We start from the raw sequence: 144,179 nt of genomic DNA, 5'->3' as shown, positions 1-144,179 counted from the left end.
TGACGTCATGGTTACCAATGATGTCACAATGGTCTAGAAAGCATTGTGATGCAATTTCATTGCAGCGATATCTACAATGTAGATATCACTTGATCTCACCCAAGCGATATCTCCCATGGGAGCAAATTTTGGATGATAAATATATTTATCATATAATGGGTAGGTTTCTCGACAGGATAAAGCCAACGAATAAAAACGATATTCATAGGGGTCATATGCGGATAGAGATGCAAATATCAAAGGTCAAGTAGGGACTACTTTCAGTGTTTATAAACAAACACGGCGTCGCCCTTGTCATCCGGCGATCGAGTCAGAATTAACCATCGGGGATTTGGATAAACTACAGGGATAATTGCTATCATTATCAAAAGAACATTCAATATATGGACAATCCGTGTCTAACTGTGACGTAGCTAATGCATTATATAAGTTTTGGCAACTTTGGAGATTTCGACAACAACGTCTGAACGTGGCCGTGACGTCTCATAGACTAGGGATAGAGTACCTTCCCTTTGACAAAGGGCAGTTACTCTAGCGGACAGACCAATGGATTGCCGCGAAAGACAAGTAAAAACAATTGTTGTTTTGCATATATATTGCTTCGCCACTGTATGAGAAACAGATTTCAGTTGGAACTATATTGTCCACTGTCCGACTGACACATCACTTACCCTGTGAGTGATAAATATTAATGCGCACATTCCAGGAAAACTCGCAATGTTTCGGTAATGTTTGTGAGAGAGGGAAAGCGATTTCAAGCACAGAATTAAAGAATGACATCAAATGATAAAGAGGTTATCAAGCTTGTGTGTTTGGGGATGGTAAATATCCTGTATGAGGAATTAACATATATGCTACATAACTTGAGGTACCTGATGTTTCATGTCCTGATGAGGTGGTTCGCATGGACATTCAACCCCTAGCTTCAGTTTGCATTTGGCAAAATCTCTTTTCACGATTCTTGTTAAAAGCTCCCAGAGAAGATTTAACATTTGGGTATAATCAACTCCAGTCTCACAACGTATAACAATCCTGAGGAACTGCTTGTCGGGTGTTGGCAGAGACCCAGCATCAAAGCCACTGGACATGCTACATTTGGCTTGAGGAGATTTGTCTTGATATTTTGGAGTACTAGAATCTAGCATCTCCAACTTATAGCTGAACATGTCCCTGTAAGAAAAGAGTGCCTTCGTCTGACACGCGTTAAGGACTATGATCTGGTCGTCGGATATAATACTGTCATCAAATGCAGCACATCTGCATACAAGTCTGAGAAATGCTGAGCGTGGAAGAGCAGGCACACACTGAACAAAAAAAATGTGATCTTTGCTTGCATCAGGCCAGTAATTATCTGGGAAAGGAAGAACCTTAGGGAGCAGCGCTGGAATGAGAAAAAGCCGATCTTGCATCGCCTGACCTGGTTTTGTTTGTATCTTGCACAAGAGATTGAAGCTTTCTAACAAATACACTGCTTTCTCAAACCCCCCAAAGATATTGGCAGATGGCATATTTTCTCTGAATAGTTTCTCGGTACATATCCCAAATGTTTCCAAACGTTCCCAGTCCTCAAGTATGTGTCTTTCACGATGTGACATCTTTGGCACTGTCATTAATTGACTTAAGATTTTCACAATCACATGAGGATTGAATATGATGAACTCACGCAGGATATTGTCTTTTGAAATGTAGAGTATTTCTCCTGTATTTGAGAAGAACTTCAGTAGCTCCTCAAAATCTTCTTCCGACTCAATGAGACAATCATTTTCTTTACATATCTTATAAACATCTTCATATTTCTTGATAAGTATCTGTTCCTTTCGAAAATTCTCTATTAACTTGAAGAAGTAGAAGTATTTTAAAGGATATTTCGTAACATTAATATATCTTACTTCTCTCAATATTCTGCTTCTAAGATTCAAATGATCGCTATCTTTATCATTTCTTACAGAATTTTCCACAGGGAAGAGAGGAGTGTCATCTTCATTCCAAACCACAATGTTGTGAAACTGCCTAGGCAATGCTTCCTTCAGTCTGTGGCCTAGTTTCATGATCACAGATTGGTTGAGGGATGGGTCATTTCTGTGAGTACCAATAATGAAGACTCTGATGTCTGGGTAATCATGATGGACATAGATAGAATAAAGCCATTGGAGAAGGTATGCAAAAGCAAAGTCAAAGTTTTTCGTGGCATCCAGCATATTGAAGACGAGAAGGTACATGCACTGCCCTGTCATGTAAAGGTGATGAGCTGTGTAGTAGAGGGGATGACCAGCGAAGTCACGCAGCACCAGTTTTAGACTAGTATTAAATACTCGAGCCCCAATAACCTTACTTGGATTCTTAACAGGACACACAGCTTTAGTCCGTGTTGCCAAGCTATTTAATATTTCAATAGTTGCTACAACGGACAAGGACATGAAAACATAATCCCATGAGATGACTGACAGGTTCCAATTGAATAGATAGATCATGAACAATCCTGGTGTGGCCCCAAGGAAATGACGAATAAATCGACGACATCTGGGACTGTCTGTGATTCTTTTTATATTTGTGTTTAAGACATAGTAGGTATTTTGTCCAGCTAAGAGCCCAACTCCATGGAAATGCCCCGTACCTAATCCACACATTAAGAGAAAGGCATAGTCTTCAGGTAGGGCATGTATTGCTATGGCTAAAAGTGGAGCTATAACATATAACAACACAGATCTGTAGTTGACAGATCCAAGTCCTACGTAACACCCCAAGATGAACATGTGGAGATGTGGAGACAGGAATAATTGAGATGGGTGTTCACCTGTAGTTTGAGGTGGGTGAGCCAGGCAGAAGGTGCAGACAATACCTACTCCAAGTGACATTCCAAAAGAAAATGCTACACATGTTTCGCCAATACCGTAACATAAAAATCCCATGAAAATTGCACACGTTGAACCAAATTCGGATTTCAACTTTTTGAAGACCGTCCCGCCAACATCCCATCTTAACAGTGCCTCACAGAGAAGGACTTGGTGGAATATTCCTACTGCAATTCCAAATCCTTCTCGTGTCCCAAAAGCAAGTCCGGAAGCACAAAACAGTCCAATCACAATGATTCCAACCCAGGGATATCCCTTCAAGCCTTCCAGTGAGACAGCAGAGAGGTACAAACCAAGAATAAGATAAGTCACAGCCGCAATTTTAGCAAAGCACACTACTGGTGCTACAACCTTTCCAATGCTGATTCTTGAAGCCTTTTTCTTTAGTCTTTTAAGCACATGTTTCCCGATGATAACATCAAACTCTTTCTCGTTTGCCATGTGCATATCCAGCTGAGACCAGGATGACTCCGGTTGTACCCCACAAGTTTCCACCAGCTCATGATCAATGCCAACTGTGCTTTCCTCATTCTCACAGAACTCCTGCCATGCCAACATCTTCCTGAGGCTTGTTTTGCCCTGCCTCTCCCTGCCTACGATGTTGAGGATGACTCTGTAGGACTGGTCCTTGTCCTCTCGGAGAGCCTCCTGCTCTGCCTGGCTGCCCTCTGGCCCCATGATGTACTCCATGCCTGGGGTGATGCCCATCTGGTAGATGGCTTGATTCTCTGCCATCATTCATTGTAAACGTCCCAAGCTAGTCTTGTAAGGTAACCTGAAATACATAACAGTAGTAGAGACTTCCTATAGCTCTTACCGTAATGAGTAATGATAATCTAAGTAAAATTAGCTGCAAAATGAATGTATTTGATAAAATTGTTCATGGATTGTGAATCCATATTGTGTTTTAGTTACTCATATATACTGAACCGCAAAAGAAACATTGCATGAAAAGTTGTCATTTAAATATCTGGGTATTTTTGTCAAAGTTTCTAAAATTTTACATTACCTTGTCCGGAAGAATGAAATTTGATTATAAAAAACAAAGCAGATGACAATAAAACCGATCGCCCAAACGCATCACGCCAACGGCCATAGTAACCCGATGCACGTGAGTTCCGTGCAAATTGAAATGCACACGCGTTCCCCCATTTCTTGCCCTATTAAAATCCACCCAGATCGGATAAAGTTAATTCGTTATTGAATTGCTACCACATGCCAAGATTGACAAGAAATCAGCGACACCAAGCCCTTGGACGATTGCAAGCTGGACAAACCGCCCGGCAAGTAGCCAATGCATTTCAAGGCCACGTAAGGACCATATACAGGCTTCAGCAACGGTACCAGACCACCAACACTACAGATGACCGACCACGTAGTGGCAGACCAAGGGTCACCACCCGACGTCAGGATCGTCAGATTGTGCGACAGCATCTTCAAGATCACTTTGTTACTGTGAAACTGCCCGACAGACCATGGGGACACACCAGCGACACATTAGTGCGGACACCGTGCATCGACGATTGGCGAGCAGACACCTCCACTGTCACAGGCCACACCGAAGACCTATTCTGACACCACGTCATCGCTGGAACCGTCGTCAGCACCAGCATTGGCACCACCAGCAGTGGAGAATATTCCCCTTCTCAGACAAGAGCCGTTACTGTATCTCAACACTAGATGGCAGAGAGAGAGTGTCTGGCGACGCCGTGGAGAACGTTATTCGGATGCTTGTGTTGTTGAGAGAGACTCGTGGGGTGGTCCGAGCATCTTTGTGTGGGATATAATTGGTCTTGCACAGAGGGTGGGCCACGTGGTCTTCCAGAACATCGGTCCAGGGAGAAGCAATAGTGTCACAGCAGCTCGGTACATTGATCAAGTCTTGGGACCACACACCATACCTCATTTGGCACGTCGCCGCAACCACAGTTTCAGCATGCTAACGCCCGTGCCCACACTGCGAGAGCAATAAGAGACTTCATGGCATCAGAACCGTGCAGTGGCCTGCCTCAGTCCCATTTCAAATCCCATTGAGCACCTGTGGGAGGAGATTCAAAGACGGCTGAATGACGTCAGCTGAACTGCATCAGGCGTTCCCCAGTGAGTGAGTGAGTGAGTGAGTGAGTGAGTGAGTTGGGTTTAACGCCGCTTTTAACGTTATTCCAGTTATATTACGGCGTGTCAGCTTAATGTGGGAGGAAAGCCCGAAGTCATGCAGGTCACTGGCGTTTACCACTTCGGTGAAACCCACGAGCACGGGCATGGTGCTGACAAACCTAGAAACATAATTGGGGCGAACTGGGATTCGAACCCACAATCATAGGTTTCTGGCGTGCTCAAGGGACGCAACTCTGCACAGCGAATCGCGGCGCCTTAGACGACTGGGCCATCCGTGCCCCCCGCGTTCCTCAGAGTGTGGGCTCAAGTGCCTATGGCCTTCATCAACCGCCTCATCCATTCCATGTATCGACGTTGCACGGCAGTCATCAATGCACGTGTCGGACACACGAGATACTGACTTGTGATGCCATTTTCGCAGAGACTAGTGTTGTGTTTCACTTTAAGAACATTTGACACTTTAATTTCAACCTTGATGATCAGTTTTGCAAAGTTTAATCTTTTTAACGTGTCTCAAAGTTTGTTTACAGTGTTTGGACAAATAAGGTTTCTCACGTTTCTTTTGCGGTTCAGTATACATTGATAGTCAGCTGTCAGAGGCTACTACAAAAGAAGTTTCGATTTTTGGCAAGACGCAAACATGGCGTTACGAAACAACTGATACCACTGACCACCTAAATGCGCTAGAAAACCAAATAGATATACTTGGAACTGGTAGTAATGTAAGTAATACATCTTCCAGCAGTCATACCATTCATGATGTGGAAAAACCAAATCCACTGGGTATTCTAATATTAAATCTAAATGTGTGTGGGTTGCGCAATCGTCTTAATTATCCTGATTTTGTTAGCCTAATACAACAAGGAGATAGTGTCTGCTTTCAAGAGACAAATTTGCATATTAATGGATACAAGGTATCCATGCAACATACATCAAATGCACGAAGGAGATGAGGTGGTGCTTGCAGTTGCTGTTAGAGACATGTATGCTGATTATTAATCAATTTTAGAATTTGGCAACGATTTTGTATTATTGTTTAAATTATCCAAAAATTTGTAAAATCTGATGAGGACCTCATTATTGGTGGTGTCTATATCCCCTATATGGGTAAAAATATTCACCACAGAGGAGTCAGTTTTAAGCACATTGTCCCAATCAGAATCATATTAGGTGATTTCAATGCCCGTTCGAGTGGATTGCTCGACTGTCACATTATATTGGCAAACATTTTAAGGAAGAATTTGGTTTAGACTATGATGATTTGAAAACAGAAGCTGACCCTGAAACTGTATTAGACAGTCTACCATCATAGTCTACGATATGAAAGCTGCATACTGGATAAAGGTAGAACGAATGATCATGGCGAAATATTTATTAATCTGTCCAAAAACGTAAACACGGGCGAATGGGAAAGGTAAACATGTTGGAAAAGTTACACGTAAAGATAATAAAGGCCTTATTGATTATGTTATTGCCGCTCCTAAGTGTTTACACATGTTCTTTGAATATGAAGTGCGTGATTTGTCACCACTATATTCAGACGTTCATTGCCCGATATCACTTTCATTGTTAAATAATAGAGAGGTGGATATTTCCAACTCTCACCCAGGAAACAATGCTGTAAGTAATGTGAACAAAGGGGAAATGCACCCAAAAGCTAAGCATTGTAAACTTGATATGGGTAAAACATTTCCAATAATATATATACTGAATGTGTTGGAAAGCTGTGTCACAGATCTGACGTGGTCAGTGAAATTGAAGCTGGTGATGACCTCGCACGGGAAGTCAACAATATTGCTCCCGGTATCGCGCACGTGATGTGTGATGCAGCATGCAAAGTTAACTCCACTGGATTATGTCACGCTGGACGTAGTAGACGTAACACGTAGCCGTGAGAAAACATTATTTTGGAGCCAAAAAGCGATACAACAAACATAAGATTCCAGTTAATCACACTTGCTACTACCATCAAGCAATATTATATTAAAAATGTCTTGCTAAACATTCCAGAATGCAACAAAACTGAACTAGTAATATCTTAAGGCAACAATATAAATACTCGCCAAAAGAGTTTTGGAAAGTTTTGAATTGTGAAAATGAAAATCATACGAAATCCTGTCCCAGAATTGATTTTTTTTGTAATTTTTTTCAAAAACTTAAATAAATGTTCGCACCCCGACGATGGTTCCCCCGATGTCACTTATGATTATTATGATAATAATGCACTTAGTAAAGATATAACATCAGAAGAAGCACGTAATGCCATAAAGCGACTGAAACGTAACAAATCAACAGCACTGATTAAATAGAAAATGATAGAAAATGATTATCTTATTGATTCCTTTGAAATCTCTGCACCACTTTATGTTTCACATTTCAATCTTGTTTATTCAACAGGAATAATCCCCGAATCATGGTTGACCGGTATAAGGCCCATTTAAACGAAAAAAGGTGACTCTACTGATCCCAATTCATTTATGACTATTACAATATTAATCTGCTTTGGCAAATTATTCACTGATTTTAATAATATTTTTGTCTTACATATTCTTTTGTAAAATACTAAAATGCTCTAATCGTAAATTCTATTGTGCCTTTATTGATTTCTCAAAAGCTTTTGATAAAGTCTTGAGGGTAGGCATTTGGCAAAAATTACTGAAGTATAGTATTAATGATAAATTCTTTTATTTAGCTACTGATATGTATGATACTATCAAACAATATGTTATACATAACAATTTTGTATCTGAATTCTTCTCTAGTTACTCTGGTGTAAGACAGGGTGAAAATCTCTTCATTTTCAACATTTCTTAGTTACTTAGAATGTCATCTTTAAACAAAGGTTGTGACGGTGTCAATATTACATGTACAGAACATGAATTCATTGCGCTATGCTCACTGTTCATAATTCTCTTATACGCAGATGATACAGTTTTAACGGGTGATGATCCATAGAAGTTGCAATCAGTTTAAGATGCTATTCATGATTATTGTTCAGTCTGGAAACTGGATGTTAATATAGCTAAAACTAAAATTGTTATCTTTGGAAGCGGCCCAAGTAGTACATGTAGGTCTAACTTGTCTGGTCAACGGACTATTGAAATCGTAGATAGATATACTTATCTCGGTATTATACTCCGCAGAAACAGAAGACAAGCTTCCAATTAAGAATCTAATTACTAGTGCAACAAAAGCAATGTATGTTCTTCTTTTCCCTTTAGACTCGGTTTTAAAAGCGTTTGATGTTATGATATCACCAATTCTTCTGTATGGCTCTGAAGTTTTGGGTTACGAAGGAGTGGAACCCATTGAAAAGATACATCTAAAAAAATTAAAATGGCATCACCCCCAAAGAAAGAATAATTATTTTGTTGGCACAAACTGGAAATTCATGATAACCCTGTTAATTTATCCCAGTATGTTACTAGCTTTATCAAAATAAATAACTCTCTAAATCCAAGAGATAATAGCTGGTCGAAAATAATCATGATGCAATACTATGTGCAATAGTTTAAACTTACTAAAAATTACTTAAATCTGTCCCATCCTTTGAAAAAATGATCTCCTCCTCCCAAGAGACAATATCTTTCCCGCTTCTAACTTTCAGAACCTGTAACCATAATGTACCCGTCGAGGCTGGCCGCTGGCTTGGTATCCCCAGAGACGAAAGAACCTGAACACTTTGTAACTCGCCTGGTGTTGCTGACGAGCTCCACTATTTATTTAAATGTCAAGCTTTTGATACAATCCTTAGTAGATATATACCAGAGGAATATTATTTTTCGCCTTATCTTTATAAACTCAAACGACTACTTTGTACAACGAAAATAGCAGAAATGAAGAATTTGTCCAAGTTTATTTTCAATGGCTACAAATACTTTAGAAATAATACTTAAATATACTTTTTCTGTGTGAATGATAACTTTTGTTGAACATATATTTGTTCGTAAAATACGCTTTTCTAACGTCGTGGCTGGTTCCACAAGAATAAAGAACAGAAATTGTAAACACCGACAATTTAGTCTTCACTGTATATACCATACCCTGATGTTTATGTTTATTTCTGTTGAATGCCAGTTAATCACTGACATCCATTCAAAGTAGAATCACAAGCCTTTTGTTTCCTCACCTGGATTATCTCGAGTATTAGCAATATTTATAGACCATCAAATTATTTTAAATAATTAAGTATTAAGGTCCCTAAATCAAAACATACAAAACATATTTTTTATTTAACTCCCTACACGTTAAATAACACATCGACACATCGATAACTGGTTAGACCGCAATCATTATAATTCTATTCAGTATTCTGTGAACAAATCCTTAACACCATTGCTGGGACCACACAGTCGACCTGAACTGTGCTGTGGTTATAGTGGAGACAATGTTCTCTAAGTAAATATAATACTCTGTGTCAGCGTAAAACATCAAAGCACAATATGATCCAAAATAAAGTTTCAACACAAAAGTCATCCATACTGTACATATTAACACAATAATAAAATGTTCAATTACGAGTCAAATTATCTTGATTTCAGGGATGTCCGATCGCAGTTACAATGATAGAGTGAAAACTCACTCCCAAACCATGTGTGCCCGTCCCCAGTGAAGAATCTGAAACCCATAAAACCTTGTTCTTGTAAGAAGCCCGCTTGAGGTGCAGTCAAACTTTGTTCTTGTAAGAAGCCCGCTCAAGGTGCAGTCAAACCTTGTTCTTGTAAGAAGCTCGTTCGAGGTGCAGTCAAACCTTGTTCTTGTAAGAAGCCCGCTTGAGATGCAGTCAAACCTCCTTCTTGTAAGAAGCCTGCTTGAGATGCAGTCGAACCTTGTTCTTGTACGAAGCCCGCTTGAGATGCAGTCAAACCTCCTTCTTGTAAGAAGCCTGCTTGAGATGCAGTCGAACCTTGTTCTTGTACGAAGCCCGCTTGAGATACAGTCAAACCTCGCTCTTGTAAGACGTACGCTTGATGTACATGTACAGTCAAACCTTGTTAGGCACAGTCAAACCTCATTCTTGTAAGAAGCCCGCTTGAGGTGCAGTCGAACCGTGTTCTTCTACGAAGCCCGCTTGAGGTGCAGTCAAACCTTGTTCTTGTACGAAGCCCGCTTGAGGTGCAGTCAAACCTCGTTCTTGTACGAAGCCCGCTTGAGGTGCAGTCAAACCTCGTTCTTGTAAGAAGCCCACTTGAGGTGCAGTCAAACCTTGTTCTTGTACGGAGCCCGCTTGAGGTGCAGTCAAGCCTTGTTAGGAGCAGTCAAACCTTGTTCTTGTAAGAAGCCCGCTAAAGTTGCAGTCAAACCTCCTTCTTGTAAGAAGGCCGCTCGAAGTACAGTCGTTCTTGTTAGAAGCCCGCTACAGTCAAACCGAGGCCCAGTGTCTGGATTAGCGTGTCTTTGCCTTACTGACCACGCCACATATACTTACGGGAAAAAGTAACTATGTTTCATATTAAGTTGTGTCAGTGTTATGTTCAAATAACAACATAATATTTGGTGATTCATCTGATCGTAACAACTTCATTGCCAAAAAACAAACCTGATAACAGTGGACAGAGCGACACCCTTGAACGAGGTGTGATGTAACAACTCAATTTACAATGTCACTATCAGGTGTAACCACCATGTGCGTTCATACAGGCGAGACAGCGGCGGCGTATTTAAGACACCAGGTGATTGAAAACAGCCTGGGAGATATTGCTCCAAGTGCAAACCAAAGATTGATCCAACTGAACTTGCCTTACTCATGCCCGAGAAAATTGTGATTCACGACCTTAAATTCGAGATGTCTTCATGAATATGTATTGAAAGATGAATTATTTAATTCAGAATATTTATTTATTGAAATTTTTATTAAGCATAGTTAGTATATGTTGTTTAACTGACATAACAATTTCAGCGGTGTCACGTGTACAATGGGGGCATTTGGCTGCGTATTGTGACAAGAATACGTTGGGTAGGATAAAACCGCGGCATACTTCCTGGTATTAGCCGTGTGGAGATTGTGTTTGTATGGGGGGTCAAATGTCTTACTCCGCAAAGGAAGTATGTCAACAGTGGCGGACGTCAGTACCAGAAAGCAGTGACAAAGACACATCCATTATTTTGCTACCAATATACAACCATACAGGAAGAAGAGATATCTCAGTCACACCCATGTGTGTTGCAGTCACCTCAAGAGCCACTAGAAATTCAAATCCTGGTGATTATTTCAACTGCGTAGGATTTCTCGTTATCTGTTAGGAGGCATGAACGAAAAATAAATATAGTCGGAAATGTAATATGAAATGGCAGGGCAACGAGATGTATCGTGATTGGGTGTGTGATGACTTGCCCGGGATAAAATCACAACACATTCACTGAGCTCCTAATACTATTTAATTGTTACATAACTGATTCTGTGAGTTTTCCCTTCAGGTGATGTCTATTCATGTTATTGTCCGTGTTATCCCCGGCCACCAGGACGCCACGCCGTTGTGTGTGCGTGCGTGTTCATAAACCAATCTTAACTTTAAACATTGTGTTAGTATATGTCCTAATTTACCTTATCCAGATCATGACGTTATACATTTGCTTTTATGTCTAGTGTCTCGTAGGCCATACCTGGTCGGATGTCATATTTTATTGTTTGTGTACGTGTTTTAGTATGAAGTGTATATAACATGTGACATTATAATAAACATTACTCTCTCTCGCTCTCTCAGAGAAGGGTGTTAATTAAAGCATTGCCATCGTTCACCGAGGTTTCTACATGTCATCTTCTAATCTCCAATATTTAGCTTGTTTTACAAATACTGTCTTTTAACTGATGTGAGAAATAAGGATTTACAATGTCAAAAGAAACATGTGTTTCAACTTGCCCAAACCGTACGCGTCTTTCCTGTGCTATCTCGCCGTTGAGTATTATTGATGGAAACGTCGACGTTAGGTTATCAAGACATCTAAATCAACATATCTTTATTCATATAAACATATATATTTCAATGACAACTTTTCATGCAATGTTACTTGGAGTGACGTTTCTTTTGCGGTTCACTATATATACAGTTGTAGCAAACCAGTGCCTCATATGTCGCGGGGGAAAGGTTGGAGTAAATTTTATGAGACGAAATTCTCGCGATAAAACATTGATAACATCGATGATAAGGAAATCGTGGTGACCGTAATACTGCAGGTTGTCATGCCAGAATAGCAAAGGAGCAATTATGGTATATCAGCCTAAACCACATAAATACAACCAGTAGCGCATTTTCATCTTTATACTCTCCGTTACGACATTTAGATGTTTTTATCTCACATGAAATCCAATGTGGGCGTGTGAAGCCCATTTCTGATGTTCCCCGCCGTGATATATTGTTGAATATTGCTAAAAGCGGCGTAAAGCTATACTCACTCACTCTCTCACTCCAATGTCGGCTATAATGAGGAGTCTCCTTCGGTATTCCCATTTCAAGTGAGCTGTTTATTGTGTCAGTGCGTCCGTGTGGATTTACTCTACTTTTTTTACACTCCCATCTTACTGGTAACCGTGTACACCCCTCTCCCGTATACACATGCACCCACTGTAGTATGATACAAGTGATACTATCATCTCGCAGTAACAGATGAATATGTCATGTGTTGAGTGCTGGCTATATGTGCATTTGGGTCTGCACATGACTTACAACTTAATTCGTCCATTTCATTCAAGATTCGCCTGTTGCAATTGGTGTGTTTATCAGCATCCTGACCTCGTCACACCTGTGTGAAATCTCAAGCTGAACATTTTCGCTATATACAATGGAATGCGGTCACTGTAATACGTTTGTCTATATATTCTATACAGCTTATACACAGTCTTTTTATGATTTGTAGCATGTCGGCATGGGTGCAGACTTATTGATGTACTTACTGTGATCATTATTGTTAGTTGTCCATCCACATTCATCCACAGAGAAGATAATTCCGAAATCCTCTTAAGTAAATATTAATAAATTCCACAGCGAAAATAATTTTCACACCACAATTTTGACAGCAACTAGTTGAAAGTCCGCCCCGTCACTGTAGACTACTCAACGAAGCGGGAGGTGATGTGCCGGAGTCGTCATGAAAGACGTTTCAAGGAAACCGACCGGATACGTTTAACCTACTTTTGTGAGGACACGGTGTGGGTAGTTTTGATTGGATCTATGTTGTGACGTCATGAATGAAGAGGTCACGTATGTGTCTGTAAACATGTAAGTTACTTCAGTGCAGTGTTTGTTTGTCTTGGCTTCAAATTATGTTAATAAACTGTTCTTAGATGGTGTGTTTCATCTTATGTCATGTCTGTAAACTGAGCGTGTCTATCACAACTATCTGATAATTATGAGGATAACATTTCACAAACGATGGTTTAGTTTAAACATATTTTATTCACAAAGAGTGAATTGGATTGGGCACACGTTCTTCACCTTAGGGGACCTTCTCCCAGGAATCGTGGTGTATGATGATATATTCTGATGTCCGCTGGACACATCAACTCCTCATTACACCTGAAGGTATGTATGGTTGAGTACTAAATATCAGTAGCGTGGACAAAAATAATTACGTTACGTAAATGTACAGTAAAAATAGAAGGAACAAAAGTGGAAAAGGCGTTGAATAGAAGTAGAAAGAAGTTGAATAGAAGTAGCAAAGACATTGAATAGAAGTAGCAAAGACGGTGAATAGAAGTGGAAAAAGAGTTGAATAGAAGTAGCAAAGACGTTAAATAGAAGTGGAAAAGGAGTTGAATAGAAGTAGCAAAGACGTTAAATAGAAGGGGAAAAGGAGTTGAATAGAAGTAGCAAAGACGTTAAATAGAAGGGGAAAAGAAGTTGAATAGAAGTAGCAAAGACGTTAAATAGAAGGGGAAAAGGCTTTGAACAGAAGTGGAAGAGGCTTTGAACAGAAGTGGAAGAGGCTTTGAATAGAAGTGAAAAAGCAAAGGCGTTGGAGAGAAGGGGAAATGGCACCGAGCAGAAGCAGCAATACCAATGAATAGAAGTAGCAATGTCACTGAAAAGAAATAGCAAACGTATTGAACAGAAGTATGCATATTTATATTACGCCCTATCCACACTCTAAAACTGTTTATGTTCTACAGTTCTCCTCTATTAAACAGTGCATCAGTGAGCATGCCAATTACCTACTCAACTCCCTGGGGAGTACACGACCCAAGAAGCCTGTGAGGCGCAAGAAGATTTTGCATTCACATTACCGTCTGATACAACCGTGTAAAGTAGCGAGGGCATTGAAAGGTATCCATGGTAAGACATGCAACAATGATGATATTATAGGAACTATTACACAAAATGCATGACGTCATACTACATGTGTGACAGAATGCTTACTATTTGGAATAACTGTTCGCCGAGCTAGTGTATTTCTGGGGACATTTCTATTAATCTTCGATAACCGAGAAATCGATAGGCGCTTGATACTTCCGCCTTTCCTGGACCAAACACGGACAGTTTTATAAATTTGCTAAGAGTCAAAGGCCCGACTGACAGGAACTATTGCCCATGCTGATAATACCTGTGTTGTTGTGGTTTGCAACGGATACATTGATGATTGTGTTCAAAGGTCGGTGTTTATACATGTTCGCTGCGTGTTAACAACACAAGAATTAATCTATGAAAAAACACCAAAACATTCAGACATATAAGAATTTATGAAAAAACGTTTCGTTTGTTGATATTATTGAGTATGTTGAATCTCACAATTTGTTGACAGGCTTGAACGCATGCATTCTCAAATTGGCAGCTTTGATGACGTCACACCTCTCCCTATAATGCGACAAATAAATATCAAACACTGCTGTTCGAAAATAGGGTACTCGGCGATATATAAAAATATGCTTTCTATTAAAAGATAATAACATACTGACATTAAGGCAGTGAAATATGGGCATACGAATTTAAAATGGTACTCATCTTCCATTTCTCCTAGCAAACACAATTACAGCGAACAATGCCACATCGTCTTCCAACACATTAATGGCAGTTCCCCAATTCTTATTTAAGATAAAGTCGTCCGTGAATGTATTTGAGAACAGCAACCCAAAATATTATATGTAGATATGTTTACATGAACATTTCCAAACATCCATTTTTCAGTGCTTCTAAGTCTCTCGCTATTAAGTAAAACGAAGGTTTTGTATAATTTTGAATCAAGATTAATATGTAATCCGCTTTAAAAGCAGGTAATTCCAAAATATTGGGTGTTGGAATGTTCAATATCTGAGATGCAAGATATAAAACAATGTTCTAAATAGTCTGTTCCTTTCAACAGTCTGGAATCACTCTTCACTGATGAGTTAGTTGGATATATAAAGACACACCCAAACAAAGTGTAATGTTATAATCCATAAAATGGTTTTATAAAAAAGTATAAAAATACAATCAGAAAATTTATTTCAAATTTTCAGAATTTGGTTTCTTACTTTTATGACCCACCACAATGCCACACTGCCTCTGTTATTAACACTTTGAGTGATAAACACCGTAATGCATCAATGAGGAAGTACATCCTCCATTTTGACATTACTCTCAAATTACCACAAATCCTATAACGTCACATTTCATACAAAAAACTTATCAAATCTATGTCATCCAGTGTATTTTTCAGTCCGTTAACGTTCCATGTGGTAAATGTTTACCCTGACCTGGAATCGTCCTCCGTCGGATACCATTGGACCGGACCACTACCTCAGTAGTTGGTCGGGCTGTTGTCATATGCATTTTACCGGAGGTTTTGTATGTATCTCTTACCGGTAGGGATCCATTGGAAAGACCCACTGAAATGTACGACATCGTCAAGAAAGTAATATGTCAAAAACAAACTATTTTTCTCCACATATGTTACAACACATATGTTATAGTTTGAACGACCCAATCTCCATAGGCCAAGGTTATCATCGACAAAGCGAAGAACATTGGACATTCTTAGCAAAGCAGTCACGCATTGGAAAATGCTAGTTTGGGGATAGTGACGTTACCGTATATTCTGATATTCAGGCCACAGTCAATGTTCTGAAAAAGGGTACACCCCTTCAACGACACTACTGGCCTCTTGATACAACTAATCTCTCTTCATATGACATACCTGCATACCTATTATACAGCTGAGGACATCAACGCGCTGGCAGATGTCGTATCGCTACAGTACACATCAAAGCAAAAGATTCAAGCAACAGCTAGGTGTTTGGTATTTACCTGCATGACCACCACCTGTATTTTACTTCCTTCTGATAACGTGGCTGGTTCGATCCCATTGCTGCGGCATATTTAAAGACGTGAAAGGATGGTACTTGTTGTTACCCTGCCTGGCAATCGGCTTAACGTTGATAAAACAAGGACTGGTCGGCTCGGAGGCAGCATACTATGTCTGAGTGGTGTATTAATGTTAAACTGCGGCATGGTATCTCAGTGAGCTAGCACTATAAAACCGACATAAGTTCTTATTAGTAAAAGTTATGTACATCGCTATATAAATTGAATAATCTTGAACACGACGTTAAACCCCGGTTCACCTCGATTAACTTACTACCGGTTGTAATGTGTTTCCCAGTTCGTTCATAATAATCATACAACTATTAATTGTCTCATTAGACACATGCTAAGAATATTTCTTTCGCCTTTGAAAAATATTGTACAGACTTTTAGATATATTGCCTGAATCTTACTTCATAAAAAACAAAGTATCTGAGTCACACAAAAATCCGTGCCAGTAGTTAATAGCATAGATCATCCTAAAATCTACAAACATGACATTCGTGGGGAGCATTATCACAGTGGGGAGATAATATAAAGTATCTTTTAAACAAACAGGTAAAAGTGTTGGGGGCGTATCTGCGTATCGACGCATCGGCCGGTCTCAATACATAATAGTTAAATACCACATCGGAAAGACGAATCGGATAAAATTCTTGGATAATCACTAAACCTAGCATTCATGACATAAATTATAACATTTGGAAAACTCTTATAAGCTACAAAAGTACGTAATTTGTTACAATTGGGGTAATTACTACCATCTCAAACATTCCACTTGTCATTATCATCAGTAGTAAGTACATTTAGAACTTAACTTATGTGTCGAGTAATGCTCAAGCCAAAAAAAACCAATACAAACTTCATATTACAATTAACTAAACGATTAAACATTCTTTATATACCAAGACTGAATTCTCCATGGACCGCCTAACTATAAAAGCTGGAATTAGGGTAGAACGTGTATTTTGTTTTCTAAAATACAACCGAAATTATTCCACATGTTGTGTGACCAGCACAGAACTCATTCCCATAACACCCCGGGCAGCAATAACTTGTGCCTTCTTAGTAACACCTAGACAAGACGACAGGCTTTTGTATTACTTCCACTTTATTATTATTTAAACACCATGTACCAGCAGCATAAAATAACCCGGGTTCAAAAGACGTTAAAAGATGGTACTTGTTGTTACCCTGCCTGGCGATCGGCATTAAATGGCTAAAACAAGGACCGGTGGGCTCGAAATCAGTATGCTGTGTCTGTGTGGGATATTCATGTTAAACTACAATAAATAAATACAATAAATTTACTAAAAATCTTCCTGTGCGTTTATTTTTTGGAAGAGTGTAAAGTTATCTGAGAAGATAACATATAGTCAAAGATTTATTTCTAAAATGTATTATTATTTTTTCATTCTGTCTTAATGCTGGGGGAATTTTCTTCCGCGAGAGGCAAGGCAATATCAGCATACAGCACAATAGATAGTATAGATTAATCAATACATATACCACACTTTAAGACCCGTGAAGATCCGGGTAGGGAATAAATGCCGTTAGGGGCGACAAACGGGATCGGAAGGTCAGGCTCGCTGACTTGGTTGATACATGTCATCGTATCCCAATTGCGTAGATCGATGCTGGTGATGTCAATCACTGGATTGTCTGGTCCAGACTCCATAACTTACAGATCGCCATCATATAGCTGGAATATTGCTGAGTGCGCCTTTAAACAACAGACAAACAGATAAAATACTCTTCAAATTGTTAATGGTAGTCAACAAGTTATTTCTATAAATAGAAATCAAGGTCGGTAACAGTTTGCATTCTTGTTTTACACCAAGTACAACTTTAAATGAGTCGGTATTGAAACACTTTAACTTTACAGTTACTTCCATATAAACTGGGCGGCAAAAGAAAGTATAGGTCGAGTTCCATGATCGATAAAAATATAACAAGAGGTTTTGTTGTGAATTATGATATAATCTAGGGAGGGGTAACAAATGATTGATCAACCACAGTTTGAATGAAATTGTGCAATCACAGGTAATGTAAACTCAAGGTTCAAAAGTTGTCAGGAATGTCACCCAAAAATTGTCAGACACACTACAAGTTCATTGTCGACACAGTTGCCTTCAATAGCGTGTATGACCTCCAGCTGCCTCAATGCATGCTGTGATACGCCGCCTCATCGATGACGTCAGTCTTCTGATGACGTGGACTGGAACCCGTTGCCACTCGTCTCTCAGGGCCTGCTGCAATTCTTGTCTGTTGACGGGAGGCTGATGGCGTGCTCTAATCTGTTTGTCAAGATGGTCCCCCAGATGTTCAATAGGATTCATATCGGATGAGAGGGCAGGCCAGGGCAAAACGTCAACGTTCTGCTGGTTGAGAAAGTTCTGGGTCAGTCTTGCAGTATGGGGCCTGGCATTGTCGTGTTGAAACAATGTCACCTGCTGTTGGTTTTGTAAGAACGGAAGCACAACTGGCTGCAACACTTGGTCTCTGTACTGCACAGCGTTCAGGTTTCCCTGTATAATCACCAAATCAGTCTTCTGATCTCCACAAATACCGCCCCACACCATGACACCTCCAACGCCGAATGGATGGACCTCTCGAATACACGTCGGAGCCAAACGTTCCCCTCTGCGTCGATAAACTCGTTCTCTGCCGTCATTTCGAAACAAGTTAAACCGACTTTCATCAGTAAACAGCACTCGACGCCAATTTTTCACTTGCCAGGGTCGAACCTGCCTCGCACATCGCAGTCTCAGTAACATTCCTCGGAAAGGACGATACGCTCGGATTCCAGCAGCATGAAGTCGTCGTAGTACTGTACGTTGGCTAATGGGATGTCCCAACGCTGTAGCTGTTACGAATCTGTTTCGCAGGTGAATGAGCCGTATCTGACCGTATTCCAGTGGTGTTGTCACTCGGGGTCGTCCGGTTCTAGGCCGGTTCTGTGTCCTCCCTGTCTGCCGGTACCGTTGAATCAACCTGGCTATTGTCAATGGTGTACAACCTAACCTTCTGGCAATTTGGACCAGTGTTGCCCCCATTTCGGCCATACCGGTGGCTCTCTCTCTGCTCCTGTGACAGTCGAGGCATTTCTTTTGTGTGCTTTCATCACATGTGGTTATACCCTGCATATACTGACGAACGCATTTATAACCTGTTTCACCATTGTTTTGTCACCGCACGAGCGCCGTCAAAGGTGGCGCGTTCGGGTGAGAGTTTTTTTGGTACCTGTTCCTGGGCAGTCATATTCCCAAATACCCACCTTCCACTAGTTATCGCTGTTTTTAGGAAAATTACAAATTGCCAACCTTTACATTCTTTTGCCCGTTAGTTTACGTAGATTGTAGCTTGTAGCGTTTTGCCTCGTATAGCAAAATACATTCGTTTGTATCAAAGGCAATCCACGCTATCGAGTGCGTTCTCTATATCCACAAACTCAAACACAAACACATAACGTTTGATTAATTATGTTCGGATTAACTTCTGGAGGAAATAAAGAATCTCTCTCTCTCTCTCATTCTGCTCTTCTGCAAGGATCGTATTTATTTCCAACGATTACTGGATTCTACAGTTCAATACACACGTGCACACCTTGCACAGTATGGATCTGAGGGGGATACCCCGGTATTGTCACGGGGCGGTGGGAATACTTTTTAACCTTGGGTATTGGGTTCATGAAACCCGTACGCCACGGTGATGGTGACACCGAGTGTTCAAAACATTAACTTGTAATGCGATGTGGTATTCTGAAGATCAGAAGGTTCTTGCTGTTAACGTAGCTGAAACTCTCTTTTTGACTTCCTCTTAAGTTTATCATATTTCTTTCTCTCAAACATGAAATCGCCTTTAAGGTAATTTTTGTTATAAACGCAGCCTCAAAGGGAGCATACATCTTTTCCTCCATGTTTTCACTGTTCCACCTGACGCGTGAAAATCCGGTTAGAGAATATGTCTTCAGCAACCCATGCTTGCCGAAAAGGCGACTATGCTTTTCGTAATAGGCGACTAACGGGATCGGGTGGTAAGGCTCGCCGATTTGGTTGATGTTTGTCATCGTATCCCAATTGCGTGGATCGATGCTGATGATGTCAATCACTGGATTGTTTGGTCCAGACTCGATTATTTACAGACCGCCGTCATACAGCTGGAATATTGCTGAGTGCGGTGTTGAACAAACAAACAAACACTGTTCCATATGCAACTTTTCAGACCAATAGGGTTTTCTTCTGCAGAAATGATTGTTACTATTTGTTTCTGTAACTTTACCTTCATTTCATCCTGTATACACTCTGCCGATTGCCCATATGCCCGAGATGATATCCTGAACCCTCAGTAAGACATTAACTATAGTGAGCCCGTCGTTAAAAAAAATGATCACGCATGTGGGCTAAGTTAAATCTTGGAATATTCTCCGAGCTTCCTGAAGCCTCTCTTTATTAATGTTTACATGTTTACATTTAATTACTATTATGGATTAGGAATTTATATTCTGAATTTAATCCAGATAGTCCCTGCTCAAAAGCCTCAGTCATATGCTCTTTTAAAGAGGATGGTCTTGAGGGTTGAACGGAAGCTGCTGACATCCACCGGACGCTCGTACCATAGAGCAGCGCCAGCTCTGCAAAGGGTTCTGTGTCCATACGTTGTTGCCCTATGCCCAAGAATTACGTGACCTGCTGAACACAGATGTAGGTAGGTGATCTTCTAAGAGACACAGACTGTCATCTATAAAATAACCATACATCGGTAGCGACAAGACATCATCCTGTTCCCTTACCCCTGCTTGAACACTGGGCGTCGGAGTGGTTATAAAACCTACACCCAGGACGTCCTCGGGCAGGGGAACCTAAACCCGCCTTGACAGCTAATAATAACCATTCCACGTCAACACTTGAAGTCGGTCGACGAGCAGTATATCAATCTTGCAGCTATTCGCGCAATCTCATTAAAATAAGACCTTAGTTCTCGCTATCGCTAAACAAAGATCTGAGAACATCCCGTTACTGGTCACGTCAGACCGACCTTGCGCGAACTTTGACCGTCCCATGTAATGACTGACAAGAAGTAGACATTAGCCAATCAGAAGGCAGCTTTCTTGTACTTTACGGTACTAATTTCAAATTGGTGACGACGCTTCGAAACATATTATTACAAATTCTCGATTAAAGATTTTAAAGCTGAACAAAAGAACATTCTGGAATGGCTAACAGATGGTCTAAATTCTATGGATTCAGTCGTTAAGACCGTACCTATCGTTCGGAATAGCCCGTGTTAAAATTTTCGAGGTTGCATGATTAGGAATCACATTCCGACTGTCACTTTCATGATCTGGTAAGCTCTGATTAATCTTGAAAGAATGTTCTGACGTGACCCCTAATGGAATGTCCTCAGATCTTTGTTTAGCAGTAGCGAGAACTATTAAGATTGCTATTCGCGGCGATTGAGAGGGAGAACAGTCAGCTACACGGGCACACATACACAAAATATTGTTCACATTTCATGTTCAGGTATATAAGAATCTTGCAAGATTGCACAGTAGAAATGTAAATATTAAGTATCCCTGGAGGAAGTATTTGCCTAACTGGTGTGCGAATGAAGGTTCGGGTAATAGATTAACCCTAATCAATTCATGGCATATAAGATATGCAATATTTGCATCACTTCAGACTTTCTTCACGCATAAAACTAGCATTTAGTTGTGTAACTTACGAAATAATGTTTAAAGCACCATTAAACCCGACTCGCTCATTTCAAGTTAAACCACGCTCCGTTCTATGTCCGCTTCACGTTTCACTGACACGCGAGTGTATCGGTTACGTCAACAACATTTTCATGAGTCACGATTTTCACCTATCTTAGTTGTAAACGTGTCCACAATCTTTTGAGCCCAGGTAGACCATATTGTATTGATAGTGAACGTTTTTGCATTGGACATTGGACATGACGGTTATCATGTCGTGCAAGCCGTGCAGGCCGTGCTAACAGCTAGTCTTCACGCACTGGGGTGTTCCGAGATGCTAGTTTAAGCAATTCAGCACTCTGACCAGCATTGGTATCTAATGAGTACCACACGCTCATTGCAATGGTGTCATTTTGTTTTGCTGACTTAATTCTGATGATATTAAAGAACGTAATTACTTTATGCATCTATGTGTAACTAGATATACATGCATTTATTCCGTATGTTACACCATTGTATGACCTTTATGACCTCATATGGCATATAATTTGATCATATGATATATATATTTCAGAACAATTCAAGTAAACTAAACTGACGTCCAAAAGAAACTTTACCAGAGTTTAAAATCACCCTTGCTCAAAAACAACAAAACATACATGCATGAAGTAAAGTTTATTGAGAAGATCAATATATCAACATAATCAACACTGAAAATGACAATCATACCGCGACCGAGAATGACGTCAGAGCCCCCCAAAGTTTGGTGTGGTACAAAACTCGAGCTTTCAGAATCATAGACAATAGGCAGAGTACATAAACAATGCTCAAGTTCAATAACAAGTCATTAGTAGCGTGTGTGACGACCAAATGCCTCAATACACGCAAAAAACTCTTCGACGCACAGAAAAAGTCAGTCGTCTGATGAGGTCACGTGGGATTTGACGCCATTCTTCTTGGAGGGCCAAGATCAGTTCTTGCCGTGAGTGAATAGTAGTCCCACGCTGAATGCATTTTGTTGGAACTAGATATGCTTGAGTGAAGGCATAGTTTGACTACCGAGCTACGCTGGGCTGATCGAATTCACTCAATGCCAAATTGTGAATAACAATAATGAAAGAAAACAGAAGTATTTATATAAAAAACTCCGTAACTATATTGAATCACGACACTACTCCATTCATAACTGATACAAGGACAAGGCAGTGCAGCCATCTTGCTGGGATGTTGCTCACTTACACTGAAAGTGAGTATGTCTACCTTACTGAAAAATCCCTGTTGTTTTTATAAATGTATGTTACAGCAGGGAATTGCTTCATCACAATAATATTTGGAACATTTGTCATTATAACTTTTTCTGTAAAATGACGTCCCACCACGACAGCACCTTTTCTTTCCAAATTAAGAACATATTGATTGTAAAAAACTTGAGATGCAACATGTGTTTGACCCTCTGTACACCAACTGTACAAACCGACCACGTGTACATTCGTGTGCAACGGGTGATGTCAACGGGTAATGAAAATGCACGGGTGGTTGTTGAGGACGCTTTTTAAAATTCGGTGATGCTTAACTTTTGCCAAGATATTTAATTTGTCAAGTTGGCTCATTGTCAGGTACCGCTGACAATATATTTTGCATTCAAACTTGTAAGGTATCGTCAATGATACAAGTTGACAACTTACTAGTCCTTCTCCTTACACATTTGATCACAAACATCGATATACACAGACCTTGAGACAGTACAAATATAAAATCTCTGATATATCAAATATTTCAGAGTTTTCTGAAGTTGAGAAAAGGGATATTTTCATTGCAGTGAACATAACACTTGATATTTCACTGCAATGAACATAATACCTTGACGTAACTATTGTCTTACAAGAGTTACATCCCCGCAAATTATCTCCCCTTTATAATTGTAAGTGTCAAGTCCGTACACAAAATGTTGACTTCCTCTTTACGTTAGTTCAACATTGACAAGGCAAAATAATGACAGATGGTCGATTATGGAGTTAATATCGCTCCTTGCCGGATGTTCTTCTCTTGAAAATGTTTCAATATGAATTGTAAATTTCTCATTTAACTGTTCATTTGGCAAAGCGCTATTTTTGTTACTTGACCAGCAAGTATTCTTAAATTCGCTTCCAATTCGCTTCCAACAGCGACCTCATAGATTTTAAGAATATGTTTTGTTGAAGTTGATTTTGTATATATATCATATCCAAAATAATTAATGTATGATAAAGAATTCTATTGACCTCAAATAGTTTTTGTTACTTTTGTTGATGTTTTTAAGATTTAGAATTACTAAAGGGGTGGTGAAACGTCACTGCGCGTTGGGTAAGGAGAATTTACATTTCAAGGTTTTACATTTGTAATAAAACAAATAATTTAGCCGGAAGACAACTATATAAAAAGTGAACAACAAAAAGGATGCTCTATGCGTCTCGAGTGAAAATATCTCCTTTCCCCGTCACTCCATGAGAGAAACATCATATTTCACTCGAAATATCCTCTGCTGTCGTTGATTACATGGTATTTTCAAGACCATCTATTACATATTTATTGATGAACATGGATGAACATTAAAAATCATAACATTCTTCAGACGTTTACAAGCTAATAATGTTACAGTCAATGTCTAGATTTAGTTAATTTGTAAAAAGAATGAATATGGCATCAATCTATTTGACAGACTGACTAAATATACTTGTTGGTATAAAACTAAATCACAACATGATACAACGTGTATTTTATACACATATGTAAAGTAAAATACTGCTTAAAAGAAGTTAAGAGTCAAACGAGAGTATATAAATATGTTTTAGCACAAGACGAAATAACACGTTAATATATTATCGTGCCTAGTGAGATCAAAGCATAGAACGTTGATGCACGCCACTTAAATATCTTGAAATGTATGTCATATTTTTTACTTCAGTTTTGTTATGTTGTCTACATGTATGGGGACTATTGTTGGGCCGTACAGGATGAATGAAAGTGTTGTGTGGATGTGTGAATGAAAGTGGGAAAAAATCAGAATCTCTGTTCATATGGTTATTTTGTATCCAGAAGGATTGCACATACTGGGTAGTCTGTCTCTCAGACACATCTTTTGCCATACGCAGAGATTGCATTGTTCTTGCATATCAAAAATAGAGAAAGATGTTTTGTATAAATATTGAGCTGGGTGACAAGAGGTTTTTCTTAAATGTGTTGGGTATGAATTGCTGTGAAAGTAATAGCCAAAACATGTCAATGTTTCGATCAGGGCTACTGTGCATCATTGAATGTTTCGGAGAAATGCGAATTACAAAGTCAACCCAACTCGCCTTACATTCGATTTGTCCGATGCTCGCAAATACAGTACAGCACAATCTTCAAAGACACCTTACATGTTATATACCTGATGTTGTGATTGTGAGTGAAACACCGTATCACGCAATGACAGCAAACACAGCGATGCGTTCGTAAGACGTCAACAAGTGTCACGTAATCACATAAGCTCCTCCCATTGTAGACTTAATACATTAGCTATGAATATACATAATTCAACTTGGCTAAAAGAAGTGGAAAAGAAAATACTCATTAGCATGTATGTAAAAAAAACCTCGAACGATCGAAACGGTTTTATAAAAGTGGAAGGGTAACATAGTAACATGTACTTCATTAAGAATAGCTTCTTCTACAAAGATTCAGACGACGATGGCTACACTTGTATGTAGCTACCTACCCTTGTAAAGCAATTGCAGGTCGTTCTGTACCCCGATGATGGGCAAATACTCAAGGTAAGTCAGCTTGGGACCAGTGCACAGACGATGGGCAGATACTAATTTGTAAGTGTTGGACCAAAACCCACAACATGGACAGATACTCAAGGTAAATCTGTTGAATCAGTATCCAAGCGATGGGCACATAACCAAGGTGGGTTATGATGGACCAGTACCCTGATTGTGGGTATATACTCACGGTAGGTCGATGTTGGACCAGTTCCCTTATTGTGGGCATATACACATGGCAGGTCTGTGTTGGACCAGTAACCTGATGGTGGGCATATACTCATGGCAGGTCTGTGTTGGACTAGTACCCTGATGGTGGGCATATACTCATGGCAGGTCTGTGTTGGACCAGTAACCTGATGGTGGGCATATACTCATGGCAGGTCTGTGTTGGACCAGTTCCCTTATTGTGGGCATATACTCATGGCAGGTCTGTGTTGGACCAGTAGCCTGATGGTGGGCATATACTCATGGCAGGTCTGTGTTGGACCAGTTCCCTTATTGTGGGCATATACTCATGGCAGGTCTGTGTTGGACCAGTAGCCTGATGGTGGGCATATACTCATGGCAGGTCTGTGTTGGACCAGTAACCTGATGGTGGGCATATACTCATGGCAGGTCTGTGTTGGACCAGTAGCCTGATGGTGGGCATATACTCATGGCAGGTCTGTGTTGGACCAGTTCCCTTATTGTGGGCATATACTCATGGCAGGTCTGTGTTGGACTAGTACCCTGATGGTGGGCATATACTCATGGCAGGTCTGTGTTGGACCAGTAACCTGATGGTGGGCATATACTCATGGCAGGTCTGTGTTGGACCAGTTCCCTTATTGTGGGCATATACTCATGGCAGGTCTGTGTTGGACCAGTAGCCTGATGGTGGGCATATACTCATGGCAGGTCTGTGTTGGACCAGTAACCTGATGGTGGGCATATACTCATGGCAGGTCTGTGTTGGACCAGTAGCCTGATGGTGGGCATATACTCATGGCAGGTCTGTGTTGGACCAGTTCCCTTATTGTGGGCATATACTCATGGCAGGTCTGTGTTGGACCAGTACCATGATGGAGGGCAGATACTCATGGCAGGTCTATGTTGGACCAGTACCCAGGTCAACTCAAAACTCAAGGTGAGTCTATGTTGGATCAATGCCCTGATTATGGGCAGATACTCATTAGTTAGGAAAATGTGCTCATCAGTTCTTATAATATGATATATATATTGCTGATATAACTATGATAATATTACATACCTTTGATGATATAATAATGTTATGATATATCGCTTTGCAGGAGCTAATACAGAGGATGCAGGAGCCGAAGTTGTCAACATCATGTACTAACATCATTATTAATATCACATATACGTTCAAAGAATTCATGTCTTCGTGCATGTTTCTATTACATGACATAAGAATATGTTTAACAATATCACTTCTTACGTTTCCACGCAGACACTCGCTAGATTGTATTTTACTGGCGCTAATCTTAACAATTGTTGATGATGCTCCAATTGTATGAATACAACATAAGAGTTGCCAGTATAATGTTAACATCATTTCATCTGACCAGTAGATATCTGCTTTACTTACACACCTGTGGGCACTCTCCTACCCAGAGTTCCATGCGGCCGGCAGCCAGCCAGCATAGTACCTCTGCCACAGGCCAGCGCCATGTGACGATTCGTCACATCTTTCACAGTCCATTCAAGATATTGCATGTGCTTTTCATCCGTTTCATGTTTGACAAGTCTACACATTTTCATAAACAGATGACAAAGAATGGTTACGGTTCATTAAGAAAGTATCCTCATACGTGAACATCTACTTGTTTTTGCGTAGTTATCCTTTGTTTACATTGGTTGTACGGCTCCACGTGCTGTCATCGAAGCCCAACGGAGAGCTAGCGATACGGTCACTTTGATGTATAAATATTTATCACTCGAATGTTCATCTACGTCTGTAGTGAACAACAGGACCGTGTAATAAATATAGAATACTAAACGAGCTCCCGTGTAATACCAATTTTATGAAACGAGTGAATAGTTGTGGTATCTGACGAGCGAGTTTAGTATTTTAATTATTACTCGCCATTTAAAACGTTTTTAGAATTATACTGTCGAGTGTGAATAGGCTGACACCTACACGATCCACGGCATAATACAATTTTTTTAACAGAATAATACTTCAAACACGTCAAAAGTTGAAACGTATGAATTTGATACCATACAACGGTCTACCTTTAGAATTCAGGCGTCCGTTCCACAAAATTATCGTAGCGTTAAGGTTATAGCAACTCACATACTAAACTTAGACCAACGACTGTCGTTGCGCTACAGCACGATCGCCTTGTGGAACGGGGCCTTGCACCTCAAAGTTTACAATCACGTCACAATACCCGATGACGTAATTTGTGGAATTTTGTAGCAAGATCCTTCGGCGAAACAATGCCATGTGACGACAGCCTAGCAACAAGGTTGCTGGGGTCATCGAGTGTGCTTAAAGCCCCACCCTGACTATAAATAGCCCGCAAGGTGGCGGTGTTTCAGTTTCGAACAATGACTGACAATGTAAACACAACCGAGTGTCGGGAGAGGTTTTTTGAAAACCATACGGGAACCAGATCACCATTGACCGTCAAACTTCGTATCAACTTGAATAACAAACCATGGATACAAAAAATGGCTCCATATCAAGATATAAGTAAATAAATTTTCTGTAGTTTTATCATAAAAAATCGAATCGATCGTGTTTGGCGTCTGCATCAATCACAGTGGGCGGAGCTTAATTACGTTAGCGCTATAAATAGCAAAGCACATGGTCATGTGTACATGTGACACATTTAATGCATTTGTGGTCAAAGTGTATTGTGTTGTATATTTTTACGGCAGAACATCAGTTTCGGTTAATGTAACAGTAACGATACTTAAATACGAAATTGACGACGCGATTCTTTCTGTTCTATCCGAAAATTACAGATACTTGTTTAGTTTTGGTCATTTGCATTCAACAGTTAGATTTGTGCCACACAATAATCAGTTTATATTCATAAAACGTAAATTATTACAGATTTTTCAACTAGTGTTTAGGAAGGGGCCTAACTTGAAGCACCAGAAGTTACGCCAATATTCCTCAACTTGACTACAATAGATGAATATGTCACGTGTATCAAAATAACAATGCACATAAGCAACTGGTAAATAAGTAACGAAATATATTTGATGATTTGACCTATAGAAGGCGTATCCAGATAATATTGTACTTACGATAAACGAAAACTCCAATACACATATTCCAAGACAACTTTAATTATGAATTTCCTTCACTTTCACAGAATTTTCACACACAAAACTGAGTTTGATCATTAGATCCACACTTGTCCCATGTATTTTTGTTCGGGGTATTTGGATACACTTAGCGCACAAGTTTTAAAATACAATCTGGGATCCCTTTCCCGTTTTGTCCACACCAATCCTTCATCTGCTCAGAGACCATATAATATTATATGGTCTCTGATCTGCTGCAACGTTTAATTCCGTTTCTTCAAGTCCAAGTATCTACGATCTCTCCAAACACTTCGTCCAGAAGCAATGTGCTCGAATCGACGAATTTCTGCAACATGCTGGCCGCACCATTCCTTAACTGCGATTGCCTGTGCCGTGTCACGCATGGTTGACAAAAGAAGTGTGAACATACATATTCGGCTTCATCTGGCTCCACAATGAAATCTAGCTGTGACACTGATTCACTAATCCCAAGAATCGTCACTGAATTTATCGAAGTTTCTGTTGCCCTTACAAGGGCGGGAAGAGAGGCGCCATCTTGTCGATTCGAGTTGTGAATCGGAATGATGTCATCTTGAACTGGAACTTTCTCCACGATAAAGTCACCAATGTCATAATCGAAATGACATAAGGCTCCCTGATTATCTCGAACAATCCTTCGTCAAAGTAGGCTTCACATGAAAATCTTCTGTTGCTCATATTGAAGACAAGCGAAATTGCAAAGATCTTCACAGTTGTAAGCAGCAACTCGATGCGCTCATGGGGCGTGGTTGCTAGGAGATAGCGTGGTCAGAAATGCGAAAATAAAAAGTTTTAGAAAGTAATAAAAGAAATACCCAGTGCAATGAAAAAGTACCATCTACGGGATATTTTTTAATTATAATATTCACGAAAAAAATAATATTTTCTAAAAATGCAAAATAATTTATTAATTTATCCCAAGGTCGTAACCCTGATCACATGGTGGAAGAGGCCGTGTGTATTACATTGTTGAATTCAACTGCCCAGGAAGATTTGTTGAGGCACTGACATTATGACAGATGCTCGTAATGGATGGAGAGAAAAATGTATCTGAGAGAAACATTGTTGCTTTGAGATTCGAGACAAAACACGACTGCCAAAGTAGCAAGCGACCTGAATGTAAGCTTGATGAAAGTAATGATGAAACCCATTTTCACGCACATGACAGAATTAATGTGAACAAATATTTATCTGAACATCGTTTCGAAGTCTGTGAGGCTGTCCGTATTTGAATATATTTATCTCCATTCCGACGTGAAATAATATAATGTCTTCGTGTCTCAATTTTGCTGCGGCAGTGGAAAATTGCCCACCGATCTAATAAAAGAAATACTTCTACATCTACAACTGCACCGTCATAAAACCAGGTCAACTTTATCTTTGTTCCGTTGTTTATTAAAAATTCGTTTCTGAAGCAAAGCGAATCGATCTACATCATAAATTAATTCATAGACTTGATTCTAGTATCAAGTGTTTTTTTAAAATGTCATAACATTACTTACACAATTATTAAAAGGCATTTTTTGATAAGTCATATATTTTATTTCGTCCGCCCGCTCTCTGATTAGTTGAGGCTTGAGGGGAGAAACACATACAAACAATATAGATGGCCTTATGCAAATGACACTTGGCATGCCAATCAAAAGGGATCTGGGTCACTCGGACCCGCCAAGTTTCACGGATCGAGTTACTTCGGCCTGAGGAGCTTCATCGGACAAGTGAGACTTTGTCAAAATACATTGCTACTGGGCAATGAAAAAACGACAAGAAACTACTTTGATCAATTGAAAATATTTTTGACCAGGTTTTTTTACACGATCGTTGTCATCCAGATGAGGCAAGATGAACACAACGAAGAAAAACATTGTTGAAATCACCGATTGCCGTATATATTGTGAGAAATGCTATTTATAAACTGCAGATATACCGTACACCACAGGATAACGATTGGTGCCCCAACACATATTATGTTTCTTGTTCATTTACACTGCTCATATGCATTACGACAAACATATTTCGTTCTAGTCTAGAAATCTAGAACTATAATTTGTGTGTTGGATAAATCGTGGACATTCACACGGTATCATTTTATGAAGATGTGAATACGACATGGCAGGTAAGTTTTGAAACCAAAGATGAACGCGTTTGTTGAAAAGTCTTGGAATCGTTTGTTAGATATTTATATTACCATTAAAACTTACGTCCTTGTTGTCAAACGGCCCACGTGGGTGGGTGTTTACATGACGTCATGTAAACATTTCATTGGTTATTGCGTAAACGGGTGACGTCATGTAAACACCTACCCACGTGGGCCGTTTGACGACAAGGGTGCCGTTGTACAAAACAACCTTTACTAAGGTTGAACTTAGTTACTAAGGTTAATCTTAAGGTAACCTTATCAAAAGGTTACGCCCGTTGCACAAAACTACCTTAGGACAACCTTAACGTGGACAGGATACTTAGCGGCAACCTTAACTAAGGTTGAACTCTTTAGTGTGGGAGACTCAATTATGTCCGTAGTTACGGTTGAGAGTTATCTCCCCTGCTCGCATCTGCTGACGACTAATATTGCTACTTCAACATGACACAACCGTCTACCAGCGCACAGAAACGGTGTCGGCAATCAAATGAGCTGACACTCTTGGCCGATGAAGTCAAGTGTCGCAGCCATGTTTTATTCGACTCATTTTCTTCAACAATCACCAATCAATCCAAAATGAGGGAGTGGGATGCAATAGCTGCAAAGTAAGTTTCGCCACACATTCAGCCTAGCTGATGTAGCATCGTTACTTTGTAAATGAGATCAAATTGATGTATCTATCATTGATATTATATTTGAAAGCATGATATGACATCCAGTGGTGTTAGAAGAAATGTATTAATTTTCATTTTATATCGAACGTAATTACAGACCAAAATAAATAAATAAATAAATATTCCTCCACAACATTAGACCTAGATCTATATATTTCTATTTGAGTTCAAAATGTTTAATTCTGAACAGGATTTTTTTTCAGCCCAAAGTGGCAAGGGAAAAAATAGAAACCCTTCATACCGGGCCGGTTTGCGAAATATTTGGATAAAATTCAATGAAGTATCAACCTTAGCGTGGCTAAGGTTGGGTCTAACCAACCTTAAAATTTTCACCTTAACTAAGGCTACCTTAGCGTAAGGTAGTTTCATGCAACAGGGGGTCAACCTTAGTAAAGTCCTAAGGTTAAAACTTAAGGATATAAGGTAACCTTAGCGCTAAGCTAGGTTGTTTTGTACAACGGCACCAAGGACGTAAGTATTAATGGTAATAAATATCTATCAAACGATTCCAAGACTTTTCGACAAACGCGTAGGTCTTTGGTTTCAAAACCTACCTGCCATGTCGTCTTCACATCTTCATAAAATGATACCGCGGAATGTCCACGATATATCCAACGCAGTCCAACACAGAAATTATAGACGTTCTTGTTCTGAGCTATCCTAGATCTCCCGACGACAACGAATTAATACGTTTGTCGTGATGAATATGAACAGTGTAATTGAACAAACAAAAAACATAATATGTGACACGGCACCAATCGTTATCCTGTGGTGTACGGTATATCTGCAGTTTACAAATAGCATTTCTCACATATACACGGTAATCGGTGATTTCAACAGTGTTTATCTTCGTTGTGTTCGTCTTGCCTTCATCTGGAATCTGGATGACAACGGGTCCCAGTGACCCAGATCCCCCTTGATTGGCATGCCAAGTGTCATTTGCATAAGGCCATCCATATTTTTTGTATGTGTTTCTCCCCTCAAGCCTAAACTAACCAGAGAGCGGCCGGACGAGATAAAATATTTTTTACTTATCAAAAAATGTCTTTCAATAATTGTGTAAGTTATTTTATGACATTTAAAAAAAACGTTTAAACACTTGGTACTAGAATCTAGTCTATGAATTTGTTTATAATGTAGATCGATTCGCTTTGCTTTGGAAGCGAATTTTTAATAAACAACGGAACAAAGATAAAGTTGATCTGGTTCTTTTATAAAGTTGAGCTTGTAGTATTTCTTTTAATAGATCGGTGCGCAATTTTCCACAGCGGCAACAAAATTAAGACACGAAAACATTATATTATTTCACGTCGCAATGGAAATAAGAATATTAAAATACGGACAGCCTCACAGACTTCGAAACGATGTTCAAATAAATATTTGTTCACATTAATTCTGTCATGTGCGAGAAAATGGATTTCAACATTATTTTCATCAAGCTTATTCAGGTCGCTGGCTGCACAGATCATCCTCGCTTGTAAACTAATTCGGCATGAACACATGTTTTGTCGCGAAGGTCAAAGCAACAATGTTTCTCTCAGATACATTTTTTTTCTCCATCCATAACGAGCATCTGTCATAATGTGCCTCAACAACCTTCCTGGTCAGTTGAATTCAACAATGTTATACACACGGCCTCATTCACGGCTTCATCACAAGATTCCTTCCAAATACCCACCACGTGATCAGGGTTACGACCTTGGGATAAATTAATAAATTAATTTGCACTTTTAGAAAAGATTTTTTTTCGTGAATATTATTATTCAAAAATATCCTGTACGTGGTACTTCTTTTATTACTTTATAAAACTTTTTGTTTTCCCCTTTCTGACCTCGCGATCTCCTAGCAACCACGCCACATGAGTGCATCGAGTTGCTGCTTACAACTGACAAGAACTTTGCAATTTCGCTTGTCTTCAATATGAGCAAAAGAACATTTTCATGTGAAGCCTAATTTGACGAAGAGTTGTTCGAGATAATCAGGGAGCCTTTGGTCATTTCAATTGTGACATTAGTGACTTTATCGTGGAGAAAGTTCCAATTCAAGATGACTTCATTCCGATTCACAACTCGAATCGACAAGATGGCGCCTCTCTTCCCGCCCTTGCAAGTGCAACAGAAACTTTGACAAATTCAGTGCCGATTCTTGGGAGTAGTGAATCAGTGTCACAGCGAGATTTCATTGTGGAACCAGATGAAGTCGAATATGTATGTTCACACTTCTTTTGTCAACCATGCGTGACACGGCACAGACAATCGCAGTTAGGGAATGGTGCGGCCACCATGTTGTAGAAATTCGTCGATTTGAACACATTGCTTCTGGACTGAGCTAAATAAACGAAGTTTTTGGAGAGATCGTAGATACCTGGACTTGATGAAACGGAATTATACGTTGCAGCAAATGAAGGATTGGTGTGGACAAAACGGGAAAGGGATCCCAGATTGTATTTTAAAACTTGTGCGCGAAGTGTATCCAAATTCCCCGAACAAAAAATACATGGGACAAGTGTGGATCTAATGATCAAACTCAGTTTTGTGTGTGAAAATTCTGTGAAAGAAAAGGAAATTCATAATTAAAGTTGTCTTGGAATATGTGTATTGGAGTTTTCGTTTCGTAAGTACAATTTTATATCCGGATACGCCTTCTGTAGGCCAAAACATCAAGTATTAGTCCAAGAGATAGGGTATGTTTATTTACCCCGAAAGGTTCATATGGTTTGAATACTTGTAACATTTGCATTATGTCTGGGCTATTCAAAAACATATTTCTTACAAAATACATCTTGACCATTTTGCCAGTAGGGGGGCGTTAAAGGCATGACTCAGCACTTTTTCCTGAAGGTGACAGTATGTTTTCAGAGATGATCAGGATATGTATGTGTTACCTATAGTTGTCAAGTTCTATGTTAAATCAAATCTTGAAAGATGATATTTTATTATGAAAAACAAAAAACTGACAAATTGTATTTAATTTATATATATTTTTTACAGTCAAAATGGCAATTTGAGTTAATTTTTTTGTAAACTTCAACTTTTGATTGGATTCATAACGATACTATTCCCCAAATTCATGAAACTTATGTCAATTTTGTTAGAATGGGGCATAGCCAGTATAAAACACTGCAAAGGTTATTCATTTTCTGGCAAAAACGTAAACTAGTGCTACTTTTATAATACTCTATAATATTTTGAATACACCAAAGGGAGATAACTCCTCCTTTAAAATTTTCTATTGTAGCTATCATTCGTGAGTAGAATGTAAAATTTGATTCAAGTTCTTAAAACGTCTTTCAAATTTCACCATTTAGTGGTATATCTCACAATTTTCTTGAATGATATCACTGTTTATCACAGCCTTTAACGTTATCAAGTGGTCCTGATTTAGAACGAGGTGCATATTTGTCCTTGATGATACAATAACGGGCCTCGTTGACATCTGAAATGTCACCTTTATTGTACATTATGCAAACAAAGTGCTCGATAATGTTGACAACTTCCTCTGTGCATTCGTCTTGGCTTCCCAAATTAGAAAAAGCTTGTTGAAATGCATCTGATGTCTCGAACATATGTAATGGACGACATTTTCCTTTTCTGGCAAATCCTGCAGTGTAGTCACAACCTGTGAATGCATGGAAAGAAGGAAGAGCCCCACAGATATCCTCCCCAATAGCTGAAGCTACTGCATTGGCATCAGTGTAGCGTCTGGTGTTGTTACTACTATTTCCTATGTCCATCCATACCTGAGAACCATTCATTCGTTTCAGATGGTGCAGTAGAAGGACCATGACGTCTGTATCAGATGCTCTGACTGAAATCCTTGGCGATTCTAAATCACTGCTGGTACTGCATGCATGAAATATCAATCTTGTATCTGCTTCTTCGTGGCCAGACTGTAGATGGGAAACAAGTGATCTGACAACTTGCCCACTGTAGGCTGTGAAAACATAGCACACACTGTCGATGGCAACATACAGTTCATGTCCTGACAATATTGAATTATATTCATCTTTTGCCCATTCTTCTACAAGAAACCTCAGGTGCGATGATTTGAACGTTGGAGACCTCAGTGCTTGATGGAATTCTTTTGGTCTAATCTGGAGAGGACCTGTCACTAAGGCTTCAAATTCAGTCGGACCACGCATCTGCCGTTCAGTATCCTTAATGGATGGACTCTTGTATGTATCACACACAAACTCAACACGTTTGGCCATTCGACAGAGCGCAATAAGCATTGTTTGGGCAATATCCTTGTACCTTAGAGGCACATTCGTGAGAGACTGTACAAAGAACATCCCGTCAACAATGCATACATCAAGAGTGACAGCTTGTGAGTGATCCTCGACCTTCTTTTCAAGACCGTACAGAAGCCTTGATTTGTCAGTCTTGTTGAGAGAGCCGTCTATGTGGGCAAAGCAAAGAGGTACTGGAGTCAAGGGATATTGAAAGACTTCTTGCAGGTTGATGTTTGAGGTTGTAGCTAGGTACAGTAGTCTTCCAAACAGATCACTTATGCATTTCAGCTCATTTACCTTCTTATCTTTGGCTGTGCATGAAAGTTTCACAGCTTCAGCAGCAAAATGTTTTACTTTACGTCTGGGAATAGGTTTTTCAAACCGACGAGCATCACTGAAACAGCCATCTTGAAATTGCTTGTACCACTCTTCTCCTTTCTGTAGCACAGAAACAAGATCATTGGCTATTTCATCTCGTACAGCCTTTCCGGAGCTGATACAATAGAGGTTGGAGTTGGGACATACTTCACTGAATGGATTCAAACTATTTTCTATTGCATTGAGAAGTTTCTCAACATCCTGGTGATCTCTCACAACCCGACAGCCTTTGCTCACGAGAAGTTTCATCTTTTCTGTCAAGGCCAGCCATCTCAAGAAGACCTGACACAACTGCGCTTCTTAGAGAGCGAGTTATCATCCATCTTGTGCGAGCAGACTCTGATTGTATGAACGAAGAAATTCCTGTCATCCTTGAAGCCGCATCAGCATTGACAGTTTGCTCAAGTGCCATATCAACTGGTACTCTGGAGAATGAATTTGTGCTTCTCTTTATTGAAAGTCCTCCATTTTCTAGCATCTCTTTTGCTCCCGGGTGTGTGATATCTATGTTCAGTAGATTCAAGTGATATAAGGTCATCCATCTTGAATAATTTGGACGATTAATAGCAAAGAAACAATTCCAGGGTGCTTGTCAAGGAAGGACTGAAAATGTAGTTTCCAGAACGTGAGGGCTAGTATTGGATGAAGGCGTGTGCATCTATTGTAATGTCTACCACTGATAAATCCCTTGAGGGAAGGGATCCACCAGCAAGAACACCAGTCTCGGTCAAGAGGTATGGTCCCCCAGATCCATCCAGGAGGTATCCCAAACAAGCAAAAAAAGTCATAGATATATGGAAAGCTCCAAAGCAAATGAACACGTTGTCATAGGTGGGTTTTTCTTGTGCCTGTATCTGCAATGCAAGTTTGGCTACAGCCAAATCATAAGTGGCAAGTGCCATGTTTTCCCCACAGGCTTTTGCAACTTCTTGAGATATCCTCAGTGTTTTAGCAACCACATTCGTGGCTCTGGTGGCTCTGTTATGTTTTTCAAATACCCAATTTTTTGTTGGGGTAGATGGTCCTCAGACCATCGTGCATTCCATCCGATCCACATTGGGGTTTGCTGATTCCACGAATAACCCATCATCCAGAGCATGTCCATGTGTTTGAAGTGTACATAATTTGCAGGCTCCTCATCTTCGGATAATGGATACACAAACCTTCGAATCCTAGTCTTCTTCATGTATGGCTGGATGTAAGATTGTTCTCCTTGGAATGATCTCTTTCTTCTTCCTGCTTTAAAAGATGTATGTGTTGGAACATCTTCAGGTGTAACTGGGGCTGTTGGAATATCCTGGTAACATATACCGACTGTGTCATGAAGTGTCCCAGCACCTGATAGAGTTTCTGTGTTCTCATCATAATTGTCCCATGCTGTGCCAGTGTGAAGTCCAGGTGAGTGAAGGAGACCATCTGGAAGTGGTGATTCAGTTTGTGATACGGATGTTGCCATCTCCGTTTCCAACATTTCAGCCATGTGATACCCTACACAGTGTCCAAAATGATTCAAAATCTCAATTACTTTCCTGCTGCAAGTGATATTTTTTAAGCCCAAGTGCAAGATTTAGATGTTTACCTGGTTTGATAGTTCCATTTGAAGTATTGTAGAGAATGTCATCTACTGATGACCTGATGCATCTCTCAGCCTTGACACTAGGTGGATCTTTGGGCCTTGGAGAGCATGTATACAATGTTCTAAAGAATCGCATTAAATCACTGGAGGGCTGGCCATTACCCCTTCCTATAACTTGTGCTGACAAGGGCAATGGTAGATCCTTTGACGCATCTCACATCCTGATTATTTCCTGCCTCAGAATAAAAGCTGCGTCCACTACACGTGCAGAATTGGAATTTGCTTGTGCCTCAGCGTACAGGACCGCATCTTCATTTGATAGACTTGAAGAAAAAATTACTTTTCCTTTTCTGTGGGAGGATTTGGTACTCTTTATTTCATTCTTGTACTTAATCAGCAAATTAGCTTCCACCTTCTGTGCACTGTATTTAGATTCACTCCCATGGAATGTCACATATTGTTTATGCAGAGATGTGAGGTATTCAGCGCCATTTTTAACAATAATTTCTTGTTCAACATAGAGTGACAATGTCTTGAAGGCTGTCTCATGTGCATTGCTCAGGTTTTCTTTGCTGTTGTCACAGTGCTCCATAGATGCTCCATGATTGATGGATATATTTTCTGCTCTTTTGACAAGAATGGTGATATTTTACTTCCTTCGATATGAAATCTACGTCACAAATCTGAGCAAGTAGCGCTTGGTCACACAGGGTTTCAGCAGCAGATTTTATTTTTTCTTCAGCATCAAAACTCTCACATCTTCCAAGTGTTTCTCTATGATTCCCAACACGCTTTGAAACAGCTTTGCAGAAAATGCACACATTTTCAAATATCCCAGAGGAAGTACAAGCAATACCAGGCAATTTTGAACGTAGTAAAACAGATGCATTTCTTTGGTGCTCAGTTTTCTCCTTTGGAATAGCTGTGAAATTTTTGTAGCAGTTGATATGATATCCATAGGACAGTTCAATGGCATCTAGAGTTCTCACATAGTCACATGCTTTATGGTATTTTGATGAAGAATACTTGTTCAGGCGAAGTTTGGCAGCATTTTGTATTTGTTGCCATGACTCACTGTCAAACCTTTTGACTGGTTCTTTTGAATGTTGACCCAGATGCAGAATACATTTGAGATTTTGATCATCCATTCTTCATATTTAAGTGCCTCTGCAGTCAATTAATGGTGTTGCTACTACACAGCATCTAAAAAACAAACAAATTGCTTTATAAATGATTAATCAAACTTGAATAGCCCCAAACTAATACAACAACTGCTCCCTGGAAATACTTGAAATTAAGAGTAGTCTCCCTTGATAGCCTTAACTTTTTGCAGGAGCTTTATAACTAATCACAAGACTTTAAACTGATGAACTGGTGATGATATATTCTGTGGATCATTACACAACTTATGACAAACAGTGTAAAAGATACTGATAAGGGTATTTACAACAACTCACCTTTTCCATCCTGCTGTCTACATTGTGGCCATCTTGGCATCAGGGACCAGTCATTGCACTTGATTGAAATTATATACTAAAACTTCATTAGAAAGGTTAATTGATAAACTCTATTCAAATCTGGTCCTTTTTATTACATTAATTGTACTTGAACTGTCTGCATTGTCACAGTTTATGATTTTAGGATGGAGTTATCTCCCTTTACCAAAAATAAATCATCCTGACTCCTTTGAATAAAACTCTGAATCTTCATGAATAATCATTTGAAAGTATTGAAAATGAATAATATTGTTTCTATAATGTTGGGCTTGTAAAGCAAAATTACTTAGATAATTAAAACCTCATATTTCAGTAGTAAGAAGAAACAAAAGATGGTACTTTGCAAACAAAATCATAAATATTATGATATTTCCTATCACAGATAAGACATTTTGATATAGTGGGTGCAATATTGTGTTCTTTTATAAAGTATATGCTCATACCTTCACTTCAATACCCAAATAACTTCAGTCATTTTCAATTTTTATTAAACTTTTTGCATTTTCCTTAATCACATGTGCGCTAAACAATTTACTGAGTCATGCCTTTAATGGCATACTGTGAGGAAATGGTCAAGATACAATTTGTAAGAAATTGATTTCTCGAAAATATACTTAATCTTCTTCATGATCTACATTTCAAACCGTTTGGACCTCTGAGGTAAATAAATTTCATGCTATCTCTTGGACTATATATTCAGTTACTTATTTACCAGTTGCTTATGTGCATTGTTATGTTGATACACGAAACATATTCATCTATTGTAGTCAATCTGAGAAATATTGGCGCAACTTCTGGTGCTTCAAATTAGGCCCCTTCCTAAAGACTAGTTGAAAAGTCTCTGTAATAATTTACGTTTTATGAATATAAACTGATTATTGTGTGGCACAAATATAACTGTTGAATGCAAATGACCAAAACTAAACAAATATCTGTAATTTTCGGATTGAACTGAAAGAATCGCGTCGTCAATTTCGTATTTAAGTATCGTTACTGTTACATTAACTGAAACTGATGTTCTGCCGTAAAAATATACAACATAATACACTTTGACCACAAATGCATTAAATGTGCCACATGTACACGTGATCATGTGCTTTGATATTTAAAGCGCAAACCTAAATAAGCTCCGCCCACTGTGATCGATGCAGACGCCAAACACGATCGATTCGATTTTTTAGGATAAAACTACAGAAAATTTACTGACTTATATCTTGATATGGAGCCATCTGTTGTATCCATGGTTTGTCATTCAAGTTGATGCGAAGTTTGACGGTCAATGGTGATCTTGTTCCCGTATGGTTTTCAAAAAACGTCTACCGACACTCGGTTGAGTTTACATTGTCAGTCATTGTTCGAAACTGAAACACCGCCACCTTGCGGGCTATTTATAGTCAGGGTGGGGCTTTAAGCTCCTCTCAGTGATCTATCATCTCCACACGCAATGTCGTTGAATAAGCCAAGGATGGTTGAGAGCTTTCAATATTTTTCGTGAAACGTGTTCCGAGAGTACATAAGCACGCGTTTTGGTATTACACATTGTGTAATACAGCTGTTTGTTTATTGAACGGGTGATCTCTTCACGGGAAAGTAATGAATAATAACAATAAACAAACTCGTCCTCGTCTGTGAGTTTGTTTGGTATTATTATCGGTTATATTATCTGTTGTTATGTCAACATTATCGTTTTTTCAGAGTGTAAACCCCCTGGATGCCACAGCGACACATATATGTCCCCCCTCTTCAACCCTCACTTAGAAATCGAAATTCAAAATACATCATGCAGACTTAAACACTTCAGTTTTGAATTCCCCCTTCTGAAAATTAGATACATTGTCAACCTCGCCAAATCACAATTCACGGCGTTATATTAATATTAATTGTGTATTTAGAAATCTAAATATCGGATATTTACTCGAATAATTAAAGTAGAAAAATAACATATTAACGATCACGGGTATCAAATCACTAATGATAATTCTGAAACGTCGCTGATAAGCCGAGAATCGTTTAGAATATTTTGGAAAATACGCATACACGAACGCCGAAGTGTACGTTCCGACGATATTGGATTGGATTGTGTTTACAAAATACCGGTTATGAGTCGCCTATTCGATCAGGTATATTTCAAACTCAGCTGCTATACATGCATCCCTGAATTCCTCATACATTTTCGAAAAAATGGAAAAATGGTCTTTGGCGCCAATGCAAATTATCTAGATGAAATCATGCGAAATAAATTAGGTATGGAAACGAAAACTGTGCTCGGAAAACTGTACTTGCTGAAATGTTAACATAGCAAAATTCAGATTTTACACTGTGTAGTATTTTTAGAGGTACTTTCGTCTAATTGTTGCATACATTGGCTCGATCACGCGTTTGAGAATATTCATGGGAAGAGTATCGTTGCACTAATTATGGAAATACACATATATACATTACAATTATGTGGTAAATTCAACAGAAGCCGTAAAAGTTTCCGTCCTGTGTGACGCCATGACTGACCCTTAATCACGCACAACGATGACGGTAGTTATCTGCATTTCTGACTAATTGTCTTTGTTACGTTGGAAAACATAGTAAACAAATAACAGTACACAGATTGTCAGAATGTTTCTGATTACTTACGTGAAACATTTATGTGAATACGATCCCTCAATCAACGAAAATCCTCTTCTGGAAATCCCGCGTACTGTTATCAGTGAACACGCCAATTTGTAAAAGTCGGTCACCGGTAGTGATGTCATACGGATGTAAACATTGTTGTACATATTTGGTAATTTCTTTGAGGTGTAAACTTTCAACTTGGCACCCAACGTGTTCTTTGTTTTTGTCTAGTTTGCATTTTCATCATCGCCTTGATAATCCACAGATATGACGGACACCTTTTGTGTAGGGTCACATTATTTATGAGAAGTAAGCAGCACATAGGATGACGTCACTCATGACAGCGGTGTTGTGTATATTAATGCGCTACTGCCATCATGAGAATGGACAAAATTCATCGGTTCGATGCTAAAAAGGTGCGATTTTAGGGTTGTAAGAAACAGATTACTGCACTCGTGCCTGTCAGATACCATTGATCTTACAACGAGTTGTTTCAAAACGTATCTAACGAGCGAACGGACATTTGCCTCGGTAATCAGGTAATGTCAAGAAGCTTAGTCTTTTCACTCTCTCACTGCAATACGTTTTCATGTAGATTTCATTGGCATAACAAAGAATACAATGTACTGATTCAACTCACCACACAGCCCATATCTATGTTCAAGACATTAAAGACGTCTTCTCCCGAGCATCCTGGACACAGTGCATGAAATGTAAAATTCACCAGCTTCGCGGACAGCTTAAAGTTAGCATGATGCATGTGATTCTGTGCTAGGTGAGCATAAACTGCGCATGCTCAGGACATACAGTAGTTTCAGTTAGTTTCTGGCGTTCATTGGCGCAGGTCGTAAATAGATACCTTTCTCTAAGTGACAGAAATAGTGAACTGAATAGTACAGTGAAGAATAGAGCAATTATAGTTGAGAGTATACGTTTGGATAAACATGCGCTAATGTAAAAAGCAACTTCACTTAAAGGGGCATCTGCGGTAGGCTACTGCACTCTAAGTAGGCGGAGCTTATACGAGCTCTAAGTGGGCGGAGCGTATACGAGTGATCTGACGGGTCAATATGACGTCATGATAACACACACATTTCATTGGTTAAGGCATAAACGGTTGATGTCATGTAAACACCCACCCACGTGGGCCGTTTGAAAACAAGGACGTAAGTTTTAATGGTAATAAACATCCATCAAACGATTCCAAGACTTTTAAAAAAACACACGTAGTTCTTAGATGTATAGACGACAACGATCGTGTTAAAACCCCTGGTAATGGTCACAAATACAAGTGATGAAAGTATTTTTTTGTCGTTTCCATCACATGTTTTCATTGCCCAGTAGCAATGTGTTTGGGCAAAATCGCACTTGTCCGAAAGCTCCTCGTGCCGAAATCACTCGATCCGTGAATTTATGAATAAACGGATAATTCACACACGTTACTTGGAATTGTTTGATATTATATACGGATAGTTTTGACCCAAAAGCAAAATTGGCGGTCCTGGAGGTGAAAAATGAAGATGGTAACGTGTTATAGCGTCAGTGACAAATTTCTGGTATCAAAATGATCACAACAAGGACATAAGTTGGGAAACACGTACGATTCGGAAAAATGCAGCCAGTGCCTTAACAAAAGGGCCATGGACCTGCATGTACTGCACGTGCAGCAGCACTATGAACGGTATTAAAGTGCGGGGTTTTTGATTACACTGTTCGATTGACGCAGATAAATAAATGTATTTTCCAACCTGACACAAATCTGGCTTTGCGTTTCTTTTTTTGAAGAGTATATATACCTGGTTTTATTAAATAGCACATTATTTTCTATCATCATAAACACTGAAGACAGCAACAAAATACGTTTTCTAGCTTATTATTGTTATAAATATATCACAAAATACCAATGTTTATCTTCATTATATCATGGACTCTAAATATAGATCGTATTACGTGGCCATGATTACATGAAAAGTAGATTACCTTCAGACACAGTACACTTCATAGCCATGCCACTACTGCATGAATAATTTCATTGAACTTTTGTGAAAATAAAGAATTCAAAATCTTTCGCATTTGCTACCTTATACATATTTCAAAGCTGGTAAATGTCGTCTGCTAGAAAAATCAAGCAATATATATTGCTGCCACAATGGGTTCAGACTGCGGATTATTCCCAGGCAGCTGGGCTGACGTTATCACTTGTGACAGATCCCAAACACAGTTTCGATATTGTTTACACTCTTCATCTGATAATACAAGAGACCCCAGCCAAAGACCCAAGACCCCACCCCACCCCAGGTCTTACAGTATGCCCAGGAGAAAACTGCCCTTGATGTCATCACTTATATAGGTCAGTGATGTCATTCCCATCCCCGGGAATACTGTTTGTATACTGAAGGTCAGATAACACCCTTATCACGACAATCCGTTCTCCGACCAAGCTGTGTTGCAGATACAACCCGTCTTGTCACATTTACCACTTTGTAAACATGACAAGCCGGTTATGGGCTGGGAACACCACTTGAATGTCAGACAGTCCCGGGAAAGCCGAACTCATTATTCGAAGGATTCTGCTATTGGTACTGCCAGCGCCAAATCGATGGATATAGAAGGCTTGAATGCGATGAGCCGTGAATGCATACCGTTTTATGACATAAAAGAGGCATGTAGAAATACGCTTTATGATATAAACAAGTTTTTCAGAAAGAGTACAACTACATAAAATGCATAAAACAAAAATACAAATAATTCAAACAAATCACAAGATTTTTGGGAGTTCCAAGTCAATGAACCCAGTCTTAGCCCTTGCTGGTGCTGGGAACGCCACGAGGACATTTCCCCCGAGATATCAAATGTGTATAAAAATATTAAAAAGAAAACATCCCCGGCGGGATTCGAACCCGCGACCTCTGGATTAGAAGTCCAGCGCGCTATCCCCTGCGCTACGGGGACTGCGATATCACAGGGGAACTTTATCAGGTTATTGTTGTGGCAGCCATCATCTCGCGTCAGTACCCGGACTTTACTCATTTGATAAACGACGTACACTCAGTTGTAGTATTTGCACCGTTTGAGGCACGACGCAAGTTTCCTTTACATTTCTTATAGACCCGTGATGATCCGCGGTATCCGTCTTCAGCAGCCCATGATTGTCGTAAGGGGCGACTAACGGCCCGGGATCGGGTGATCAGGCTCGCTGACTTGGTTGATGCATGTCATATCACATCCCAGGTACCTAGATCAATGCTCATGGTCCAGACTCGATTATTTACAGACCGTCATATAGCTGGAATATTGCTGAATGCAAACAAACCAACAAACAAAACATTTCTTATAAACGTTTTGCTGGATACTTCATAATAACATGCAAAATCGGGATCGTGTTTTCAAGCCCAGAATCACGTATACATACCCTCTGTTAATGTTGTTTAGATTTAAGATCTATGTCTTTAAAATAATGATATAGATCTAGATCTAGGTTGATCTAAGTATTTCACTTATAAATACTTAAATAAATAAACAAATATAGTTACATATCAGAGGTGGAGACAGCTTTTTTTAAGGGGGGGGGGGGGGGGGGGGGGGGCTGCACAACTAAGATCTATTTATTGTCTTTGGTGGTAATTTATACAGAAATAAAGATTTTTTTCAAATAAAAAGCCACCCCACCCCCACCCCCACCCTCTGCTGTTTCCGCCCATGCATATATATAGGCTAAACAACCTGCTAAATGAACTAGGCTACACATGTGGAAACTGTACACTACGTGTATCACAAGATGAACTTTATTTGATATGTTTGATGTTTTACTGTAATCTTTCTCGATCATATCTAAGTGTTCCGGAACTCGTACGTATGTACATCTGGCTGCACTTCGTAACGTTATGAAAGGACAAGCACAACAAACGTGACGTCTCATTGACCATAGGGTTGGTCGAGTAGTTTCCCTTGGATAAAGGACGTACAGTTACTCAAGCGGACAGACCGATGGATTGGTTCGGGTAAGTAGAAACAGTTTAAACAATTTGTGTAGGGGCAATTATTGCTAGATCTATGCCAATATACAGTTACGTAACTGTATACGAAACAGGTTTCAACAGGATGCAACTATATTGACTGTTGTCACTATCCGACGGACACGTCACTTAAAAAAAAATACCTTCTGACGTAATATATATTAATGCGCACATTCCAGGAAAACTTGCAATGTTTAGGTAATGTTTGTGAAAGATGCGAAAAGAAATATCGAGCACCGGCGGGTCGCCAAGTGGTTAAAGCATTCGCTCGTCACGCAGAAGACCCGGGTTCGATTCCCGACATGAGTACAATATGTGTGAAGCTCATTTCTGTTTCCCTCGTCGTGATATTACTGGAACATATTGCTAAAAGCAGCGTAAAATCATACTCACTCACTCGCTGTCTGCAGGATGCAGTAGTGTCGGGGCGTTATCAAGCACATGTTTCCTCTCGATCACAGTTTGCACGCAGTGTGTGCTGTTTTAGAGTTGCCTGTATGGGTGGAATATTTTCAATTGTCTGAGATCTTTATGAAAGGAGATTTTGCCTTGCTTCATATGAACCTTCCAAAATCAACCAGTTCTGTCATACATGAGAACGCCAACCCACACAAGGAGCTGCATTGTGTTGTCAGAGGTATCTGTCGATGAAGGGAAAACATTGATGACTTCAGGAAATACTTGACACGTGTCCCAAGCAAATGAACCCGCTAAGGTATGAAACAGTGACAATGTCTTTGATTCCCGAGGGCATCTGGAAGTCTTCTCTTGACAGTTTCGGTCAATCCAGCTGCACCTCCAACTCTTTTTACCAGGTCATTCACTTGTTCATGGGTCGGATTTAGTGACATAGCAGAGCATGTCCGTTTCGTTTTGTGTGTTAATGTAGCAGAATGTAAAATAGTCAGTATTTTAACTAACGTATTTTAAACTTGGGTAAATATTTGAGTTAAGTATGGTAATAGCGCCTTAAACTAACCTGAGCGCTCTCTACTAATCCTCAGGTAAAGTATGGGGTATAGTTATGTAAGGTCTTTAGTGATCTGGTCCAGCCACAGCTTGGCCAGTGATTGGGGTAAGTTATTTAGACTTCTTTAGTATTTATATTCATCATAAGGAGGTTAGGATCTGATATTTTAGTCTTGTTGAGTACACGTTTAAAATTTTAATTGCATATTTGTTATATAGTATAATTTTCAGTCTGATCCACGTGATATGCAATGTTGTAAATATATTTATTACTTGTTCTTCAAAGTCATGATACATTATTGTGTATTGTGATACTAAGTCATTGCTAGAGTAACGAATTAGAATATAGTGTAATTAGTGTTAAGCAACCATATTGTTATAAGGTGCTTTCGGTAATTTATATAGTTTATAGCTTGATCTATTAGAATGGATTTATCATTAGCAATGATTTATAGCTTACAGCTATAAATGTAATAATATATTGTACAGTATTTTAGTACACTAAGTCTTGTATGCATGAGTTGGTTGATGATTATGTACATAGTTCTTTGAAAGTGTTAGTAAATATGTACTGATTTATATTACTGTGTGTGTGAGATATTTATATTACTGTGTGTGTGTGTGTGTGTGAGAGAGAGAGAGAGAGAGAGAGAGAGAGAGAGAGAGAGAGAGAGAGAGATATTTATGTGCTAATAGTTGAATGTATATATTGTTATATTTTGATGTGTATTGTATCATATAAATTGGATTTGTAGCTGTAATATATATACAGCTGATGGTTGTTCTGATAATTTATGCTTAAATTTATGTTCATGGTAACAAGTAAATGTAATATGTTTGTTTAATTATACATGTTATAGATTCTTGTAATTGTACATTACTAACTCAATCTTATTATATTATGTTTTAGGGAATTATCATCCATAGCCATATTGTGCATGGTGGGATCTCCATATCCCTGATATGAACAGACGGAATTTCCAGGATCGATCACAGCGCCACTAATGAGTTATATCCCTTCTGTATCCCTCCTATTGTATAACCAAATTCCATCTCTCGTATGACTTGAATTTGCTTCAGACAACATGGCGACGCCCAGTCAAGACGATATGATCCATAATCAATATCAATATTGTAATAAAACGTGTCTTACCCCGCGAAGTACATCAAATCACTTGGGCATCTGGATTAAAAAACTTGAAACAAAATATCTGACGACGCCCAGTTGGCTGTACACATGCTTTGCAAACTCTGAAATCTGGACTTGAACGTGATGTTGTTTACGAACCGGATGTCTAGTTAGTTACGCGATTTTGATTGGACTATGCATGGACTCGTTAGTCCAGCCGAAATGTTACTCCAGAATTCCAGCCTAGTTCGGCAAGGGTGGAAACTGGACTTGTGTTTGTTCACAATATTAGTATAATTTGTTCATTTGAATTTTTTAATTAATTTTGCCTTTAAAACAATTCCAAGTCATGTTTTACTGAATATATTAGTTTCTGATACTAAAATTCATTCATTTGAAGCTAGGTCTGTATTCTGTGAGGCACATCTGGGAAATCTATTAGACTGCATGAACTGATTTTGATTTTGGTGTCCATCTTGGTTTCATCATGTGTAAATCTAAATGTGCATACTAAATCTGAATTATATACAGCATTGTTGCAATTAATCCTGTATAAGTTTACCAAGTTTGGTGCTTGTAACTTAGCAGGAAAACATTCAATTCATCAACCAATGCAACTTTTACGTTGGGGCTCCAGAAGTGATGTGGTGTGAATATACCGTGGGTATAGGTTGCTTGGGGATATTATAATCAGAGTTAACAATTTTGTAAGGTATTGTAAGGTATTCTGTATGGTAGTTTTCGATGATTTCATGACTTACTGTGAGACAGAATACTGTACTTTCTTTTTTTTGTTACAAAGAAGACTTGTATATGAACAAGCGCAAGACAAGATTTTCTTCATCAAAAGATTTGTGCAATGACTCCGCTGATTGACGATGAAGGCCGTCCACTGGAAAATGTGAACTTTTCTGTTTGTCACTAAGACTTTGAAAAACAGGTTGTCGAAACAGTCACGAATGTGATGACAATTTTCAGATAAGAATATTTCTTTATTGTCTTACCTTTATAAATGTTGACACTGTAAATTAAAGGTAGACCACAGGAATCACTTGGCTTACTGCTGATATTGATATACAGTCGAGCTTATATGTAATTTGGAGTCACTAAACTCCAGAAACCCACGATTGTGGGTTCGAATCCCGGTTTGTCCACGATTATGTTTCTAGGTTTGTCTGCACCATACCTGTGTTCATGGGTTTCAACAAATTGGTAAATGTCTGAGACCTGCATCAGTTCGGGCTTTCCTCCAGCATTTCATGATGTAACTGGAATACTGTTGAAAGCGGTGTTAAATCCAACTCACTTCTCACTCACTCAAAACTCTAATAATTTGTTTTATCCTTTATGCAGATAAATGGATAAAATGTCATTTATACTTCAAAGCCATATGCTAACTATCAGTGTTATGTTCTGTTTGTTGTTTAATGCAGCATTCTGCAAAAATCTCTCTGTGCGACGGCACCCTGTAATAACTGGACCAGAAAAGCAAGTGATTGATCTAGGTTCCAATCTCATTAAAATCAGATCTTAGTTCTCGCTACCGCAGAACAAAGATCTGACGACCCCTAATCCTAGATCTTTGTTTAGCGGTAGCAAGAACTAGGATCAAAATTGATCAAAACTGTCATAAAATATCATAAAATATTTTGACGAAGTAGTAAAATCCTAGATACTTTTTATATTTGAATATGTATCCTGCATTACTCCTTAATGAATCTACTGCTTGTTCTTGACAGAAAGAAGAGCTGTTTGAGATCTTGCTGAAGAAGCTGTACATCTGGTTGAGTGGCTAATCCCATTAAAACGCTCCAAAGTGACTATGGAAGTGGTGACGCCACACGTAACATCTGAAGACATCGTGGGGAGGCAGCTCTGCAACGGGTGGGCCACTTTAGACGAAGTAATGCAGGATAAGTATACAAATATAACAAAATATCTTGGATTTTACAAGATTTTGAAAACTTATCCTGCATTACTCCTTTATGCACCTGCATCGGACGACACGGAGGAGGGCATACCTTCAGATGTGATCTTCAATAAACTCTCCATAGATTCCAACCAAACAGCAACAGCGATGTCCGGCATCGAGTGTCCATCCTGTCGGCGGGGATGGAGAGAGTCGGGTATGCGTGATGTCCATGTATCATTGCAGTAATAGAAATTATACAGCGTTTAAAGTCAAGAACTGACATACACAGCCAATTTGTGCAGCATCTAACCTCCGATCTGGACATGTGGAAGCGTCAGTGGCGTCTTGCAGCAATGACCTGCTGGGCAACCACCAAAGGGTCCAAGCTGTGAACGCCTTCTATGTCTTCTAGGGCGACATCTTGCATGTAGTGGCTGGTGAAGAGTGTGTCTGAACGCCAGAGGCAGCCTTTCATAATGGCGTTGGTTGGATCAGTTGTGAAGCACCATGGTAGAGGCATCCGCCCATATCTTGTGCGGGTTGTTGGCTCTTGGAGGATCCAATATACGCGAAGCCATAGGGCGATCGTGTTGCGACTGACTTCCATCTGTGATGTTGTAGATACCGGGATGAAAAGCCGGCGATGTTGTCCTCAACGATTCTAAGAGCAACGAATGAAGCATTGCAGCGCCCGCACCGGACATCAAAGTTCCTGTTCATCTTCAACCCCCACTATCGAAGATAGGGGCAGATGGTGAAGGCTCTATCAAGCTGTCGTAGGAGTTGATTCCATGAACACGGTGCTCAAATATAAGACAGGTGATGTAGTTTGCTCACAGGTGCTGTTGTTGTCAGAGCCAAAAGGGAGACCGTCATCTTGGTGAGGTTGTAGTAAGAAGCTAAGTGGAGTGGCTCAAATGCTGAACATGGCTATCTGGTCTACCAGATGATAGGCGTGTAACAACGCTTGGAGTTCTGGGATCTTGGTCATCTTTCGATCTTCCGAAAGAGCCAAGACGGAGTTAAGGGCCACAAGGTAGGTCGTGATGGTGCTGCCCTTCAGATGATGCTTGTGGTGCAATAACAGTCAAAGTTCAGCAAAGAATTAGGCAGGGTCTTGGGGTGTCTCCTTGCTGAGACTCTCGAGGGAGTGCCACTTGTCATCATAAAGACCCCAAGTAGAAGATCTGTGCACCAAGGGGATTACGTTCACTGCTTGTGCTAAGTGACCCTTCAATCTCTTTGAAGATGGACTAAGCGTAAAAATGTAACACGTCTAGAGTCAGTCGGGGCCATTTGCTGTGAGGGTGGATCAGCGGGTTAGGCCAATCTGGGAGTTTGAGGGGTTCGATGGCGGACATCTCCTTGAGATCAACGAACCAACCTATTGCAGGCCACAAGGCACTATCAAAGTCAGAGCGAGGCTCTTGGTCAACCTGATCTTTTGAAGGACCCGGAGAAAGGGTACTGGAAGAGAAAATGCATACGCTTTTAGCCCTGCCCCTGAGGATCCAGCAGTGGAGACATTTTGGCTGGTTGCAAACATGTCGATGTTGGGAAAGCCTAGGTGTCGACAGATAAGAACGAGGCGTCTGGAAGGAGTTTCCATTCAGTGAGAGCTACCTTGTCTGGTCTGTATTGTCCGCCAGAACGTTGCGACATCTGGGAGTGTGCTGGAACAGAACACGTAGACCCCACCGTGCCAGACCACCGTGAGGTTGTCCGAGGAGATGGCAGGTTAAGTGTACCGGAGGCGCTCCCACCAGTGTGATGCCTTCTGAGAGCCTTCAACTCCCAGGAGCTGTTGGATCGGACGCAAGTGTAGTCGACCTCAGCTCGTCCACTTCAGGAGAGTCTTAGATAAAGTTATGCCTTGACTATAAGTTGGTCTGAAAAATCGCACTGTATAGGTGATACTTTCTATCCCCTGGTAGTCATATATGCAATCCCGTTCTTATTTCGAGGTGATGATGAAGGGAGGCGTCTCGTTACTGCGCTGTGTAGTCATTGGAGGGCGACGGACGGGTTGTGGTAATGTATATCGTAGATCAGGCTGAATGTATAAAATTCTTTGGTCTGAAAGATCGTACTGTATGTAGTAATTTCCATCCCCTGGTATTGTATAAGCGCTTCCGTTCATGCATTGTGGGACGATGAGGCGTGGTGTCTTGGTATCAGAGGTCTACGGTAGTTGGTGTCTCGGCCACATTGATGTACAGCGACAGGCGTTTGAACGAGTAGTTGCAGCATTATGTACAAGTAAGCATGCAAACCAATCTGTACAAATGCACTACACGGCTCCCATTAGGTCAGTTGACCTAATGCTGGTTGGAGATGTTTACAGTCAGAGAGTTCTTGACATGTGACATTATATCACCCTTCTCAGGTAACTGGAATCCCGCATAGAATCAAAGACGAGGTTAAAGCTCCACTCACAGACAATCCTCTGTGTGGTTGACAGACAAGTGTTTCATCTGATCCTGTGTTGTGAATGATGATCCCAAGGTGGATACATGGATGCATAGGCAGGGGTAGGCTTCGACAATGGTGTCTCGTTGATACACGCCTGGGCTGGGGTTTGCTGGAACATGGACTGCATCAAGGAGGGATCCATATAGGGGAGCCTGGATGCACTGTTTATCTGTACCCGCATCCCGGAGGTGCCATGAGCCTCGGTGACTCAGTGTAGCTGTTACACTGCTCAAGAGCGCTGGCACTGGCCCTGATGAGAGGTGTTTCGGTTGCGGGAAGGGTCCCTGGGTTGTTGGCACCAAGGGTGGTTATAGCATCCCTGAGGCACCTAGATTGCCTGGGCGTCGTGTAGCTGCTCAAGTGCGAATCCCTCAGGTGGTACACTTGTGGGAAAGCCAATCTCTGGGTCGTTGGTGCTCCTTGGCCACAGAGTCAGGGTGGTCATCGACGTGTAGATAGGCGTAGTCATCTGTTTGATCAATGACGATTGGAGTTCTGTCATCTCCGGAGTATATATCAATGTAGATATAAGAGGCACAGGGAAGGCCGATCTTAGATGGGAAGATGGTGGTGGGCGTTTCCAGCCCGAAGAAGATGGAACAGCCGTGACTAGTGGAGATGTAGTAGTCCCAGTTCTTGAACTTAATATTATATCTGAGCAGTACAGACACTAAGGGTAGGGGTCCCAACCAGACTTGTTACCGTGACACGAGGACATTAATCTGAAATGAAGCAGAAGGTGTAATGAGAATATGTCCATGTATGTATGTATTTAACACAAAAAAGGTGAATAAAACACTTTAATAACCGTAAGGAAGCATAGATACAACAAAGTACAATAAAAAACAAGCAACACAAAGAATACAAAACGTGACCATGAAGTGAATTCAAAATGGCTAATTGGCACAAGTCTCCATCAAGTGTTAAATATTAATGCTATGGTAAAAATCATATGTAATATATGATGACACAAACCAAAGGAAGGATACCATTAACATAAAACTTGTAGAATTTTCCTATTCGGAATATTCTATAAGTAATACGTTATCACTGTTATACCGAGGCTGTTGTCCCCCACAACAGCTCTTATAGCGAAATCTTCCACAGAGATCTCAATTACCTCATGCAGCACGTGCGTAGCCACCTAGCTGCCATGTGACACCCTTCACTCTTGTCTCTTGCGAGAGCAAGTGCTCGGGGGACGGACGGGTGGGCAGCAGCCTAGTGGTAACGTATTACTTATAGAATATTCCGAATAGGAAAATTCTACAAATTACATTAAGTAATACGTTACCACTGTTATACCGAGGCTGACTACCACAGTAGGCGGTGGGGAGCACCTACAACCCGAAACCTGACTGCTCGTGTTCCTTCCGGCCAGCGGAAGTATACAACAAGGCGGAAACACTCGATGTGCATGCTCCCAGCTTGGCGTTACCATATAGGGATACCAAAGCACTGTCAAGCGCATACCGTAAGGCTCAATCGTCATTGCCAAAACGATTAGTGACTCCAAACGGCCCCACTGGAGAGGTATTTCATCGCCCCAGCGGATGAGAACACAGTATCCGTGTGAGCTAAATCTTAGATCAGGTTAAACAGTCGAAAAGAGGGAAATTAATTTCATTCAGACCGTATATCCTGAGAACAAGCCTAATTAAGCGTATGTAATAGGCGCGTGACCTAAATTCAATATTGGAAAGCATGCATTACAAGGTTGCAATACACGACAGACAATTAGGTTAATAATTGTCAAATCCAAACAAAGAAACACACAGAAAGCCGCACTCACCTGTGGATGGCTTGTGGGACCCCCACTCCCGTACCCACTCCCGTACCCACGGCTGTGGGAACGTTGGAGTAGACCCAGATTGACCACCGTGCAAGCCTGAGGAGTTCGGAATTGCGCTGGGCACACCCCTTAGATGACCGCTTGTGCCGCGATCAGCGGCCCAAGACGGTGCACACCCTCCACGTCTTCATCAGAGACCCGTCTGAGGTAATGATTGGCAAAAACCGAGTCAGAACGCCAGTAACAACCCCGCAATATTCTGTGAATAGATATATTGGAGTGTAGGGCAAATGTTGCCGCTAGCGCCCTAATCTCGTGCGGGTTTGACCCCGCTACCGGTAACCCCCCAAGACCGGAACGCCAGATTGATGACAGAACGAAGCCATAACGCAATCGAGTTGCGAGTTATGTCAACCGTGCGATTAGGGTTACACGATATGAACAGACGGTCACGCTCTTGTCTGCGTTCATTCGAAGCCTTAAGATAATACTTAAGGGCCCTAACCGGACACAGCGATCTGTCCTCGGTATCAGCAGGAGGTAAGATTTCTTTGAGGGATCTTACAGTGAATTCTCTCTCCGTTTGGCCAAATTTCTGATTCTTAGCGACGGAGCCCATGAGCAAGCCCAGGCGGACCGCTCCTTCGTCGCCCCTATCGAATCGTACTTTGGTGACATCGAGTGCGTGTATTTCCGACACTCGTGCCGCCGTGGCAAAGGAGAGAAGAAATGCTGTTTTCCAAGTCACATGCCGGAACGAAGCACTACCCAAGGGTTCATACGGAGCCTCCGTAAGTGATTGTAACGCTAAGGAGAGATCCCAGGCCGGTGCCCGAAGGCGGCCCTTTTTAAGATCTTGCTGTTTGAAACCCTTGATAATACCCCGAATCACCGGCTCTTTTGAGAGACTGGTACCCATAGCAACGTCCCGTACCGTAGCAACGGACGAGACATAGTTGGCAATGGAACCCCCGGAGAGTTTCCGGGTCTCTCGTAAGTGAGACATGAAACGAGCAATATCCTGCACAGATACCTTGTCTGGTGAATGAATGTGATGTTTGCAACACCACTTCGTGAAAATAGCCCAATGTGCATTATACACCTTCTGGGTAGAAAAACAACGGGAGTTGATTGTTGAACCTGGTTGCGAACAGGTCGACCATCGGAATAGAAACCTTCCAACGGGGCGACAGTGAGCGGCAGATCCGCTTTGAGATCTAGCCGATAGCCGTACCGAATCGTGTTGACCACCCACGGGTCGTCGAACACTTGTTCCCAATTCTCCCAGTAAGTCTGGAGTCTGGCTCCGACAAGGGAAGGGAAGGGAGGCCGGACAGGCTGCTGCAGACGCAACTGTCCAGGGCTGAATGACTCTGGTTCGCCTACGGGCCAACCGAAGCTGGTGCTGTTGGCACACGAACCCTGCAAGAGAGAGTCATTTGGAGGAGCCCTTACCGTCACGAGACGGCTTAGGCTTCCCCCAGTGTCCCTTCTTCCCATGAAAGGGCGGCAGGTTACCCTTACCGGGGCCCTCAGAGCGGAACCTCTTCCCGAAGGAAGAAGACACCGACCCCTTGGTCCGTTTAGGGGCACCACCCAGGCGTCTGTGCAGAGACCCAACCAGATCCAACGTATGCTGCGAAGCCGCGGCAGACGAAGCAGACTGCTGTTCTTTTAGAACACCAGGGATCCGATTATTAACTCTTTCATCACTGGCTGCCCCAGAGTTATGTCCCTTGAAACCCTGCAGTCCCTGACACTGACAAGGCCTGTACACTGGCCTCCCTGGCAGTATTATTAGAAAATCACACCATCATTTTTGATGCACTTTTTCTACCAGAAACTTGCTTTTAATATACATTGATCATATACCATTGTAAAGAGGATTAAGTATACTTTAATATTCTTTGTTGTTATTGTCTCTAACCTTTGTCATTATCTAATTACAGGTGTTTACAAGTGAAATAAAACTTGAAAACACTGAAAAAATGAAAACAGACAATGAATTTTGGCTCAAATTGTATTAAAAATCACAAAACTAAATCACAGATACAAGGTAAACATAACACAGTGGTCTTGTCATCTTGGACGGCACAGGTAATCGCAGGTGTTACAGGTAAATTCTCTTCATGCACATCTGTAAACAAATAAACAAGTTTACAACTCTTGGTACTGACTTTGTTTTCTATACTGATGTCACATATTACTTATGATACACCTACAGTCTCTTAGGTAAACTCGTTAACACAGGTAAACTTGTTAACGCAGGTAAACTCGTTAACACAGGTAAAAACAAATATTTGATTTATTTTGTTCTTTTTCAGGATTTGAAACAAAAATTAAGTATTTAAGTTTTTAAAAAGTAATTTATCACATTACATGAACATTGAACCACAGCTACTATAAGAATGACATCACAGGGAAGATATCACAGATTGATCTGAAGAGGGAATCGAAAGATTGTAAAAGGACAGAAAGATCGTAAATTCAAGTTCTGCAAATATAAAAGTTGTGATAACATATTTACAATACACTGCTATTTACAACTGCATAATAAATTAAATCAGTACTTTATTAAATCAATTAATAAATAAATAATTTATACAGTTACTAAAATTTAAATTAAGATGTAAAAAAACAAGAGAACAAACATGATTATAGAAATAAATTTTATTCAAATTGAGCGAAATATAAGGACATACGACAAACCGGCAAACTACAATTCGGATTGCGATCAGAAAAATAATTTAAAAAAAAAAGAAACAAATACGTCATGCCACTCACCTTTGTTGTTGTTGTGATCGCTCGTTCACGTGTAGGCTGCATTCTCATTCGTCGCACTGATAATCCGTTCAAACACAGAATCATTGTAAAACAGTTGGAAAAAATCATTAGTATGACTCTTCACTCACCGTACGTGTCAATATATATATATTCTTGAGTCCGGTCGCCTCTTCAAAATCCCTCATGTCTCCACTGTTGTGGTCCCTCTGCCACTCCCATTCTTGAAAGTTGGCGGGGGGGACACCTCGTCGAAACCGTCAAAATCTTCACCAAAATATTCGCGAAATTCCCTCTCCCCTTCGCTTAAATTATTCAATTCAAACACATTATTATTCCCGATAGAGTCGTTGTTAATCATCTGATCGCTATCCGAATCGTAGTTGGCCGCCATTACGCTTGATTTACGATTCATGCGAGAAAAATACCTGTCGCGAAAACAGGTGACATCCGCGATTTTCGCGCCAAAAAGACGGGGAAATTCCATAGAATGACGTGTCAATCACGTGTATATCTCGTTTCCATATTTAGAACGAGATTACACACGAGAAAGGAAGTAGAAAGAGCGATTTTGTAAACACGCTCGCGCCGCCCGATTTATCGGGCAGCCGGGTGTGGGGCTTGGACAGTTCTCGCCCGATTTTTCGGGCAGCCGGGTTCTGGGACACGGTTTATGCTGCCCGATAAATCGGGCAGTCGGGGCGAAAGGGTTAAAAAGGGTCTGCGCAGACCAAGGCTGCGAAAGTAACACCTCCTGGTTGGCGGCGACCAACCCAGAAGAGGCAAGGTACGCTTGCCGCCTCAAAAAATGGCACGTGCCGGAAAGAAAGGCCGAAGCCCCGACAACGTACTCAAGGGTTGCATTCAAACCGATCAAACAGTTGTAAATGCGCTGGTCTCGGTCCGTGACATAGCGAGCATGGAGTGCCGAGAGAGGGTGTCCATCTGCTGTAAAGTCGCTTGAGTGACTGTAGCAGCAGGTGGGGCACGGACACCCAACCTCTCCACATGGGCCTCCGCCAGTTTGGAGTCCACCAATTGCGACAACAAAGCCGCGACGGAAACACCGGACAGCCCAAGGGCCGCCAAGGGATCCGCCGCCGAGGAGGTAGTGCCCGCAATGGGCGCCCGACCGGACGAACCGGCCACCTCAGGGATGATAGCAGAACACATGTAGCGCCTGTATCGCGCAAAATCCTCAGGCCCCAGACCCTAGCACAGGGTGCACCGGGTGTCCTCGCAAGGGACCGGTCACCGCGGGCATCGATTGTGGGGATCCTGGGACGACGAAAACTTCTGACAAGCGCCGCAGCGCCTGGCAGCAGGAGTAGTCGGGGTGCTGGACAAATCCAATTCCATGTCAGACATTGTTCTTTGAACAAAAAGCAAAACATGGTTACAACACACACACCAAACATATTCACAAACGTAGATTTTCCGAAGAAAAACAAACGATAATAGCGAATACAAAAAAATACATATATTATAGATATATACATATAATAATAGGTGATGCAAAGAAAAAAACCCACAATATACCACTAAAGGTAGACGGAAAACACACTGTTGTCTCTGAATGACAGCAATAATGTGATGATACTCGATGTCATCACTTCTGTGGTCACATGGGAGCTATGTGATGGGATTAGCCACACAACAAGTTGGAACAACTTATTCTTCAACAAGATCTCACACAACGCTTTCTGTCAAGAACAGCAGTAGATGCATAAAGTAGTAAGATAAAAAATAATTAAATAAGTTATGAATGCATGATGTCATACTTAAACAGATAGACAGCAGGACAGTGTGTGAGGTGTCACTACAATGACCCACCATCGGATTAATGTTCCCATCGCATTCATCTTGGTGGACAATATTTAATCCTGAAACTTCACACTTGGTAGTACCCCTAGCTTCTGTAAAAGGCGACTATTGGGATAGGGTGGTAAGACTCGCTGACTTGGTTGATGCATGTCATAGTATCCCAATTGCGTGGATCTATGCTCATGATGTCAATCACTGGATTGTCTGATCCAGACACTATTATTTACAAACCGCTGTCATATACCTGGAATATTGCTGAGGGCTGCGTTGAACAACGAACCAACCTAGCTTCTGTCAAAAGACAAAATAAGTCACCTACTTGAACATATTTTTCTTGAAAACCATATGGCTTTATTCTTTCAGTCATTGTACAATTACATACCATATTCTTTCTAAAGATCAAATAAACACTTAATATCAACAAATATATGTATGGTGCACATTTCACATGAAAGAAAAGATTGGATATTATTGTACACACATACCACTTCCTACACAGGTCATCGTCTGTTCAAATTCTGTGTATATATTCCGCTTCAAACACAGGTCATCGTCTGTTCAAGTACTGTGAACATATTCCGCTTCAAACACAGGTCATTGTTCAAGTGCTGTGCACATATTCTACTTCAAACACAGGTAATCGTCTGTTGAAGTATTGTGTACATATTGCACTTCAAACACAGGGCGATGTCTTTTCTTTATAGGGTTAAGACAGGTAACTCCTGAGTAGGAACCGTGGTTAGTCACATGTTTCATGACAAAAACAATAAAACTCCATGGTTGCACTATTTATCGCTAATGTTTGCATTTCTGACTATGCAAGTGTTGGATCAGGTTTATGTTTTAGTAACGATAAAGCTTCAGTTAGCTCCAGTGTATGCATGATCAGATTATTTTATACGTGTATCTAAATAGTTTTTGACAGGGCTCCAGTAACACATTTCCCAATGTGACACTTTGTATTCAACTCTTTAAGACCTGCAGCAGGTATCCGGGAAGGGTTAGGGTAATAGAAGGTTGGGTACACGGGTAGTAAATTCTCACCCCAGCCCTACTTTTCATGTATTCTGTACACAACCCTGTTCATGTATTCTGTACATGTTCCACTTCCTACACAAGACAATGTCTGTTCAAGTCTTGTGTAGAGATCCCATCTCAAACACAGGACACATGGTCATGCAATAGAACCAGGGCTCTGGATGCTGACCGTGCCTCATCACCAGTGGGGCCATCAGTCTCCTCCAGTGTGCACCATGTGTAGTCTCCAGTGAACATCCTTCCTACGCTTGGGTGGGGCAATCAGCACTGGATCTACAATATGTCAACAAATTGTCACACAAAGACAACACAGTTGGAACACTACTAGTTTTCTATTGACAGGTTAAATGTGTATCATACTGGAATTACACTAAGTCACGCACATTACCATCTCTACTATCAACGAACATACCTTTCTTTTCACTAGCGTTAATACTGCTGCCTTGTTGCATGGCCTGTGCTATGGCGTTTGACGTCATGTTGGGACCCAGCACCTGAAACAGGACATGTACTGAATACATGGACAACAGATTTACATGCACTCAGCACTAGATTAAAAGAAAGATTAATAAAAAAATAGAGCCAAAAGGCTCCCTCCATTCTATGCCAGGTGGACGACATCCTCCACAGATACCAAACATAATGTGAGACTAGTGAGAGACAAGAAACCCCTCTGCAGGTGGGTTCTGTAGACGTGGTTCATGATTTGTTGTAGGCCGATGTGATGACGGTATGACTCACTGGGTTAGCATCTTGCGGGCCTTCATCCAGCCAGATGCAGGGGATGGACCTGTCAATCAGTGTGAGGAAGGAGTCCAACTGCTGGTGTAGGGACAAAGCTAAGGCATCATAGTAAAACTGCACTAGTGCCCTCATCAGAGAGTTCACTTCCTCTGAAACATAGATTCTAATAATGCATTTACAATGCCTTTTAAAGGCATCAAGAGTGTTATGTCAACACATAATAATAAAGCATCGCATAAATTAGATGGAAAAGTTAAAAGTTTAGAGGTGGCATGTGCAAGACAGCGTATTGTTAAGATGAAAATGGAGAACGCCATCACTTTCAAAAACAAAAATATTTCATTCTAACAATATCAAATTTGAAGCCTGCTAATATCACATGGTGCATGTGGTCACCCAGTGGAGATGACCTACCCTTCAAGCTGTCCACAGCGGTGATGATCTTTGCCAGAGCATCTATGAGTGCACAGTCTTCATACTGACTGCCCTCCTTCAGACTCCACCTCTGGCTGTCCCCCTTCTTCCTGCTCTTGGAGGAGCGCCTACAGGACAACAAACACATCTCATTCCACCAACACCACTTGGATATTCAAACTGAACACTTCCAGCTGAACCAAAACTAAAGGTACAAATTCAAATAACTTCCCAACTGAATTTGTGACAAGGGTCAGCTACTCATGACCAAAAGTTAAGCATGCACAGGTGGAATTTATTCACAAGTATATGTACAAAACCAAGTGCTGTATGTAGAATTCATTGTTTATGATCCAAAAGTTAATCCTGCCTATATTATCATGTTTTGGTTACCTTACAAACAAACCTGAATTCCTGGAAAAAGAAGACTGGTATCCCTTGACCAGTCATACTGGCAGCACCTATGCAACAGGCTCACTCAAACATAACCACTAATGTTTCTTCAATAGGACATGCTGTTGCATGGCTGTCAATATGTTATGGGTGTACTGTAGCACAGAACCACCATGGTCTTCAAATCATTCTGACAGACAGTTTACAAAATAGAGAAAGTGACCTAACGTAAAACATAAGACTGTGGTCACTTTTAAAAGGAAAATCTAACCACTCCATGTTGTACAAAAACACACAATGTTAGTGTTTGAAAGTGAGATCACCCCATCATGGGGGATAGACTGGGGACTCTTCAGCTGATGTGTGAGTGAGTGGGTTTCGTTGAAGCCACATTGAACATTATTTCAGTTACATCACATTGTGTCTGCTTGTGGCAGGAGAGCCCAAACTGAGGCAGGTCTTAGAAGATGTTTACCATGTTGGTGAAACCCATGAACACAGGTACTAACAAACCTAGAAACCTAATCATGATGAATCTTAGACTAAAAGCAATGATCATAGTCAGGGATTTATCCAGACCTGCTCTGAGACCGGCAACCAACCCCAAACCTGCAGCAAATTTCAGTACATTTTCTCAAATTTGAATTACGAATTTAATGTTATGGCTCTGTAGAAGTGACATGTATTTCACTGACCAATTTGAGCAGAAAAACTCTGCATAGCGAATTATGCTCTGTTAGATCTTTAAGACTGCTGAGTAAATGAGTTCCTGTTAATAGTCAAATAAAACTAAATATATTTTTTTCATTGCAGTCTAAATACCACATTGATGTCTCTGCCATGAATATAGCCTGCACACTAATCTGATGATGATAACATTACCTATACCTGTACTGTCACACTCATGTCTGTAACATACACCCTACCCAGTGCCTCGGCTGATGACTGTTGATCTCTGACTGTTGTAGGAGTAGTGAGAGGACTGAACACTGACGCCTGTAGCACTGCTGGTGTCAGAGAACAAGTCGGAGTCCGCATTGTTGCACGGTACATCGCCATCTAAACAGGAAGTTGTTAGCTTTTAGCAAACAAAATGAAGTAACAGTACATTTGAGTCATCTCACAATTTGGTTTTCTTCTCCACGTGTTCAGATACAATTTATGATAATATAATATTAAAAGTGTCCAAGTGTTTCACTCTCCTCTTCAACCTATGTTTCACTTGTTGACTTGGACTCAAGTACCCGTTTGTCATTATCCGACTTGGACTCAAGTACCCGTTTGTCATTATCCGACTTGGACTCAAGTACCCGTTTGTCATTATCCGACTTGGACTCAAGTACCCGTTTGTCATTATCTGACTTGGACTCAAGTACCTGTTTGTCATTATCTGATTTGAACTCAAGAACCCCTTTTGTCATTATCTGACTTGGACTCAAGTACCCGTTTGTCATTATCTGACTTGGACTCAAGTACCCGTTTGTCATAACCTGACTTGGACTCAAGTACCCATTTGAAATTGAGTTCCAATTTGTTGTTACCTGACTCGGACTCGAGTACCTGTTTGTCATCAATTAATTACCTTCATCTTATACATCAAGGAACACATCTGCTTTTTGCTTACGCTAACAGTACACCAAACTAGCAACGCACATGACACACTGCTTATCAAGTCATGGCTTGTCTGTTGATTATTAGCACACACGAGGGAGGCAAACCAGGAAACAGTTCATACACTCGAAGTAAAGTACACAGATGAAATATACATTGTTTTTGTTGGCTGCATTCAGTGAATGTGAAATATTAACTCAAATGGTTAGTATAGATGTCGCTTTCCCATTCCTGGGGACTTATCTTTAGATTGAACATGCACTGTAAAACATCAAATTTGATCTTCAGTCTAGTTAATAGAACATACAAGTTGCAAATTAAATTTCTAAACGCAATTTTTACAAAGTTCGGTTATCAAATATTTAAGCTCTCCAAATTATTTCTGTTTTCTTATACTGTAAGGGTGACTCAAGGATGAGTTAATTGAAATATCATCACAACGACCACATGAAACAAATAACAGTTCCTATTCTTGAAGAGAAATACTGTTCTATTTACTGTTATTTAAGAAAAAAATTTCACCAAATGTTGGTTAGAGTTATCTCTCTTCCTCGGGTAGTCGAGTCCTTGAAATGGACTTGAGTCACTTGTCAACTCCCACACATCCCATCTCCTCCTATCTCCTGTCTCCAACATTCTACAACCTATGTCTGGATCAATTTTAAACAGAGCTGGGAAATGCCTACAAAACTAGCAATATGACACTCATTCAACAGGTGGTCATCACCATATCAAGGATTCCCCAGATTTTTCTGGTGTTTCTGACATGACATGCCTACAAGGACGGGTCTGTCTTGTACGCCCTCCCTGTCATGCTTCATGCTGCCCATCTCTTTACAGTGGCATAGGAAGGGGCATCCTCCCCTGGTGTTGTCTGTCTTGTACGCCCTCCCTGCCATGCTTCATGCTGCCCATCTCTTTACAGTGGCATAGGAAGGGGCATCCTCCCCTGGTGTTGTACTGTCTTGTATGCCCTCCCTGCCATGCTTCATGCTGCCCATCTCTTTACAGTGGCATAGGAAGGGGCATCTTCCCCTGGTGTTGTACTGTCTTGTATGCCCTCCCTGCCATGCTTCATGCTGCCCATCTCTTTACAGTGGCATAGGAAGGGGCATCCTCCCCTGGTGTTGTCTGTCTTGTACGCCCTCCCTGCCACGCTTCATGCTGCCCATCTCTTTACAGTGGCATAGGAAGGGGCATCCTCCCCTGGTGTTGTACTGTCTTGTATGCCCTCCCTGCCATGCTTCATGCTGCCCATCTCTTTACAGTGGCATAGGAAGGGGCATCCTCCCCTGGTGTTGTCTGTCTTGTACGCCCTCCCTGCCACGCTTCATGCTGCCCATCTCTTTACAGTGGCATAGGAAGGGGCATCCTCCCCTGGTGTTGTACTGTCTTGTACGCCCTCCCTGCCACGCTTCATGCTGCCCATCTCTTTACAGTGGCATAGGAAGGGGCATCCTCCCCTGGTGTTGTCTGTCTTGTATGCCCTCCCTGCCACGCTTCATGCTGCCCATCTCTTTACAGTGGCATAGGAAGGGGCATCTTCCCCTGGTGTTGTACTGTCTTGTACGCCCTCCCTGCCATGCTTCATGCTGCCCATCTCTTTACAGTGGCATAGGAAGGGGCATCCTCCCTGCTGTACTGTCTTGTACGCCCTCCCTGCCATGCTTCATGCTGCCCATCTCTTTACAGTGGCATAGGAAGGGGCATCCTCCCCTGGTGTTGTACTGTCTTGTATGCCCTCCCTGCCACGCTTCATGCTGCCCATCTCTTTACAGTGGCATAGGAAGGGGCATCTTCCCCTGGTGTTGTCTGTCTTGTATGCCCTCCCTGCCACGCTTCATGCTGCCCATCTCTTTACAGTGGCATAGGAAGGGGCATCCTCCCTGCTGTACTGTCTTGTACGCCCTCCCTGTCATGCTTCATGCTGCCCATCTCTTTACAGTGGCATAGGAAGGGGCATCTTCCCCTGGTGTTGTCTGTCTTGTACGCCCTCCCTGCCATGCTTCATGCTGCCCATCTCTTTACAGTGGCATAGGAAGGGGCATCCTCCCCTGGTGTTGTCTGTCTTGTATGCCCTCCCTGCCACGCTTCATGCTGCCCATCTCTTTACAGTGGCATAGGAAGGGGCATCCTCCCCTGGTGTTGTACTGTCTTGTACGCCCTCCCTGCCACGCTTCATGCTGCCCATCTCTTTACAGTGGCATAGGAAGGGGCATCTTCCCCTGGTGTTGTCTGTCTTGTACGCCCTCCCTGCCATGCTTCATGCTGCCCATCTCTTTACAGTGGCATAGGAAGGGGCATCCTCCCCTGGTGTTGTACTGTCTTGTATGCCCTCCCTGCCATGCTTCATGCTGCCCATCTCTTTACAGTGGCATAGGAAGGGGCATCCTCCCCTGGTGTTGTACTGTCTTGTATGCCCTCCCTGCCATGCTTCATGCTGCCCATCTCTTTACAGTGGCATAGGAAGGGGCATCCTCCCCTGGTGTTGTCTGTCTTGTATGCCCTCCCTGCCACGCTTCATACTGCCCATCTCTTTACAGTGGATTAGGAAGGGGGCATCCTCCCCTGATGTTGTACTGTTTTGTATGCCCTCCCTGCCACGCTTCATGCTGCCCATCTCTTTACAGTGGCATAGGAAGGGGCATCCTCCCTGCTGTACTGTCTTGTACGCCCTCCCTGTCATGCTTCATGCTGCCCATCTCTTTACAGTGGCATAGGAAGGGGCATCCTCCCCTGGTGTTGTACTGTCTTGTACGCCCTCCCTGCCACGCTTCATGCTGCCCATCTCTTTACAGTGGCATAGGAAGGGGCATCCTCCCCTGGTGTTGTACTGTCTTGTACGCCCTCCCTGCCACGCTTCATGCTGCCCATCTCTTTACAGTGGCATAGGAAGGGGCATCTTCCCCTGGTGTTGTCTGTCTTGTACGCCCTTCCTGCCACGCTTCATGCTGCCCATCTCTTTACAGTGGCATAGGAAGGGGCATCCTCCCCTGGTGTTGTACTGTCTTGTACGCCCTCCCTGCCATGCTTCATGCTGCCCATCTCTTTACAGTTGCATAGGAAGGGGCATCCTCCCCTGATGTTGTACTGTCTTGTACGCCCTCCCTGCCATGCTTCATGCTGGCCATCTATTTACAGTGGCATAGGAGGGGCATCCTCCCCTGGTGTTGTACTGTCTTCATCAGTGCATGGCTTTTGGTGTTAAGCCTTTTTTATGCAAGTCCTTAAACTACACGTTACTCAAGTTTGTCCATTTTCCAAAGGTCACAGACCCTTGCATATTTTACTGACTTGTAACAGTGAAACAATTTGCTCAACCGACTCAAGTTTTTGTGGCTATACCTCTATAACATCATGTGATGTCAACAACAAAAGATTTCACAGTTGTGCAATTCCTTCTGTGTGAGGTTCAGAACTTATCAATCAATTTTTGTTTGTCTCACCTTTTGACTGTTGTTGTGTCGCTGATCAACCAACTCACCCATAATCTCCAGTTTCTGTCTCTCTCTTTGTTCCCGAACAACACTAAGCCTGTTCTTGTGTCTCTCGAAATTGTCCCTGTACTCCTCCAGAGTCTCCAAGTGTTGTTCATGACATTCTAGCAGAGCAGTCTTCAGATTTGTTTCAATGAAATCAGTTCTTCTATGTTGGTGCATCTTTAAAACAAACCATTGCTTATATAGTATATTATATCCATTACTCTGTACTTGTCCCTTGTAAACCTTGTAACATATGGGAAGAACACTTGCAAAGTGATGGAGAGTATTTTTTCATATTTTTATATTGTCCGTTTTAATGGCCAGTATTTATCACTGCTATACCATCTAGTACAATGATGAAGTAAGAATATTAATAATACATTAACATTAGCTAACTTTAATAAAGCGTTATGAAAATGCTAGTAACTAAGTAAATGTGGCCAGTGGTCGAGTTACTCAAGCAGATAATGTGTTATTTCAGTATGACAAAGACTCAGATTTCATTCACAACATTGGTACAATGAGTGAAGCCCATGGAGATGTCACTGACTCACCATTCTCATAGCTTCTTCCCATAATGCACCTTCTATAAGGCAGACAATGGCTTCCTCAACATCCTGTAACAGAAAGCAACACATTTGTTCCATGTAAACAGCTTTATTAACGTAGCTCAGTCCATTCAGGGTCTCTCTGTCAACGTCTTTGTCACTGGGTCAGCCAGCCTGGTGACTCCAGCAGCAGCACTGCAGTATTTCTTTGTCATGTAGTAGACCTTTTGTACTGATTGCAGATGTCACAACAACATCAGAAGTCAAGTATTAAGCTGACAGCTAGAGGACCAGCATCACTGACAACAAGGAACAGCCAAATTCACTTTGTAGGTCACCTGAGAATGTCTAGAATATTTCCAACATTACGAATAAAGATATTTGCTGGTATGATTTTGAACTGTTGTTGGAGTATTCTGATAATGATGTCCACTCAGGGTCAAAGATAAAGATAAAAAAGTCAAAGGCACAGTGTTATGAAATCTCATTAATATCAGATCTAGGTTCTCGCTGCCCCTTAACAAAGATCTGAGGACATCCCATTACGGGTCACGACAGAACGACCTTTCACGAACTTTGACCGACCACTGAAATGACTAACAGGAAGTTGACATCAGCCAATTAGAAAGCAGCTTTCTATAGCTTTAGGACACTCGTTTCAACCTGGCAACTTCCATTTCAGACTACGCTTGAAAAGTATGTTGACTCAGTTCTTGATTAAAATTTTGTAAACTGAAAAAAACCCTGAACATTCCGGAATGTCTAATAAATGGTTGAGATTCTATGGCAGTGTGTAACGCCTCCTCCGTTCAAAAGTTTATCCCACGGAAGCAAGATATGGACGATAATTTTAACGGAATCAGTTGTACGGTCTGTAACTGTCATTCAGAATACCCCATGTTGACGTTTTCGAGGTTGCATGATTAAAAAACACATTCCAACTGTCACTTTCTGGTAAGTGAAGCTTTGATTGGTCAGATGAAAGGTCATTCAGATGTGACCTGTAATGGGATGTCCTCAGATCTTTGTTTAGCGATAGCGATAGCTTGTAATTATATTATTATGCAGATTTACGCAAAGTTCACACTGACATTTATTGAAGGCAATTTTTATTAATAAATACATCAACAATAATAACTTAGTCACTTATTTAATCATCAACATAAACAGTAGACAACAATACCAAATCAGAGACGTTATTCAGCACCGAAATTCAACCAAGCTGTGCCCATTCAAGAAAGAGTAGTCTGTAAGTGGGCGTGGCCTAATGATTTGTTTTGTGGAAACATAAATTAAAAAATAATTGCTTGGTTTGCCAATCTAAATCACTTGCAATTTATTTACTGTTTTATATACACAGACTTTCTACCTGTACCAATGACAAACCTTCACAACACACTCACACATCAAATCTATCTTGTGCTAAACATTCACAGAAGTAACATACCTTAGCATATCTCTCAAACACCATTGCAGCATCCGAGAACTTCTTCATACTTTGCAGCTGGCCTGGTTTGTGCAATAAACACAAATATATATTTCAAATAAGCATATATGCATAAACTATGATTTTATTTTAACAAAGTAGCTCTGTCACCAAATATCTACACTGGGTGTCTTTGGAGCTAGCTGAGCATGTGTGACCTCACTGTGCCACCTGTGACAATCTCACTGTACCACCTGTGTGACAACCTCACTGTGCCACCTGTGTGACAACCTCACTGTGACACCTGTGTGACAACCTCACTCTGCCACATGTGTGACAACCTCACTGTGCCACGTGTAACAACCTCACTGTGACACCTGTGTGACAACCTTACTGTGCCACCTGTGTGACAACCTCACTGTGACAACATTGCTGTGCCACCTGTGTGACAACCTCACTGTATCAACTGTGTGACAACCTCACTGTGCCACGTGTAACAACCTCACTGTGCCACGTGTGTGACAACCTCACCGTGACACCTGTGTGACAACCTCACTGTGACACCTGTGAGACAACCTCACTGTGATACCTGTGTGACCTCACTGTGCCACCTGTATGACAATCTCACTGTGCCACCTGTGTGACAACCTCACAGTGCCACCTGTGTGACAACCTCACCGTGCCACCTGTGTGACAACCTCACTGTGACACCTTTGTGACAACCTCACTCTGCCACCTGTGACAATCTCACTATGCCACCTGTGTGACAATCTCACTGTGCCACGTGTGTGACAACCTCACCGTGACACCTGTGTGACAACATCACTGTGACACCTGTGTGACCTCACTGTGACACCTGTGTGACCTCACTGTGCCACCTGTGACAATCTCACTGTGACACCTGTGTGACAATCTCCCTGTGACACCTGTGTGGCAACCTCACTGTGCTACCTGTGACAATCTCACTGTGCCACCTGTGTGACAACCTCACTGTGCCACCTGTGACAATCTCACTGTGCCACCTGTGTGACAACCTCACCGTGACACCTGTGTGATAACCTCACTGTGACACCTGTGTGACAACCTCACCATGACACCTGTGTGACCTCACTGTGTCAACTGTGTGACAACCTCACTGTGTCAACTGTTTGAAAAGGTCACTTTTCAACGTGTGACAACCTCACAGTGCCACCTGTGTGACAACGTCAGTGTGACACCTTCGTGACAACCTCACTCTGCCACCTGTGACAATCTCACTGTGCCACCTGTGTGACAACCTCACCGTGACACCTGTGTGACAACCTCGCTGTGTCAACTGTGTGACAACCTCACTGTGCCACCTGTGTGACAACCTCACTGTGACAACCTCACTGTGACACATGTGTGACAACCTCACTGTAACCCCTGCGTGACAATCTCACTGTGACACCTGTGTGACAATCTTCCTGAGACACCTGTGTGACAACCTCACTGTGCCACCTCATTGTGACACCTGTGACAATCTCACTGTGAAACCTGTGTGACCTCACTGTGACAACTGTGTGACAACCTCACCATGACACCTGTGTGACAACCTCACTGTGTCAACTGTGTGACAACTTCACTGTGTCAACTGTTTGAAAAGGTCACTTTTCCACCTGTGACAATCTCACTGTAATACCTGTGTGAAAACCTCAATGTGACACCTGTGTGATAACCCCACTGTGACAATCTCACAGAGACACCTGTGTCACAATCTCACTGTGCCACCTGTGTGACAACCTCACAGTGCCACCTGTGTGACAACCTCAGTGTGACACCTTCGTGACAACCTCACTCTGCCACCTGTGACAATCTCACTCTGCCACCTGTGTGACAACACCACCGTGACACCTGCGTGACAACCACGCTGTGTCAACTGTGTGACAACCTCACTGTGCCACCTGTGTGACCTCACTGTGCCACCTGTGACAATCTCACTGTGACACCTGTGTGACAATCTTCCTGTGACACCTGTGTGACAACCTCACAGTGCCACCTGTGTGACAACCTCAGTGTGACACCTTCATGACAACCTCACTCTGCCACCTGTGACAATCTCACTGTGCCACCTGTGTGACAAACCCACCGTGACACCCGTGTGACAACTTCAGTGTGACACCTTCGTGACAACCTCACTGTGACACCTGTGTGACAACCTCACAGTGCCACCTGTGTGACAACCTCAGTGTGACACCTTTGTGACAACCTCACTCTGCCACCTGTGACAATCTCACTCTGCCACCTGTGTGACAACACCACCGTGACACCTGTGTGACAACAACGCTGTGTCAACTGTGTGACAACCTCACTGTGCCACCTGTGTGACCTCACTTTGCCACCTGTGACAATCTCACAGTGACACCTGTGTGACAATCTTCCTGTGACACCTGTGTGACAACCTCACTGTGCCACTTGTGACAATCTCACTGTGCCACCTGTGTGACAACCTCACTGTGCCACCTGTGACAATCTCACTGTGCCACCTGTGTGACAACCTCACAGTGCCACCTGTGTGACAACTTCAGTGTGACACCTTCGTGACAACCTCACTGTGCCAAATGTGACAATCTCACTGTGACACCTGTGTGACAATCTCACTGTGACACATGTGTGACAATCTCACTGTGCCAACTGTGTGACAACCTCACTGTGCCACCTGTGACAACCTTACTGTGCCACCTGTGTGAGCTCATTGTGACACCTGTGACAACCTCACTGTGACACCTGTGTGACAATCTTCCTGTGACACCTGTGTGACAACCTCACAGTGCCACCTGTGTGACAACCTCAGTGTGACACCTTCATGACAACCTCACTCTGCCACCTGTGACAATCTCACTGTGCCACCTGTGTGACAACCCCGCCGTGACACCTGTGTGACAACAACGCTGTGTCAACTGTGTGACAACCTCACTGTGCCACCTGTGACAATCTCACAGTGACACCTGTGTGACAATCTTCCTGTGACACCTGTGTGACAACCTCACTGTGCCACTTGTGACAATCTCACTATGCCACCTGTGTGACAACCTCACTGTGCCACCTGTGACAATCTCACTGTGCCACCTGTGTGACAACCTCACAGTGCCACCTGTGTGACAACTTCAGTGTGACACCTTCGTGACAACCTCACTGTGCCAAATGTGACAATCTCACTGTGACACCTGTGTGACAATCTCACTGTGACACATGTGTGACAATCTCACTGTGCCAACTGTGTGACAACCTCACTGTGCCACCTGTGACCTCACTGTGCCACCTGTGTGAGCTCATTGTGACACCTGTGACAACCTCACTGTGATACCTCTGTGACAACTTCACTGTGCCACCTAGTGACAACTTCACTGTGCCACCTGTGACAATCTCACTGTGCCACCTGTGTGACCTCACTGTGACACCTGTGTGAGAACCTCACTGTGCCACCTGTGGCCTCACTGTGCCATCTGTGTGACAACCTCACTGTGACACCTGCGTGACAATCTCCCTGTGACACCTCCGTGACAGTCTCACTGTGCCACCTGTGTGACAACCTCACTTTGAAACCTGTGTGACAACCTCACTGTGCCTCCTGTGTGACAACCTCACTGTGCTCCCTGTGTGACAACCTCACTGTGCTCCCTGTGTGACAATCTCACTGTGACACCTTCGTGAGAACCTCACTTTGCCACCTGTGAGAATCTGACTGTGACACCTGTGTGACAATCTCACTGAGACACTTGTGTGACAACCTCACTGTGAAACCTGTGTGACAATCTCACTGTGACAACTGTGTGACAACCTCACTGTGACACCTGTGTGAAAACCTCACTGTGACACCTGTGACAATCTCACTGTGACACCTGTGTGACCTCACTGTGACAACCTCACTCTGACACCTGTGTGACAATCTCACTGTGACACCTGTTTGACAACCTCACTGTGACACCTGTGTGAAAACCTCACTGTGACACCTGGGACAATCTCACTGTGACACCTCTGTGACAACCTCACTGTGACACCTGTGTGACAACCTCACTGTGACACCTGTGTGACAACCTCACTGTGACACCTGTGTGACAACCTCACTGTGACACCTGTGTGACAACCTCACTGTGACACCTGGGTGACGATCTCTTTGTGCTCCTTGTGTGACAACCTCACTGTGCCACCTGTGTGACAACCTCACTGTGCCACATGGGACAATCTCACTGTGCCACCTGTGTGACAACCTCACAGTGCCACCTGTGTGACAACCTCACTGTGACACCTGTGTGACAACCTCACTGTGACACCTGTGACAATCTCACTGTGACACCTGTGACAATCTCACTGTGCCACCTGTGTGACAATCTCCCTGTGACACCTTTGTGACAACCTCACTGTGACACCTGCGTGACAATCTCCCTGTGACACCTTTGTGACAATCTCACTGTGCCAGCTGTGTGACAGCCTCACTGTGCCACCTGTGTGACAACCTCACTGTGCCCCCTGTGTGACAACCTCACTGTGCTCCCTGTGTGACAACCTCACTCTGCCACCTGTGTTACTGTCCCACCTCGGTGATCTCACTGTGCCACCTGTGGACTCTAGCGTGCCACCTGTGGACTCTAGCGTGCCACCTTTGAGACAATCTCACTGTACTATGTGACCTCACTGTGCCACCTAACTTTACATAGCTATCGATGTGACAATCTCACTGTACTGTGTGACAATCTTGTGGTGTTATGACAAAATAACACCTTACTGCCATAATTAATTTAGAAAATACAAAGCATCCAACTTACGTGCACATTGCCTGGCTATCTCTGCTTCCTGTTCTGAAGAGTAACCAAGTTTGACAGTCAGACAGAACATCTGTCTCCAGTTGTTGCATGCTGTGAAGGCCTCCAGCGCTAGCTCCCACTCCTCAGACTTGATGTACATCACCCCTGCTTCGTCCGAACGGTTCTTCACACACAAATAGTTCCCATACGATGTTGCTAATTGCTGTAATAAAGATAACACATGCTTCAAGAATCTCCATACACATAACATATACAACACATACAACGCTCAGATTATAGGAGTCATATTGGATTTCAGCTTAAAGGTCTTTGATGAAATTTTAAGATGTATGAGAAAATGATGCACAAAGCATCACTGGTAAAAGACCTCTGAGCTTCATTCCACAAAGCACACATAGTTCCACAGCCCAAAGAATTCTGTTGTGTATAACTGTTGGTGTGTATAATTCTTGTTGATTATGGTTGTATTTCTGCAGATAACACTTGACAGTAGAAGACTATGATGTATTCTAACACTAACCATAACATAAACAGGCCATAAACAAGAACTGGCAACTTTGTGTGTGAGAAGTAGGTCAGAACCATACCTTGTACTGTGAAGTCCTTGGGGGAAATAGCCTTAGAGCATCCCCATATAACTTGTGCTCCTCTACATAGGACAGACATTCCTGGAACCTATCTTCACCTGCAGGAGAAACCAAGGTGGAAAATGTTTCCAACAAAATATCTGATTTCCACTTATGTTAAGATTTAGAAGGTTCCCTGTAGGGTGATTTTTCGTGTGCTACAGGAGCCAGACTTACCACATCACTGATGGGTCAGGAGGTCCCCTGTAGGAAGACTTGCCACGTGCTACAGGAGCCAGACACACCACATCACTGATGGGTCAGGAGGTCCTCTGTAGGAAGACTTGCCATGTGCTACAGGAGCCAGACTCACCACATCAATGATGGGTCAGGAGATTTCCTGTAGGAAGATTTGCCATGTGCTACAGGAGCCAGACTCACCACATCACTGATGGGTCAGGAGGTCCTCTGTAGGAAGACTTGCCATGTGCTACAGGAGCCAGACTCACCACATCAATGATGGGTTAGGAGGTCCTCTGTAGGAAGACTTGCCATGTGCTACAGGAGCCAGACTCACCACATCACTGATGGGTCAGGAGGTCCTCTGTAGGAAGACTTGCCATGTGCTACAGGAGCCAGACTCACCACATCACTGATGGGTCAGGAGGTCCTCTGTAGGAAGACTTGCCATGTGCTACAGGAGCCAGACTCACCACATCAATGATGGGTCAGGAGGTCCTCTGTAGGAAGACTTGCCATGCGCTACAGGAGCCAGACTCACCACATCACTGATGGGTTAGGAGGTCCTCTGTAGGAAGACTTGCCATGTGCTACAGGAGCCAGACTCACCACACCAATGATGGGTCAGGAGATGTCCTGTAGGAAGACTTGCCATGTGCTACAGGAGCCAGACTCACCACATCACTGATGGGTCAGGAGGTCCTCTGTAGAAAGACTTGCCATGTGCTACAGGAGCCAGACTCACCACATCAATGATGGGTTAGGAGGTCCTCTGTAGGAAGACTTGCCATGTGCTACAGGAGCCAGACTCACCACATCACTGATGGGTCAGGAGGTCCTCTGTAGGAAGACTTGCCATGTGCTACAGGAGCCAGACTCACCACATCAATGATGGGTCAGGAGGTCCTCTGTAGGAAGACTTGCCATGTGCTACAGGAGCCAGACTCACCACATCACTGATGGGTCAGGAAGTCCTCTGTAGGAAGACTTGCAATGTGCTACAGGAGCCAGACTCACCACATCACTGATGGGTCAGGAGGTCCTCTGTAGGAAGACTTGCCATGTGCTACAGGAGCCAGACTCACCACATCAATGATGGGTCAGGAGATTTCCTGTAGGAAGACTTGCCATGTGCTACAGGAGCCAGACTCACCACATCACTGATGGGTCAGGAGGTCCTCTGTAGGAAGACTTGCCATGCGCTACAGGAGCCAGACTCACCACATCACTGATGGGTTAAGAGGTCCTCTGTAGGAAGACTTGCCATGTGCTACAGGAGCCAGACTCACCACACCAATGATGGGTCAGGAGATGTCCTGTAGGAAGACTTGCCATGTGCTACAGGAGCCAGACTCACCACATCACTGATGGGTCAGGAGGTCCTCTGTAGAAAGACTTGCCATGTGCTACAGGAGCCAGACTCACCACATCAATGATGGGTTAGGAGGTCCTCTGTAGGAAGACTTGCCATGTGCTACAGGAGCCAGACTCACCACATCACTGATTGGTCAGGAGGTCCCCTATAGGATGATTCTCTGTGTGCTACATATGCTAGTCTCACCACATACAACACCTGGACATGGGTTAGGAGTTAAATGTAGGATGACTCTCTTGCATTAGACTCACCACAGCCAGCAATGTGATGTAGAGCTTTTCTGAAGCGGCGGAGATGTTGATCGATGGCAAACCTGCGGTAGTTCTCCTCCATTCTACGCAATTTGTTAAGGAATGGGATATACTCCTTTGGGTCCTGAGGTCATCAAAACACAACATAGGTGAGTAAGTCATTGTTATTTAATACTAAAGACAGCAATATTCAGCTATAACACAAGGGAAGTGGGAAATAATTGAGTCTGGACAAGACAATCCAGTAACTAAATCATGAGCAACGACCCATGCCTTGGGGGTATGATGGCATAAAAAAAAAAGTCAAGACACAGATCTGACCATCTGATCCTGGGGACTAATTCTCACCCAGAATCCTAATTGGGTGTAAATAACATAATGTTCAATCCTATTTCTTTATAAAGAGTATCCACACATGTTTATTCAATTCTATCAAATCAAGAACTACATATCAGTAAAAAGTCACATTATTTAAAAATAATCTTTAAATCTAAAGTTCCACTCAGTAGCGCATTAGGCCAAAATTCCTTTCTTGGTCAGTCAAACAGAGTATATATTTTTGTATAATAAAAACTAATGTAATTATATACCAAGACAAAATGGATGTTTCTTTGTTTGTTAAATGTTTTAGTCCACTTATATCACAGAAACCTTTAAATATATGAGTCTGGGCCAGAGTAACTAGTGGTTGATATCATTAACAAGATCCTATGCTGTAGGGGTAAAACAACACAGTCACTAAGCCTTGAATCCCATCCAATTGACTCGCTTCTTACAACAAGTCACTGAGTTCTGAACACCTGTAACTTTGATCCTGATGCGGAGCTGGACAAAATTGTTCAGATATGTCCACACTTAGGAATGGAAAGACTAAAACTGGTAAAGGATTTCACCTTGTGAGATTTCTCTGCGACCATCAACACAAGGTCAAAGTCATAAGATCCAAGGGCCACATCATACAGTTCATTGACATCAACAAGGAAGAGCAGGTACTTGAGTGTCTCCTCGGCTGTCACACTGACTCCCTCCTTTCTTGTCTCTGCAGGGTATTGTATGTATAATGAATAACACAACAACGATGAGCAAGCGAGCGAGTGTTTGTTGTTTAATGCCGCACTCAGCAATATGATAGCGGTTTGTAAATAATCAAGTCAGGGCCAGACAATCCAGTGATTAACATCATAAGCATCAATCCACACAATTGGGATACGATGACATGCATCAACCAAGTCAGTGAGCCTGACCACCCGATCCCAAAAGTCGCCTCTTATGACAACCATAGTTGCCTTTTATGGCAAGCATTTGTTGCTGAAGACCTCTTCTTACCAGGGTGTTCACGGAGTGAGTGAGTGAGTGAGTGAGTGAGTGAGTGAGTGAGTGAGAACATGAAATGAAGTGGTGGCTGGCACCTTCCAACAAAACATTACCATGTCTGCAGTGCTGTTTCATGAGGCAAGACTTGTGAGATCTAATTGCAAAGGTGGCTGTGCCACTGAGTGGAAAAGCCTCTAACCTCGGAGACTCTTCACAAGACTGAGGGCAGCCTCCAGGTCAGGCTTACTCTTCCTCACATAGGAAGTCAGGATCGTCAGCAAATATCTGAAAACAAACATCTGTCATATGCCAGTATTATGTATAACAAACGCTAATAAGTTTGAACCTTAGTCATATGGCCACATCTTCCCGATGCAAGAGAGTTAACTGACTTTAAAAGTCAAGTTTCCACCCTTGCCGAACTAGGCTGGAATTCGTGGGCTCGATCATAGCGCCACCAGTGGCTATTACGAGTTATGTCCTTTCTATGCCTCTCCTATTGACCAATCAGATTCAACCTCTCGTATCACTTGCATTTGCTTCAAACAAAACGGTGGCGCCCAGTCAAGACGATCTGATCGATAATCAAGATCTATATTGTGATAAAACAAGTCTTACATCGCGAAGTGCTTCAAATCACGTGGGCGCCTTGATTAAAAACAGGAAAAGATTTAGAAAATATCTGTTGACAACGAGATAGTGATGCACATGCTTTGCAAATCCTGCTGTCGACCGAAATCTGCATGACACTTTACGAACCGGATACGTTTTCGGTGCGCGATTTTGATTGGACTATGCATAGACTCGTTAGTCCTTGTGCAGTTGTCAGATGGCTTCTCTCACACAGCCAGCAACACACATCAAGTCACTTGTCCCTGTCTAGGCGTGACACACACACACACACACACACACACGTCACTTGTCCCTGTCTAGGTGTGAGAATGCTTCCCTCACACAGCCACACACACACACACACACACATCAAGTCACTTCTCCCTGTCTAGGTGTGTGATTGCTTCACAGTAACACAGCCATATACACATTAAGTCACTTGTCCCTGTCTAGGTGTGTGATTGCTTCACAGTAACACAGCCATACACACACATCAAGTCACTTGTCCCTGTCTAGGCATGACACACACACACAAACACAAGTCACTTGTCCCTGTCGAGGTGTGAGAATGCTTCCCTCACACACACACATCAAGTCACTTCTCCCTGTCTAGGTGTGTGATTGCTTCACAGTAACACAGCCATACACACACATCAAGTCACTTGTCCCTGTCTAGGCATGACACACACACACAAACACAAGTCACTTGTCCCTGTCGAGGTGTGAGAATGCTTCCCTCACACACACACATCAAGTCACTTCTCCCTGTCTAGGTGTGTGATTGCTTCACAGTAACACAGCCATATACCGTATATGACCGTGTATAAGCCAAATTTTGAGGACCAGAAAAAAGATTCTGTAGAAAGGGGTCGGCTTATCCACGGGATACACTTTCATGATAGTAATTTTCAGATCGTGATCTGTCAGAAACATCGCCTGAATGACGGTCCGATAGATTACAACTTCCCGAAAGTTTGGAAGTTGCCACGACTAGAGCCATTATTGTTATAAATTATCAATAAAGTTATTATTATACACCAATGTTGTCATTATTAAAAAAATGTTATGCATGTTACTACTTCCGATAATAAGTTTTCAACTGAATGTTCAAAGTTTATCGTTCTTCGTAAACTTCACAATCTTTACATGTAGCAATATATGTGATTCACAGCTATAATATATAATCCCCAGATAAAATCGCCAATAGCTATTACGTACGTTTGGCAAAGTTCATAAATTGATAGTTACTTACTTACTTATATTGGAGATTTAACCTGCGCTTTCCGACTGCAAGCGTATGTCGCACACGGGCCCGGCCAGGCCATTTAATGTGTTTCCAAAAAGGGAAAAAGTGAGTTTGTGCAAACCAGGAGTGGGGCTTTAGGGGTTGCTTATATAGTAATTTTGAAATTTTGAGATTTGGAAAGAATGCCAAGAGTGGGTGGGGGACGCTGTGTGTGTTGGGTGGTTATTAAATAAGGTAGTTTTGGTTTTAATATTTTATTTGGGGTTTAAATGCGGCTAATTAGTCCTGTTTTTATTAGGTATATGCCTAAGGCTTTGAATTTTTCTAATTTATTTTGTGGATTTAGGATGGATTCTAGTGTAAGTCCGGTTTTAAGATTTAGGGTGGTCTGTAGTGTTGTTCGGTGTGTTTGGTAGTGTGTGCAGTGAATGACTACGTGTTCTGGTGTTTCTTGTTGTTTGCAATGTGGGCAGTTTCCTGTTGTGTGTAGTTTAGCTAATTTACGGTGATTACTTAGTTTGGTATGGCCTGTTTGTAGTTTGGTAATTATTCTGTCGATTTTTGGGGGGATGGGTGTAGTATTTTGGGTTTAATTAGGTTTTTTTTTAGTACTTTCCTGATTTGGCTATTTGAGTTTTGGTATATATTTTGCCATTTTTTGTTGATTTTTTGTTTAGTGACACTTTTGATTTCTGATTTTGAGCTGGGTAAGTTTAAGCTTATTTCTGGGAGTTTAAGGGATAATTTTGCTGCTTTATCTGCCTTTTCATTTCCAAATATTCCTACGTGGGCGGGGATCCAAATGAACTCTATTTGTTTACCTCCCTTAGTTAAGTTGTTTGAGCTATTGAGTATTTGATTTATTAGTTTGGGGCGGTTTTTAGTGTTTTTATTTTTGAGGCCTTGTAGTCCACTGAGGGAGTCGGTTAGGATGAGGATTTTTTGGTGTTTTTTAGATTGCTGATTGTGTAGTGCTGAGGCCATGCCCATTAGTTCGGCCGTGAATATGGATTGGTTGTTTGGGAGTCGGTAAGATTGTGTGTCTTTGGTTGGTTGTGCGATGTGGACTCCGAAACCTGTGTGTTTTGAGATCGGATCTGAGGATCCGTCTGTGTATATGTGACACCAATTTGGCCAATTTTCATGTATGTATGCTAGTGTGGTGGTTTTAGCGATGTTAGGATCGGTCTGTTTATTTAGTGTATCGGCTAGTGTTGTGTCTATTTTTGGTATTTTAAGTTTTGGAGTGAAGATATTGGATGATTTATTGTTTAGTTTAAGATTATTTATTTTGTGTTCATTTAGGTAATTGGTTATTCTTTGGGAAATTGGAGCAAGTAGTGGATGTTTCCGGGCTAGGGCTTGGTTTCTAGGGCTAATATTTTGTTTTTTTAAGTTTTCGATTAGTGGGTTTGATTGGGACGTGGCCCAGAAGTTTAGGGTAAGTTGTTCCCTACGTAGTTTAAGTGGCATTTCTCCTGTTAAGGCCTGGAGTGAGGTGGAGGAGGTGCCATGTTGAGTTCGTGTGATTAGTTTTAGGGCCTGATTGCTTCACATGCAGTAACACAGCCACACACACACATCAAGTCACTTCTCCCTGTCTAGGTGTGTGATTGCTTTGCGATAACACAGCCATACACACACATCAAGTCACTTGTCCCTGTCTAGGTGTGAGAATGCTTCACATGCAGTAACACAGCCACACACACACATCAAGTCACTTCTCCCTGTCTAGATGTGTGATTGCTTGCCAGTAACACAGCCACACACACACATCAAGTCACTTCTCCCTGTCTAGATGTGTGATTGCTTTGCGATAACACAGCCATACACACACATCAAGTCACTTGTCCCTGTCTAGGTGTGAGAATGCTTCACAGTAACACAGCCACACACACACATCAAGTCACTTGTCCATGTCTAGATCTAGATTTGTGATTGCTTCACAGTAACACAGCCATACACACACATCAAGTCACTTGTCCCTGTCTAGATGTGTGATTGCTTCACAGTAACACAGCCATACACACACATCAAGTCACTTGTCCCTGTCTAGATGTGTGATTGCTTCACAGTAACACAGCCATACACACATCAAGTCACTTGTCTTTGTCTAGATGTGTGATTGCTTCACAGTAACACAGCCATACACACATCATGTCACTTGTTGTCTAGGTGTGTGATTGCTTCACAGTAACACAGCCATACACACACATCAAGTCACTTGTCCCTGTCTAGATGTGTGATTGCTTCACAGTAACACAGCCATACACACATCATGTCACTTGTCTTTGTCTAGATGTGTGATTGCTTCACAGTAACACAGCCATACACACATCATGTCACTTGTCTTTGTCTAGATGTGTGATTGCTTCACAGTAACACAGCCATACACACATCATGTCACTTGTTGTGGTCTAGGTGTGTGATTGCTTCACAGTAACACAGCCATACACACATCATGTCACTTGTCTTTGTCTAGATGTGTTTGCTTCGCAGTAACACAGCCACACTCACAGTCATACACACAGTGAATCAAGTCACTTGTCCCTGTCTAGTCTGCTTCTCTCACACAGTCACATACAGTGAATCAAGTCACTTGTCCCTGTCTAGTCTGCTTCTCTCACACAGTCACATACAGTGAATCAAGTCACTTGTCCCTGTCTAGTCTGCTTCTCTCACACAGTCACATACAGTGAATCAAGTCACTTGTCCCTGTCTAGTCTGCTTCTCTCACACAGTCACATACAGTGAATCAAGTCACTTGTCCCTGTCTAGTCTGCTTCTCTCACACAGTCACATACAGTGAATCAAGTCACTTGTCCCTGTCTAGACTGCTTCTCTCACACAGTCACATACAGTGAATCAAGTCACTTGTCCCTGTCTAGTCTGCTTCTCTCACACAGTCACATACAGTGAATCAAGTCACTTGTCCCTGTCTAGACTGCTTCTCTCACACAGTCACATACAGTGAATCAAGTCACTTGTCCCTGTCTAGTCTGCTTCTCTCACACAGTCACATACAGTGAATCAAGTCACTTGTCCCTGTCTAGTCTGCTTCTCTCACACAGTCACATACAGTGAATCAAGTCACTTGTCCCTGTCTAGTCTGCTTCTCTCACACAGTCACATACAGTGAATCAAGTCACTTGTCCCTGTCTAGACTGCTTCTCTCACACAGTCACATACAGTGAATCAAGTCACTTGTCCCTGTCTAGTCTGCTTCTCTCACACAGTCACATACAGTGAATCAAGTCACTTGTCCCTGTCTAGTCTGCTTCTCTCACACAGTCACATACAGTGAATCAAGTCACTTGTCCCTGTCTAGTCTGCTTCTCTCACACAGTCACATACAGTGAATCAAGTCACTTGTCCCTGTCTAGACTGCTTCTCTCACACAGTCACATACAGTGAATCAAGTCACTTGTCCCTGTCTAGACTGCTTCTCTCACACAGTCACATACAGTGAATCAAGTCACTTGTCCCTGTCTAGACTGCTTCTCTCACACAGTCACATACAGTGAATCAAGTCACTTGTCCCTGTCTAGTCTGCTTCTCTCACACAGTCACATACAGTGAATCAAGTCACTTGTCCCTGTCTAGTCTGCTTCTCTCACACAGTCACATACAGTGAATCAAGTCACTTGTCCCTGTCTAGTCTGCTTCTCTCACACAGTCACATACAGTGAATCAAGTCACTTGTCCCTGTCTTGTCTGCTTCTCTCACACAGTCACATACAGTGAATCAAGTCACTTGTCCCTGTCTAGTCTGCTTCTCTCACACAGTCACATACAGTGAATCAAGTCACTTGTCCCTGTCTAGTCTGCTTCTCTCACACAGTCACATACAGTGAATCAAGTCACTTGTCCCTGTGTAGTCTGCTTCTCTCACACAGTCACATACAGTGAATCAAGTCACTTGTCCCTGTCTAGTCTGCTTCTCTCACACAGTCACATACAGTGAATCAAGTCACTTGTCCCTGTCTAGTCTGCTTCTCTCACACAGTCACATACAGTGAATCAAGTCACTTGTCCCTGTCTAGTCTGCTTCTCTCACACAGTCACATACAGTGAATCAAGTCACTTGTCCCTGTCTAGTCTGCTTCTCTCACACAGTCACATACAGTGAATCAAGTCACTTGTCCCTGTCTAGTCTGCTTCTCTCACACAGTCACATACAGTGAATCAAGTCACTTGTCCCTGTCTAGTCTGCTTCTCTCACACAGTCACATACAGTGAATCAAGTCACTTGTCCCTGTCTAGACTGCTTCTCTCACACAGTCACATACAGTGAATCAAGTCACTTGTCCCTGTCTAGTCTGCTTCTCTCACACAGTCACATACAGTGAATCAAGTCACTTGTCCCTGTCTAGACTGCTTCTCTCACACAGTCACATACAGTGAATCAAGTCACTTGTCCCTGTCTAGACTGCTTCTCTCACACAGTCACATACAGTGAATCAAGTCACTTGTCCCTGTCTAGTCTGCTTCTCTCACACAGTCACATACAGTGAATCAAGTCACTTGTCCCTGTCTAGACTGCTTCTCTCACACAGTCACATACAGTGAATCAAGTCACTTGTCCCTGTCTAGTCTGCTTCTCTCACACAGTCACATACAGTGAATCAAGTCACTTGTCCCTGTCTAGACTGCTTCTCTCACACAGTCACATACAGTGAATCAAGTCACTTGTCCCTGTCTAGTCTGCTTCTCTCACACAGTCACATACAGTGAATCAAGTCACTTGTCCCTGTCTAGACTGCTTCTCTCACACAGTCACATACAGTGAATCAAGTCACTTGTCCCTGTCTAGTCTGCTTCTCTCACACAGTCACATACAGTGAATCAAGTCACTTGTCCCTGTCTAGACTGCTTCTCTCACACAGTCACACAGAGTGAATCAACTCACTTGTCCCTGTCTAGGTGTGAGACTGCTTCTCTCACACAGTCACACACTCTGTCCACCTTGGATGTTCCCTGGCTGTGTGGCTGTGAGTGTCTGTTGTATGCCGCAGTGTACATGGTCACTGTCACATCTTCCTCTCTGCGAAATAAAAGTAACTTTAGTGTGGAACTCAAGATTAACTTGAGGCTGGCTGACTTGGATACTGCCATTCGTGCTTCACCTTGCAGACTAGACTTGGATCCAGGTTTGCAGACTAGACATCAATTCAGGTAATCAGACTAGACTTGGATAAAGGTATGCAGACTAGACTAGAATAAAGGTATGCAGACTAGACTAGGATAAAGGTATGCAGACAAGACTTGGATAACGGTATGCAGACTAGACTAGGATAAAGGTATGCAGACTAGACTTGGATAAATGTATGCAGACAAGACTTGGATAAAGGTATGCAGACTAGACTTGGATAAAGGTATGCAGACTAGACTTGGATAAAGGTATGCAGACTAGACTACAATTCAGGTAATCAGACTAGACTAGGATCTGGGTAATCAGACTAGACTTGGATAAAGGTATGCAGACTAGACAACAATAAAGATATGCAGACAAGACTTGGATAAAGGTATGCAGACTAGACTAGGATACAGGTAAGCAGACGAGACTTGGATAAAGGTATACAGACTAGACTAGGATTCAGGTATGCAGACTAGATTTGGATAAAAGTATGCAGACAAGACTTGGATAAAGGTATACAGACTAGACTTGGATAAAGGTATGCAGACTAGACTTGGATAAAGGTATACAGACTAGACTAGGATTCAGGTATGCAGACTAGATTTGGATAAAAGTATGCAGACAAGACTTGGATAAAGGTATGCAGACTAGACTTGGATATAGGTATGCAGACTAGACTTGGATATAGGTATGCAGACTAGACTTGGATAAAGGTATACAGACTGAACTTGGATAAAGGTATACAGACTAGACTTGGATAAAGGTATGCAGACAAGACTTGGATAAAGGTATGCAGACTAGACTAGGATAAAGGTATGCAGACAAGACTTGGATAACGGTATGCAGACTAGACTAGGATAAAGGTATACAGACTTGACTAGGATAAAGGTATGCAGACTAGAATTGGATAAAGGTATGCAGACTAGACTTGGATAAAGGTATGCAGACTAGACTTGGATAAAGGTATACAGACTAGACTAGGATTCAGGTATGCAGACTAGATTTGGATAAAAGTATGCAGACAAGACTTGGATAAAGGTATGCAGACTAGACTTGGATAAAGGTATGCAGACTAGACTTGGATATAGGTATGCAGACAAGACTTGGATAAAGGTATGCAGACTAGACTTGGATAAAGGTATGCAGACAAGACTAGGATACAGGTATGCAGACTAGACTAGGATAAAGGTATGCAGACAAAACTTGGATGAAGGTATCCAGTCTAGACTTGGATAAAGGTATGCAGACGAAACATGGATAAAGGTATGGAGACTAGACTTGGATAAAGGTATACAGACTAAACTTGGATAAAGGTATGCAGACAAGACTAGGATAAAGGTATGCAGACTAGACTTGGATAAAGGTATGCAGACTAGACTTGGATAAAGGTATGCAGACAAGACTTGGATAAAGGTATGCAGACTAGACTAGGATAAAGGTATGCAGACTAGACTTGGATAAAGGTATGCAGACTATAGTAGGATAAATGTATGCAGACTAGACTTGGATATAGGTATGTAGACAAGACTTGGATAATGGTATGCAGACTAGACTTGGATAAAGGTATGCAGACAAGACTAGGATTCAGGTATACAGACTTGACTAGGATAAAGGTATGCAGACTAGACTTGGATAAAGGTATGCAGACTTAACAAGGATAAAGGTATGCAGACTAGACTTGGATGAAGGTATGCCGACTAGACTAGGATTCAGGTATGCAGACTAGATTTGGATAAAAGTATACAGACTATACTAGGATACAGGTATGCAGACAAAACTTGGATGAAGGTATGCAGACTAGACTTGGATAAAGGTATGCAGACAAGACTTGGATAAAGGTATCCAGTCTAGACTTGGATAAAGGTATGCAGACAAAACATGGATAAAGGTATGGAGACTAGACTTGGATAAAGGTATACAGACTAGACTTGGATAAAGGTATGCAGACTAGACTTGGATAAAGGTATACAGACTAGACTAGGATTTAGGTATGCAGACTAGATTTGGATAAAAGTATGCAGACAAGACTTGGATAAAGGTATACAGACTAAACTTGGATAAAGGTATGCAGACTAGACTAGGATAAAGGTATGCAGACTAGACTTGGATATAGGTATGCAGACAAGACTTGGATAATGGTATGCAGACTAGACTTGGATAAATGTATGCAGAAAAGACTTGGATAACGGTATGCAGACAAGACTTGGATAAATGTATGCAGACAAGACTTGGATAAAGGTATGCAGACTAGACTTGGATAAATGTATGCAGACAAGACTTGGATAAAGGTATGCAGACAAGACTAGGATAAAGGTATGCAGACAAGACTTGGATAAAGGTATGCAGACAAGACTAGGATACAGGTATGCAGACTAGACTTGGATATAGGTATGCAGACTGGACTAGGATAAAGGTATGCAGACTAGACTTGGATAAAGGTATGCAGAGAAGACTTGGATAAAGGTATGCAGACTAGACTAGGATAAAGGTATGCAGACTAAACTTGGATAAAGGTATGCAGACTAGACTAGGATAAAGGTATGCAGACTGGACTAGGATAAAGGTATGCAGACTAGACTTGGATAAAGGTATGCAGACAAGACTTGGATAAATGTATGCAGACTATACTAGGATAAAGGTATGCAGACTGGACTAGGATAAAGGTATGCAGACTAGACTTGGATAAAGGTATGCAGACAAGACTTGGATAAAGGTATGCAGACTAGACTAGGATAAAGGTATACAGACTAGACTTAGATAAAGGTATGCAGACTAGACTTGGATATAGGTATGCAGACTAGACTAGGATTCAGGTATTGAGGAAAGACTTAGCCATGGATTCACAGAAAGAAACTACAAGAAAATCATGGAAGTATATTAAAGTACAGATATCAGTTTCCACAAACGAGACTGCAAAGATAAAGGAAGTAAGTGAAAGCAGAACTTAGGTCAAATTCATGTCAGGATTGACTGAAGATGTATGAACAGTATGAACTGACTGCAGGTCCGTGAGGAAGAGGTTCAGATGGTTGACTGCCTCCACTTGAGATATGAACTGCTGGATGTGGTCACAGAACATCTGGGGGTCATGGTCATACATCAGGTTCATGTTGATCCGATGTTTCCTCATAGCCAGGAATGCTTCCTTGTACTGCTGCCTGGTCAACAACAGAGACTTACATTCCAGGCAAATTCGAGCCAATGAAAAACAATACTATTATAATATACAATGGTTTTCATAATTCAAAAAGATCCCTACAAAACATTGTTTTTTTTTACCCCTACCAAACCATGTTCTTTCTTTATGATTAAATTTAATGGAATAAAGTTAGTGCCACAGCACTGTAGCTAAACCTAACATAGTCAAGAGTTTCAATTGCTTTTCAAAATTTATCTGCTTAAATACTGAGGAGAGAACTGTCACCAAATTTGAAACAAGAAAATAAATTTCCACATTTCTAAATCTGCAAGAATGAATGCAGTATTTTGTATAACATTGTTGCAATATGGAACAGTTAAAACTACTTTACACAAAGTTTACATCTTCCATGGAGAATAGTTTTTCTATTGCCATACAAAAAAAGACTGAAAAAGCCATCCAATGTTCCCGAACAATTGGTTGGTTGGTTGGTTTGTTGTTTTACGCCGCACTCAGCAATATTCCAGCTATATGACAGCGGTCTGTGTAAATCTAGTGACAATCTAGTGATTAATATCATGAGCATCGATCCACGCAATAGGGATCGATGACATGCATCAACCAAGTCAGCGAGCCAGACCACCTGATCCCGTTAGTCGCCTTTTAAGACAAGCAGAGTCACCTTTTACGTCAAGCTTGGGTTGCTGAAGACCTATTCTACCCCGGGATCTTCACGGGTTCCAAACAAGGTATAAATTGTTTGTCCAAACAGAACCGGCACACATATCAAGTGATAAGCCAGTCCACTCGTCTCTCAATTGTTTTGAAAAATATTTGGAGCCACTCCTGTAATGCAGGGAAAGTATTATTTCTTCCTGAATTTTATCTCATGATTGGAGGAGGGTCATACTTTAAGTGTTCACTGATTCATCCAAGCATTGTGTGTGGGTGCTCAAAGTAACGTGAGGTGAGATCCTTTGCATGCCAGCAGCTACTGCAAACTGTATGCTGATGGAGAAAGGGACAGAACCCTCAAGTGCTTGGTATATCTGTCAAGGCTTTTACCTCATATAAGTCTCATAATTTGTATTGAGATCCAATAGCATCAAGAATGCTGGGGTAATGAGTGGAGAGAATAATCATACTTCTGAGCTTGATGGACAAAAATGGATACGTTGTTTAGACGCACCATACATGTCACATCCTGTCAACACTATTCCAAGAGGGGGAAGCTAGGGTGGTAGTTTTCTGAGGTTGCACTAACGGTGTTGTTTGGGGTTGGCTATCTGCTGTACGACCACCAACAGATCAAAACTACAGATGCCCTTCACATCTTCAACTGTCAGGTCCTTCAGGTTGAGGCTGGCAATCACAGTGTCAGATCTCCAAAAGCAGTCGATAATGGCAGCAATAGTAGTAGTATAGGTAATGGGGGTTCTGGCTCACTTCCACTGGAGCCGGATTTATTACCTATACTGCTACTACAGGTAGCATTTTTTATGTGTAAATGACTATGCGATTCAACGATAGTCATGAGACTCAGCTAAATTGACTCCAGCTCATCACCACCTGGAGTCTATGATATAATTTCTTATAGGTAATGGGGGTTCTGGCTTACTTCCACTGGAGCTGGATTCATATACCTATACTGCTACTACAGATGGAATTTTTTATGCCAAAATGATTATGCGATTCAACGATAGTCAGCTAAATTGGCTCTAGCTCACCAATACCTGGGGCCAATCATTGCTTTAGATGAGCCTAAATGGTAATAAAAATATTCTTCATTATTTTTATCGATAAAGCGATATTCAACATTTTTATTAAGTTCTTCGTTCATTTTACTAGGAGACCAGACTATATAACTACACTCTTTTTGTAAATTGATAAGAAACAATTGATAACCGTATTTGGTTGGTTTGACATCACTGATATAATAAAAACCTTGTGGTAATTCTCTCCATTTAATAGTTTTTTCCATTATTATATATTTATGTAAGCATTTGTCTAAATGTGATCAAACGATAGTAAGCAATTTATTTTTAATCTCCAACCAGTTCTTTGGTTTTTGCACGGAATAATTGACGTGCTTGTTGCCTCTCCTGTTCTATGAACTTTTTTTTCTCATCTTCGCTAATACCACTGGTCTTATGAGATTTTGATCGAATCTCCTGCTTCATTTCATTGTATTTGGTGAGTTCCGACAGCACGAAACGAAACTCATCCTCGGATATCTTACAATCGGCCATTGCTGTCGAAATATGATCCTCAATGCTGTTCAACTTTGCTTCGGTGAGTATTCGAATACTATCGTGTTTTAATGCTTTCTTTTGCAACCTACGAGAAATGAATTTTATCGCTATTCCTGCCAGTCCCGAGACTCCGGCGGTTATTTCCATGCCGAGCACGATAGGCGCGGCGATTATAGTTGATAGTAAACCGACACCGGCTACACCGAGTCCCATGCCAGCTACTACAAGAGAGGTGTCAACTCCGTCCAGAGCATTCACGGCTCTGCGATACTTTTTATACAATCCAAGTCTAAACTCTCTATCCTTCTCTATTCGATGTTTTATGTCGCTTATTTGATGTAATCGAAATCCATCAACAGTTTCCATCTTTTCAATTGCTTCATCGAGCGCTGGATATAAACTCATAGTGTATATTACGAATATATAATAGTCTTTAATTGGTCTTGCTTAAATGTTTTGAGAGTATACATCAACCATATCAAATGTATATTATACGGCAAGAATATCTTAGAAAGAGAAATTCTGTCACTTTTAATAATTTGAACCCCCTCGAGGGTTGCAACGGGTGATGCTCCGACATGAATAATACTGCAACGTTGACGCTCGTGTTTCTTGAGCCATTTAATCGATAGACCTGGTAATATTTCGAAGGCATCTACCGGTGCATCTCCGAACAAGACTTCAATAATAAGCGTAGAAATATTAGGTATTGCACTCAAGTTAACTTTAATATCATCGAATTCAGCAATCAAATTTAAACTAACATTTTGGATTGCCGGACGACTATACAACATATGACCTGGTTTTTCTGGCAGGGGAGAGACTAACACACTTTTTCGTTTTGACGGGATATAGGCCGCGAGTATGATACCACTATTTATTATCTTAGTTAAATTATGTCCCTTACCCATCATCATATGATGATATATCGATACTGGGACGACGTTCGATGCGCAAAAACAGTTTGTCGCAAACATAGAGGATGCCATTAATTCACCAGTTGACATAACATCGTCTATAAAGCGTTTTCAAGATGCATTACAGTACGCTCAATCTAAAGTGGACTTTGTTTATGCACCGGGACTATACATGTCTCCGAGTAATATGGAACTTAAGATCGGTCAAGTGATAGGCTATAATAATAAAATTGTTATCACTACCGATCAACAAAAAACAGGTATAAATTCAGATATGAACGTCGAAATTAATAACGCAAACAATCACGGGCGAAAAGGGAATAGTCAAGCCACAAACACCACATGTTTCACAAACATCTACTGATGCACAAGTGTCACCGCATATTGCGGCTAAAAATCAACAACATATCGATGAAAAAACAGCGCTTGTAGTGGGTGGAGTCTCGGTTGGTTTACTAATGATTTGGTTAGCGAACTGATTTGGTTAAATAGTTCTTAGCGAATACGTACAACAGCCCTGCAATTGCTACGATCAACCCCCATAAGTTTTGACTAAGCCAAGTGGTGGTCTTAGCTAATAAATTCAATAGCCAGGAAACAACACTCCCTATTATACCGGGAAGTGCAGCCGCGGCTTTCTCAGCTAGCTTTCCCAGTGCTGAACCTAATGCTTTTAAATGCTTTTTTATCCACTCTTTAATACCATTTTTATCACTAGGAGGTGATCCGCCTCCCCCCTTACCACCTGTGCCACCTGTTAACGCGAGAGTCAAAGTCGATATAATAAATCCCAACGCGGTTAAAATACTGGCAATTGTTATTCCCTGTTCTCTGAACAATGTTTTAATTTTATCGGCCAGTGTAGTATCATCGTTGAGGACTTGATCGATAGTTTCTCGAATACGACTGATTTGCGAACGAAGTGCCTTTCCATTACTGGAAGCTGCTTCGAGGCGGGCCGATCTTTCCTCTTCTAGGTTACGCAATCTTTCCGCTATGCGGCGTCTACTGAACTCATCGCCCGCCTGTTCGAGTTTTGTTTTCTTGTAAGCTATATGCTTGTCGATTTCGGATAGCTTGGCTGTATTATTGATGAGTTCTCCCTGCATTGTTCGCATTGCCTTGCCAAGACCTCGTAATTCCCTAATACTGAACTCTGAATGTGGTACCTGTAACGTGGAATTATCATAATAGGTATCTAAGATTTCTCCGTCGAGGCTGCTTCCAACTCATCTGTATTAACGAGTTCATCACGCACGGTTTGAAGAGCCTTAGTAGTCTTCGCGGAAAGTTTTGGTCGTAGGTAGTAGTCCACAAAACCTAATTCATCACGAACAATGCCGATGCCGTGTTTAGCAGCTATCGTAGACAAGGCAAGGGGCTTACGAGTACGAGAATGCATAAGATCAATATCCGGAACGCCACGCAGTCGCAATATTCCTTTACTATCTATCTCAAACTTTGAATATTCACGAACAATAGGACTATCATATTTAAAGGAATCTAAATAATCATTGACGGTTGATTGTAAAATTTCAGCGTTAAGATTCGTGCCACCAAAGTTGGTTTCATCAGTATCTTCGATTGGATTCTGGTTATCAAAGTCATCAAAGGTACTTAGATCTAAGTCATTATGTTCAAAATTAGCCATTTTTATATTAAACATAGGGTACATGTTTTCAATATAACAATGTCTTCGCAATACGGACGCAAGTTAAACCCACAACGTAGACTTCGAGATCCATTAGGGGTCAAGGCAATTCGTCAGTCTGTTACTATAACTAATAACCCTAGTACCATCGATCAGAATCAAACGCTTCTGGTTCGCTTTCCTAATCTCGGCGCACACGATGTGTTAGTTCCCGGAACTGTCCGACTAGCATTTATGATTAGTTTGACTTCTACTGATGTTAACAGAGAGCCCGTTCAGAACATAGGTTGTGCTATCGTTAAGAAAATCGCTATTAAAATTAGCGGTAATGAGGTTTTGAGTATCGACGATAGCGATGTATACTATTGTTACATGGATCTCTGGAGAACGGATAAAGAGCGGGAAAACTTACAGTACCAAGGTATTTGTAATAAGAACACATTGAGACTGCGCGTAGGTGCTGAAAATGGTGTTGATACCAACGAAAAAGATAAGGCCGTTTCCGACGCATTAGGTAACCGATTCTTTGTTCCCCTAGACTTTGAATTACTAGATTCCCACATGCCTTTTTATCATGCATCCTTAGGTGATAGGTTAGAATACGAACTCACTTTTAACGACTACGGTAGAGTAATCAGAACCGGTGGTGAAGATGCTAGCTATTCCATTGACAATATCTCGCTCGAGTACGATATGATAACGGATCCCGAATTAGCCAGACAAATTCATAACCATTATTCGGGAAGTTTAGCCATTTTGTACGATCGCATGCTGCGACACCGAAAGATCATGAGGGACAGAAAAGATACGATGTGGAATATCAATCTAAACGTCCCCACGAGGTCGTTGAAGGGTATTTTAATGTTGTTCGAGGACCCCTCCGATGCATTTAAAAGAAATACCGAGAAGTTCTACAATCCCAAGATTACAAAAGTAGAATTGACTATCGAGGGCGTTCCTAATCAACTATATAGCCAAGGAATGCTAGCGTATCACCAGTGGGATGAGATTAAAAAACTTCCTTCTATAAAACGTTCTCCGGAAGTTAACGCGGTCGTGAAAGATCTGTCTCTCGGGAGTGTATCGATGGGTGAATACCTCACCACGAGGTACGCGCTATGGCTAGACATGCGAACAACGGACGATGACCAACTACACGGCAGTGGGAGGAGAATAGAAAATGCTAGCGAGGGTGCCACCATACAGATAACAAAGCTTCAGGAATCGGCTGGTAAATTAAACATATATTTGTACGTGATTATGGATGCGCAACTTAATATACAGAATGGGAGATTCGTGCAAGCAATCTATTGATAATCTTTTACCTAAAGATCCGCACTGCGCTATCATATGCGGGCAAATGGGCTGCGGAAAAACAGCTTTTATTCTAGATATTTTACAAAGTCATTATCGGGACGTTTTCGATCATATTATTATTCTGTGTCCGACTGTAAGCGTTAATAAAACATACTTATCGAGAGATTGGGTAATGAATGACGACGGGGTACACAGAGTCGATCCGGGCGATCGTTTACAAGACTGTCTCCGAGTATGTCACGAAAGATACAAAGGAGAATCAACCCTTTTCGTAATAGATGACTGCAGCGCGAGTAAAGAACTAACAAAAAAGAAAGATATGCTTTCGTATTTAGCATTCTCTGGTCAGCATACTCAACATAGCGTTTGGGTACTTACTCAAAAATACAACTCTGTCCTGAAAGATCTCAGGGAGCAGACCAAATGGGTAGCGCTGTTTCATTGCAAAGATCGAGATTCACTCGAGGAATGTTTACGCGAAAATGACGTCATTTATACCAAGGGTGAACGAGATAAAGTCAGAAAATTGTTATCGGCAACGAAGCACTATAAACTCGTATTAAAAACCGATCAACCAGCTGCTTATGCAATTGCTTAGCAAAATGTAGCAAAAATGTGGCAAAATTATAGCAAAATTATAGCAAAAATATAGTAAAATTATAGCAAATATAGCAAAATTATAGTAAAATTATAGCAAAATGTAGCAAATTGAACATTAGCGGTTAATATGACATAAAATGTGGTTCGAAATCATCATTCTTTCGCAACAGTTCATTATTACGGGTTGTATTGGATATGTCATGTTATATTATGTTAGACTTAAATATCTCCTTAGGTATTACATTATGGAATGCGACGAACTCATCGAACAAATGCTCAAAGAATCTGATGTAGATCAACATACACATCAAAATGTAGATAAATCTTTAGATAAACATAGAGAAAGACTCACCGCTTTGGTAGCCGGTGGAAAATGTTCCCAATATTTTGGGGAAAATTATACCATCGAAAAAATTGATAACATGACCGACGAAGAGATTAAAAAACTGTACGCGCGTTACGAGTCTAGACTGGGAGCTACCATGACTAAAACGATAGGGTCGTCTATATTACAACTATACACAGTCGTAGCTAGTACGTTTCTCCCCATCCCGGCAGAACATCGCATGTATTTATGCGAATCTCTAGAGAAAGACCCATTCATCGAACACGCTATAAGCTCAGTGAGCTGTGAGTTTTATCATAGATTCGGAATGTTCTTAGCTCCGTTCACCACAGCTTTAATAACGGCTAGGTATTGTCAATTTAAACATACATGCCCACTTAATAATAATGGAGACTCAACAGGTGACACCACAACAGATTGTGAACACGCAACCACAAGTGAACGAGGAACAACAAGTGAATGAGGAACCACCACATGTGAATGAGAATGTGAATGCACCACATGTGAATACACAAAAACAACCCAGAGTTACTAAGAACCCCCCAAAAATAGCTGCAGAAAGACAGGGAGGGCTGGCGCGCAAAGCAATATTAATAAATAATTCAAATATTAATCCGATTAAAACATGGGCACTAGTAGGAGTTGCAAGTATAGCGGCTGTATGGTTCTTTTATAAGACCGGAGAAGAGAAAACATCACCCCCACCGCAACAACAAGTTCAATTAGAGGTTAGCCCTCATATAATGCTATAAGAAGCATGACTACTCCAGTTACAGACGGTGAAATGTTGGTAAACGCGACGTATCATTCAGCGGTGGTCACCGGCTTGGCCATTGGCTATGCCCGTATGGCTAAAATGATTACTAAAGCCACACCTCCCAAGCTAGATTTTAATGGATTTGATATAGGTATGATGGTTCTGGATATTGGATTAGCAATGGCAACGAAGGATATGCTCATCAAACAAGGACTTATCCCGAAAGACATAATGAAGTAATTAAACATTTGAATATTTTATATTCATATACTATGGCAACAATTGCGATGATGGTCGGTGGAGCTGTTGTTAATGCTCTAGCTTTTTCGGGGAGTAATTATTTATTTTCCAGTATGAGGGAATCAAACGCTAAAGAAGTTGAAGAGAAGCGTAAACGACATAACGAAGCTTTAGAACAATACCAAGCAGCTCAGTTACAATATACGCAGCAGAGAATGAAGAGATTAGACTTTATTCATGAACAACTGATTAAGGAAGGACATTCAATTCAAACGTTTAACCTTTAGCCTGCTGAATTATTTTCACACTTCTTACCCCTGCCTGCTGGATTAATTTTAGCATAAGGCGCTCTAAAGAGGGTGGGTGATTTCAAACAGTCAGTGCCTCATTAAACAAGGGCCAATTGAAGAAATATTTTGCACATTTATTCCTGATAGAAAACTACACAATTCTATATAAAAATATCCTGGTGTTTTCAATCATACCAAGGTTAAGACCAAAGCGAACACAAAATTTGTTAATTTTCTTGAACTTACCTGAATTGCGTTATTGAAGGTGGTTTGCATTTCATGCTAGGAACCCTCTAATATCGTAACATTTTTGCAAATTGATTTCAATAATCATATCTCCGATATCATAATTTTAATTGAGTAAAAATTCGGGATTTATAATCGGCATATATCAGCGCGATGGTAAATTATGAACCATTTCAGTGAATTTATTATCTAAACGTTAAACAGAAAAATAACTTAATTTTCGAGGTCATCATGTCGGTTGCAGAAATACGAATATTCGGGTTAATCTGACGTGTCATGTTATAAAATTTGCAGGAAACATTAAATGACTTATAAATATTCACTAATCCTAATTTCAAGCGTTTTGGTTGAATATTTACGATATACAAAAATATACAACCCGTGTCATGATGCTAGTAGACGTCCTAAAATCAAACATGGCGCGCTTCGCCCGACCTCCGCATAACTTATTGCTATTTTAATATCAACAAAGTTTACATTGCCTTTATAAATATAACTTGGCGAAAGTTGACGATCTTCTCAATCGAAGAATGTTTTATTCGTCATATTCCAATAAATATGACGAGAGAAAAATGAAAATAAAGATCGTGAATTCTGACAGCACTATTTCAATTAGTGCAAAGGTCACCGGATGTGATGTCACAGACAGGGTTAGTCTGCTGATAAGCTTTCGAAACAAAACAATTACAGTAAATTTTGAAATAGTTCGCCTATCACATACAGCAAAAATATAAGTCGATACACAGTATCAGTAATCACCACTAACATGAAATATAAATGTGACTTTGACGATATAATTCGCGTATTAGTTAATCCGTTTTACCTTGCATGCTCCCGTGACCCGGAAACGGTAGACGATAAATCAACATGCCACATGCAAGTTTCTCGGTATCTTTTATTTGAACTTCTGTTGATATCTAAGAATCACCATTCAATGTTGTGAATATAAATGGGACATGATTCATATTTCTGCGATGTACATGCTGATAAGTTTCACTACAACAAGTGTATCCCACGTAATACGTCTATGGATATCGTCGATCAGCAAGATCACCCTCAACAACAGGTGCGCGAAAATGGGCTTGACAAAACGTGTTTCAAAATAACATCCCCGCGTTGCTGAAAATGATAGGGTATATATAAGCAATAAAATTCTACGTACATATTTTCGGTGTTAGTTCCACATTACATTTAGGATAGTTTTCCTTTCGGGAATACATTCATAGATTCTAGCATGATTTTAGAACAGTTTCACGAAGGATTTCTAAATTTATTCCCAAAAAATGAAGACCACCATGATTGCGCATTGATGATAGATTTGTAATTGTTTAATTATTTACAGCTTTTTACAGGTTTTAAAATTTTAAGTTATATTTAATAGTTATTTTTCCCACAATGATGGTGTGTGGGGACAGTAAATATTAGTCTTTGCATCAGCACAGTGTAACTGATCAAACTTCAATTATTATCTTTAGTTTAAACATATTTATTCAACAATTATTATCTTGCACTCTGAAAATCAACTATGTGAATAAGTAACTCTCTGATGTCATCATTTTAATTTTAGTATTCCATGAATAATGATTAAATCAGATCCTTAACATATACATACTAAACTCATATGGACATTAATTTTGTGCATTATGTGGTTTGTTTCCAAATAAAACAATTCTGATATATAATTTAATAGGAATTAATTTAATTTAAATACAGTAACAGTACATGACATTTTTGTTTGTTTAATCACAAGAACCATGGTGGCACATAAGCTGGTAAGTTTGCCATAGGTTTCTTAGAAAATGCTATCTCAGTCTTCTGGTTGGAATGAAAAGAAACATGCCTGTGTACATGTTTACCCTTGCCAGGTGTATTTTTTCCAGTCAGCCAATCCATTACTTTTGTTCACCTTATATGGTCTATTTTATACATACAGGTACTGCTTCCAAACTGTTTTTTCTTTGTATGCAATCACAGTATCACAACTTCCTCAGCTGGTGTGTATAAAAGTTCCCCTGTCATCATGAAAAAAGAATTATAAAGGAAAGTCATATTTACATTCAAAAACATATCTGTCTTTCCTTGAATACTCTTTGTCTAAGTGCCAGAAATGTAAGTGTCATAAAAAAAATTAAAATTTTTTTTTCATAAGGACTTTTCTTAGATAGACCTAGATCTAAGTCAAACCATGTGACTAGTTAGGTAGAATTATAACCTTATAAGCCCTCATTTCTGAGGTGTCCATATTTTTCACATTTTTAGGACTAAACGTGATCCGTGTAGATCTGCCTGTTTTGTTATGTAAAACAATTTCTTGTCTTAAAAAATGAGAAAAGGAATCATTCAGACGAATTTTTTTTATCCCATTGATTCACGAAAATCAGTTGAAATGTACAGTGGTGACTTTTGTACCCAAAATTTCTAGTAATTTGTTACCCAAATGGGTATGTGATTTTGTAGATCTACCTAGAATTATTTCAAAGATATACATTAATTTGGTGTCTTAAACTTAACATAATATCACTTTCCTATCAAAACAATTCATTCTAACTTAGGTTTAACCAACTTAACTGGCCTCTCCTTCAGTGACAATACGTCAGTTTTCTCTCAAAACTAAACAATCAATTTCAAGGATCACAGTCATAATCATATTTGGAACTTGATGAAATATTTTATTATGTGTTCTGTTCATCTACATTAAAACATAAATATAATTATAGATCTATTGTCTTATTTTCTTAGGTACAAATTCACAAAGTATTTTGGGTACAATTTAATTTGTTTTGGGTACAAAATCACACATATATATAAATAGGAGCCTAGAATCTATATATATTTACACTACCTCGTTGTGTACCAAAATGTTATCGGTTCAGAGGACGGGAGGTTCTCAGAAAGTTTTCAACAACATCTTTAATATTTAAATTGTTCTTTTTGTAATGTTAGACAAATAACAATATTATGTTATTATTATGGCATATCAATACGTTGGATCGCTCTCCGTTGCGCTCGTTTATAGAAAATATTTTAAAATTAAAATCATCGAGCGTGAAATCCATTACGGTTTCGGATTTAGACTTACACATTTTATGGCGACAATCACGAAGAAATATGAAACAAATAAGAGTGAAGACTGCTCTCCAGATCAATAAATAGTAAATAGTTGACGAAAAATAGTAAATTATGTATTTTCTTTTGAATTGGAATCTATTTCGGAATTTCTTTATGATAGCTTACCAACTTTTGCATATTTTGCTTCCATGTGTCACATGCGGTACGTGCTTCCGGTTTCAGAAATGATAGCTAAAATTGCAAGTATTTTGATTATTTCTCGTAAAATGCATTATTTTGCTATTGAATGGTTTACCTAGAATGTATATCAGTTCAGATTTTGCGTATCAGCCAATATTTGTCATTTTTCGCAGTGTTTGTTGACTTTGTTCGACTCAACAAATCGCGAGTTAGGCCACGCCCAAACGTATCGCTGACGTTTGTCGGCTTGGCAATGTGTCGGAAAGTTTATCAAACGAAATCATTTGCAAACTCTTTAAAAATGAAATTCTTTTTACAAAGATTTATACATGCGTGTCAATAATTCTAGAAAATTAAGTTAGATGTAACAAAATGATTGTAATAGTCTAACGGGATAACTATGCATGTGGAGTTGTTTGTTTACCGCCGTTGCCATGATCGTACAAGTTCCATCCAATCGATGATGTTACGATTCAGATTGTTTTTGTTTACAATTAATTACACCGAAAGTTGCTAATTTTTAGAAATAATGGAACATGAGTGTTTTCCTTTCGTCAGCAAACAAAAAATTATGATCGAATAGGAAAAATGATGAAATTATAAAGAAAATATCGGACTGCATGCCGCTCAACGTGAAGTGCCAAAAGTCAACAATGGCCGTTCCTGGTAGATGTGTGCCGAGAAGTTTGGCCGAAACTTTTTTAACTCGCGATATTTTCTTTTTGAGGTAAATAAATGACTGAACGTTTTGATATTGAGCAAGCTGAGCATTTATGCATGTCATACGTAATTTAAATGTTACGCAAAGCCTTCTTGGTAAATAGATATGGCGAGTTTTATTTTGGGGTGTTGTTATGCTATTCGCCTGTCGAATGGGTTCGACATCAGATGCACGGGGATGGACACCTCTGTCGAATGGGTTCGACGTTAGCGTGCAGAGCTTTAAGGATGTCGAATCTGCCATGCACAAATACTACCTCGTTTATGGGAAAAAACTCGACCCAATACCGAGACCAACAATGAGTCAGTTTTATACACCGTCAGAGGAACAAAAGAACCGCGAGGTCACATTTCCGATTATGGGATTGACTGCTGTATTGATTTTCAGCTATACAATAGCTACGCAGTCACAGCTGTGGCTATGCATAAACCATGATCTATAAATAGCCTAATCAATATCTCACCAGTGTAGCTGTGATTTGCATTTAGACAAATGATATGATAGATGTATAACCATGAATAACTGCAAGTTTACACTCATGGGGAAGACGACTCTATGTAACCGACGCTGTGTTGATATTTACTGCGGTATACACAATTATTACATCAAGCGTGGACACATAAACTATACGTGTTCAGAATGCGGGATAGGGGTCAAAGGTCGTTATTGTTTATGTAAGAAACACGGTGCTGATAGGGTCAGGAATCAGATTATTTATGCTAGGAAGAGAGATTACATCAATGAGAGGAATAGGTTGGGGAGAATACGTATTTAGATATATGAAAACAACCAATTAGACATTTGTCTCATTTTGCATATACCATTCAACCACAATGGTTTTTGTCAGAGAGTTGAAGGCTATGGCAAAGCAACGTGGTCTACGTGGATATTCTCGTATGAGAAAAGCTGAATTGATTACCTTACTCGGTTTGGAATACAACAAACCCCAGACTGTTAGAGAACTCAAAGCTCGAGCGAGAAACAGTGGGCTGAGAGGTTATTCTCGAATGAGAAGAGCTGAATTGATCGCTTTACTAGATAATAATAATGATGTTGATGATAATGATGATGATAATGTTAATCAACAACAACAAGAATTAATATTTGTACCCATATCCGCCGGCGTTGGTAAATATCTAAGAGGTTGGAAGATGGATATTAATTCCAACATGGATGTTAATGATATTAAGCCCATCATATCGAGTAAAATTAACGAGGAGTTAGATGATTTACATAGTATAAAATACCAGCTGACGATTAAAATGTCATTGAGTAAAAGTAACACAGACGATAGCGTCGAATATACCGAACCATATTTCCGTAGCAATCAAGAAGTTATAACCGAATCCGATACTATAAACGCATCATTAGATACATCAATTCAGAGGATACAGGAAACTTTAGAACGCTGGACTAATAGAGGTTCGGGTTGGGGTGTGGATAAAATCGATAGTTTATATTTAGATATAGCGAATTATATGCCTTTCAAAGGTGGATCTTATATAGATTTACCCCCGTATTATAAGAAGAAAAAAGCCATAATTAACGTAAAAAATAAATCCGATGATTGTTTAAGAATGATGATAAGATCTGCATTGTTCCCCGTAGACAAAAAACCCGTATAGACCTTCTAGCTATCCCCAAAACGATGGACTCAACTTCGATGGTATAGACAAACCTACACCAATATCACAAATTGATAAGGTGGAAAAGCAAAATAATTTAGCTATAAATGTTTTCGGACATTCTAAAGGAATTGTTGTACACAGGATAAGCTCCGCTCCGGAACATATCCCCAGAATCAATTCATTTTTGATCCAAAAAGATGGAAAATATCATTATACGTGGATAAAGAGTTGAAACAGGGTGCTATACGATCAAACAAAACATAAGGAAAAGAAATATTTCTGCGAAAGATGCCTGCATGGGTACAGCAGACAACATCTATTAGAAGTGAGTGAGTGAGTGAGTATGGTTTTACGCCGCTTTTAGCAATATTCCAGCAATATCACGGCGGGGGTCACCAGAAATGGGCTTCACACATTGTACCCATGTCGGGAATCGAACCCGGGTCTTCGGCGTGACGAGCGAACACTTTAACCACTAGGCTACCCGACCGCCCCAGATCTATTAGAAGTGCATAAAGAAGACTGTAGAGGTGTTGGACAGACTGCTATCAGGATCGATATGCCTAAAGAGGGAAAAAATATATTAAAATTTGAACATTATTGTAATCAAATGCCAGTACCGTACGTAATTTACGCCGACTTCGAAGCGCTTATCAAACCCATAGAAAATAACAACCAAGATAATAAGCAAGGTAGTAGTTTTACGTACAAAACTCAAGAACATATTCCTTGTGGGTTTGGATATATAGTTGTAAGGTATGATGGGAAAACAAATACTCCCGTGATTTACAGAGGTCCCGATGCAGCGGGAAAGTTCCTAGAATATCTACAAAATGAAGAGAGAATAATCAGGGAAAAATTATCGTGTAAGAAACCCATGCGTATGACGATAGATGATTGGAGGGCCCACAAGAAGTCAACGAGTTGTCACGTTTGTAATAAACCCCTGGATGGGGATTCCGTAAGAGATCATTGTCACGTCACGGGTAATTATCGGGGAGCCGCGCATAACGAGTGTAACTTGAAACTAAAAATGAATGCTCAAACAATACCCATCCCCGTTGTGTTTCATAACCTTAGAGGATATGATTCACATCTCATTATGCAAGCTATCTCAAAGACCGACGGCGGTTTAACGTGCATTCCTAACAATATGGAAAAATACATATCGTTCTCGTTGACTAAACCTATACATTATAGGGACAAGGATGGGAAATCTAGAATAAAGCAAAGTAAGGGGCTTAGATTCATAGACTCCGTACAGTTTCTGTTATCTTCCCTGGACAATTTAGCTAATGCGAACAATCCCGATGACTTCGCGAGAACAAATAAATATACCGATAAGATAACTCGTCATTTGTTGCTGAGAAAAGGTGTATATCCTTACGAATATATGGATGATTGGTCTAGATTCGAAGAAACTGAATTACCACCCCTCGAATCATTCTATAGTAACTTAACAGAATCTAGAATAACAGATGCCGATTATGAACACGCTCTGACGGTCTGGGATAAATTAGGTTGTAAGAATTTAGGTGATTATCACGATCTGTACTTAAAAACCGATGTACTGTTACTCGCCGATATATTCGAGATATTTAGAAAGACGTGTTTAAAACAATACGGCTTGGACCCGGCATGGTACTATTCCAGTCCCGGACTATCGTGGGATGCATTGTTGAAGAAGACCGGCGTAGAACTAAAACTACTCACAGATTACGATATGCACTTGTTTATTGAGAAAGGATTAAGAGGGGGTATAGCGATGGCAGCGAAAAGGTATTCTAAGGCTAATAATAAATTAGTGGAAGGATACGATCCGAGTAAACCCGACACGCATATATTATATCTCGACGCTAACAATTTGTACGGATGGGCTATGAGTCAACCTTTACCCACGGGTGGTTTTGAATGGGTCTATGATATCGATATCCATAATAATGATGAGAATAAAGGGTACATACTAGAAGTTGACTTGGAATATCCAAATTCCTTAAATAAAGACCATAACAGTTATCCGCTAGCTCCCGAAAGATTAATGGTTAATAAAGACTGGATGTCGGAATATCAACACTCCTTGATGGGTAATAGTAGGTTAGCTAACGTAGAAAAACTTGTACCAAATTTGATGGATAAGACAAAATATATAGTTCACTACAGAAATCTCCAGTTATATCTATCGTTAGGTATGTAACTTAAGAAAATACACAGAGTTCTAAAGTTTGATCAAAGCCCTTGGATGTAGCCCTATATAAGGTTGAACACAGATTTAAGAAAGATAGCTACCAGCGATTTCGAAAAGAATCTATATAAGCTCATGAATAACTCGGTATTTGGTAAAACTATGGAGAATCTAAGGAAGCGTGTTGATGTTAAATTAGTCAGATCTAATGAGGAAGAAAGACTCAGGAAACTTATAGCCAGTCCGGCTTTTAACAGAAGCAAGATATTCGATAACGACTTAGCCGTGTTGCATATGCAGAAGAGTAATATAAAATTCAACAGACCGGTGTACGTCGGTATGAGTATTCTCGACTTGTCAAAACACTTAATGTATGACTTTTATTACAACGAACTTAAGAAGCAATACGGCGATAGATGCGAGGTGTTATATACCGACACAGATTCTTTGTTGATGGAAATACAAACCGAGGATGTGTATAAAGATATGGCAGAAAGAATTGATATGTACGACACGAGCGATTACCCAAAAGATAATCCACTGCACAGCGTAGTAAATAAAAAGGTATTAGGTAAGATGAAGGATGAATGTGCTGGGACTCCTATAGCGGAGTATGTAGGATTAAGACCTAAGATGTATTCTATAAAAAAGTCCGATAATGGAGAGATAAGAAAAGCCAAGGGTGTTAAGAAGTATGTTGTAAAAAAGCATATCAAACACGAACAGTATAAAGAATCATTATTCAACGGTAGAACGTTCAAACACGAGATGAACTCTTTAAGAAGTTACGATCATAGGATATATGGATTAAGAATGAACAAGACATCATTATCCCCCTTAGATACAAAGAGATGGATTGATAATGATGGTGTAACTACCTATGCTTATGGTTATGGTGGTAATACCGTACCATCGGGAACTATGAACAACTCTTCTCGTACAAATGCCCTACCCGGTCCATCTTGAAGATAATAAAGAATAGGCTCTCCTTCTTTTGTAACCAATTGACTAATGTTATACGTCTTAAGGGACCATATGGGATCGGTTGCGCGACATAGGCCTCCCTCGAGTTCACCGGGCTGGTATAAATATCTTACCCTTACTCTATCCGGAAGTTTTCGTTCTTTGCCTTTCCTCGGTGCTGAAGATTCGGAAGTCACAGATTTCATTTTAATCGCATCGGATGGTTTCTTCCCTATTAATCTCGTTACTTCATTATTCAGCGCTGATACAACGGCTGATAATCGTGTCACCCATTCGGTTGATCTCAATCACTCGGATTTCATTTCGATCCCATACTGATAGCCAAACAAACGTTCCGCTAATGTCCTGTTAAATCTTTCAACGATAGCTTGACTACGGTGGGCCTCTCTTTCACCACGGACGATTTTGACATCGTGCTTTGTTAACAGTTTAGTTACCGATCCCATAAACTCGCGACCGGGATCTGCTTGAAATAGCTTAGGCCATTTTAGTGGTCCACGTTTATATATGCGACTCAGTGCATTAGCTACTTCTGTTGAATCTTTCGAGGTTAATGGTTCAGCCTCTTTGTATCGACTAGCCACATCCACTACTGTTAAAGCGTATTTATACATTTTGCATTTTACCTAATCGTGGGGAAGAAACAAGAGGTCAGCCTGATGAACTTCATTCGTCGTAAAAATATCAAACTTCTTCCTCGGTATATAACGCGGTGCCGGTAAATATATTTGCCACAACGCTTGTTTCTTTAACCAATCCTTGGCTACATCTTTAGATACCTTAGCCGCGGTGGCTAATTTTTTTATTGCTCCTATACCTTTCCAATATCCTCGTGGGCTATAGTAAATTTTATTCATAATTAATTAATATTGATGTTTCGTTTAATACAACTCATGACTATCGTTGAATCGCATAATCATTTTGGCATAAAAAATTCCATCTGTAGTAGCAGTATAGGTATATGAATCCGGCTCCAGTGGAAGTGAGCCAGAACCCCCATTACCTATAAAAATGTATATCATAGACTCCAGGTGGTGATGAGCTGGAGTCAATTTAGCTGAATCTCATGACTATCGTTGAATCACATAGTCATTTACACATAAAAAATGCTACCTGTAGTAGCAGTATAGGTAATAAATCCGGCTCCAGTGGAAGTGAGCCAGAACCCCCATTACCTATACTACTATAGTACAGTTGCCATGGAGAGCCACTCTGGAGGCAACTCTGCCTTGCTAGCTTGGGGGTGTTTCATTCCCGCCACATCATGTGCCTGTTTTCTGCAAATACTAGATCCCTGCACATTCCTCAAGTTAGTCCATTTGTCGAAGGTCACTGACCCCTGCTTATTAACTTACATGTCACAGCGAAACCATGTGCTCATTTGAATATATACCTCAACGTCATCATGTAATTTCCACAACAAAATATTTCATTAATACAGAATTCCTTCGATGTGAGGCTCAGAACTTATCAATAAACTTTTTTACAATAGAATCCAAAGATGTCACTGTAAAACAATGGTCTGGTCAGGCTGCATCTCACCCAGGTCTTAGGGGTAGAGAACATAGGCGGTATCAATTCCGCCATGATCTTGTAAGATTTCCAAACCCTCCATCAAATATGGCTTATAGACCATGAAACCAAGAGTCCAACACCGTGGATGTGGGTGTCGATGTGGGTGTCACAGAATTCACAAAGCACACCCTTTTCAATAAGGTTTTATAATGCCAACATAGCTGACACAAGTAGGAATATCTGGGCAGCCATTTGATAAAAAAATTCAAAGTTGAAAAAAAGGACAAAAGTACGCAATAAAGGTCAAATATTACAAATAAAGAGCTAAATTTTGCTGATACAGGTCAAAATACAAAACGAACAGACGCCGGTTAAACAAATACAAAGTTGAAATAAAGGTCAAAAGTATGCAATATTAATATATCAATATATCAAATGTTACGAAAAGACGTCATAAGAAAAGAAAGAACAATGTGTACGAAAGAACGTCGGTGAGCACAAAAGTATGTTTACAATAAAGAACGTCAGTGAGCACGAAAGGACATTGACAGTAAAGAACGCCAGTATACTGTGTAATCGACATCTGCCTAAGTAGTACTTGCATTTTGTATACAATCTTCAATAAACATTCATTTAACGCTAAACTAGGATTAATCTACAATGATCTAATAACTGTTCATGCTTGGTGCAACATGAGGGTGCTATGATACTGTGTCCTGTTTCAGACACACATTGTCATAACATCTGAAAAGAAAACATTGTGTGAGAATTTGTTTTATTTAACAGCTTTTCGCAAACTGAGTATAATAAAAATGCTGCCTAATATCTGAACATCAAAAATATATATCAAATGGATTTAGAATCGTTTTAAAATGTTTAAGAAAATAAGCAAACATGAATGCCGAAGCGAACAGTTTACTGTATTTATGAAAAGGCCCTTGACCGGTGATGATGCTAAAACGCAACATGTATATACACAATGTGTACATTATACATTATACATACATGTAGATATATGTATATATGTGACGTCAGACGGTGAGTGCACGAGGAATGATGTAATACATCGTGCACCTGGGCATGCAGTTATCATATACACGGTGGAACAAGCCAATTAAACTCTGATTTTTTTTACAAATTGCAGGGACATCTGTGTTCTATATTGTCAACATCCTTTTGTGCTCACTGACGTTCTTTATTGTTAACATCCTTTCGTGCTCACTGACGTTCTTTCATACACATTGTTCTTTTTTTTCTTATGATATCTTTTCGTAAAATTGGACAATTAATATTATGTACTTTTGACCTTTATTTCAACTGGCGTCTGTTTGTTTGGTATTTTGACCTTTATTAGTAACATTTAGTTCTTTATTTGTAACATTTGACCTTTATTGCCTACTTTTGTACTATTTTTCAACTTTGTACTTTTTTACCAAATGGCCGCCCAAAGGAATATGTATACAACAGAATAACATTAACAATGTTAAAATGTTGTGTTGGAAACCAGGCTGAAATAAGGCATGGAAACATGAACCTGATCAGCATGACATTCACAGTACATAATAATGCACTGAAGTATGTGTGAAAAGCACGTGCTTACCTCCTGCTATGTCTAGAGCCATCACGAACAAGATTGGACCAACAACGTTCAGTCCAAAATGGTGGGAAATCCAGCCACATGCTTCACATTAGTGTTCAAAGTACACCAGCATGTGAAAAAATACTTTATCACATACCAATAGAAAGACAAACCAAGATCAGTGAACAAACCAACAACCCTATACAGATTAATGAGCCCACAACTGTCCAAGTTGACTTTGGCAAAAATTGTGAAAAACAGAAGACAGGCGTATGGACTGGGTGATCATGTGAAGTGTGGACGTTTGTGTTCAGTCGAACAGTTTAGAACTTGTTCGGGAACAGTTTCCCTAATGTATGACTTTCCAGTCATGTTTTCTACATGTATTGAAGGATAAGATAACAACAAATATTTTCATTGAAACATATCAAATCAGTTGTAAATCAGAAGAGCCTTCACCCATTTGTGAGCGAGCGAGTGAGAGCGTTGCTTCATACAGCAATATCCTAATGGTATTTCACTGCAACCTGTAAATATTATATGAGGTTGCTTTGTAGAAAGGGGCCCAGGAAATTCAATGTGATAGGGAACAGTCTGATTAGACTGAATCACCAAATAATTACAATCATACTCAAAATGACAATCCACATTTTCACATCATGAAAAACGACATCCACAGACACTGTTTGAGATAATGACTTCTCAGGAATGTGTGTACCTATCAAGATACTTGCGAACAGCTGACAGTACAAGAGCTCTGGGGTGTATGACCTCCAGGTTACCCCTCGGCATCTGCAGCACCAGCTTGGTGGCCTCAGGGACCACAGTCACGATGCGTGACCCTCGCTCCACGCGGCGGACACACTCATCAAAAGGGTGGGCCTTGCCATCAGACAGGCTAGGTAAATCTGCAATTCGACACATTCTCATACTAATACTCTGGCACATGATGTTTATAGCAATTTGATATCTTTCCACAGTCAAAGATTTCAGTCTCTGAATATACAGCCACTCAAATCAACATATAACTCACAACGCATACCCACTCTCATCACCATAGCACAAACACATACACTCACACATCACCATAGCACAAACACATACACTCACACATCACCATAACACAAACGCATACCCACTCTCATCACCATAGCACAAACACATACACTCACACATCACCATAACACAAACACTCACACATCACCATAACACAAACACATACCCACCCACATCAACATAACACATACACTCACACATCAACATAACACATACACTCACATATCACATAACACAAACATATACACACACACATCATATAACACAAACACTCACACATCACCATAACACATACACTCACACATCACATACCACAAACACATACCCACCCACATCAACACCCACATCAACATAACACATACACTCACACATCACCATAACACATACACTCACACATCACATAACACAAACACATACACTCAAACATCACATAACACATACATATACACTCACACATCACCATAACACAAACACATAAACTCACACATCACATAACACATACACTCACACATCACCATTACACATACACTCACACATAACCATAACACATACACTCACACATCACCATGACACAAACATATACACTCACACATCACCATAACACAAACATATACACTCACAAATCACCATGACACATACACTCACACATCATATACCACAAACACATACCCACCCACATCAACACCCACATCAACATAACACATACACTCACACATCACCATAACACATACACTCACACATCACCATTACATATACACTCACACATCACCATTACACATACACTCACATATCACCATAAGACAAACACTCACACATCACCATAACATATACACTCACACATCACCATAACACATACACTCACACATCACCATTACATATACACTCACACATCACCATAACACATACACTCACACATCACATACCACAAACACATACCCACCCACATCAACACCCACATCAACATAACACATACACTCACACATCACCATAACACATACACTCACACATCACATAACACAAACACATACACTCAAACATCACATAACACATACATATACACTCACACATCACCATAACACAAACACATAAACTCACACATCACATAACACATACACTCACACATCACCATAACACATACACTCACACATAACCATAACACATACACTCACACATCACCATGACACAAACATATACACTCACACATCACCATAACACAAACATATACACTCACAAATCACCATGACACATACACTCACACATCATATACCACAAACACATACCCACCCACATCAACACCCACATCAACATAACACATACACTCACACATCACCATAACACATACACTCACACATCACCATTACATATACACTCACACATCACCATAACACATACTCACACATCACCATTACATATACACTCACACATCACCATGACACATACACTCACACATCACCATAACACATACACTCACACATCACCATAACACATACACTCACACATCACCATTACATATACACTCACACATCACCATAACACATACACTCACACATCACCATAACATATACACTCACACATCACCATAACATATACACTCACACATCACCATTACATATACACTCACACATCACCATGACACATACACTCACACATCACCATAACATATACACTCACACATCACCATAACATATACACTCACACATCACCATAACACATACTCACACATCACCATTACATATACACTCACACATCACCATGACACATACACTCACACATCACCATAACACATACACTCACACATCACCATAACACATACACTCACACATCACCATTACATATACACTCACACATCACCATAACACATACTCACACATCACCATTACATATACACTCACACATCACCATGACACATACACTCACACATCACCATAACACATACACTCACACATCACCATAACATATACACTCACACATCACCATAACATATACACTCACACATCACCATGACACATACACTCACACATCACCATAACACATACACTCACACATCACCATTACATATACACTCACACATCACCATGACACATACACTCACACATCACCATAACATATACACTCACACATCACCAAAACATATACACTCACACATCACCATTACATATACACTCACACATCACCATGACACATACACTCACACATCACCATCACACATACACTCACACATCACCATCACACATACACTCACACATCACCATCACATATACACTCACACATCACCATTACATATACACTCACACATCACCATTACACATACACTCACACATCACCATTACATATACACTCACACATCACCATGACACATACACTCACACATCACCATAACACATACACTCACACATCACCATAACATATACACTCACACATCACCATAACATATACACTCACACATCACCATCACATATACACTCACACATCACCATAACACATACACTCACACATCACCATTACGCATACACTCACACATCACCATAACATATACACTCACACATCACCATTACATATACACTCACACATCACCATCACACATACACTCACACATCACCATTACACATACACTCACACATCACCATTACACATACACTCACACATCACCATTACATATACACTCACACATCACCATTACATATACACTCACACATCACCATTACATATACACTCACACATCACCATCACATATACACTCACACATCACAATGACACATACACTCACACATCACCATGACACATACACTCACACATCACCATGACACATACACTCACACATCACCATAACACATACACACACACATCACCATAACACATACACACACACATCACCATAACACATACACTCACATATCACCATAACACAAACACATACACCCAGACATTAATATATCACAAGAATATATTCTCACACCTCAATCACGACAATCAAGAAACACAATATTACAAGCTCAATGGTTTAACAACATCTGTACATGTAGGTTTGGAATATGTTATACTGCCTTGTCAAAATTACCATAACCAGTGTTATCTGAAGAAATACCGAGTTAGGTACATGTAAGAAGAGGCCTATAGGGCCTGTACTTGGATATTTACGCGGTGAGCAAGTAATACTGTGACTGTTAACCGACAGATACTAAAACAAATGATATATGCATATATGGTGAGACATGACATCATAATACAGTTGTTGCCATTATTAACAGTACATATCACCTTAAGCATGAACATATCAAATGTATATACCCTCATATTATGCAACAAGGATTAGTTGAAAATAATAAATATAAGCTAACCTCTGACCCTGGTATGTCGTGAAATACATCGACATGTATGACTCAGTGTCGTCAGAAGCAGGAACTCATCATGGACAGCGTAAGATGTACAGTTAGAGGCAATCTGGAAACATTGATGTACAGTTAGAGGCAATCTGGAAACATTGATGTACAGTTAGAGGCAATCTGGAAACATTGATGTACAGTTAGAGGCAATCTGGAAACATTGATGTACAGTTAGAGGCAATCTGGAAACATTGATGTACAGTTAGAGGCAATCTGGAAACATTGATGTACAGTTAGAGGCAATCTGGAAACATTGATGTACAGTTAGAGGCAATCTGGAAACATCGATGTACAGTTAGAGGCAATCTGGAAACATCGATGTACAGTTAGAGGCAATCTGGAAACATTGATCTACAGTTAGAGGCAACTTGATCCATCTCATTGGCATAGAATCTGTACCTGTCTCTCACCTCCCTGTCCCTGACATAGATTCTGTACCTGTATCTCACCTCCATGTCATTGACATAGAATCTGTACCTGTCTCTCACCTCCTTGTCATTGACATAGAATCTGTACCTGTCTCTCACCTCCCTGTCCCTGACATAGATTCTGTACCTGTATCTCACCTCCATGTCATTGACATAGAATCTGTACCTGTCTCTCACCTCCATGTCATTGACATAGAATCTGTACCTGTCACTCACCTCCTTGTCATTGACATAGAATCTGTACCTGTCACTCACCTCCATGTCATTGACATAGAATCTGTACCTGTCTCTCACCTCCATGTCATTGACATAGAATCTGTACCTGTCACTCACCTCCATGTCATTGACATAGAATCTGTACCTGTCTCTCATCTCCTTGTCATTGACATAGAATCTGTACCTGTATCTCACCTCCATGTCATTGACATAGAATCTGTACCTGTCTCTCACCTCCATGTCATTGACATAGAATCTGTACCTGTATCTCACCTCCTTGTCATTGACATAGAATCTGTACCTGTCACTCACCTCCATGTCATTGACATAGAATCTGTACCTGTCACTCACCTCCATGTCATTGACATAGAATCTGTACCTGTCACTCACCTCCTTGTCATTGACATAGAATCTGTACCTGTCACTCACCTCCTTGTCATTGACATAGAATCTGTACCTGTCACTCATCTCCTTGTCATTGACATAGAATCTGTACCTGTCTTTCACCTCCATGTCATTGACATAGAATCTGTACCTGTCTCTCACCTCCTTGTCATTGACATAGAATCTGTACCTGTCACTCACCTCCATGTCATTGACATAGAATCTGTACCTGTCTCTCACCTCCTTGTCATTGACATAGAATCTGTACCTGTCACTCACCTCCATGTCATTGACATAGAATCTGTACCTGTCTCTCACCTCCTTGTCATTGACATAGAATCTGTACCTGTCACTCACCTCCTTGTCATTGACATAGAATCTGTACCTGTCACTCATCTCCTTGTCATTGACATAGAATCTGTACCTGTCTTTCACCTCCATGTCATTGACATAGAATCTGTACCTGTCTCTCACCTCCTTGTCATTGACATAGAATCTGTACCTGTCGCTCACCTCTATGTCATTGACATAGAATCTGTACCTGTCACTCACCTCCTTCTCATTGACATAGAATCTGTACCTGTCTCTCACCTCCTTGTCATTGACATAGAATCTGTACCTGTCGCTCACCTCCTTGTCATTGACATAGAATCTGTACCTGTCGCTCACCTCTATGTCATTGACATAGAATCTGTACCTGTATCTCACCTCCTTGTCATTGACATAGAATCTGTACCTGTCACTCACCTCCTTGTCATTGACATAGAATCTGTACCTGTCACTCACCTCCATGTCATTGACATAGAATCTGTACCTGTCACTCATCTCCATGTCATTGACATAGAATCTGTACCTGTCACTCACCTCCTTGTCATTGACATAGAATCTGTACCTGTCACTCACCTCCTTGTCATTGACATAGAATCTGTACCTGTCACTCACCTCCTTGTCATTGACATAGAATCTGTACCTGTCTCTCACCTCCTTGTCATTGACATAGAATCTGTACCTGTCTCTCACCTCCTTGTCATTGACATAGAATCTGTACCTGTCGCTCACCTCTATGTCATTGACATAGAATCTGTACCTGTCGCCCACCTCTATGTCATTGACATAGAATCTGTACCTGTCACTCACCTCCTTGTCATTGACATAGAATCTGTATCGGTCAGTCAGTCCCAAAACAACCTCCTGCAACATACACACAACCCATATACAATGATACCAAGGTGAACATCAAGTGAAGTAGTAGTGATTTCTAAGTTTAGCTTTATTTATAATGAATGCTTTAATACAACCTGCAACCTTCTGTAGCTACAACCCAAAACTCATCAGACACACAGACATCTGAGTCACTGTCAGCCCATCTCTCCCCCTACCAGACACACAGACATCTGAGTCACTGTCAGCCCACCTCTCCCCATACCAGACACACAGACATCTGAGTCACCTTCAACCCACCTCTCCCCCTACCAGACACACAGACATCTGAGTCACTGTCAACCCACCTCTACCAGACACAAAGACATCTGAGTCACTGTCAACCCACCTCTCCCCTATCAGACACACAGACATCTGAGTCACTGTCAACCCACCTCTCCCCTATCAGACACACAGACATCTGAGTCACTGTCAACCCACCTCTACCCCTACCAGACAAACAGACATCTGAGTCACTGTCAACCCACCTCTCCCCCTACCAGACACACAGACATCTGAGTCACCTTCAACCCACCTCTCCCCCTACCAGACACACAGACATCTGAGTCACTGTCAACCCACCTCTACCCCTACCAGACACACAGACATCTGAGTCACTGTCAACCCATCTCTCCCCCTATCAGACACACAGACATCTGAGTCACTGTTAACCCACCTCTACCCCTACCAGACACACAGACATCTGAGTCACCTTCAACCCACCTCTCCCCCTACCAGACACACAGACATCTGAGTCACTGTCAACCCACCTCTCCCCCTATCAGACACACAGACATCTGAGTCACTGTTAACCCACCTCTACCCCTACCAGACACACAGACATCTGAGTCACCTTCAACCCACCTCTCCCCCTACCAGACACACAGACATCTGAGTCACTGTTAACCCACCTCTACCTCTACGACACACAGACATCTGAGTCACTGTCAACCCACCTCTACCCCTACCAGACACACAGACATCTGAGTCACTGTTAACCCACCTCTACCCCTACCAGACACACAGACATCTGAGTCACTGTCAACCCACCTCTCCCCCTACCAGACACACAGACATCTGAGTCACTGTCAACCAACCTCTACCCCTACCAGACACACAGACATCTGAGTCACTGTTAACCCACCTCTACCCCTACCAGACACACAGACATCTGAGTCACTGTCAACCCACCTCTCCCCCTACCAGACACACAGACATCTGAGTCACTGTCAACCCACCTCTACCAGACACAAAGACATCTGAGTCACTGTTAACCCACCTCTCCCCCTATCAGACACACAGACATCTGGCTGCAGGCATATGGCAGTTGGAGGTCTTGTCCACACTCAGTGTTCCATGGCGACAGATTGTCATCATCTGAAAAGCAGATCAATTTAGAATCAGCAGTTTAATTTCATTTGTAGGGCCTTCTATGTTTAGTTTCTGGAGACAAAATTTCGATGAATAGAAATGCTGTGTGGTGTTTAGGGTGATCTCATTAAGTGGTGTTCACCTCACCCGACAGGTATTGGAGCAAAGTGATGCAATTAAGTGGTGTTCACCTCACCCGACAGGTATCGGAGCAAAGTGATGCAATTAAGTGGTGTTCACCTCACCCGACAGGTATCGGAGCAAAGTGATGCAATTAAGTGGTGTTCACCTCACCCGACAGGTATCGGAGCAAAGTGATGCAATTAAGTGGTGTTCACCTTACCTGACAGGTATCGGAGCAAAGTGATGCAATTAAGTGGTGTTCACCTCACCTGACAGGTATCGGAGCAAAGTGATGCAATTAAGTGGTGTTCACCTCACCCGGAAGGTATCGGAGCAAAGTGATGCAATTAAGTGGTGTTCACCTTACCTGACAGGTATCGGAGCAAAGTGATGCAATTAAGTGGTGTTCACCTCACCCGACAGGTATCGGAGCAAAGTGATGCAATTAAGTGGTCTTCACCTCACCCGACAGGTATCGGAGCAAAGTGATGCAATTAAGTGGTGTTCACCTTACCCGACAGGTATCGGAGCAAAGTGATGAAATTAAGTGGTGTTCACCTCACCTGACAGGTATCGGAGCAAAGGGATGCAATTAAGTGGAGTTCACCTCACCCGACAGGTATCGGAGCAAAGTGATGCAATCAAGTGGTGTTCACCTCACCCGACAGGTATCGGAGCAAAGTGATGCAATTAAGTGGTGTTCACCTCACCCGACAGGTATCGGAGCAAAGTGATGCAATTAGGTGGTGTTCATCTTACCCGACAGGTATCGGAGCAAAGTGATGCAATTAAGTGGTGTTCACCTCACCCGACAGGTATCGGAGCAAAGTGATGCAATTAAGTGGTGTTCACCTCACCCGACAGGTATCGGAGCAAAGTGATGAAATTAAGTGGTGTTCACCTTACCTGACAGGAATCGGAGCAAAGTGATGCAATTAAGTGGTGTTCACCTCACCTGACAGGTATCGGAGCAAAGTGATGCAATTAAGTGGTGTTCACCTCACCCGACAGGTATCGGAGCAAAGTGATGCAATTAAGTGGTGTTCACCTCACCTGACAGGTATCGGAGCAAAGTGATGCAATTAAGTGGTCTTCACCTCACCCGACAGGTATCGGAGCAAAGTGATGCAATTAAGTGGTGTTCATCTTACCCGACAGGTATCGGAGCAAAGTGATGAAATTAAGTGGTGTTCACCTCACCTGACAGGTATCGGAGCAAAGTGATGCAATTAAGTGGTGTTCACCTCACCTGACAGGTATCGGAGCAAAGTGATGCAATTAAGTGGTGTTCACCTCACCCGACAGGTATCGGAGCAAAGTGATGCAATTAGGTGGTGTTCATCTTACCCGACAGGTATCGGAGCAAAGTGATGCAATTAAGTGGTGTTCACCTCACCCGACAGGTATCGGAGCAAAGTGATGCAATTAAGTGGTGTTCATCTTACCCGACAGGTATCGGAGCAAAGTGATGCAATTAAGTGGTGTTCACCTCACCCGACAGGTATCGGAGCAAAGTGATGCAATTAAGTGGTGTTCACCTTACCCGACAGGTATCAGAGCAAAGTGATGAAATTAAGTGGTGTTCACCTCACCTGACAGGTATCGGAGCAAAGTGATGCAATTAAGTGGTGTTCACCTCACCCGACAGGTATTGGAGCAAAGTGATGCAATCAAGTGGTGTTCACCTCACCCGACAGGTATCGGAGCAAAGTGATGCAATTAAGTGGTGTTCACCTCACCCGACAGGTATCAGAGCAAAGTGATGCAATTAAGTGGTGTTCATCTTACCCGACAGGTATCGGAGCAAAGTGATGCAATTAAGTGGTGTTCACCTCACCCGACAGGTATCGGAGCAAAGTGATGCAATTAAGTGGTGTTCACCTCACCCGACAGGTATCGGAGCAAAGTGATGAAATTAAGTGGTGTTCACCTTACCTGACAGGAATCGGAGCAAAGTGATGCAATTAAGTGGTGTTCACCTCACCTGACAGGTATCGGAGCAAAGTGATGCAATTAAGTGGTGTTCACCTCACCCGACAGGTATCGGAGCAAAGTGATGCAATTAAGTGGTGTTCACCTCACCTGACAGGTATCGGAGCAAAGTGATGCAATTAAGTGGTCTTCACCTCACCCGACAGGTATCGGAGCAAAGTGATGCAATTAGGTGGTGTTCATCTTACCCGACAGGTATCGGAGCAAAGTGATGCAATTAAGTGGTGTTCACCTCACCCGACAGGTATCGGAGCAAAGTGATGCAATTAAGTGGTGTTCATCTTACCCGACAGGTATCGGAGCAAAGTGATGCAATTAAGTGGTGTTCACCTCACCCGACAGGTATCGGAGCAAAGTGATGCAATTAAGTGGTGTTCACCTTACCCGACAGGTATCGGAGCAAAGTGATGAAATTAAGTGGTGTTCACCTCACCTGACAGGTATCGGAGCAAAGTGATGCAATTAAGTGGTGTTCACCTCACCCGACAGGTATCGGAGCAAAGTGATGCAATCAAGTGGTGTTCACCTCACCCGACAGGTATCGGAGCAAAGTGATGCAATTAAGTGGTGTTCACCTCACCCGACAGGTATCGGAGCAAAGTGATGCAATTAGGTGGTGTTCATCTTACCCGACAGGTATCGGAGCAAAGTGATGCAATTAGGTGGTGTTCATCTTACCCGACAGGTATCGGAGCAAAGTGATGCAATTAAGTGGTGTTCACCTCACCCGACAGGTATCGGAGCAAAGTGATGCAATTAAGTGGTGTTCACCTCACCCGACAGGTATCGGAGCAAAGTGATGAAATTAAGTGGTGTTCACCTTACCTGACAGGAATCGGAGCAAAGTGATGCAATTAAGTGGTGTTCACCTCACCTGACAGGTATCGGAGCAAAGTGATGCAATTAAGTGGTGTTCACCTCACCCGACAGGTATTGGAGCAAAGTGATGCAATTAAGTGGTGTTCACCTCACCTGACAGGTATCGGAGCAAAGTGATGCAATTAAGTGGTCTTCACCTCACCCGACAGGTATCGGAGCAAAGTGATGCAATTAAGTGGTGTTCACCTTACCCGACAGGTATCGGAGCAAAGTGATGAAATTAAGTGGTGTTCACCTCACCTGACAGGTATCGGAGCAAAGTGATGCAATTAAGTGGTGTTCACCTCACCTGACAGGTATCGGAGCAAAGTGATGCAATTAAGTGGTGTTCACCTCACCCGACAGGTATCGGAGCAAAGTGATGCAATTAGGTGGTGTTCATCTTACCCGACAGGTATCGGAGCAAAGTGATGCAATTAAGTGGTGTTCACCTCACCCGACAGGTATCGGAGCAAAGTGATGCAATTAAGTGGTGTTCATCTTACCCGACAGGTATCGGAGCAAAGTGATGCAATTAAGTGGTGTTCACCTCACCCGACAGGTATCGGAGCAAAGTGATGCAATTAAGTGGTGTTCACCTTACCCGACAGGTATCGGAGCAAAGTGATGAAATTAAGTGGTGTTCACCTCACCTGACAGGTATCGGAGCAAAGTGATGCAATTAAGTGGTGTTCACCTCACCCGACAGGTATTGGAGCAAAGTGATGCAATCAAGTGGTGTTCACCTCACCCGACAGGTATCGGAGCAAAGTGATGCAATTAAGTGGTGTTCACCTCACCCGACAGGTATCGGAGCAAAGTGATGCAATTAAGTGGTGTTCATCTTACCCGACAGGTATCGGAGCAAAGTGATGCAATTAAGTGGTGTTCACCTCACCCGACAGGTATCGGAGCAAAGTGATGCAATTAAGTGGTGTTCACCTCACCCGACAGGTATCGGAGCAAAGTGATGAAATTAAGTGGTGTTCACCTTACCTGACAGGAATCGGAGCAAAGTGATGCAATTAAGTGGTGTTCACCTCACCTGACAGGTATCGGAGCAAAGTGATGCAATTAAGTGGTGTTCACCTCACCCGACAGGTATCGGAGCAAAGTGATGCAATTAAGTGGTCTTCACCTCACCCGACAGGTATCGGAGCAAAGTGATGCAATTAGGTGGTGTTCATCTTACCCGACAGGTATCGGAGCAAAGTGATGCAATTAAGTGGTGTTCACCTCACCCGACAGGTATCGGAGCAAAGTGATGCAATTAAGTGGTGTTCATCTTACCCGACAGGTATCGGAGCAAAGTGATGCAATTAAGTGGTGTTCACCTCACCCGACAGGTATCGGAGCAAAGTGATGCAATTAAGTGGTGTTCACCTTACCCGACAGGTATCGGAGCAAAGTGATGAAATTAAGTGGTGTTCACCTCACCTGACAGGTATCGGAGCAAAGTGATGCAATTAAGTGGTGTTCACCTCACCCGACAGGTATCGGAGCAAAGTGATGCAATCAAGTGGTGTTCACCTCACCCGACAGGTATCGGAGCAAAGTGATGCAATTAAGTGGTGTTCACCTCACCCGACAGGTATCGGAGCAAAGTGATGCAATTAGGTGGTGTTCATCTTACCCGACAGGTATCGGAGCAAAGTGATGCAATTAAGTGGTGTTCACCTCACCCGACAGGTATCGGAGCAAAGTGATGCAATTAAGTGGTGTCCACCTCACCCGACAGGTATCGGAGCAAAGTGATGAAATTAAGTGGTGTTCACCTTACCTGACAGGTATCGGAGCAAAGTGATGCAATTAAGTGGTGTTCACCTCACCTGACAGGTATCGGAGCAAAGTGATGCAATTAAGTGGTGTTCACCTCACCCGACAGGTATCGGAGCAAAGTGATGCAATCAAGTGGTGTTCACCTCACCCGACAGGTATCGGAGCAAAGTGATGCAATTAAGTGGTGTTCACCTCACCCGACAGGTATCGGAGCAAAGTGATGCAATTAAGTGGTGTTCACCTTACCCGACAGGTATCGGAGCAAAGTGATGCAATTAAGTGGTGTTCACCTTACCTGACAGGTATCGGCCTACAGTGATGCAATTAAGGATTGGAGAAAACATGCTCACGAGGTTTTGGTAGACAGAGCATGCCCTGGGGAGAGGGAAAAACCAAGGAGACGAAGCCCCCGCGGTTTTTCCCGCCCCCGAGGGCATGCTCTGTCTAGCAAAACCGAGGGAAAGTGTTTTTCCATACTTATAAACCGTCTAAATTGATTAAATGTTATAACGAGTATCTATAAATGAGGCGCTTCATTATAGCGCTTCCTTGAAGACGTGACATCATAACTTGCACGTGAAATTCGCTGACTTGCCAGGCGGTCAAGAGCACTTGGACAAAACACAACTAAAATACTTACTTTTAAATGAAAGTGAAATCTTTGGTCTCTAAATGTTTGTGTTGCAATATTCCACTTCTTTTAAACTTTTCAAAACGAAAATTCGCAAATTTAAAAGGTGTCTTTTGCTTTACAAGATTTACGACTTTAAACAATCCAACTGTTACGCAGAGGTAGTTGTGACGTAACGGCTAGCAGTTACTTCACGTGCAAATTGTGCAGCATTGATAAGCACTTGTTTAAAAGCACATGTTTTGAAACCTCGCTGTCCTTTCATTTTGTTACCCAGTCTTCATTCACTGTACACATGACATTCAATTTTAATTGAATTAAAATTTTGAATTGCTACTTGTAGTCAGTTACTTGGTTAAACCTGGGATTTGAGGTTTTACATTCAAAGTAAACCTCCAGAATGAAAATAAAACCTCATAATAGGTTTTACTTTGAAAGTAAAACCTCTTAATAGGTTTTCCTTTGAAAGTAAAACCTCTTAATAGGTTTTACTTTGAAAGGAAAACCTCACAATAGGTTTTAATGCCTATAGAAAGAACTCTCTTACTTAATAGCGATCCCAATGAATAGGTTTATAAGTGGTGTTCTTCTTACATGACACGTTTCGGGTCACAGTGATGTAAGTAAGTGGTGTTCACCTTACCTGACAGGTATCGGAGTACAGTTCCATCACACAACTGGATTGCCACTGACGGAGTGTCCACACTGACAGCTATGCAGTGCACGAGGTTCTCTACATCCAGACTTGATCTGGAAGATACACTCCAAGGCATGACAACATGCACCATTATTTCATATGAGAACAAGTAAGTATGTGAACTAAAGTCTGTATTACCTGACAGCTAGTGTGTCCCCAGCCAGCTCAGCTTTGTACAGTACAGAGTGGGTGTTTCCAGCATCCAGGCCACAGAAGATGAAGCAATCCGGAGTTAACCAGGTAAGGTGGTGGATGTGAAGGGGAAAATTCACAATCACAGACGTAAACTTGACACTGCAAGAAAACATTATATGACAATTTGTTCCTCTCTTTACACCTGTGCACACTGAATCTGTCCCTCACCTGTACACACACTGAATCTGTCCCTCACCTGTACACACACTGAATCTGTCCCTCATGTATACCTACACTGGATCTGTCCCTCACCTGTACACACACTGAATCTGTCCCTCACCTATACACACACTGAATCTGTCCCTCACCTGTACACACACTGAACCTGTCCTTCACCTGTACACACACTGAATCTGTCCCTCACCTGTACACACACTGAACCTGTCCTTCACCTGTACACACACTGAATCTGTCCTTCACCTATACACACACTGAATCTGTCCCTCACCTGTACACACACTGAATCTGTCCCTCACGTATACCTACACTGGATTTGTCCCGCACCTGTACACACTGAATCTGTCCCTCACCTGTACACACACTGAATCTGTCCCTCACCTGTACACACACTGGATCTGTCCTTCACCTGTACACACACAGAATCTGTCCCTCACCTGTACACACACTGAATCTGTCCTTCACCTATACACACACTGAATCTGTCCCTCACCTGTACACACACTGGATCTGTCCTTCACCTGTACACACAATGAATCTGTCCTTCACCTGTACACACACTGAATCTGTCCCTCACGTATACATACACTGGATTTGTCCCGCACCTGTACACACTGAATCTGTCCTTCACCTGTACACACACTGAAACTGTCCCTCACCTGTACACACACTGGATCTGTCCCTCACCTGTACACACACTGAATCTGTCCTTCACCTGTACACACTCACCTGTACACACACTGAATCTGTCCTTCACCTGTACACACTCACCTGTACACACACTGGATCTGTCCCTCACCTGTACACACACTGGATCTGTCCCTCACCTGTACACACACTGAATCTGTCCCTCACGTATACCTACACTGGATTTGTCCCGCACCTGTACACACTGAATCTGTCCCTCACCTGTACACACACTGAATCTGTCCCTCACCTGTACACACACTGGATCTGTCCTTCACCTGTACACACATTGAATCTGTCCCTCACCTGTACACACACTGAAACTGTCCCTCACCTGTACACACACTGAATCTGTCCTTCACCTGTACACACACTGGATCTGTCCCTCACCTGTACACACACTGGATCTGTCCCTCACCTGTACACACACTGAATCTGTCCCTCACCTGTACACACACTGGATCTCTTCCTCACCTGTACACACACTGGATCTGTCCCTCACCTGTACACACACTGAATCTGTCCCTCACCTGTACACACACTGGATCTGTCCCTCACCTGTACACACACTGAATCTGTCCTTCACCTGTACACACACTGGATCTGTCCCTCACCTGTACACACACTGAATCTGTCCTTCACCTGTACACACACTGGATCTCTTCCTCACCTGTACACACACTGAATCTGTCCTTCACCTGTACACACACTGGATCTGTCCCTCACCTGTACACACACTGAAACTGTCCCTCACCTGTACACACACTGGATCTGTCCCTCACCTGTACACACACTGAATCTGTCCCTCACCTGTACACACACTGGATCTGTCCCTCACCTGTACACACACTGGATCTGTCCCTCACCTGTACACACACTGAATCTGTCCTTCACCTGTACACACACTGGATCTGTCCTTCACCTGTACACACACTGGATCTCTTCCTCACCTGTACACACACTGAATCTGTCCTTCACCTGTACACACACTGGATCTGTCCCTCACCTGTACACACACTGAAACTGTCCCTCACCTGTACACACACTGAATCTGTCCTTCACCTGTACACACACTGGATCTGTCCCTCACCTGTACACACACTGGATCTGTCCCTCACCTGTACACACACTGAATCTGTCCTTCACCTGTACACACACTGGATCTGTCCCTCACCTGTACACACACTGGATCTGTCCCTCACCTGTACACACACTGGATCTCTTCTTCACCTGTACACACACTGGATCTGTCCCTCACCTGTACACACACTGAACCTGTCCTTCACCTGTACACACACTGGATCTGTCCCTCACCTGTACACACACTGGATCTGTCCCTCACCTGTACACACACTGAATCTGTCCCTCACCTGTACACACACTGGATCTGTCCCTCACCTGTACACACACTGGATCTCTTCCTCACCTGTACACACACTGAAACTGTCCCTCACCTGTACACACACTGGATCTGTCCCTCACCTGTACACACACTGAATCTGTCCCTCACCTGTACACACTCATATGTACACACTCACCTGTACACACACTGAATCTGTCCCTCACCTGTACACACTCACCTGTACACACTCACCTGTACACACACAGAATCTGTCCCTCACCTGTACACACACTGGATCTGTCCCTCACCTGTACACACACTGAATCTGTCCCTCACCTGTACACACACTGAATCTGTCCCTCACCTGTACACACACTGAATCTGTCCCTCACCTGTACACACACTGGATCTCTTCCTCACCTGTACACACTGAATCTGTCCCTCACCTGTACACACACTGGATCTCTTCCTCACCTGTACACACACTGAATCTGTCCCTCACCTGTACACACACTGAATCTGTCCCTCACCTGTACACACACTGAATCAGTCCCTCACCTGTACACACACTGAATCTGTCCCTCACCTGTACACACACTGAATCTGTCCCTCACCTGTACACACTCACCTGTACACACACTGGATCTGTCCCTCACCTGTACACACACTTCAGTGAATGTCTCCTGCACTGCACACTGAAGCCGGTTCCTCCTGCCGCTCCAAGCTTTACACTTTCATCAGATCCATTCTTGGCTGCAGGAAGCAATGTGTCAGAGAGAATGTTACACAACTGACATAAGGGCCATGGGCTGGAGCTATTCATCTATATAGTTTTCAGAGAAAGATAACCCTCGCCAATTGATCATATATTATTACCACGTCCCTCCAAGAAGATTTCCAAGCTTGTAATCATGAAAATCAAATAACCATAATTCCATTACCGATCTTTAGCCACAAAATAACTACAGGTATCCAATTATTATTAAGGACCCGTGGTGATCTGGGGTAGAATAGGTCTTCAGCAACCCATGCTTGCCATAAAAGGCGACTACACTTCTCATAAGAGGCGACCAATGTGATCGCGTGGTCAGGTCGCTGACTTGGTTGATGCATGTCATCGATCCCAATTGCGTGGATCATGCTAATGATGTCAATCACTGAATTGTCTGGTCCAGACTCAATTATTTACCAACAACCATCATATTGCTGAGTGCGCCATTAACAAACACTATTATTAATATCTAATATATGTTTTATCTAATACTTATCCTGCATTACACATTGCATTCCCTTCTGTTGCCTGCAGGACAGGCACTTGGTGCCAGATAGGTGCTTGGCACAAAACAGCTACTCTGTGCCAGAGCAGCACCCACTTTAGAGGTGTATGGCACCTGATGAGAGGTGCTCGGAGGAATTGTCTAGTGCTACGCCTGACAGGCTTGACAGGAACAAGTTTCCAGCCATGTTTTTGCAGGAAACAGATGGGAATGCAATATGTAATGTATAATGAGGTTAAAATCTGACCTTTCCTGGAACTGCCTATTTTCATTACCAATGTTTTATGGTGAGATGCCCTTATTCCCTCTCGCCAAAGGTAATAAATGACCCGTTCTTACTTGTGAAACATTGCAAAAACTAGCCTATATAGTGGTATTTTATCACATAAAGAGTGAGTGGGTGAATGAGTATGGTTTTACACTACTTTTAACAATATTCAAGCAACATCATGGTGGGGGACCCCAGACAAAAGCTGAAAAAATATAGTGTTTATCTACTAATCAGACAGATTTTAAAACAAAGGCACCTTCTGCTGCGAGATGATACACAGCCAGCCTCTGATCAGACAACATCACTGCAATGTCATTACTCAAGCCTGCTGGACCAAATGTCACCTGACTGACAGGGGCAGGCAACTCCAGCTGGAAGGCAGACAATGGAGGGGGTACAACCATCTGTCTCATTGGTGTCACAAGAACTTTTTCTACAAACACAAGAGAATACAACATTTATTCACCAGCCAGTGAAGATGATTTAGACCATTACAAAACCATCTTCAATGGTATTAGACTGAACCAATAGGATTGGTATTACATGAGAGCCAGTTTAGTATTCTATTTATTACTTGCCGTTTATAAATTTAAAAAAGAGAGATCAGTGTCGTGTGTGAATAGGCAGACATTTACGTGATAAACAGCATAATCTAATTGAGTTTAACAGAATAATACTTCAAACACTTCAAAAGTTGACATGAATTAATTTAATAGCATACAACAGCCCACCTTTAGAATTCAGGGGTCTGTTCAACAAAGCTATCGTAGCAGTAAGGTAATCGTAACTTCCATTCTTTTACATAGACGTATGACTGTCATGCAGTACAATTGCCTTGTGGAACGGAGCCCCACAACATATGGAATTAAGAGTATTCCCCTTATTTATACACATATCCTGACAATAGTATGCAATATTCCTTTTTGCTGTGATTATATTACAGTGTAGAACATTGTGAAAACAATCCTCACCGTAACATACCCTCCGACCACCTCGCTCCTGGCATGCTCCTATACCACTCATCACTTTTCCAACAATCGCCTGTAGACAGGTGACAAGTGCATCCAACATTGAGAGGATGGACAGGCGGGCAGTCATGACCTGTTGTGTCAGGATAAGTATATAAATAAGGGGAATACTCTGATTCCCTATATCTTTTAACTTGTCCCTCCACAACAGTTTGCAATTATACCACGGCAGGTCAACCGGTTGAACCAACTGCATATCCCCATTTGTGATTGAGAGCACAGACAAGACTAGACTGCCACTTTGTCTTCAACCCATGGATGTGTTCTTTAATACATCACCACCATGCCTGATTACAGGTAAGGCTGGGTCTGGAGGTACCCGAAAGATCGGGAACTGTAGTTACCCTCACGTTACGTAGTACTCTCGGTACAGAGTTTAATGCAATCATTCCGTAGAAGAAAAAATAAACATGCAGGGTAACCAGTTTGTGCGTTCAAAATGGCAGGTGCTACGGTCCAAAGGGCAATGTCCATGGGAAGGGGCGACAAGTTGCTGCACAAAGACGAGAGGACCAAGCTGGTGGACTCCCTTGACATCCTCAAGAACAGAAGAGACTTCCTCAATATAGGCCTGGCGATGCATAATGAGGAGGGAGCCCGTGGCGTGCATAAGGAGCTGAGCTAAGTACTCTAAGAGACGAATGATTTCATTCAGAGCTGAAAGCAATTCTTTAAAAAAAAATCTGTGTTTGGCAGCCCATTCCTCGTAACCAAAGCCTGGACGAAGGTAGTAATTTGTGACAACAGTAGGAGTGACAGGCGAATGTCAGAATCAATAGACATAAGAGATCTATCATCGATCTTGAGCCGTGAAGACATGGAACCACCCAAAGTTAAAGTAACGTCTGCATTCTAGGGAGGCGCCAAAGGATTACCCATGCAGTTGAAAGTGAGACAACGTAATGGCAGGTTTGGGAAGCTTATCCAAATGATGAACAGGGACCGTGTAAGATGGTGTAGTATTTTTGGGGTTGAAGGAGCATTTCACAGAGGGCAGTGGGATAAGTCCCTCTATTTTATAGAAATCAATGATCCACAGGTTCCGATCCGACACTGAAATAATCACATCATCCATAATATATCAAAATCTTCAACAGAAAAAGAGAATATAACATGGACAACAGCATGAACATTAGACAAAACGCAGCACTTCCCTACGGACGATGAAGGAAAAAGTGATAAGTAGTGCTGGAGCATGGTGGGAGCAAGGTTGTCGGAGGGTGTGTTCCAACGAGGATTGTTTTCACAATGTTGTACACTGATTATATGATCAAAGCGAGAAGGAATATTGCATACTGTTATGGAGAGATAAGTTACAAAATACAAAGTTTACAATCAAGTAACAATATGCTATGATCCACTGGCAACACAATGCCATGTGACGTCATCAAGTGCTCATAAGCTCGTCTCAGAAGCAAGCGCTTTGTCATTACAAGATGTGTATGTTTATACAGCTGGATGTTTATAAAACAGGTGATCTCTTCCCGGGCGAGTAATAAATGACATTCTGCAAACTGATTTCTACTCTCACCTCCATCAATCACTGTCACTGTAGCCATATCATCTGCTGACTTCCCCAAGCTGTGGCATGTTGACCAGGACCATGTATACTGCAGATACTGGGCCCCAGAACACATAATGTGCATTCTGTATCCATGTTCAGGGTCCCACTGCACATCCATCACCCTTTCTTCAGGTGAGAATTGTAGACTTTGCTTCAGGTACCAGTGATAGTTGTTCACAGTCCAAAGTTGAACTGGGAAAATGTGAAATGCAATTTTGACAATTTCCGGGATGTGAGCAGGTTTTCCAAAAAAAAAAAGAGGAAAAATCGAGGGAGAGGATTTTAAGCAAATTCGTGCAGTTTGGACAACATTCACACTATCTCAATGTTCAATAATTACCTTGCAGTATGATTACCAATGAATCATGAACAATAACAAAAAGGTCATAAAAAATTGATTAAATATTGAAATATTCCACTTCCTAGCTTATGATGAAACATACCACAGAACTATTTTAAAACATTCACATTATGTCACACATCAGTTAATATGAATACTCTGTCACTCATTGTCTAATCAAATTTGTTTAGTAAAAAACAGAGTATTCACATTTAGTGATGTGTGACATTATGAAGTACATCATATGTGAATTTCTTGAAAATTGTTCAGTGATATGTTTCATCATAAACTAGGAAGTGGAATATTTCAATGTTCATTGTCTCATCAAATTTGTTTAGTAAATATTGAAAATAAATGAAATTAAGATCACATGGTCACTTGCAAACACAATTAATTGAGAAATGTTAATTGCCTTACAACAAGTTTACATCAGAAATTAGCCTCTATTCCAATTTTCTCGCCGACTCTGATTGGGAGGTGCAAATAAACTTATTGTGAAAACATCACATGCTTTGGAGTTTTAATTACCTTTACTCAAATTAATTCAATGTCAAGCTGAAACTGAGTCTGGCGGAAATGTTAAGAAATTGGACTACAGGTATACTATATATCTAATATTTATTTTAGTAAGTAGGAAATAAATAGAATTTTATAGATATTTCCTATAATTCATATACATCTCCCTTTTCTGTCAGAAGCTGACATCACAAGAATGTTTCTCTGGATAACAGACTGTGTGTCCAGGGAAACATATATATAGTACAACATAACATAATAAAGCATGTAAATAAAGCATACATACTTCTACATCGTTATTAAAATTAGAGGTTTTTGCCCGACAATTAGTAGCAATTTACGCCAAATAAGGTGACGCTTTCGGCTGAGAAATTTTTGCACCGAGTTTCAAAATGCGGGTAAACAAGCCTATGTATGAATACACAATGCCGTTTAGAAAGTGGTCAAATGTAACAAATGTTATATTTGGAATAACACTTTCTATTAAAGTACAGATTCTAGTACTTTTTGGGGTTGAGTCCCGTGAATCTGTACTTTACAAAGAAAGTGCTATCCCAAATATAACATTTGTTACATTTGACCACTTTCTAAATGGCATTGTGTATTCATAGCTTTTGGCCATGGGAGCCGTGCCAATTTACACTTGTCAGAGGGGTACTCAAAGTACGGATCTAGACTACCAGTTGTCAGACTTTCATTTTGTGGAAGCCTCGGTGGCTGAGTGGGTTAGATCGCTGACTTTTTGTTCTGGCGATTAGGTGCCTCACTCTGGCAAGTGTGGGTTCGAATCCCGGACGGGACTCATCCAAAAAAAGTACGAGAATCTGTACTTTACTAAGAAAGTGTTATCCCAAATATAACATTTGTTAAGCCTATGTAATTTCCGGTTGAACACTCAAATCCAGACAAATGAGGGACGGTTGTCCAGAAACACTATAATAATTTTCTAAGTAATTTTTTAAAATAATTGATAATATTTTTACGAGGAAGATGTTTCTTTCCCAGGACTACTGTTTTAAAAAATGCGATTTTTCCTCGTTTCTGTAGAGATTACAGATCCCTGCAGTTTGCTTAAAAAATTAGAGCAAAGGACTCGCATCTTATGATATCTACCAATATTTCAAGTAGGATGATAGTAATGATTGAATAAGTTTTCATAATGCTAAGAAATCAACACTACATGTTTCCCCAAGACATTTCTTATTGAAATAGCTTACAATCTGACCCAGCTACTTGCCACAGCTTATAATCTGACCCAGCTACTTGCCACAGCTTACTATCTGACCCAGCTACTTGCCACAGCTTCCAGTCTGACCAAGCTACTTGCCACAGCTTCCAGTCTGACCCAGCTACTTGCCACATCTTACAGTCTGACCCAGCTACTTGCCACATCTTCCAGTCTGAACCATCTACTTGCCACAGCTTCCAGTCTGACCCAGCTACTTGCCACAGCTTACAATCTGACCCAGCTACTAGCCACATCTTCCAGTCTGACCCAGCTACTTGCCACAGCTTACAATCTGGCCCAGCTACTTGCCACAGCTTCCAGTCTGACCCAGCTACTTGCCACATCTTACAGTCTGACCCAGCTACTTGCCACATCTTCCAGTCTGACCCAGCTACTTGCCACATCTTCCAGTCTGACCCAGCTACTTGCCACAGCTTCCAGTCTGACCCAGCTACTTGCCACAGCTTCCAGTCTGACCTAGTTACTTGCCACATCTTCCAGTCTGACTCAGCTACTAGCCACAGCTTCCAGTCTGACCCAGCTACTTGCCACAGCTTCCAGTCTGACCTAGCTACTAGCACATCTTCCAGTCTGACCCAGCTACTTGCCACAGCTTCCAGTCTGACCCAGCTACTTGCCACAGCTTCTAGTCTGACCCAGCTACTTGCCACATCTTCCAGTCTGACCCAGCTACTTGCCACATCTTCCAGTCTGACCCAGCTACTTGCTACAGCTTCCAGTCTGAACCAGTTACTTGCCACAGCTTCCGGTCTGACCAAGCTACTTGCCACAGCTTCCAGTCTGACCCAGCTACTTGCCACAGCTTCCAGTCTGACCCAGCTACTTGCCACAGCTTACAATCTGACCCAGCTACTTGCCACAGCTTCCAGTCTGACCCAGCTACTTGCCACAACTTACAGTCTGACCTAGATACTTGCCACATCTTCCAGTCTGACCCAGCTATTTGCCACATCTTACAGTCTGACCAGCTACTTGCCACAGCTCCCAGACTGAAACAGCTACTTGCCACAGCTTATAGTCTGACCCAGCTACTCACCACAGCTTCCAGCCTGACACAGCTACTAGCCACATCTTACAATCTGACCCAGCTAATGGCCATCTTCCCGATGTAAGAGAGTTAACTGAATTTTAAAGACCAGTTTCCACCCTTGCCGAACTAGGCTGGAATTCCTGGGCTCGATCGTAGCGCCACCAGTGGATATTACAAGTTATGTCCCTTCTAAACCTCTCCTATGGACCAATCAGATTCCACCTCTCGTATCACTTGCATTTGACCAAAGAAAATGGCAGTGCCCTGTCAAGATGATCGATAATCAAGATCTATATTGTGATAAAACAGGTCTTACATTGCAAAAGTGCATCAAATCACATGGGCACCTTAATCAAAAACATAAAAAGACTCGGAAAATATCTGTTGACAATGAGTTGGCGGTGCACATGCTCTGCAAATCATGCAACCGACTGAACTGCACTACAGTTTACTAACAGGATTCCGATTTCGTTTTGCGAATTTGATTGGACTATGAATAGACTAGTTAGTCCAGCCAAAATGTAACTCCATAATACCAACCTAGTTCACCAAGGGTGGAAACTGGACTATTAAAGTCAGTTAACTCCCTTGCCTCGGGAATATGGCTAATGGCCAGAGCATACAGTTTGACCCAGCCACTTGCCACAACTTACAGCCTGACATGATCAGTCTAGCAACTAACCATATGATAGTGGGAGATGTTGTTCAGGATGCTGGTTGGTATGATCTGGACCCATCTCTTCACACCACACAGCCAGGACAGTTGACTCCATGTTCCACAACACCTCCCGAACCTGCAGTTACACCGATACACAGATGAAATCATGGTCATGAAATTTCAAGAAACATGCTGTTTGTATCCAGAGTAGTTGCTTGTGCAGTAGTGGTGGTTTCCTCTTACATGCATTCAAACAATACTATGGGTTTTGTTACATACCTTCACCGTATTTACAGGAAATGGCAGAGTGAACTCCCCATGCCGAAGACCATTCTTTTCAAAGAACACCACATCATGTTTGTTTGGTCGCATGTGGGAGCAGGCAACAAGACCTCCAGATGGTCTGAAACACAGCAATGTAGATGTCCTTTACCATCACACTAATACTGCTGATGGGTTCCTCACACCAGACAGTCAGACAGTTATGCAAAGCTCTCAGAAACAAGAGTCATTAGCTGATCACATATCCCCTCAGTCTGGTGCAAATCGGAAATGGAGTTTGGTTACTTATACCCCACTTTTGGTTCACTACCATTGAATACCGTCAGTTAAGTGAAGAAAACAATAATGTTGTTCATTATTCTTCAAAATTCCAAATCATCAAGAGGCACCAGTTCACCACTAGACTTATCCGTAAAGTAGGTTTCATCTAGAAATATGCAACGACTTTGGAGTTCCCTCATTTTTCAAACGGGGTAGATAAAAAGGAACAGTTCAACACATTCAGTCTTCTATTCTTGAACAAACAAGCCACCACATAAGTCACATGCATGTCAGGTGATCATTTGGACTTAAACATACAAGATTAGACTGATTCAAATTGTGTTACAGACATTATATCATTAAAATAGGATGACTTACCTCCATGCAAGGGGCTGCTCCAGGCCGTCCACAGGCTCACTACTGGAGTGGTGTGAGCAATCCCTTGTCCACACATGGAGCTGCCGGCCACCTTTAATTAACATGCTGTATATTATTGGGTCAATAATGTTGAAGTCCAAGCAGTGTTAGAAAGGGGCTGGGGAGGTGGGGCTTTGCAGGTATATCTTGGTCTGCACCTGTAACCAACATTCCACAGGCATATACCTGGGTAGATTTACAACTAAACTGAAAAACAAAACTCTTATTAAACTGGATAAAACTCAAATTTCAGTATTTGGGGGAACAAATACAGAAAAACAACACAAATAGTACCACTGCATTGTAGTTCACTTGGATATGTACTAAACAGTTTGAAATGTCAATGAAGATAGCCACATAATAAAAGTTTCAGTCAGCAATGATATTCAAATATTTTCACCATAAATACTAAACTCTAATGATATGAAACACATACATGACAAAGTTCAGCTCCCCTAGTCTGGCACTGTCAGCATGTTGAGGGGGAAGTTTACACAGCCAAATATGCATATGAATCCAAAAGCAGGGTCAAAAGGTCAAAGGTTTAAATATTGTGTGGAACATGAGTCCCACAACTAACAGAACAAACATGTGCAATATGGTTGCCGTGGTGACCATATTGAAAACTGGATTCAAACCGATTCATCAAATTTGGATGTCATCATTGGAGGAAACAAGCATGTGAAGTTTCAGCTTCACTGGTTGAGAGAACATAGCAGCATGTCTTGATAAATATCTGTATTAGCAATAATCTTTGTGAGGTAGGAGATGAAAATATCAAGAAAATCACAATTTATGCAATGAGCCTCACTACTCACTTCACCAAATCTGGTTACTTTAGAAACAAAAATGGCTGAGTAACGGCCAATAGAAATTTCAGTTTTCAGCATGCTGAAAAGGCAAAGGCTGTGTAAACATATTGAACTGGTGGAAACAAGCATGTGAAGTTTCAGCTTCATTGGTGACAACGGGCAAGTGGTTTCTGCGAAGAAGATGTTTAACTTGGACGACTGACGGACCATGGACAAACTGGCCATGACACAAGCTTACTTGACTTTCTGTCAGGTGAGCTAAATACATGTATTATCTTCCTGTAAACACAACTGACATTGTCAGCAATGCTTGGTGGGGAGGACTAATTATTTACACAAGTTGAAAGATACTTCCTTTCTCAGATAAAGCAATATTGATGATGGACAATAATAACCTATACATGTAAAGAATCAATGAAAATATTTGTGGTTATGACTGATATCCTGTCAAAAATGTTTTTATAAGAGTAGAGTAAAACAGACTGCTGAGAACGATGTACCTGTGTCTGGGCTGATGCTGCTCAAAACAAAGAACTGACCATCCCCTCGCCAGCTGATCCTTGGACGGCAGTCATCCCAAGGCGTGGCAGAGCTGCAAGACTGTAGTAGAGAGAGGTACATGTACGAGAGACATGTGGGACATTCTTCATTAGGTGCGTGCGTGCACTAAGCCCACTAAGATACCATGCCTCAGTTGAAAATGAATAACCCACTCAGAAACAATATACTGACTCCCCTTAATGCGAGGGGGTAACAACAAGTACCATCTTTAACATCTTTTGGTGTGGGGATCTCCGGACGGGCGCCCTACCACTAGACCATGTGACATGGTGTCTCCCACCTGCCATGTTTAACCCTGTTAGCAGTGCATGCTGGTACTACGCTCTGCATGAAATCATGTGACGAAACAATATCATGCAAGAAATCCTGAGTAAAGTAAGAACACAACTTTATGTCACCAATATTTAACATTCAAGGACAGTTATGAATAGTTTCAATGAGTCATTTATTCCTGGAATGCAAGAAAGTTTCTTTAGAGACCCACCCACCTTACCTGGGATTCAAAGTGTCCCTTTTTCATGTACAACTCAAGGTCTCCTTGATCATGTTATGGGGGAAATGTGTATGTTCTACAGAATCTGTCTCTACCCTACCTTGTCTTTCTTCCGTGCAGCAGCCTTGCCCTCAGACCCATGGAACTGGGTCTCTTTCTTACCCCATCCAACAGTCACAAAGGCAGCTGAAAAATAATGCAAAAGAAGTTCGGATATACATACCTTTATCACCACAATATGTGAACATGGACACTCACCATTCCTGTATCAACAACTACCAACATGGACACCCACCATCACTGTATCAACAACTACCAACATGGACACCCACCATCACTGTATCAACAACTACAAACATGGACACCCTCCATTTCTGTATCAACAACTACCAACATGGACACCCACCATCACTGTATCAACAACTGTCAACATGGACACCCACCATCACTGTATCAACAACTACCAACATGGACACCCACCATTCCTGTATCAACAACTACCAACATGGACACCCACCATTCCTGTATCAACAACTACCAACATGGACACCCACCATCCCTGTATCAACAACTACCAACATGGACACCCACCATTCCTGTATCAACAACTACCAACATGGACACCCGCCATTCCTGTATCAACAACTACCAACATGGACACCCGCCCTCACTGTATCAACAACTACCAACATGGACACCCGCCATTCCTGTATCAACAACTACCAACATGGACACCCACCATCACTGTATCAACAACTACCAACATGGACACCCACCATCACTGTATCAACAACTACCAACATGGACACCCGTCATCACTGTATCAACAACTACCAACATGGACACCCACCATCACTGTATCAACAACTACCAACATGGACACCCGCCATTCCTGTATCAACAACTACCAACATGGACACCCGCCATTCCTGTATCAACAACTACCAACATGGACACCCACCATCACTGTATCAACAACTACCAACATGGACACCCGCCATTCCTGTATCAACAACTACCAACATGGACACCCACCATCCCTGTATCCACAACTACCAACATGGACACCCACCATCACTGTATCAACAACTACCAACATGGACACCCACCATTCCTGTATCAACAACTACCAACATGGACACCCACCATCACTGTATCAACAACTACCAACATGGACACCCACCATCACTGTATCAACAACTACCAACATGGACACCCACCATTCCTGTATCAACAACTACCAACATGGACACCCACCATCACTGTATCAACAACTACCAACATGGACACCCACCATCACTGTATCAACAACTACCAACATGGACACCCGCCATCCCTGTATCAACAACTTGCAACATGGACACCCACCATCCCTGTATCAACAACTACCAACATGGACACCCGCCATTCCTGTATCAACAACTACCAACATGGACACCCACCATCCCTGTATCAACAACTACCAACATGGACACCCGCCATTCCTGTATCAACAACTACCAACATGGACACCCACCATTCCTGTATCAACAACTACCAACATGGAAACCCGCCATTCCTGTATCAACAACTACCAACATGGACACCCACCATCCCTGTATCAACAACTTGCAACATGGACACCCACCATCCCTGTATCAACAACTACCAACATGGACACCCGCCATTCCTGTATCAACAACTACCAACATGGACACCCGCCATTCCTGTATCAACAACTACCAACATGGACACCCGCCATTCCTGTATCAACAACTACCAACATGGACACCCACCATCCCTGTATCAACAACTACCAACATGGACACCCACCATCCCTGTATCAACAACTACCAACATGGACACCCACCATTCCTGTATCAACAACTGTCAACATGGACACCCACCATCCCTGTATCCACAACTACCAACATGGACACCCACCATCACTGTATCAACAACTGTCAACATGGACACCCACCATTCCTGTATCAACAACTACCAACATGGACACCCACCATCCCTGTATCAAAAACTACCAACATGGACACCCACCATCCCTGTATCAAAAACTACCAACATGGACACCCACCATCACTGTATCAACAACCACCAACATGGACACCCACCATCCCTGTATGAACAACTGTCAACATGGACACCCACCATCCCTGTATGAACAACTGTCAACATGGACACCCACCATCCCTGTATCAACAACTACCAACATGGACACCCACCATCACTGTATCAACAACTACCAACATGGACACCCACCATCACTGTATCAACAACCACCAACATGGACACCCACCATCACTGTATCAACAACTGTCAACATGGACACCCACCATCCCTGTATCAACAACTGTCAACATGGACACTCACCATCCCTGTATCAACAACTACCAACATGGACACCCACCATTCCTGTATCAACAACTACCAACACGGACACCCACCATTCCTGTATCAACAACTACCAACATGGACACTCACCATCCCTGTATCAACAACTGTCAACATGGACACCAACCATCACTGTATCAACAACTGTCAACATGGACACCAACCATCACTGTATCAAAAACTACCAACATGGACACTCACCATCCCTGTATCAACTACCAACATGGACACCCACCATCCCTGTATCAACAACTACCAACATGGACACCACCATCCCTGTATCCACTACCAACATGGACACCCACCATCCCTGTATCAACAACTACCAACATGGACACTCACCATCCCCTGTGTCTTGAGGGTGCTGGGAGATCTCTGTGATGGGGTCAAACTCTCTTGTCATCATGATCAGGGTCTCATCGCCTGAAATAGGAACTTATCTTTCAACATAGTTCAAGATACTAACAGGAAAAGTTAATGTGACCTCCGCTTATTGCATACATTTCGTTTCCTCTAAAATAAAGTTTAACCACTAACTTTATTGATTGTGGTACTCTTTGGAGCATTTCAAAAGTATATCTTTGCTGGATATCAACATTTTCACAAATACAATTTGGAGGGTGGAGGGACGTAGCAAAATAATGAACATTTTTAGTGTTAAGAGGGAACAGATAGCTCTCCATGAATGGTTTTCCAGGACCTTACTGTTGCGAGGCCAAACACTTGACAGTTACTGTCATCGTGTGACCTACCTGTCGCAAGGACAAGGACCTCCAGGTCTGGACTCCAGGCCATGGCTGTGAACCCACTCTCCACACAGCCGACACACTCAATCTGAACCAAATTATATCAGTGTTCAACAATTATCATGACATGTTTTTACAGTATTAAGTAAGAAGCAAAATGTTAACTGCAAAGTGTTGTGTACATAGCTTTGTTATGGTTCATTAATGCAGTATCAAACTATCAATGATTGACACCAGTGTTTGAAATAACTGCCTGCCTGCTAGCCAAATGCCAGTGACTTTTAATTTGGGCTATGAGACAAGTAATCCTGGTCTGTGAACTTGGAGAACTAATTCCTACACTGACTGTCACCATTTCAAGTTTTAATGGCAACGCCGAGGAGTGTCAAAAGCCAAGATCTAAAAGTTGAGTCTCGAGTCTGGGCCAGACAATCCAGTGATTGATATCACGAGCATCGATCCACGCAATTGGGATTGATGACATGCATCAACCGAGTCAATGGGTCTGGCTACCCGATTCCGTTAGTCGCCCGTTACGACAAGCATGGGTTGCTGAAGAGCTATTCTACCCCTGATCTTCATGGGTCACTTTGTACATGTCTTTTCACTCTGCTAAAAAGCAACAAGAAAAAAGGAAGAAGTCCATCATCTGGTTATTTTGGTCAAAACTTTGGACAAAAGTGATTAAATTAACATCTTTTCAAATGAATATCTCAACAAACAAAATAATAGTTACCAATGATTTGTAAAAGATTTCTGTGCCAACAGCCAACAGCATCAATCTTTAATTTTCGAAACATGCCAAATCAAACACAAACCTGAGTACGATAGTTTGTGGATGTGAAAAAAAAAAAAGGGCAGATATCTGTGATACTGAGACAAGATTTAGATGAAGGCAGTTTTCTCACCTGCCCTGTACAAACACTCCAGAGAAGCAGGTTGCCGTTGCTGACGGCAACACATACGCCCTGTTGGTCTGCCAGATACTGCATACCCACAATGCACCCTGTCCCATCTGAGGGGAGGAAGTCTTCCTTGGTCAGACTGACTGAACTGCCCACCTGTAAACAACAGTTACAGTGTTTACAGCAATCAATCATGCTTGTATAAAGTTTACAACAAAAAGTACAAAATATTTGTTTGAAGATATTTCAGGTTTTCATTTGTTGGTAGATATCAATAATAGATTGCAACTGGAGACAGCATACAGACTGACCTGTGTCCACTCACAGGTGCACCTACCTGTCCTGACTGGACATCTATAGCACACAGACAGGCTGGCCCTGCAGCATACAGTGTGTCGGTGTCCACTCACTGGTGCACCTACCTGTCCTGACTGGACATCTATAGCACACACACAGGCTGGCCCTGCAGCATACAGTGTGTCGGTGTCCACTCACAGGTGCACTTACCTGTCCTGACTGGACATCTATAGCACACAGACAGGCTGGCCCTGCAGCATACAGTGTGTCTGTGTCCACTCACTGGTGCACCTACCTGTCCTGACTGGACATCTATAGCACACAGACAGGCTGGCCCTGCAGCATACAGTGTGTCGGTGTCCACTCACTGGTGCACTTACCTGTCCTGACTGGACATCTATAGCACACAGACAGGCTGGCCCTGCAGCATACAGTGTGTCGGTGTCCACTCACAGGTGCACCTACCTGTCCTGACTGGACATCTATAGCACACAGACAGGCTGGCCCTGCAGCATACAGTGTGTCGGTGTCCACTCACTGGTGCACTTACCTGTCCTGACTGGACATCTATAGCACACAGACAGGCTGGCCCTGCAGCATACAGTGTGTCGGTGTCCACTCACTGGTGCACTTACCTGTCCTGACTGGACATCTATAGCACACAGACAGGCTGGCCCTGCAGCATACAGTGTGTCGGTGTCTGTGTCCATTGTGATGTGCTGACATCTATTCATACTTGTGTTGTCAACCACTCTCTTCACCTCCAGTAACTGTAGGTTTCTCATTTTGCTTTAGCTGGTTCTACTGCAACAAATAACACACAGCATATATTACGAACATATATAAACATAAAAATGATTAGATATCCAAATGAGAAACACACAAACCAAAATCATTTTTTTCCCCAACAGCCCACCAAGGAATTAGTCCTGTGCATGCTTTATCATGCATTTACTATATTTTACAAAGATGTGATGTTCTGATATGCTATGCTAATGAGGCACTATTAAAGTCTCTATTGTCTGCACAGTACTGGAAATGCTGTAAGTCTGGGTTCATATCTTACAAGAAAGGTTGATTTTAGTGGTTTGAGAATATGACTGTTAGAACCAATCAGCATCAACGTTTCTTAATCCTCGGTATGAGTGAGCAGTGCGTTGATGGGACAGTACGTTGAAGGTTCTATGTGTTTTTAATTCATGCATGAAATACGTTTTGAGTGTGACGTCACACCTTCAGTTCAGGCCCTATCCAATTCTCTAACCCAAACAATAGAGTTTCGCACAGCAAAGTCCACAATCCAGGCCAAATCCAATTCTTGATGTCGTCATTGGGGAAGTTGCTGATATGGTCAGAGATGGCTGATTTACTGTCTGATTTGATGGTTGAAGTTTTGTGCTCTTTGACTGTGGTGTTGATGGGGCGGGATGTTTCACCTACGTAGGATTGTCCACAGTTACAGTTAAGTTTATAAACTACACCTTTTAGTTGCCTAGTACCTCCGTCACATCCACAAATCTTACACACTCCATTCATGTATTTTTCAGCTTTTTATTTTGGAAGAGTTTATACATTTAGATAAACATAGCGTCCAGTGTTTAACTTCCATCTAGAAAAAATCCCAAAACATGAAAAACGTGCTGTCATCAAAGACCTACGGAGAGCTGGCAGTACGGTCACTGTGATGGGTAAAGCTATATTGTGTACCTCCAAAATGAACTTAAAATGACCATTTCCTAATTATAAGGGGCACTAATTTCTTGCTTCTACCCCGCTGTCTAACACTGCCCCAGCTCACCAGCTGCTGTGAGTCATTTGCCTGGCTAATGCTGAGCATGACAAGAGACTGGGCTACCGTCTGTAGGGACAGTATAAACAAACTTTAAGGCAATATCTATACGCATTAGTGAACACTGATCAGTTACTGGTGATCTATAAAGATATCGATAATACAAAGGGCGCATGTTAATTAATGACTTCAACCTAAACAAACAGACAAAAAGAACAGTTGATGCTCATTAGATGTTATTTGGAAATACCCCTGATGGTTATAGTTTAATAAAGAAAAGTATACCAGCAGTGAAAGCATTTTTGGATTTCAGGTTGTGTGGATAATACCCTGACAGAGGTTGATTTGGATCCTATTTCTGTGTTCCATAGCTTGATATTTAATCATGCCATGAAATACAACTATGATATTAAGATACACATTTGATTTATTTGAGGTCGTAAATAAAACCCCATAATGCCATTGCATCAGATACTATACTATCAGATGTAAACTGAACAAGAAGATAAAGTCATCAATATCCCCTGCCCTTTTAAAAATATGGCATAAAGCAAACAATGTACAAGTTCCATTTGTTAATGCAAAATCTAAAACAAACACCTCAATAGCAAAACCCATTAGTTCAGGACTTGCATTATATAAAGAAATGAGAAACTTATTATGAGTTTTTCTCTGGAAACAAACCATACCCTCGATTGAAGTCTAACTTATTGCCTTAGAAATGCACAAAACAATTCCTGAATAGCACTTATGGCACCAGTTCAGTGCATGCCTGATGGGTATACAAAGTAGCATGAACAAATATTGAATGATGTATGAATTATGTTCCGGAAACAAAATGTGATGGACGGGCCATGTTCATTTGGGCGAGGCATAACACAAACCAATAAAGTAAATGTGCATGTACTTTAGTATAAAGCAACAAGAGTGCTCTGAGAGCACAACATCCGCTGCATGAATTTCTTTAACGAGTTTATATTTTCTTTGTATTTTATGAAATAACAACATTAGATGGCACTGCATTTGAAACAAATTGTGCAGAAGATTTTGTTGGGAGTAATCCAGTCTGAACGCTAACGCCATAAGGATGTACCTCACCCACAAAAGCCTTAAACAAGGAAACTAACTATAGTTATAGTTATAGTTAGATATTGTGATATACTCTGGAAACTGGAGGAGTAGATTTCATGAAGCTCCATAAAACAGGGGCAGTAACTCTGTCAAAATTTGTCGAATTGAAACGGGACTGCCATATGCTTATCATCAACATGTCGACATTTTGTGTGTAGAGTTTCAGGGATATTCTCTGGAAACTGTAGGAGGAGTTGATTTCACAAGCTTAGTACCCTCTGTGGGACGGACGGACAGACGGACGTACGGACTGTGCCACGACATAATCCCCCTTCGACATGTAGACTCAGTTTATATACTCAAAACAGCAACGACCCTTATTTTTCAGGCAACTACACTGCATATAACACTACAATTTTATATCTCTCTTCTCGTCATCCATGTTTCATGGTATAACCCTATACCTGTGTATTTGTCATCATTCCCTTGAGACCCGTGAAGATTCCAGGGTAGAATAGGTCTTCAGCAACCTATGCTTGCCGTAAAAGGCGACTATGCTTGTCGTAAAAGGTGACTAACGGGATCGGCTGGTCAGGCTCGCTGACTTGGTTGATGCATGTCATCAATCCTAATTCCGTGGATTGATGCTCATGATATTAATCACTGGATTGTCTGGTCCAGACTCGATTATTTACAGACCGCCGTCACTTGGCTGGAATAACCAACCAACCAATCATTCCCTTGATGCTCAGTTAATGAATTTATTACAAGTACAATTAGTGGAAGCACCACTCAGATTACCTGACAAAGGTTCCCAGTTGGCATTTCTTTTGCCTGGGGTAATTAATCAATCTAAGGTTGTCTTATAACTCCAGAAGTGGTTATGCACATGTTAGAGCAGCAAAGGATGATCAGTTGAGTTACAAAAATACCCATCCATCAATATGATCATAGGATTTCCAAAATATATATACAACATACTTTCATTAGCCGATAATCATGATAATATGTTGATTGTTGCCTCATTATTGACTCAATGAAATTTTTAAAGAAAGATGGAGATCATGAAAATAGTTGTCACCGTAGAAGTTCAAAAGACAAACATCACAATAGACTAACTTTATGCTTGGATTTAAAGCCAAAAAATTACAGAAATGTATGTTGACTTTCATTTTCACTTAATCCTATCATCTTCAGTGACTGGGTGATATCATTCAGGTATTCATTAGAAAATACAATAACAAAGGCAACAAACTGTCCTGGTGAAATGTCAGAAATCAGTGCTGCTTTAAATAATTAAGGCCACCCAAATGGGACTACAATCGAAATGAAGCTGAATTGTTCAAGAAAGAACCACTGGATCCCATGCAGTGATCTTTATTTAGATTAGGTGATCCAAAGACATATATTATAAGAGTAACGCTATTTTTCAGGGCATTATCATTTGCAGAAGTCTGAGGTGTTCCTTTAACTGCCCGACAAAGGAAGGCAGTTGAAAAGATTGAGGGCTTCTGCAAACGATAATGCACTGAAAAATAGCGTTACCATGATTATAGCTAAATGGAATTTGTTATCAAATAAAAAGAAACACCAGTATCGGTTTTGAAACATTTACAGCAATCAACACGAATGTCACTGACCCACTTTTACAAATATGGAAACCACATAGAACAATCCAGATGACGACACTATTGAACGTGACGTCACCTATTCCTTTCCTATGACGTCACCTAACAACTGGCGTGATAATGGCCCATGGTCAAGCAATATGAGGGCATTATCAAGTTACAGTGGCCCGCTCATTTTTGATAACATGCGGGCGGTTTATTGATAATTCTATCCATTTTAGCTATAAAGATCTTTATCATCCAAAACTGGCTCCCACAGGAGA

The 144,179-nt window shown here is 41.5% G+C and overlaps 2 protein-coding genes and 1 non-coding gene across 3 annotated transcripts in view; all 3 read right to left on the bottom strand.

Annotated features, from left to right (window-relative positions):
- Nucleotides 1-13,078, bottom strand: part of LOC139477663 (uncharacterized) — a 16,395-nt gene extending 3,317 nt beyond the window's left edge. The window contains exons 1-2 of the mRNA XM_071260043.1: nucleotides 12,862-13,078; nucleotides 873-3,627 (exon numbers count right to left, since the gene is read on the bottom strand). Coding sequence (XP_071116144.1) covers nucleotides 873-3,590 — 2,718 coding nt within the window. The 5' untranslated portion in view covers nucleotides 3,591-3,627; nucleotides 12,862-13,078. The remainder of the gene's footprint in view (nucleotides 1-872; nucleotides 3,628-12,861) is intronic.
- A 31,926-nt stretch (nucleotides 13,079-45,004) lies between these two features.
- On the bottom strand, nucleotides 45,005-45,077 carry Trnar-ucu (transfer RNA arginine (anticodon UCU)). The gene has a single exon. It is a non-coding gene; the product is annotated as a tRNA-Arg (tRNA).
- A 14,317-nt stretch (nucleotides 45,078-59,394) lies between these two features.
- Nucleotides 59,395-139,528, bottom strand: LOC139477634 (elongator complex protein 1-like). Its single transcript, XM_071260032.1, has 33 exons — nucleotides 139,469-139,528; nucleotides 139,135-139,287; nucleotides 138,233-138,314; nucleotides 137,823-137,903; nucleotides 135,193-135,278; nucleotides 134,539-134,638; nucleotides 133,188-133,278; nucleotides 132,546-132,669; nucleotides 132,291-132,402; nucleotides 128,441-128,665; nucleotides 126,138-126,314; nucleotides 124,990-125,086; nucleotides 122,071-122,226; nucleotides 121,879-121,985; nucleotides 115,761-115,858; nucleotides 114,419-114,472; nucleotides 112,209-112,311; nucleotides 108,533-108,722; nucleotides 87,201-87,359; nucleotides 83,974-84,108; nucleotides 77,406-77,491; nucleotides 76,786-76,931; nucleotides 75,893-76,016; nucleotides 74,048-74,145; nucleotides 73,461-73,662; nucleotides 68,698-68,759; nucleotides 67,257-67,319; nucleotides 66,705-66,879; nucleotides 62,536-62,668; nucleotides 61,217-61,344; nucleotides 60,800-60,951; nucleotides 60,471-60,552; nucleotides 59,395-60,331 (listed from the first exon to the last, which is right to left on the bottom strand). Exons 2-33 carry the CDS (start codon nucleotides 139,216-139,218, stop codon nucleotides 60,252-60,254), a joined length of 3,792 nt encoding a protein of 1,263 aa, XP_071116133.1. The 5' UTR covers nucleotides 139,219-139,287; nucleotides 139,469-139,528; the 3' UTR covers nucleotides 59,395-60,251.
- Nucleotides 139,529-144,179: the final 4,651 nt, after the last annotated feature.

This window comes from Haliotis cracherodii, unplaced genomic scaffold, assembly GCF_022045235.1.
Source record: "Haliotis cracherodii isolate W230 unplaced genomic scaffold, xgHalCrac1.p SCAF_1, whole genome shotgun sequence".
In the NCBI taxonomy this organism is placed as follows: Eukaryota; Metazoa; Mollusca; class Gastropoda; order Lepetellida; family Haliotidae; genus Haliotis; species Haliotis cracherodii.
Note: the sequence above shows the minus strand (reverse complement) of the source record. Positions and strands in the feature narration are given on the sequence as shown.

Excerpts from the sequence above, each read along its gene's own strand:
- LOC139477634 (XM_071260032.1), bottom strand. The coding sequence starts at position 139,218 with ATGCAGTATCTGGCAGACCAACAGGGCGTATGTGTTGCCGTCAGCAAC. Across the intron at positions 87,360-108,532 it reads GTTCGCAAGTATCTTGATAG|GCAGCAGTACAAGGAAGCAT; the intron begins GTACACACATTC and ends GTTGTTGACCAG. Across the intron at positions 74,146-75,892 it reads ACATCACATTGCTGGCTGTG|GTGAAGATAGGTTCCAGGAA; the intron begins GTGAGTCTAATG and ends TTTCTCCTGCAG.